Source organism: Lepisosteus platostomus, chromosome 9 (genome assembly GCF_059453375.1).
Source record: "Lepisosteus platostomus isolate fLepPlt1 chromosome 9, fLepPlt1.hap1, whole genome shotgun sequence".
In the NCBI taxonomy this organism is placed as follows: Eukaryota; Metazoa; Chordata; class Actinopteri; order Semionotiformes; family Lepisosteidae; genus Lepisosteus; species Lepisosteus platostomus.
Window position 1 is genome coordinate 56005464 of NC_142619.1, and position 115977 is coordinate 56121440.

The 115977-nt window shown below is 38.4% G+C and overlaps 4 protein-coding genes and 1 long non-coding RNA gene across 8 annotated transcripts; 2 read left to right on the forward strand and 3 right to left on the reverse strand.

The window, feature by feature from the left end:
• The first annotated feature begins 4453 nt into the window (after positions 1-4453).
• Positions 4454-12126, forward strand: spx (spexin hormone). The gene is made up of 6 exons (XM_088645731.1): positions 4454-6847; positions 7642-7722; positions 7811-7865; positions 8732-8794; positions 9359-9445; positions 11682-12126. The coding sequence occupies exons 1-6, from the start codon at positions 6842-6844 to the stop codon at positions 11744-11746; spliced, it is 357 nt and encodes a 118-aa protein (XP_088501857.1). The 5' UTR covers positions 4454-6841; the 3' UTR covers positions 11747-12126.
• Positions 12120-48418, reverse strand: gys2 (glycogen synthase 2). The gene is made up of 16 exons (XM_088645721.1): positions 47941-48418; positions 43389-43570; positions 41242-41433; positions 40232-40417; positions 37549-37693; positions 35774-35891; positions 35220-35340; positions 32392-32498; positions 30114-30173; positions 28459-28537; positions 25275-25388; positions 23552-23678; positions 22326-22421; positions 21768-21931; positions 20403-20483; positions 12120-14812 (listed from the first exon to the last, which is right to left on the reverse strand). Exons 1-16 carry the CDS (start codon positions 48059-48061, stop codon positions 14594-14596), a joined length of 2112 nt encoding a protein of 703 aa, XP_088501847.1. The 5' UTR covers positions 48062-48418; the 3' UTR covers positions 12120-14593.
• On the forward strand, positions 44312-54294 carry kiss2 (kisspeptin 2). 3 transcript variants are annotated; one of them, XM_088645728.1, is made up of 3 exons: positions 44312-44391; positions 53186-53298; positions 53615-54294. In XM_088645728.1, exons 2-3 carry the CDS (start codon positions 53193-53195, stop codon positions 53899-53901), a joined length of 393 nt encoding a protein of 130 aa, XP_088501854.1. In that variant the 5' UTR covers positions 44312-44391; positions 53186-53192; the 3' UTR covers positions 53902-54294. The 3 variants fall into 3 exon arrangements, with proteins under 3 accessions (XP_088501854.1, XP_088501851.1, XP_088501852.1); XM_088645725.1 differs by lacking the exon at positions 44312-44391 and adding an exon at positions 52002-52239; XM_088645726.1 differs by lacking the exon at positions 44312-44391 and adding an exon at positions 52256-52309.
• Positions 54295-55844: 1550 nt separating this feature from the next.
• ldhba (lactate dehydrogenase Ba) lies at positions 55845-62273 on the reverse strand. 2 transcript variants are annotated; one of them, XM_088645723.1, is made up of 8 exons: positions 62111-62273; positions 58987-59123; positions 58623-58740; positions 58324-58497; positions 57985-58158; positions 56966-57083; positions 56604-56727; positions 55845-56206 (listed from the first exon to the last, which is right to left on the reverse strand). In XM_088645723.1, exons 2-8 carry the CDS (start codon positions 59113-59115, stop codon positions 56039-56041), a joined length of 1005 nt encoding a protein of 334 aa, XP_088501849.1. In that variant the 5' UTR covers positions 59116-59123; positions 62111-62273; the 3' UTR covers positions 55845-56038. The 2 variants fall into 2 exon arrangements, with proteins under 2 accessions (XP_088501849.1, XP_088501850.1); XM_088645724.1 differs by having other exon boundaries at positions 58987-59121; positions 62107-62273.
• Positions 62274-92133: 29860 nt separating this feature from the next.
• On the reverse strand, positions 92134-98756 carry LOC148655288 (uncharacterized). Its single transcript, XR_015941238.1, has 2 exons — positions 98494-98756; positions 92134-96573 (listed from the first exon to the last, which is right to left on the reverse strand). It is a non-coding gene; the product is annotated as an uncharacterized LOC148655288 (long non-coding RNA).
• Between the last annotated feature and the right edge of the window lie 17221 nt (positions 98757-115977).

The window sequence follows — 115977 nt, forward strand, 5'->3', positions numbered from 1 at the left end:
GGGGAATGGGGGTCAAGGGTCACCATTTTTCTTGACCATCCCACACTGGAGGTGGAGGTGATGTGGGCACCATCATGATCTAGCTGGCCTATTGCCCCCAGAAGGATTAACCCCGGTATTCATTTGGAAAACGGGCTGAGTGGACCTGGGAGCCGTCTGGAAGGAATTAGAGCAAGCTCCATCACTTGTCCCTACCTGGGATTGAACCCGGGATCTTCCGTTCAGGAGCTAGATGCCCCTTGCCGTCTGAGCCACCACAGCTCTGTGCAATTTAGTAGTAGAGCAGAAATAGAGTTTTTTGCCATATGTACATATACATTGGAATTCTTATTCTCTTGGGACATACAGCAAATGACACAGTACAACACACAACACCATACAATGTAGACAGTACACTAGAAACATGCTTAAAAAGTGCTTAAAATAGCACTTTGCTGTAGCATTATGGTTTATGCGTTGTGTATGTACGACAGAGGACATGTTCATATTAAACAAAATATTAGAAACTTAATACAAACATAATAAATAATAACAACAGAACAATAAATATGCAGTAGTGAGAAAAAAAACATGGTAGACAATGCAAAAAGTGCAGAGTGCAGATATGCACTGAGTCTGAGGCTTTGCAGTTAGCAGTTACGGATGCGTACTGCAGTGGGATAGAAGCTGTTCTAGTCTAGTGGTCCTTGTCTTAATAGTGCGGTACCTCTTGCCAGATCGCAGGGTGGAGAACAGTTTGTGGCCGGGTTGGTTGGGATCCTGAATGATGGACTGGGCTTTATTATGACAGCGGATGGTGTGAATCTCACCTGTTGATGGTAAATCACATACTATAATCCGCTGTGCCGTTGTCACAACCCATTTTAGTGCATCTTTGTCATGTATGGTAGTATTGCTGCACCACACAGTGATACCACTATGGTGCTGTGGTAAACGTTCAGGAGTAGCTGCTTCCCCGTGCAGCTTTTCTTTAAGTGCAGGCACTGTTGTGCCTTTTTCAGACTGGAATTATTATGAAGTCATGTGAATCACTATTATCACACAAACAGGCCACTCAACCACTTGTATGGCTTGTTAAGGTAATTTTGTGTTGCTAAAATAATTTAGGTTCGCCACAGAAAAGGGTTTGAATACTTAAGCAATCATATTTCCATTTTCTTTCACGTTATATATTTACTTATTTTTGTTTTGTTTTGTTTTGTTTTTTGCTTTCAATATTGAATAGGTAGCGTACGTAATATTGTTACTTCACAATGTACGACCGCAAGCTTTAAAGCAATACGATTTGAATTCTGCAAGGGTCTGAATACATTTGTGAGGCACTGTGTCTTGGTCCTCTTCCGTACTGGAAGTCAATGTTAATTTGCATGGGACAATATTATTGACTATATTACGGAAGCTTCCGTAGAAAACAGGCGATAAGTAACAGAAGAATGTCGTCACACTCCTGTTTGTGAAATTGAATTAATCTAAAGGAGCACATGTTCTGTCTATTTCGTATGCAAGAAGTAGAACACCCTGTGACTGAACATTCCTGGGTTAAACGCACAAATATTTTTTTTTCTCCATGGCACTACTAATACGTCCGTAACCACCACTGCAAACTAATATGAAAGAATTAAGTGTGGCGCAACCGTGCAAATGACGGGAAGTCAAGTAAATCAACATTGTTTCTCTCTGCGGTATTTAGCGTTAAGTGGTATGCTCCGTTTAAATGACATTCTCAGGTATGTTTGAGAAGCCAGAAGTGTTTGGGTGAAGTAAATGTGTTCTGTTTTTTTACTGTGCTTAAAATAGCACTTTGCTGTAGCATTATGGTTTATGTGAAGGAACAAGCAAAGGTTTATTCCACGCTGAAAAGAGAAGAAAAGAACCTTGTACCTTTGCAGCCTACGCAGGCTGACGCAGCTACGTACTCGAACTACTTATGGTTTATTTGTTGTGAATGTATGAGAGAGGATACGTTCACATTCACTAAACAAAATGTTAGAAACTGCTGGTCAAATTAATAAACCCTCAGTGGCAGGCAATGTACAGTATATTAACCCTTATTGCCCCTAAGGGAAATTGTCTTAGTTGCCTTGAGCAACATGAAAAAAAAATCCATTAGGTTCTAGAGGCAGAACAGTTCCCACAGCTCGATCCTGTTGAAAGCTGGAGAACTAGAGGAACATACAGTTCAATCAGAAATAACATAACTTTCATCATAATCCCAACTGCAGTTGAGCCTGAAGTTGAGTCAGCTAAAAGAATTAGATGGGACAGGGTTGCCAATATCACTGTATCCCGTGTGGAGTATGCACTGTGACCCATCGGACATGACCATTGTGCTTGCACTTTAAGCAACTTAATAGCACAAAACTTGTAAATGAGAACAGGCAATTTCACCCATCTCTAATTGATTAAGTAATGATGCAGTTTGCTCACTTCTATTATTGGCTAATTGATCCAAAGATCTCATCCAGTTGTCTTTTAAGCAAAGTAATGATACTCAACAAAACAGCTGGACAGCTTGTTCCATACTTGCCTATTTGTTTAGGAAAATAAGTGCCTTGTATTCTCAGGTACTTCCCTTTAGATTATTGAGTGAGGTTACTAATATTTGGCCAGGAAGTATACATGTTCTAAATAGTTTTTTTCCTATTGTTCATTGTTTCCTTGTTAATTTTTAATGGAAGCTTCTCTAAATTAAAGTGATGGATTAACATACTATCCCGGAGTCACTTTAGGCTATAGGTGCAAGTCCAGACTGTACATTAGGGGCTTGTAACCCTGAAGAGCTGTAGAGTCTTCTGTTTTTTTATTTCAGATTAGATCTTCATGACATGAACTGGATCAAGCTGTTGCTTAGTAGAAGCTAGCATGAAGCTAGTGGGTGGAGCGGTAGCACTGTGGCTAAGGATCTGCGCCTGTGGTTGGAAGGTTGCTGGTTCAGCTCTCATGGTGGTAGAGAGGAATCCTACTCCGTTGGGCCCCTGAGTAAGGCCCTTAACCCCAACTGTTCCAGGGGTGCTGTACAATGGCTGACCCTGCGCTCTGACCCCAGGCTTCTTTCCTTGCCTGTGTGCCTGTGTCTCATGGAAAGCAAGCTGGGGTATGTGAAAAGATGAATGTCTAATGTAAGAAATTGTACTGTATATGGCTAATAAAGTGATCTTATCTTATCTTTTCCACATTGACTATTTAAAGCTACAGTACAAGCTGCCCAGCATCAGGGTTATCCAGAACCATGAATCTTTGCTTTAGAGCAGGGGTGCCCAACTAGTCGATGTTTGCCAGTCGATCGCAAGAATGTTTGGCAAAAAAATAAATGGGCTGTTTGACTTCTTTTTTCGATAGCCTAAAAATGCATTTTGATCTATGCATGTAATGTCATACATTTTACTGCCCTTTACTGTGTGTTTAACCCTTGTCGAATGGGTTGTAAAAGTCTCTTCTCTGAGTGCTGGCTGACACTGAAAAAAAGACTACAGGAGCTCCGTAAATAAAGAGTGTTGTGTGTGCTACCCAAGAACGGTCTCTTGGATATTGCCACATGAACCCCAGTTTCACTACTGTGCATAGTGGAGCAAAACAGACTGGCCTTGACAAATTTGCCAACAGTTTGATGTTTGATTGCCTATTTGAAAGTTGTAGTGTTTGAGCGAAATGATGAAACAAAGAGACCAAAAACGTACCATTACCACAAGCAATGGGAGCATGATTATTTTTGTTGTACTTTTCGTATTCAAATCTACAATGCTAGCATCTACATGAAAAAGGGAAATATAGAACAACATTTCAAAACTGCACACAAAACGTATGATGTGGACTTTCATCATCAAAAGGGGAAAAATTTAACTAACTAATTTAAAAAACTAACAGCAGTTGGTTTTCACGAGGCCTAATACAAGAGGGAAAGCGGCAATCATCGCATCATTCCATGTGAGTCACGTCCTGGCCAAACACAAAAAGTCATTCAGGGATCAAGAAGCTTTGCTAAAGCTGCTGACTTGCTGTTTGCAGATTTCAAAAACAAACATTTTTGGTGAGGTTCAGGCAACTGTTGCCTGAAATCAGTTTCTCAAGTTGTCTAAACATGGTGAATATGCCCTATTAGAGGATGACCAGTGTTTTCTGGATTTAGCGTTCCTCACAGACTTGACTGCACTGCTGAATGAGCTGATTGTCGAGCTGCAGGGACAAAATAAAAATGTCATCGACATGGTCAACATGTTCCAAAAAGTGTTCTCAAGTAAGCTTCTCAGTGTTAGTGCTCACATTAAGGTAGGATGTTCTTTTTTCTAAAATGGGGAACATTACTTGTTCACTGTAGCATGAGTCACTTGCTTTTATTTGCTGTCATTTTAGTGATGGGTATTATAATTATAATTATTATAATAATAATAATAATAATAATTATTATTATTATTATTATTATTAGTAGTAGTAGTAGTAGTAGTAGTAGTAGTAGTAGTAGTAGTAATAACAATAATAATAGTTATTGTACTGATGTGTCCACAGTCTGTTTTTCCTATATCAGAGCTTCAAATTCACAATGGTAGATCGTGCTGGACTGGCAAATGACAAAGTAGATCCTACATTAAAAAAGGTTTGGCACCCCTGCTTTAGAGTATACAGCATGGTTGCACAACTCCAGGCCTGGCAGGACAGAAGATGTCTGGATTTCTTTCTTACTGAGCCTTTTATTATTCTGTTGAACTGATCATTTGCTTAATTGGCCGGGTTGAAACATTTGTCCGTTTTAAATAAATTTAGAGAGGCCTGTAAACCTGATGATCTTTAACCCTTCAGGACTGGATTTGAGCTCTCCTACTGTAGAGAATATTGATCCACATTATTGTGTCCAGATTAGCTGAATTGTGCACATATTTTGGATTCCTAGGCTTATTCACTCCATTACTGCACAATGTAACTGAAACGTTTCTAAGATTTCATCTCATTCCATCAATATCACGCTTGTTTGAAAGATGATATTGGCAGTGTGAATAGATAGTGTGGGGACCCATGTTCTACTCCCACCTCACTTTTCATTGGTATCAGTGGCATCTCTTCTGAAATCTAGAGCCGATGAAATGTACAAGGACACTGAAAGTCACATAGATATCCCATTGGTGCTATCCCAGTGACAATATCCCATTGGTGCTATACGAGTGATCATAACCCATTGGTGCTATCCCAGTGATGATATCCCATTGGTGCTATACGAGTGATCATAACCCATTGGTGCTATCCCAGCGATGATATCCCATTGGTGCTATACGAGTGATCATAACCCATTGATGCTATCCCAGTGATGATATCCCATTGGTGCTATACGAGTGATCATAAACCATTGGTGCTATCCCAGTGATGATATCCCATTGGTGCTATACGAGTGATCATAACCCATTGGTGCTATCCCAGTGACGATATCCCATTGGTGCTATACGAGTGATCATAACCCATTGGTGCTATCCCAGTGATGATATCCCATTGGTGCTATACGAGTGATCATAACCCATTAGTGTTATTCCAGTGATGATATCCCATTGGTGCTATACGAGTGATCATAACCCATTGGTGCTATCCCAGTGATGATATCCCATTGGTGCTATACGAGTGATCATAACCCATTGGTGCTATCCCAGTGATGATATCCCATTGGTGCTATACGAGTGATCATAACCCATTAGTGTTATTCCAGTGATGATATCCCATTGGTGCTATACCAGTGATGACTACATTATGGAAAGCAGATTGCTAAGGAAAGTGTGGTTTAATGATCTGATTACATGTGTAATGACTTCAAGTCCATGACTTTAATAAGTACATCAAATGAAGAGTTTAATCTTCAGAGTCTGTTATCCTTAACATAGAGGAAAATCTAAATCTAAAGAAAAGATAATGCAAGAATGATTTGAATCTTCCAGACAACTGCCGAAGAACGTTTTTACTTAACGCTAAAATTATTCTGCACCTCAGACATGACAGAATCATGAATGTTTTAGTGATCTGTAGAATCTGCTTGTTTCAAGTGTAAGTCATTAAGTTTTGCATTGTTGAATTTGATTATATAAAATGCATTTTTATTTATGTAAACTAAGTCGTTTATGGAATCCACAGTAAGGATTTTTACATTATTCTTTATTACTGTTATTCTATTATTATTAATTTGAAGTAAATTTACCAAAAATATTAATAAAATCTGATCTACAGCATTTGTCTAATGTACAGTACAGTATATTGTGCAATACGAGGCATCGAGTCTCTGTCTTTACATTTTGTTTTCTTAGGTCTGCTCTCTGGTCTGTTTATTGATAACATTAAATGTTTAACTGCAGGAGTAGATACTCCTGATGTTCTGCCTTGGCCGATTCAGTCGTTAAATGAAATGCTTGGATGATGAAAGAGCATCGTAATGCGTTTTGATTATGCCTGTTTGGATCAGCTTGGTCTTATCTTTAACGCGTAATTGCTATTTTAATAGGATAAAATCAGACGAAATACGACAGCAGGCTAGGAAAAGAAGGGGGTGGGAATGTTTTGGGGGTGGCTGAGACGAGGAAATATTGTTATCCTGTTATTCAACATCAAAGTGACACGCAGAGTGGGTCTTCGGATCTCGTGTTTGCACCGTTCGATCAACCCCACGGACTGACTGATAGGCACTTCGGTATTCCCAGGAGAAATGATTGCACGGCTTTTTATCACAAGAACTGACAGGGGTTCCCTTTGGATTCACCCACCGAGACGTTTATATAGAGCAGGGATTTCGAATCTCAGCCAAACAACTTTTCACGTCCGGACAGATCAAAACTGAAGGCAGACGCAAACAGTTGGAAGAGAACCTCGCCTAAGAATGAAAGTAAGCAATTATGTTCCTTTTCCATCTGCGCATTTTCAAGCGACTGAGTAGATAGCTGAAGCTTTTATGAGTCAGATATATTATTTTTTATATTCTCTCATGATCTGACCATACAATAAAATTGCAAGCGATTGCAAGTAACTACGATGGGATTACTTTGACACTATACAACTCGTTCTTATAAGAATAATAAAAAAACTCCGTCTTGTTTGAATTGTAGTTTAATTTTATGATGTTGTTGGTATGTTTCTCGTATAGATTGCCAAAGATGTATTTCAAGTTGACCAAAGTAGCTGAACAACAACTTCTGTACTTATCATTATGGAATTTTCCGGAAATAAATAAATGAAAATCCACTGTGCAATAGTATTATTTATCGGAAACAGCAAAACAGCATCACCACAGTTCAAAACGTATTTTCTTTTAGCTGAGCACTAGGAGATAGAATAATTTCTTAAATGGTAACTCAGAATGAATCAATTCGCAGGTGTTGATATAGTAAACCCAATAACTTTTTAATTTAACTGTTGAGATGTATGACTGACAATAATTGCTAATAAGATGGGTTTCTTTCGTTATGTAAATAATTTTCATCGGATTTTCTAAACAAATGAAATGATAATTCTGGCATATATAGTATATTCTAGTAAAATGTTCTTTTAATGAGATTGATTTGCTTTATTGGGTTTGACAACTGTAGACGATTTCTGAAGATAAATAATCAAAGCTTGCACTGACCAAAAAAGTTTATTTTAAATTATAAGAAAAAACACCATTTTCTGTTTTCTCTACAGGGATTAAAAACTCTTACAGCCTATGCGCTTGCTGTGTTGGTATTGGCTACATTCATCGCTCACTCTTGGAGCGCTCCGAAGGTATGGTTTTATTTAACTTTAACGAATCGCGAGTTTTACTTAAAGAACCTAACACTTCATAACTAACTCTCCTCTCTCTTTAATCAAGGGATTTCAGAGAAGAAACTGGACCCCTCAGGCGATGCTTTATTTGAAGGGCGCCCGTAAGTAAGAGTTCGTTTAAAAACATCCTCCGCGTTTCTCCGTCGTGCCGACTGACTTCAGTAGTTTACTTGTTTAGTTTATGTGATATTTATAGAAGTTTCCTTTAAATCAAGGGGATGAAAGCTGTGTTCATTCGGGTCTGTTTAAATGTTTTTAAAACTACGCCATCACCGAAGTTATTATTTTTATTTTGTCAGATCAACAATAAACGATGTTACCACTTAATACAAATGCTTTTATAGAGAGCTTTTCGGACGCGGGCATCGCAAAGCGCTTTCCAGCAGTACAAGAGGAGACCCGCTTCATTCAGCAGTGACGGGCAATCCTTTCTTGACCAATCAGTGTTGTGGAAGTTATTTTAAACTATCCCAAAGATCTCTCCAATGTTATTGTGTACAAATATATTAAAATATAATAACACCTACAAATTCCAGCAGTTTCATTTTTACGAAGATGGGTATTGTCCATGAAAGTGAGGGATGTTTTTTCTTAAAGGGAGAGAGAGAGACTGCTCTGGAAGTAAAATACACTAATATCAGTGATTTTTGATTAAAGAAACACACAAACGTTAGGGGAAACAGTTAATGTATTCATGTTCTACATTTTGAAGTGGTAATAATATATTTTCTTTTTATTTTCACTGAAGATTAAAAAGTTAATGCATTGAAGGGATTCCTTTTTGCGGCTCGTAGTTTGTAGTTTTGTGTTTTGGTAATTCTCGCGAAGAAGGTTCCACAGCTGAAGCATTTCTGAATGTTAAATATCTACACTTCTTGTGAATTTTTTTCAGGTGGTACCAGGTAATGACACTTAACAATGCATGTTTAAATGAAAGTTTAAATTAGTTTATCTTGCGGTCTTGCAGAAGGAAGACGATTTGTACCAGAGGATAGAAAAGAAGGTGATGTTTATGATGCACTGCATTTAGGTAAGAAAACAGATGATGATTCACTCATTCATCTCCTTGTTATCACTGCTGTTACTAACATACCTGGACAGTAGTAAAACAGCTGTTGTTCATTAATCTATAATTTTCTGTTCTACATAGATTGTATGTGGAAGTTAAAAAGAACGTTCAGAGGAATAAAGATTCAGATATGCATAATTTAAGGAATAGTGGAATACAATTATGTAATCTACCATTGATATTGAAATGCAATCAGTTCCAGGCTACAAGCAACACTTTGTAGCCATTTTCTATTAGTTTAAGTAATAAAGTTTATAGTAATTGTTAATTAGTGCAGAATGTGAAGTTCTTTCAATTAATGAATTGTAATTGAAATGTGCAGAATATGCAAAATGATTTAATCCTTTATTTTTAGAGATAAGATGTACTTTGATGTGTCATAGCTAGTCAGACATGATGTGAATATATGATTTTTTTTTCAAAAGCTACAAATTTAATAATATTAAAATATTTTCTGCCTGGCAAACCTTTGACCTTTCCTCTGTCAGTGTTCTCTCTTCTATTTAATTTTACTTTTTTAATCAGAAACCAGAAGCCAAGACAGCAGCCCTCTGAGCCTGCCAGAGGTTGCAGCTTTACTGCTCGGTTTTATCCAACAGGCAAAGGAGGAAGGTGAGGCAATTAATTCCTTTACAGACCACTTTCTAGACCAGCTCTTCATTGAGTTTATCTGGAGGTTCCCTTGCGTTTATCGGCAATGCTGTAGAGCCATACTGTAAGTGCAGGTTTTATAGATGTCTGTAGGTCATCGATTCCTTTATAACTTTAAGAAATGGGGTGAAATAGGGTTAATTTGATGTACAACAAAGTTTTGAGTGCCCAGCTCAGCCTGAAGGTCTTTCCCCTTCTAGCTGAGGTAACTCATGAAAAACGTTGACAACAGTAGAAAAGAGCTCAGCCACATCTGTTCCAAGGTGATTTTTTTAATCGCTGTTGATGGCACTTTAAACCAGACACATTTCTCTTCCACTATAGCTAAAGAGCGTGGCTCTGTAATTCCACATTCAAGATGTGCAGTTCTTCACAGAAGATAACATTAAAAAAAAATGTTAGGATCTGTGACTGATTCTTTTTTTTGTTTCCATTGTAATAAGCAGCAATTAAAATTAGTGACTTAGCCCTTGACCGTACAAGTACAATGCATCAGTGAGTTTTTTTTCTCTTGTTTTTGTGAAGCAGCGTGAGCAGATCTCGGGTTTGAGCTACATGACAGCTCTACATCACATTAATATTGTTTAGTCCCACAGGCACATGGCCAGGGTATGGTGCAGTTAAATTGGTCTTCATCCAACAATTTATAAAGATATCACCACATTTACACATCCTACCTCAATGAGGTGACTGAAATCTCTGTCTGTGCGGGTTCTGAAAATTAGAACAGAAATTCGCATTTGATTTCTCGCTAGTTGCATTTAACTCCTGTGACACTTCCACAAGAGTAACAAAACATGCACGGAGGTAACATTTATTTGAATACCATCACTGTATGATGCCTGGTCTCTGCAGTAGCTACTGAATATGAATGGGAACATCAGAGACTTTTCCAGGTCCACATTGTATCCAGTGTGTAGATGACAAGTTAAAGATAATGAAAGCAATGCTAATAATGTACAACTTTCAAGAGCACAATGTTACTCACAGAGATCAGAGGCTTGAGTTTAGTATTCTAAGTTGTGAAAATAATATACAGTATTCATGAAAACATGGAATGCCCTAAAGAAAGGCATTCTCTTCAAGAGTGGATGCCACCTATAATGGATTCCTTTTAATTGACCACAAATATGTTCCGTGCATGTCTGATTTTAATAGTATTCTTCACATCTCTGTGCACTGTAGCTATTCCTGATTGCACCAGAGAACTGCTAGAGCCTACGTGTCCTCACACCAGTCCGGAGTTTATTGGATTCTATTGTTACTACTGCAATATGCAGACTTTCTGTTTCTGTGGCCAGGTGTGCATTTCCCTCTTGTGCTGAAGGCTGCACAGAGCAAAGTATTCATCCTCATATACTATAGTTTACTTTCAGATTTTTGCCTACAGGTCAATGTATGGGTGATTTGGTTTTTATCCTACTTTTATTAAAGTAATTGTCGATGTGCTCCAATGTCAATCAAGAAAGAGACAATAAAAAAGGTAAAAGTAACATAAAATCATAAATATTTGGATTAAAACATTATATTAGACTTTGCTCGGTGCCTTGCTGGTGGCACCATAATTCCTTACAGTGAACACGTATAGTTAAAGCACAAAACAAAGAGGATTCATTAACCATGATTTCAAAGGGTAAGTGGATAATGAATGAGGGCACCCTGAGCTGAATAACATTGCAGCAGGAAGTCTCTGACCACTGTACTTTCAGGATGGGGCAGCTGAATGCCAGTTCAGGCTTTTGTAATTAATAATGAGTTCCTAAAGTGACAAGATGCTAAAAAAAGGTGAATAAATAAATAAAAGTGAAAAAGAAATTCATTAAATTAACAGAATATTGAAACAGTTCTCAAACACAGCAGATTGTGGGAGTTTTTTTCAGTGTAATAAAATTTTAATATAAACATTTCAATATTTTAAAACATAAGGGTGATTGTTACCTTCTTTGTAAAATATCTAAATATACTGGTCAATCGCTCTGACAAAAACATGATCTAGATTCCTAAAATAAATTGATATGATATATCATATGATTGTAGCATATAGCATATATATGATATAGCATATGATTTTAATTGTTCATGTATTGTTACATTTTTAATATCAAACGTAATAGACTAGTTTCACAACCACTGCAGTATCACCTCTGAGTTTTTATTGAACTTCATGCCTCATGCATATCGTTTTTCTTCCTTACAGCTAACGAAAATGCTGAACAAATGAATTTTCAAGACCTGCCAACATGGAACAGAGAATTCTTCTAACAGTCAAAGAGTCTAGTAATGTAGTTCTAAATTACTGTATTTAATTGTGTTCAGAATTTCATAATGTGAATTCTGTAAAAAATGAAAGATTGTGAATTACAGCATATAGCCTTGACTTAATGTTTTGAATGTATAGTTAATTAAAACAAGCCTTTGCATTCAAAAAGCCATCTTTTATTACTCAATGCCAAAATAGCGATCAGGGAATTCACAATTTAATGTTGTTTTTCCTAAGATGAGATATATTTGTCTAATACCGAGACTATAGTTTCATTGCAGTCCGTAAGACGTTTTTCCAAGAACTGCATCATCATTGCACACAGGGTTGGACCTGCAAATGTTCTTTTGTATAATAAAGGAAGTTACTACACAATTTCAAACAGGGTGTTTTTATTCCCCTATAGCCAACAGCAATGGTGTCAGAACCTTCAGGCAACTCTCTCTCCCTGTCTTAGTTTACACCACCTGAACCAACATATCTCTTAGAATTCTTCAATTAAATAGTATCTCAAGAGTCACTGTATCATTTACATATGAGGAAGATATTTTATTTTACACCAACCTATTGTCAACTGACAAATTAGGGTATTGACCTATAAAACTGATAAAATTATCTGCCGACAGCAATAGAAGCTGTAGGATTACAAGCTGTTTTGTGCCTCTAGCTCTATTTCCAAATCGTATTTTGAGCTGAGAATTAACCAGAAAAAAAGATTCATTCTGAGTATTGGTATTGAGTATCCTGTCAAAACTTGCGAGATTGTCAAGGGTCTTGAACTGACCCAGTGCTTTTCTGAACGGAAGGAAGGGGGTGGGATAAAGCACAATATAAGCAAGACGTACACCTGCAGTAGTTAAAGGGGAGAAGAAAAGTAAAGGAGAATAAAACTCCATACTCCTAAATCCTCCTAATAAAGTCATTAAAAGAGTTTATACAAGTTTAATACAAGGGTATTATACAAGGGTTTAGGAAACAGCCTTGATTGATTTATTGTCTGAACAGCTACTGGGGCTTGGTCCTTACTTTTAAATTGATTTCTAAATTTCTTCTAATCATGCGAAAACCTCACTTACTTCTCGTGTCTGATGAGTTGCACACTATATAGAGCTACTGTAGCAAGTTGGACCACATATCTGTTTCTCCCTATGTTGAAACCACAGGAGACCTAGTAAATTCTCAAATGTACTTCCTTGCCTGGGAAAGGAACAACCTAAGATTGTCAAAAGGCGTTCCTCGTCATTGCAACACAACAAGCCCTCTTGAGGCGCCGCAGTAGAATTCTTACAAGTCAACAACGGAGTCCAGACATCACCCCGGACACACTATAAATACTGTGCATCAAAGTGCCTTTAGATATCAAAAGACCCCTGTCTTTGGCCTCATGCTGTAATCCAGACAGTAAATAACAGGTACTGTATAATGGAAGAACTGGCACAGAAAAAAATAAACTGGGCATTTTATAAAGGCTGAAGGAACCAAAGTTTGCAAAAGCTTGATCTCGGCCTATTTCAGTTTGATGTTGAAATGATGCACTGTAATATTTATGTCTGGCATTTTTCTCCAGAATTTCTTTTTTTTACTTTTTCTTTCAGTTTCTGGGGCTATTTGCAGTCAGGTTGTTGACTATTAGAAACGCAGTACTCATTAGACTGTTAGGCAAAAGAGTTACTGTGGTATTCAAAGTCTTCAGTGTAATAAAGATGAGTAACAAGTTTTCTGAGCTTCAGTTATTTCATTTTTTTCGCCTTACTTTCACTGGAATAGTAGCTGAACTATTCCAGGAAGACTGATTAATCAATTACAGAAGTGTAGAAATGAAGATAGTAAGATTAAGGAAAAGTGGTAGCACTCACAGCAAGTAAACCTCCAATGTCACCCCTCTTAAAAGAAAAAACTAATTTAAAGTCAGAGATCAGTACTCAATGCAATCAGCTGTGTGCCTATTTGAAAAAAACAAAAGAGAATTTTTGCTTTTTATGGATGCCATGTTCAGTTTCTTAAATAATAGTGTGCTTTGCAGTATCTAGGGAAAAAAAGAAAAGCAGCGTGTTTAAAAATCTCTGTGAATCAGAACCCAAATATTTCTCATGGTAAGATTTAAGATTTTCTCATGGGAATCGCATCAGACAAACCATTTACCATACAACTCACAAACAACCTCTTTCAGTGGAGAACACAAGTAGCAGACCACAGGACAGTGTACTTTGGAAGGTAAATATAAATTCATTTGTCAATTACTTTGGTTTTTTTTTATAGTTACTTCATTTCATGTCAATAATCTTCCAAACAATGTCAACAATTTCAGAAGGTAAGAAAACATATCCTCTGATACACACTTGCTCCATGAAAGCTCTTTTAACAAGTCAAAAGACAACATCTGTCATCTGGCAATCTCTGAAACAGTTTGGTGTACATAACGCAGATCTTACTGGCACACTGATTTTTTTCCCTTGTGTGGTTTTCATTTTAACATGCTGTAGAAAGAATAAATAATTGTCAATTTTGACCACAGAAATCATTTGGAATATTGCCATTCACTGAAACAGTAGCTTTTACGCCGGTAGAATTATAAAGCTTAGAGTTGTTTACTCTATAGACAACCTTCCCAAGATGACAATACATCGATGAGTATTTTTTCTGATAAAGCTAGTCAGTCACTACTTCTTACCAATACATTGTTGGACAAATGGAAAGATTAAAACCCCTTGGGTCAGATTATAATGAAAAATACCAATATTCCTTCATTCAGTCAATCATTCCTAACTCCTAAATTGGTGCTACTACTACAGAGGCAGGCAGGTGACTACAGTGCACAGCAGAAGAGAGAGGGGTGGCATCTGTGGTTCTTAGTTGCCATATTCGCCATGCTGCTTCTTCTTGCCCTGGGGCACGGGTCCCAGAGAGAAGGGTGCCTTGATGTTCTGCCTGTCCTTCTCTGCTTCCTCCTCCTCATCATAGCGCTCATCATCCTCGTCCTCCTCATCGCTGTGGTGGGGAGTGGAGTGCAGGGAAGCCGAGGGCGATGGGGGGACTGAGGAAGGCCGAGGGTACCGGAAACCCTCCGTCTGGAAAGACAGCAAAGCCATCAGCAGGAGAGCAAGAAACCTGCTTGCTTAGAGAACAGCCTGAGGTGACTTCAGGTCAGACACCTGCTGTCAAGAGTAGAGAGCTACACAGAACTTCCACAGCATTCTTCACACTCAATTTACTTACATGCACTTGTAACAAAACCCAAATTAGAATGTGCCAATACAATACATTCAGTAGTTGGGTTAGATCTTCATGAATGTGAAAGAGAGGTGAAATACGCAGAGGGTATTTGGTGCAGCTCCCGTAGCTGAGAGAATGGCTGCCCAGCCATGACAGCCATACCCCCTCCCCTCCACTAATGCTAGGGATTGAGCCAGGGAGCTGCTGAAAGAGTGCAGATGGGGTGGCGGGAGGGGTCAGAGTGAGGAGTGTAACGGGATACAATCTGGGTGCAGCACTTATACTTGCAGGAGAGTAAGAGCAAGAGCAAAACAAAATGATGGACTGAAAGTGACAGTAAAAGAGAATCATTAAGTGAGTTTTGTCACAGAATCTCCAATGATCAGTGAGTTACACTATCATGGTGCTACACAAGAGAAGGCTTTATGGCTCATTGTGTGCAGCCTGGTCTTAGGTAGAATACAAAAAACCCGAATCAGAACTCTGAACAGAAATCCCAGTTATGCAATGTTGCACTGTACACATGCAATAAGTTCTTATGGTAACCTGGTGCTAGCTAGCTAGACTGTTCAATCTAGCAGAAGTACCCAGTAACCTAGCTTAGTAAACAGAAGAACCTTAACATCTGCTCTAGATTTCAAAGAAAGCAAATGCAATTTACAAAGTACAGGAACTATACTCTGAGGCAGAGCAGTTTTAGTTAGCAGATAGGCTATAGAATTCCAGGCATACTGAATTCGGCCCCCCAGGAACAGCAGCCAGCACGGTTGTTTAATCTTAATAAAATTTATGAAGATGGAAAGAAGATTCCCTTATGATGAGTGAAGCATGAGCTTCAAATGACAGCAGCAAGTCAAAATTAACACCAAAGTTTTTAACTTACTGTAAGTCAAGGGTTTAATAACAGCACTATCAGTAACAACAAAATTACCAACTTTGCACAGCAGTGGCTGGGGGTCTAAGAGCATAACCTCAGTCTTGTCACAGTTTAGTACAGGAAAGGCCGGTTCCATCCATATCATAAAATCAGACAGGCAACTGTGAAGTGGCAAAACTGCAGCAGTAGTAAAACACGTAAGATTTACTAAATTGGCATTTATTAGCCAAACAGATAAAGAGACATATCAACCGTTCCCTAAATAATTTCCAAATGTCTGAGTATAATACCAAGCGTGATTACAAGACAAATGTACTACATAGAGAGCCACGCACAGACAGTATTATACACTCTAACAGCATAACAGACAGTAGATGGAAAAAAGGTAATGCATGCAATTCGCTTTTCAAAAGAGTTCAATTTTTGCCGTTGCTTTAACTTGTTCAGCTGTCCCATCATGTTCCTGCACAGTGCACTTCATTCTCATTGATCCTGACAAACAATTTAACAAATGGCTACCTTTCGAGCACCTGTGATACCCCTCAGTACAGACATAAGCTGTCTTTTTTCAAGCATCCCTCGTTCAGAGTCCTACAGGCCTGTACAAGCTCAATCAATAATCTCCAGACTAACAGACTATACCTATACCTCCTAGCTGGTCTTTTAAGCTGATTAATTAGCCCAGAGGAGTGGCAAACTGTACACAGAGCCTATCTCAACAGCTCCTTACCCTCACATGTAATTTCACTCCCTCTGACTGCCAATTACTCATTTAGACCTCATTCTGCAGGTTCTCTCAATTAACAGCCAGCTAACCACCATATGCCTGCATATTTCTTGGTCATTGCACTTCCATCTATTTTCTGACCACTTTATTCAATTCAGGTTTACTGGTGAGCTGGAGCCAATCCCAGCAAGCAACCACCACAAGGGAGGATACACCCTGGGAAGGATGCCCATCCATCGCAGATTAAACGCACACACTCACGCCAAGAGCAATTTTCCTAGGAGCCAATTAACCTGCCAGCATGTCTTTAGACTTGCAGGAAACCAGAGCACCCGGAGAAAACCTACACGATCACAGGGAGAAAATGCATAGCGTTAATATATGCATTAAAAACATAACGGCTGTACAAATGAGAGAACTATTCAGTTCTCCTGCCCTGTTTGGTAGTTAGTAACTAACTGATCCAAGGATTTCATCTACTGTACATGGTTTTTTTTAAGGAGGCCAGGGTATAGACTTCAACAACATGGGTGGGTAGCTTGTCCCATACTGAAACAACACTTTAGGGAAAAGTTATTGCTTTTCAAAACACATCTACTGTATATATTCTCCATTTGTGTCCTCTGATAAGAACAGTTAAAGAACATAAAAAACAATTAGTTTTATAGAAACTGAAAACATCACTGACACAACAAACGAAAAAGCTCTACAAGTTCAATTGCATGAAAGCTGGAGACTCGTGGCAGAGGGCAGAACTGAAGCTTGGCTGAGAACTGTAGGATGGCAGCATCAAGCAAATGTTAATCTGTCAATTAAACATTCAGAACATGTGTCAAACCTGACAGAAATTCATCCAACACAGAGCAGGTGCGTCATAAAAAAGAAATCTGTCTGCACAATATGGACAACTTGGCTTCTGGGAGACAGGAATCCCATTAACCTTTTCCATCCTAGAATTTGTCAAAATTTCAAAACTAGGAGAGATATTAAATCAAAGTTAATGACTGATGTTCTCACTCTAGTACCATAAAGGAGGCTGGAAGCACATGGATTTAGAGCCACCCACACTGCAAAATAAGCCAGTGAAAAATTATTTGTTTTTCTTTGGTATTGAACTCAATGCTACTGCAGTTCACTGAAAAAAAGGTTAAACTTAAACACAGGGAAATACATATGTTAGAAAGTTCTTTGAATATTACTCCAAAAAAGAAAGAAAAGAAAACAGCGAGAAACAAGTAAAGGCTATCAAATCATGAAAAACAAACCTTTGTGAGATATATGTCTCTAGCCTGGAATCATTATTCTGGCATTTTAAATAGATAACAGCTACTGTACGGTATGTGAAATCTCAGGAGTAAATGAAAGACGGGAATAACATTATCAAGAATAGCCACTTTGCCATAAGTCGAAATATTTTTCATAATCCCAATATGATTTGTAATGGAGGCTCATGAATACCTATTCATTGTAATAACATAGGGAGACCATGGCTGTACGCGGACTATAAAGCCCTCTGTAACTCTGCGGGAATTCAGGACACTGTGAGAAATACACCTTCGTGTGTCTCCTTCAGTGTTCTCCAGAAATGGCTGTCCTGGTGACAAATTAAAACTCATCTCAAACCTTCACTGGACTGAGCCGTGACTTCTTGCATGCCTACAACTTCTAATTTTGGAAAGCAGTTTATAATGAAATAATCATCAAATACCCTCGTGTGTATTTACTTTAAAGGGGAACTACAGTCCCAATTTCTCAGACTGGTTATTAAATCTGGGTAACAAAACAATTTCGAATTAAGCATAAAATCGTGAACTTTGTGAGAGTACTGTAAGTTGCCAATACGAGCTTCCACGAATTGCAATGAGATGCAACCCTTCCTGCTCACTAGTCTCCATAATGACTAATGTGATGTGCGAGCAAATAAATACAAGTTGTACAGAAGACAATTCACCGCAGAAATGTTCCCCGTGATCTGCAGGCAGAGTTACAAGTACATACATGAGTAAATACAAGTAGTATTTTTTGGCAAAACCATCTTGAAATCTAAAGCAATATTTCTTTTGGATTAAAAAAGCTTGTTTGATTACAATGTCATAGGGCTGCACACGTCACCAGTTTTGTTGCCTCTTTTTGAATCACAGAATATGGCACTCCACATACCTGGAAATTGCATCTATTTTGTGATGTAAATGGGAGGTTTAACAAGTTACCGTGTACATTTTGCTTTTACTGCAGTTTGAAATGCACTCATCAATGCTGATTCTTTCTAGCCCCGAAATCTGAAATAGCATTGCAGTTCCCCTTTAAGTTCATTCCCAGCAGAGAAAAAGAAAGAATAGAGTGAGGCTACAGTTGAAGCAGACTGGACAGTCATGTGTGAGGAGAGACAACAAGAGCACAAGGAGCTCTTAGCTGAGAGTTAATCCTTTTAATGTTTCAGCATGACCAGTAACTGAAGACAAGCGTGGAAGGGAAAAGTTTTCATAAGCTGGAGTCTTATGAAAACTAGCTCTTGTGAGAACTCAACACAAGACACAAAAAGCAAGTGCTACTTTAAAGCAAGTTTTTTTTTTTTAAATAAAGGAACAAAGTTCTTGTAGTTCACAGTTGCACGAAGGAGAAAATAATCAAATACCACCAGTAAACATTCAGCAGCCTCAAAAGGAAAACTAACAGAAATAAAGGTACTGTAGAAACAAGAACCTAGGGGTAGGGTCTAGCTGTAGTAGGGGAGGAAAGTGTCACCCCTTTCTTGGCCAAAACAACAGGAGGCTGGATCTGACCCCTTCAGAGGGAACTACAAAGGTGCTGCTAGTGAGGGTCAGATGTCTAGTCAGATGGCGTGTAAAGGTCCAATGCCTTTACAAAAAGTAAGCATCTCTCACTGTTGTGTTTGTGACATTTAAAGAATTCCCAGCATGACTGGGTAGGGTTAATTCTCTGGTTCACTCAAACCTTAATGTACCAGCCCCCACGATGGCCTGCAAAGTGCAGTTAACAGCTCTTTCCATTACTTAGGTGCCCTTCAGATAAAGGTGAACAGCTTACAAATAGACATTGTATGACATATTATTATATATCACTCCAGGTGATAGCCTCCAGCTCCCTTAGCCATAAAGCATTCATGAAGTGTGGTGAACAGAAAAAGATGGGAAATTGTTCATGTCAAAACTCAGAGTGATGCCTTAAGTGACAGTCATAATGCATTACACCAATTAGAAAAGAGTGAAATACACTAACATGAACTCCAAACTTATCCTTTAAGGCATAGTAAACAGCTTAACCACTCAGTAATCAAGTTTTCAAGTGCTCAGAATGATGTTCTGGTAGGAGAAGCCTGCATCTATAACAATGATTAATAATCTATAACTGTAATGCCTTAAGAACTAAGATAACTAGCAGGGGTAGAATATTTGATTTATGTGATAAGAAAAATATTTTCTTAAAAAAATAATCTCTTGATGGAATTTTGCCAGACTATTCATAAAACCATGTATGTTGAGCTGGAATCAGCTATTTCTGTCAAAAAGACAAAGATTAACTGCTATTTGCAAAAATATATGTTTTTTACTTTTTAAAGAAATTATAAACAGGAGGAGGTCATTCAGTCCACCTACTGTAGCTTGCTGGGTAGTCAGATGATTATTTCTACCTTTTGTGTAAAGACAAAACCCTCTTTGTGGAAAAGCATGTAAATTATAAGAATTATACCCAATCATTTTCTTTTTTTAAAAGAAATATATGACTGAAAAATGTCCAGTATTCCAAACGGAAGAAAAACAGGGAAGGACACAAGCTTGCCCACATTCCTCTTCACTTCCTCTTATCCCTGACTCCTTACCTGTGGAGGGGCTGTAGGGTCCATTTTGAACTTGTCTGGGAAAGCTCTGCTCAGGGCAAGGTGGCGGGCATGCATGTAATACTGAAAAACAAAACGCTTGTTAGTGAGGTGTCAGACAAAAAACAAACGCTTGTGAACCTGCATTCTACGAACTCCAGTAACCTCTCTTTGCAATGAAGTAATGAATCGATAAAAATGGTAGACACTGACACAAGCTCCTTGAATCAATACAAAGTGTGCTTCTCTCTCTTTTTTATTTAATCATTTTCTGAAAATTATTTTAAAAACATCTTTTGATGCAATTTTGCTTAAGCAGTTAGATTGAACCACTGGAATCAGACATTTCTGTGTTTATATTTATGAAGCACAGATTAATTACCAAAACAACTATAGTTCTTGACTGTTCTGTGGAGTTGCAGTTAGCATCAGAGGCCTGGCTTGGAGTTTATATAGTACATGTAACTAATAGTGACACATTTTGGAAATAAAAGTCATTAAGGTTACCTGCCCCCCACTCAAGCACATCTGAGCAAATGTGTACAATCCTTGGTACTGGTGCCTTGCTAAGTGAGTCCGCCTTTTTAGACCTACCAATCAATTTGTGAAGTGACAATTTACTGCAGAAATGCGCCAACACTACACAGGGTCCAGTAGAGTTGGTGAGAAAAAGGGTTTCAATCCAACATCTGATCAATGAACAAAGTGCAGTTCAATTTTCCAATATATACAGGTGCACAGTTTAAAAAGCCACAATGAGCCAACTAAAAATCTATAAAAAGAAGAACTACTGTTTATTAACAGAAGAACACAAAGTGATATAATCTTGCCCGACATGAGAAAGAAAGACCGCTGGTTGCTACTACCCTGGCTGCACGGGAGCTGACTATGAGAGAAGATTAGAAACTTAGACGTTCTGCTTCAACAATCAGCAGACTAGTCCAGAGAAACCAGGACTCTGGCTTCGTAAAGAAACTAGTCATGTCCTCAAAGGCACAGGGTTACTACACCAGTGCAGCACCGTCGAAGGAACAGGCAGAATATCCCTGAGCAGCAGCCTCTTGACAGTCTGATCATATGTCAAAGCTGACAGGATTTGCTCATGCTCAAGGGGATCATTTCCAATGCTAATTTACAATACGGGAGCTCCATTCAGATGCTGTGTCATAATTCATTTAGTAAATCCGATCATGATTCCCTGTCCCGTAAATGTATTCACATTCTGTGATTTAGTTTGACATTTTTTGTTCACAGTATTTATTAAATGCACTGGGCTGTTTCTTTGGTGCATCACTATGTTCCTGTTTAACAGGTGGTAAAAGGTTTTTCTCTGAACGACAGGGCTGAGAGCCCGCTCCTGCTTCTTACCCGGCCCAGGTACCTCCAGTCCAACAGGTCGGACAGCCTCTCGGTACGGTTCCTCTGGATGATGCGCTGGCGCCGGGACTGCTGGCAGAACCCAAACATGAACTGGGTCAGCTGATTGCAGGACTCGTCCGCCGAGCGGAAACGCCTGTCCACAATATAGATCCCTGGAGGAGAAGAAGGAGAAGGAGCCGAATCTTAAAGAGCACTGCAGGAATGGGAAACAGTCAGGAACAGCACATGACAATGGAGGAGGAAAAAAAAAGTGAATGTCATTTCTAGTTATTCTGGGAACCCATATTACAAATAAAAAAGCAAGATTATTTACATTTACTCATTTATTTGGCTGATGCATTTGCACCCATTTACACAGCTGAGTGTTATACTGGAACAATTCAGGTAAACCTCAAGAGTACAACAATACTCAGACAACAGTAGTGTCTCACTTGGGAGCTGAGCCCACAACCTATCAGCTACAAGGCTACTGCTACTGCTAGATATAAACCTAGAAGAGGAGTGTGGAGCAGCGATTAAGTTTCTGGACAGTTTGATCCTCCTTACCATACGCGGCTGGATCGGCAACATGTTCTTGCATGAAGCAGCCAAAGCCAGAGAGATTGGTGGTCACACTGGGGATACCCATCACTGTACATTCACCTTCATAAAACAAACATTCCTATTAGCATCTTTCTAGATCAGGGATTAAAAGCATGGTTGGGCTTAGTTGGTGCCTGGATGGGATACTTTAAAGAAAAAACATTTGGCTACTTTAAGATGGTGCTCTTCCTTCTAGACCAGAACATACAGACCAGTGCTCAGTACGGTGGTGTTGTACGGTGTCTTTTAATTGAGACTTTACCCCACTGTTTGTCCTGGTGACCTGGTAAAATTCTACTTTAGGCAGTGCTGTATAAATGCAAGCAATTAATATCATGATTAAATATCAAAGGCATAAAGTACGACAAACTGAAAAATGAATGAGAAATGAGTAAAAAAGATGCAAGAAGAGCAAAAGCAGAATGACAGCATAATACAATACATTAAAACCTCACCACTCACAACTTGCAGTTTAACCAAAACAAGTCTCTTTCCTTCACCGCATGCAAGTCAAACATGATTGTGTTTCAATTTAAGGTAATGTTTCAAACGATTATTCAAAGTTCCATTATCAATCATTAACATCAAGCATATAGTTCCTGTGGAAAGGAATGGCAAAATATCTCCATAAACGTCAGGTAAATCCCTTGCCATTAAAAAACCCAAGTCACCATGAATTTTGTAATTCTGTATTTTATCTATTGGAAGTTGTGGGGGTACAATATGTAATATTTTAATGCATTTTAATTGTATGCTATAAGGCAACAAAATAGGACAATTGTGAAAGGGGGTGTAGACTTTAAAAGGCATCTTTTTGGGTTCCCTGAAAATTGGACATTAAATCTTGAAGCATTCATTAACTCCAAAAGTGAATTCATGAAGTTTAGGAAGTAAAGGATTAACTTTTTCAAAAACAAACCTTTGAGATTAAATTAAAAAAAAATGGTACTTTTGGTCTAAAGATACAGAAACAGCATATTTACCCTGCCATGTAGGTACTGTATCTATGAGGAAAGAATTAGGACACATTGGATTTGAAGCCATGGCCAACGCAAATCTCAGAGAGATGCAGGGTCTTTTTCTGTATAATGCAAACCCTAGAAACTTCAATTACTGGGATGTGTGGCCCTCTGAGAAAGGGGCTAGCCAAAGGAACAAATGATGTCCATTCCCAGCAGTTCCCAGATTACCTGGCGTGTATCCCCAAGGCTCATAGTATGAAGGGAAGACTCCAAGATGGCAGCCGCGCACAAATTCCTCATAGTCCATCGGCAACAGGGGGCTGGTGGAGGAGAGGAACTCTGGGTGGAATACGACCTAAAGAAGAGAAAGCGTCTTAGTGTCACTATAACACCACTCACTTCAAGGCTAAGACAACAAACCACTAAATTTACTAATGTTCATGAACTTCTATAACAAATTCCTAGTCATGCCCTGCATACTCCAGCAACCTCTCTAGTGGGGCCAATGTATCAATGATCAGAGATAACTGCAACTCTTTGGCATCTACACAGCACATTAAAAGGAAAATCAGTGTTAAGTATCTTTCAGGAGTTAATTAACTTAAAATAATGGCACTTCAAACGTGTTAATTCTTGAGCAACCTCAGCCTCAGAATCAACCAGAAAAAGTGTATAGGACGGAGCAGGATCTTTACCAAACAGTGATCCAAAAACTTGATTTCACTTAATAAGCTGATATCGTCAATCTCAGTGAAACTGCAGAAAGATTTTGAATCTGTGGTTATCATTTACAACCCTATATAAATGTTTTTGTGGTGTTTAAGTTCTTCTGAGCTTTTGTCATGTCAGAGCTTCTCAGTTGATATGATGGTCAATCTACTACCTCTGCTTGCTAACCATCAGATTACAATGTATGAATAAGTGTTAACTTTCCTTACATTAGTATTCGGCTTAATAAAGGAGAACAGCAACTAAATATAAGAAGCCACTTTAATGCTTTATCCTGACTTGTGATGTGTCGTATAACATCAGGAACAAAGCCTACGTGGAAAATTCCCTATTTTCTATTACAATATTTTGACAGTGTATTCTAGGTAGTGAAATAATATCTAGACAATTAAATGTGCATTTGAAAAGCAGCGAAACTCTTACTAACTGTAAAGCTATTACTACAAATACTACTGTTAATTCAATAAGCACCTTTCATTCATATACATTGCTAAAACACTATACCATTTTTGCACCATGATACTATAATAAGTTATCAGTATAAGTACATTATAAATATCTTAACCATAGATACATTACAATCACTTTTATAAAACTTTGATTAATTATTATAAGATGATAAGAGTATATATACTGTAACATAGTATAATTAAACCTTACCATGGAAAAGTAAGTATGCTATTTAGTAAAATATTAGTGAAATTAATTGTACAGCTTTTCAAGAATCAATGCTCCTACTGTAATTTTGCACTTGTTATCCAGTCATAGAGATAAAGCTGTCCGATATACAAATAAATGGTCAATAACAATAGTAATGGTGGCATAATGTGTATTTAAAAGTGATTGTGAATGAGACAATTCTTCATGAATTTGATTTGTGAGAATTTGTGAGTATATACAAATTTAATATACTATTTATTCAGTGGCTTCTTTTAATAATGTTGAGCTGCTTTAGCTCAGCTGTCATCGCTGAGTGAAGGTTAGTGACAACATTTAGAATTTGATTCTATTTCATGTAAGCATCCTCCACCAGGAGATAAGATAGAAACTCCACAACGCTAATTTAAGCATGCTAGTTTAGGATTCTGCATAGCGTGGCCAAAAGTAACCCTCTCCACATGGTGAGCTGTTATTTTCTGCAAATTGTGTCGACAGCCATAATTCTGTCATAACATCCGTTTGCTCATGTTTTTGCTCTGTGGTGCAGAGGGGGGCGCTGTACCTTGACTCGGTCCGTGCGGCTGTTGAAGAGACCGATGCGACGGATGTTGCTGAGAATGGGATCCGCGCTGTCATCTAACATGTTGTGCGTGGTCACTGGGGGAAGACTCTGGCGCTGAAAAAGGCCCGGCAAACCACAATTAGCACCAGCAACGTACTAACTGTATGTCCTCGCAGTGAGGGAACGGCTGAAGCACTCATAAACTGACGACCTTTCTTCCCCCAGTCCTGCTAGCGAGTCTTTAAAACATTGATCAAACACCGATGGGTGTGCTCCTCCTGGAAACGTTTCTACTGGGCATGAATGATTGGGGTGGAAAAGAACTCTGAATTGAAGCTGGAAAATGAAATGCTAAGACTTGTGAACACATGGGGAGATGATGTTGAAAAAGGAAAAGGGACGTGTTGTTTAGACTTATCCGACTCTTTACGAAACAATGCACATTACTGCTTAAAACCAGAGAAAAGAGGTGCAATCTCTGGTCAAAAAGAGGGGAGTGTGATTTTGAGAGGGTAAGATGGAGTGACTCATTATATCTGTAGTAGGCACCAAATAAATCTTCAAGGATATTCAATGTGAAGTTTTTTTAAATTCATATAGAGAAAAATGAAGTCAGGCTGCACTGTTTGAACTCTTTAGACACACTTTTAAGAAAAGACAGAAGACATAATTTGTTTTGTTTTTTAATACATTGGGAGGTGTAATGAATTCACACTGTCACAGATAATTCATTAAAATATGTGCATGGACTGGCAAACGAGTCTTTCAACTAATGTGAATCAGACAAAGAAAGCACCATGTGGGCTTTTGTTTCTGGTGTTTTTATGTGTTTATGGACTGGTACTAAACCTCAATTACTTTAGTAGGAAATCATGAAGGTCATCACAACAGCAAGTAAATATTGTTCATTTCCATACTATGGGATTAATACACTTAATTTAGTTGCAAAAACAGGATCCCAACATTGTTCATTAATAGAATGTGAGAGACCATTAGTCAATGAACCCAATAAAACCATTGCTAATGGCCTTTTGAACAGAAAATTGATCAAAGAGATGATTCATGGATGGACAATGAACTAATAATAATTCGTGTTAATTAATATTCATTCACTTGAATTCTGAAAAGACTGTTTCAAAGTCCGCTCCCTGGAAATGTAGGTTCATGCGTCAGAACGTGTCACATGGGTTTTCTTCTCGGCTGAAAGCTAAGGGACTTGATTTTAAAATGAAAGTTGTTTGTTTTTTTTTAACCACAGCTTCCAATTTGTACAGGTCATGAATGATCCCATTATTCAAAAGTTTGTGCTGTATTCAAATGTATCACTATTATTTTTAACAGGCAAGAAGTAAGTGTCTGAACCAAAACATTCAGGAATTTTTTAAACTTTGATATGTGCCATGCATTTGAAATATCATTTATAGAAGCTATATTTAAGTTTTGGACACATTAAATAATTATAGCATTCTCTGTAGTTTTACAAGAAGTTATAAAAGCCCAAAAGCTGTCTGAACCAAATAAGGGGAAGCCCCAAATAAAATAAAACAGCACTCCAAAAGATGCACTGACTCCTAATTTTTAACACCTTTTTTACCATTGGTGTGGTTTGCAATAGCCAAGGTTTAAATGTAGAATGGTGGATAGTCTGTTAGAATTTGCTCCTGTGCCTCTTTTGGCGATGCTAAGGTTCATGATTGTGTTCTTGTTTCATATCATCTTAATTACTGCACTGATTTTTAAAATTAAACTCCCTCCATATTCCAAGACAATTTTCCTGGTGGTACAAAAATACAATTGTAACTGGCACCGAATGACACATTCGGACTTCATGCCTGGCGACCCATGTGGTTTTGAATTATGCTCAAGACTCTGCCCCTAGCCAAAGATAAATCCTACACCACTACCCCTGATTCTTACACTTATATAGCGCTTTTCTGGACACTCCACTCAAAGCACTTTACAGGTAATGGGGACTCCCCTCCACCACCAGCAATGTGCAGCCCCACCTGGATGATGTGACAGCAGCCATAGTGCGCCAGTACACTCACTACACATCAGCTATTAGTGTGGAGGAGAGCAGAGTAATGAAGCCAATTTATAGATGGGGATTATTAGGGGGCCACGATTGGTAAGGGCCAATGGAAAATTAGTATGTTTAATTTTCAGTCCAGAACTGATATTTTAAAATGGAGAACCACTTAAACTGTCTCTATATCACCCGGCAACTCACAACTGGCAACCCACTGAAATTAAGCAGGTGTGAGCCTGGTCAGTACCTGGAGGGGAGACCTCCTGGGAAAGCTAAGATTGCTGCTGGAAGAGGTGTTAGTGGGGCCAGTAGGGGGCGCTCACTCTACAGTCTGTGAGAGTCCTAATGCCCCCAGTATAGTGATGGGGACACTGTAAAAAAAGGTGCCGTCCCTCGAATGAGATGTAAAACTGAGTACGACTTCCCATTATCTGTAATTCACTTTCAGTGGGGTGTCCAGAAAAGAGCTTTGTAAGTGTAAGAATTACTGTAACCTAAAAGTCTTGTTTTCTGTCAGTTTCCCTGGCTCTGATTGCTTTGTTTTAGCAGTACAGTAACCTTAACTGCTCCTTTTAGACTTGGATGACTTAATGTAGCTCAAAGCCATTCTTAAGTCTGACTGAAATGTTGTTCAAAACTGTTAACTTTGTCTAAGAAAACAAACGTTTTGTATCAAGGCTAGAAATCTGAATTCTGAAAGAACAGAATTGCGAGCTCCTTGAATTTTATTTTGTTTAATATTAAGCACCCATTGTGAGTTGTTCATTTTATACTGTAACAACAAAATGCCTTTTATAAAGCAACTTGAGATGGTGCTCACCATTAAAGGACCACAAAACAAAGCTGGATGGAGGCCAAAACGGTTGCACTGCTTCAGAGGTAGATAAACTGCCTATTAGTAAAAAAATAATTTCCCCAAAAAAACAAAGTGCTTCCCAATGATGTTTTTTAATGTAATTTTTGCTCTTAGACTTTGGATCTAAAAATTTTAAATAATTGCAAAGTTACCATGTAATGTGGTTACAGCAGACAAATTCCAGAGCAGCTTCAGGACAAACACTAATTAATTGTGGCTTCCTCTTTACTTACATTACTGTATCCAAACATCTGCACTTTAGACACAGTATAACAAGGGATCCTGGATTCTTACCCTACCTGTGTTGCATAGATAGCTCTCTTCATGATAGTCATATCATCCCTATCCAGAATCTTCGTCATGTCCGGAATTTCTCCCCTAAAAAAAACAACAACTTTCTTTACCAAAATGCTGATTAGTAGAAAGTGAACGTGAGGATGTACGCAAGACAAGACCTAAATGGCACTGGTTCTGAGTGGTACCATGCATTTGTCACCTTAGGTCACTTGTCCAAAGTGATGATTCAGCTGGTGACCACCTCCTGTAACCTCCCTCATTATCTTCAGTCTTTGTCTCATAATAGGTGTACAGAAGGTGGGGGTGAGTTGTAAAGCTCAAATTTAAGTTATTGCTAGAATTGTTGAAGTGGAAAAGCAGCATTGTAGACACAACTAATCTGCGCAATTAGCCCCTAATTAGCTTTTTAAAGTTTAATCCCAACAATATTCCACCGTGTCATACATAAATTCCACTTTGGTATATGATCAATCTTGCCTCTCTAAATTTTCCCCTTAATTCTTCTGGTGAAGTAATTTCTCCCTTCAGCTGATCAGCCATGTATCTGGGCTGGTGGCACATGATGCCCACCAGGTGTCAGAAGGTCGGTGTGGTACTTCAGTGTTGGATCAGGAAGGTCCCCTCCTAGATGTAAATGCTTTGAGATGAAAACCCAGTATATGGAAGCAAGGAATTCTCATTATAGGAGCCAATGTACTCATTATCTTAGTTACTTATGTCAAAACAGTTCTGTGATTAGATATCTTTGCTCTTCAGAATAATCAATGGTATTTTTATGTTTATATCCTCAGGACTAAATTCTTTTATAAACAAGGGCATTTCAGACTTAATTCTACTGCTACACTATGCACTTTTTCCTTTATTTCTTAGTAGCAATCTGGGCAGTACAATGGCAATGGTCAGTATTGTTCTCTCACAGGTGTTGAGTTCAGGGTTCTACTCCAGAATGAAGTTGGTTGTGTGTGGAGTTTGCATGCTGTCCCAGGGTTTGAATGGAGTTTCTCCAGGTGTTTCAGTTCCCTTTCAGCTTCCACAAAAATACAGGTGAGGTCTGATTGGCTGCTCTGCAGTGCCCCATAGGGTATACTCTCTAATCCCTGTTAGCGGGCCGATGGCATGATATGACATCTCCCAGTCTAATATGACATGCACAAGAAGAAAGAGCATGAAATTCACATTAAAGTCTAGTAAAGCTTACTCAACTAAAGCAGTAATATTAGATTACTTTATCTTTGTTCTCTTAAAGGTGCTGCTCTTTCAGGATAATTTCCTCCATTACATTTAAAGGCAATGACATACTGTACACATCAGACTCAATTGAATCTATTTCTTCTACATGTAGGAGACAATCACTACAAACCCCAGAATGAAGCAAAATATTCTGGTTATGGGAATCATGGTTTCGTTGAGCCTGGCATACAGGACATTCTAAACAAGGTCTACCCAGCACAGCAGGACAGAAAGGACACAGATCTTGGTTTGGCAGCATGTTTTTAAGCAGTAGATAAAAGTCTGAGCAGATGATGAATAAATTGCATTATGAAATCATGCCACTGGCATGCTGGGGACGACAAAGTAGTGAGAACAGCCTAGCCTCTGGACATTAAAGAGCTTGTACATTGTATGTTATATAAAAGGTCTAACTAGAGTCACTTACTTTAATAATGCATCGTAGAGTTTTTTACCAAACTTCTCTTTTACCGAGTGTGCAGTATCCCTGTAAAAACAGAATGCTTTACAATTACAAAATGTATAACAACAAGCACAGAAAACAAACCATTGTATCCATGAATAAATTACAGAATGTGAACAAAATCTTTTTTTTCTCAGATTGCTATCAGAGATGATCTACACGACTACTGAAAGAATGTTCTCTGGCGAGTCAAAATCCGATCTTTGTGACCAGCATTTCATGTGGTGAAAACCAAACAGTGGCTTCCAACGGAGGAACCCTATGAACACTGTCAAGCATGGCGGTGGGAGTATCATATCTGTGGCTGCTTTGCTACCTCCGGACCTGATGCCTTTCCATTAAACACCATATGAATTCAGTGTTATATCAGCATTCTAGAGGAGAATGTTAGGCTATCCATTAGTCAGCTGAAGCGAAGCAAAGCAAAAAAGTGGGTCATGCAGCAGAAAAACACATACACATGCATAAACATACTCATAGAAGTAAATATACAGTACAACAGTATGGCTGAATTGAAAGAAAGTTTGGGCCGAGTGAAAATCCAAATCTAAACCCAACTAAGGTTTTTTGACAGGACCTGGGGCGAGCTGTAAGAAAATCTTCAAAAGTTCTTTATCATATGTTCTTTGTTCCCGCTCTCTGCCTGGATGGGTTGGTGATGACCACACACTAGCCAAGGGGAAAAAGCTCTCCAGGAACATACCATGCCATGTGACACAGTTCCCGATCATGGCACTGGCATGCAGGGGGACAGGGTCTATGTGCAACAGGCATGTCAGGGGATGGGTCACATGGCACCTGTGCTAAACTGGGTTCTTTTGCCCTCATTGGGTGCCCATCATGGTCTCCGCTGCCCAACGATCAAGAGTTTGATCTTGGTCCTACCCCACTGGAACACTGGAAGCACCCCAGAGATTTCTCCCCTGACGCCATGAGCACTAAAGCTTGGCAGATGATCGATCTGCAACGGGTCAGTTGCAGGTTTAACAACTGTTTTTACAGCAGGAGATAAAGCAGCAGGTCCAGGCTTCATCTGCCATTAATCAAGTGACTGAGGAAGACCTTGACTGCAAACATGCCTTTTTCTGGAGACCCCTAGAGGCCAGGTCAACATGCCCCCCCTCTTCCCACCTGTCAGACCGTGGGCCTTATTTCTGGGTGCTGCCTTACCCGATATCTGTGCTGTATGCTACTCGGCATGTCTTCAAGGTTTTAACCACCCAGATCTTAATTCCTCCATTACAACCTCAGAGACAACATGACATATTGGCCACGATGCTTAACCACTAGGGCCCTGCTGGTTCTGGTTTTTACCATATATTACTATAGGTGCTTTTGACATGAACTTTAACGTGAAGGGAGGTGAATACAGTAGCCCTGGCTCCTTAGGTTGCTTGATTGCCCCTGTGAGGGTTCATCAACGAAGTCCAGGAGCTTTGCTATCCCAGTTTCTATGGCACCACATTCCTCGCTTAAATCAAAATTTCATCTTCTGGTGGCTATGCATTTTCCAGCTATACAATTCTTAATGCAAAAACAAGGACACATTCGTTTGTCGTAACAAACTCCATCAGTGTGTGCAGTGTATTATAAAAGAGGAAACTTGAAAGGAAAATATCTGTTCTCTCCTCCAGCCCATTAGCATATGGCATTTTCTAGCTTTTGAGTACCACTGCACGAGTTAGTGATTGGGTAATACAAGCAAAGCAATTCATGAAGTGATTTTCTAGTGACCAACATCAGTAAGGATCATAATTTTCCACTTACATTTTCATACAGCTATAGTCTGGTAGTTCTAAAAGCTCAAGTTCACGTTTATTTGTCATTTCAGCCATATACAAGTATACAGTGGAATGAAATATTGTTCCTCCTGGTCCACTGTGCAAATACAGACAGGACAGTGACATAGATATTGTAGACAGGATACACATAGTGCAAAGTGCGGACAGAATACAATACAATAAACAAGATAGAATACAATACGATACAATATACACAACACACTGGGGGGGATTTAAACCCTGTTTCTGGAATTGGAGTGGGTGCAAGTAGATTCCAGGGTGTTGAGGAGCCAAAAGACAAAAGACAAAAATGATTTCAAATACACCTAATCCAACATATAACAAAACAACCATTTTGTGACAAAATTAATACATCCGAGTGCATACAAAAACTGCCATGTACAGAATAACTACAGAACTAGACTGGTAGCAGCAATGAAACCAGGAAAATGGCACCTTACCAGAGCTGTTTGCGAACTGCCTGTCCTTTCAGAGTCTCCACATTGAAGTTATTGGTCTTGGCCGGCATGATGAAAAACACCACCACAGTCACATCACTTTTATGAACCTAAGAAAGACAAACCAAGGAGTAATGTTTCACAGTGGGCTGGGCTTCAAGGAGAACTGAAGCTTTTTGATTTCAGGGACATCTTGCAGGTATGAGTGAGAAAGGAACCTGCAAAAATAAAATGGTCGGTCTTTCCAATTGACAGATCTTCTGGAGCAGTGCACAAAACCAGCCCTGACTCACAGAACAAATACCTCACACTTCACTGGACACACAGTTTCCAATTCAAACATTTTGCAAATCCTTCGCTCTCATTTTCAGCTCACTGGAAATCTTATAGTCTTGAGATAATGAACAGCAGTTTTTTTTATCACATTAACATTAGAAGATTACATATAAGAGTCACCCATTTACTTTGAAGAAAAAAAGGCTGAAAATCATTGTTTGCCATGGGCTTTTATATTGAAATTTTATTAGAGTTGTAAGGTTATTGTCTGGTGTTCTACAACAAAAATACTCTTTATGATAAAAACACAACTATGAATCATTAAATTTTGGGGCATTTTATAGCTGTTCAGATAGGTAAAAATTAGGCATTTTTTCAGTAACCTTTAAAACTGTGAAACATAACACAATATATTACTTAAGTAGACTCAAAGCAATTCCACAAAAACAAACACCGTCTTAAACCTAAATACTATCTTCTCATTTGCAAACCTTATATTCCACGGCCTACAATTTCTCACTGCATAGCTTACTCTGTCAAACAAATATAACTGGATCTGAATAATTAAACCTTAGTTTATTCAAAAAATTGAAAGTGAAAAAAGAAAAAAACTTTTTTTACTCTGAATGGGTACTTCTGTGATAATACTTTGCTTCCTAGTTCTCTAATTAAACTACATTTTCTTTTTTGAGAAACTCCATTTCAAAGTGACATTATTATTTACATGTGAGCATATATCAGCAATTCTGTCTTTTTGTCGGATCTTAAGAATCCCCATAAAAAAAAGGAATCACATATTTAATATTTGTGCTCACAGGAGATGTCTGTAAACTGTGAAGCCTGACAGGTCTCAAACTATTGTGCTTCAGGCAGCCTGTAGGAGCATTTCTTATAAGAAACATCCCTTTCACTTTAACATAAGTAAAAGTAATATTGTTTTTGCTCATAATGCCAACAATAAAAAGCAGTAGAAAAATAAGATAAATCCAGGAGAGGGATTTAAAGGACCAACCTTGCTTTGAAGCATGTAGTACATGCTGTCATACATAACATATACATGATGCTCATGCAAGTTTAAATCAAATAATTAAAAACTGTTCATTATACAGGATGGCATAATGTGACAAACCCTGCAAAAACACATTCATAACCTTCAAAATAACAATATACAATTCTGTATTTATTCATACATCAAATTCTGCATAGGCCAAAGTTGATCTAGAAATTACTTTTCAAATTATTTTCCAAACTGTGGCTGAAAAGCTGATCAACACATTTGTGTTCTCCCGAAATTGACTACTGTATTGCTCTACTTGCTGGGGTATCTAAATCTACATTGAACAAACTGCAGTATGTCCAATATGCGGCAACCAGAATCCTGCAGGTCAACTGCAAGTGATCACATTACTCCTATCCTGGAGTCCTTGCACTGGCTTCCTGTCAAATTCCGTGTGGACTTTAACATCCTCATGTTCACCTATAAGGCTCTGCATGGCTTAGCACCTCAGTAACTGTTTGAACTATTATCGCCCTACTCCCCACCTCGCAACCTTTGCTCTTCTAATTCTGCTCTCCTTACTGTCCCCCAAGCCCGTCACATTGTATGGGTGACAGGGCCTTCTCCTGTTATGCCCCCAAGCTCTGGAACTCTCTCCCCTAGGATATCAGAGAGTCACCTTCTCTGAACTCCTTCAAATCCAGACTCAAAACATTCTGCTTTAGAAGAGACTTTACTTAACTGGTTCCATTCTTTGCCCCTCTGCTCCTACTTTACTTAGTACCACCATCCACGGTCTCCTCTGTGTATTGTATATGTGTTTTATCTTGTGTATTTTTTTATTGTTGTTGTCATTCTGTAAAGCACTTTGAGACGCCACCTTTAAAGGCGCTACATAAAATAAAGTTTATTTTTATTTTATTAAAGAATTGGATTTGATCTTCTCCGTTTAACACAATTTGTCCTTAACCTGCTTGACCAAAACTAAATATACAAGATATTTAGTATTAATACACAACAACTGCTGGTTGCAGTTTCTATTAGAAGATGGGTTTTTCAGGGAATACTTTTAAAAGTGACACTTTGCTTTACACATCTGCTCTGTATTAACCAGGATAATCAAGCTGCAGGACACCTTCAAATTGGATTTCAGATGCAGTCTTATCTCTACCCTTACTATTAATGCTAACAATAATCCTAAAGCACATCAGAGCACCCCAGCAAAAAACACATTGCAGTACCTTATATGCTCTAATTGAGAATGCCTAATCCTCAGATTAACCCTTGTTTGGGCTCACAAAGAGTGTGTAAATATAGAGTGCATCAGAAACAGTGTGAGTGTCACCTATTATCATTAATATGACCTTCAGGATGATTAATTTACCTAATAAAGAAGGACAAAGTAGAGCGCATTTAATTTTTTCAATATACTGTATAACATTGTACAAATACTGTAACATTTATCATGAACAGCTTTAACAAGGTAATCAGATGAGGCTTCAGACAGATGCTTAATGATTCATTGGCATGCTAATTGAAGAGCTTCAGAGAGCCTTACCCTGAGAAGGAAGTTTAATCTCGACAGGGATTCTAAAAAGATATCTGCTCCTTTATTCGAGAATTCGTACCGACCAGCAATAAAGAAAAACAGTGTCTTGTCCAAATTGAAGTCAAGGTGCCTGTAAATGACAAAAATGTTGTTACTTTCAAGGACTACATTGCCTTCACATCACTTCTTGAACTTTACTGGTTTCTTTACTGCCAGTTAACTTGAATAGGTTAAAATTAAAAATAATGCCAAACAATATTTCACACTGGCGTAGTTTTCCTACTAAATGTTTATCAAGACGCAAGTTACAAACTTCTCCTTTCCTATATTTCACATTCATAACACAAATAACTAAGAGTATGGTTGTGTTGGGAAATACATACAAAATATTATTTAAATATTGAATGACTGTGGTTTAAATGGGAGATGTTCATATGACGCATATCTAACCTTGGATCTGTGTGTACATAAAACATTAATATACTAAACAAAACATTCCAGATTGGTTCTTTCTGGAGCTTTACAATCGATTTAATCACAGCTAAAGGCTGAGGATAGCTTACCCATAGAAATGTCCACGAACAAACTCCTGAATCCGTGCCTTATTCATGGAATGTAGGTTCTGGAATTCATGCACAGCAGAGAATTTTTTGACATTCAGGCCATTGGGAGTAACAACATCTGGAGAACAGACAAAAAAATCCTATTACATTGTCCTTTGAACTTAGATTCTGGAATAACAATACGATGGGTAACATGATATACAGTATACCTCTGTGATTACTTCTAGACGACAGGTGATTGTGGATCAGTAGGTGGAGCTCTTCCCTCTGTACAAGAATTTCCAAACCAGGTCCTGACTACTTGATTATTTTAAATCCCATGGCACTGCTTGTAAGAGTAAATTAGTTAATTCCTGTGTCCTGCCTAAATTCCACTCAGGCCTATGTAAAGTTCCCGAGTCAAACATTAAATTAATTTCTCTCTTCTCTCTTGGTCTGCTGTGTAGTGGGGCGACTTTGTGTCATCCAGGTACTTCAGAGGGAGATGAAGTACATTCCCCACTATGTGTAAATTACTTTGGGATAATTGAGGATGAAAAGCATGACATAAATGCAAAAGAAAAGCTTAATAACATGCATATCATCATGCAGCTTTAGAAAGGGCCTTCCCAATGATAAAAACAGATAACATTTTTATCCACCTTAACCACCAGAAATCATACACATCTTTGCCAACTGTAAGTATGACACACACTGAAGCACACTGACATTTTCGGAATCAACCCAGACACTTTTTTTCTAAATGTTATTCTGGAACACAAAACAAATGGACAGGCGCAATTCTAAATGATTACATTTATTGCTGTAAAACCTTAGCGAAAGAACTGCCAGGAATCCTTAAAATTCATACTCCATAGTTGAAGACCACAGTTGAACATAGTTGTCCGTTCTGCACAGCGGAAAACTAGTTTTGTTTTTGGCCTTCCTGGTTCATAATGTTACATATAATTTAAAGCTATCTGCTCACATTCCCTGAATTATCCACGGTGTTCTCTCAAACTAAAACACAAAGCACTAGCAAAATTTGACTACTTCATGGAATTAACTTTTTAGTTGTGGACACCAGGGGGTCTATTTTCTAAGATCACATTTTTCATTTTTATATTAAACAATATACAGTATATAGTCTATATATAGTCATGGTTTAGCTGTAGGAACTAGCAGTGCATTCTGTACTTGAAATAACCTAGGAGCTCAGCTGCAGTATGAGAAGAATAAATTAACAAATATGCAATTTTTAAGCTTTGGTTAATAGATTATATTAAAAAGGAAACAAATATATACATGGTTCAGTTTTTCTTTTTGCAAATCAGGCATGCATTGCCTTGAGGCATGGATTTGTACTTTTGAACACTGACTGCAGACCACTGTTTGAACACCGACTTTTGCAGGAACGCTACTTTCAGCTATTTTCGATTTCCCTGGAACTTCACATAGTTCTGCAAACTGCTTTTGCAAGCATACATAATTCACAGTTGTGTGTACAGTAAGTAAGCAATTATTATTATTATTATTATTATTATTATTATTATTATTATTATTAAATAGTCTCCTATCATTCATCAGCATAACATGGAATCAACAGGCCTCAAGCAGTACTATTGGCTAAGTCAGGACAATGCAGTCCCAAAATACATGTGGATTATTAAAAAAAATTATCCACAAGGAATAAGTCTTCTGTGGCCTGTTAGTAACAGGAACAGGGACAAGCAAAATACAGTATTACAATCATTCTCAATATCAGTTATAACAGACCCGTCTCACAAGCCCCTCACCTGGTTTCCTCTTGAGCATGTGGTCAGCTTCAATGGCAGTGATCTGCGACACAGTGGTAAAGACATGGGCGCAGTGCACAGCAGCTCGCTCCATACAGTATCGGTGATAGATCTGCCGCTCGCCGGCTTCCTTGTCAATGTTGAACTAGACTCAACACGGGGGCAGACACAGACAACAAAGACAACCTTAACAACTTTCAGTGCCACTTTCTTGGGACTCTTCTGCTGTTACCCAACAAAAGCATTACCGACGTCCCAGTTTTTCCAACTCCACCCTGACAGGAACAACAAGGCACCATTTAATGAAGTGTTACTGTGAAGGATGCAGAAACATGAGCTTGGTAGGACCCTTAACATCATTGTTGTTATGACCTGTATTTGCTCCTGTGGGTTTCAGTCCACAAATCTTCTCACTTTTCCTCTTTTCCCTTTTCAGGATGATACTTTGTGTTCCGTTCTTAATTTGTCATTTAAAAACACTGGAGTACCTCTGATTAATTGAAAAAAAATATATAACACTATGTGGAGCCTTTGAGTTCCCAAAAATAAGAAACAGGACAATCAGTTCTAATGCGTGAACTGCTACCATGCAATCTTGAGATATACAGCTGCTGATAACCTGCCCATTCTACCTCTGGTATGGGGAGCTTTAAACCTAACATAAACAAAAACCATTTCATATTGTACTCAGTAATAAGGAGTTTAATTCCGAGGTTATAATTTGAGGTTTACAATCTTCCCTGAGCTCAACTTACTTTTTCCTTGAATCTCTGCACATCCTCGGACTGCGCTCTCAAGACACACGATGAATTCTTTCAAGTGTATCAGATACAGAGCCTGTCTCTTCAGGGTACGGTGACGCTTTAAATATGTCACAAAAGGGCTCTGATTAAGCTTCAGCCTAAAAGGTTAAACATCAATTGAATAGTTCAGAAGGGCCAAGCCTGTCACAACATAACTATCGTGGAAATCTCTTCTCTAACTTGAATCCCAAAATGCTTGCTGCATATCAGCCTTCAGGGAATTGCCTATCTGTATCATTTAATAATCAAATCAGTCCACAAGCTTACTGTTTCCCTTGGGCCAGGACTGACCTTTATACAGCCAAATAGGGCCTCATTAGGTCCTCTGATCTCCTAGTAAGTGTTACTGGGAGACATGGAACATGTAAATGCACTATACACAAGTAATCTTGAGAAAATGGTTCCAATACTCAGAATAATTGGTCATGGTGTTGTCCTATAAATGTCAAGCTGCCTTGTTATACTGAAAATATTAACTCGCTTTACCTAAATGGAATCTGACCTGTGTAAAACATTATCACTTCAAATATCAGCTGTAAAAAAATAAATTGAACATGATTTTGCAGGTCAGATAATATCAAAAGGATTTTATTCCTGTTTGCTGTAATAGACAAGGAGGAAGCCTGAATGCATTTCTTCTTTAAGATAAGTTTCAAGCACATCATTACAGAATATAAAAAACACATCGCATATAATAAAAAAAACTCACACAAACATAAATACACGTAACAAACACATTGAAGCACAACAGATACAAGATACATGTTTCAACCCAATCAATGAAAAAATATCAAGATTATGCCACAACATAGGCAACCGTTTAAAAAAAGAAGGGCAATAATATGTCTCTTAAATTTAACCCAATCATGAAAAGATTAGGCAACAGATTTTATTTGATAATTGGAACTCAGAAGGTTAATTGCTCTGAGGAGCCCTAAAAAGTAGCTGCATGTCCCTCTGTTGTAACCTGGCAAAAACTACTTAATATTCATGGATGCCTAACTTTGCAAATGGAGATTCCTGCTCTCAGGAGAATCTCAAGTGCTCTTTCATTCTGGCACCTAAAACAACTTTATAAAAGCGTTGATTTTCTCTGGTGTCTGTACAGACTTTATTAAGGATAATAATCCTATCTCCCTCTGTTCAAGACTAAAAAAGGTTCAATTAATTTGGTCTGTTAGTGATGGACATTCCTAACTGTCTAGGAATGTATCAAGTATTCTAGACGGATACCAGAGCATCATCTTTCTTGCAGGTGTTATAAATGTATTGCATAATTTTTACATAAGAACTCCCTATTTAAATTCTAAATTAAATTCTACACTTGTTACTACCATATGTTCCAATATTCAGTTTGCTTTTTATTGCTTCTCCTCTGTGCCTAGATTAAAAAAATAAAATAACATGCCTACTGTACATAATCACCCACGTTTTTCTCATAAGTAACCTCTTTAGACTCTGTTTTCCATTTCTTGTTTCCATTTCTAGATTTTCAAATAAAACTGCAATGCAAATGGTGTTTGCAATGAAAACAGGTATCTTACACAACTATGTAATTCACATAATACGCACGCTTTATGATTTTTTAAAGAACATGCAACAGCTAACTATTTTACATAACCTGTTCACTGACTCAAGTTCACAAGCAGCTATCTTTTTTCTGTGTCGGGGTGGAGTTCTGGTTGATTGCTGAGGATATACGGTGCAAGCTAGTCTATGCAAACGATGCATTGAAAGTTTTCTTATTTTTAATTATTTTTATTTAATTTGTTTTTCACTTTAATATTGTTGGTTACAAGATCTTATTGAAGGTGAAAAAAGGTCTGACACAATTTGTTTTGGTTTCAGCCTGTACATCAGCAAAAGCTGAATTCTTTTACCTTGTCCAGGTTGTTGTAGAAGTCAGCATTGCCTGCACACAGGTAGCGCCCCAGCAGTGTGGCATGAGTAGTGAAGATGGTTGCTATGGGGATTTTTCGGGAACGGCTCAGAATGAGTCCTGCTCCAGCCTGCCACTCGTGGAAATGAGCAATGATATTAGGCTTGTCCTGGAACTGGTCAGTGAGCTGGAAACAGAAAAAAGCGCCTTGACTCCTGCTTCCTGGCAAGGCCAGCTCTTGTTGCATCAATGAAATGATGGGTACATGAAACTTCGTAACGCATAGAATCCAAAAAAAACTTCAACCTTGATATTTCCAGCTCCTTGACACATCTTTTCTTAAACACTACATTTCAGTGAATTTCAAAACAGTTGCCCATGCATTACCGAATTTGTCCTTATAATAATTAATAATATAATAATTGCTCCACTCCAAGCGCTTTACAGGTAATGGGGACTCCCCTCCACCACCACCAGTGTGCAGCCCCACCTGGATGATGCAACGGCAGACATAGTGTGCCAGAGCGCTCACCACACACCAGCTATCAGTGGGGAGTAATGAAGCCAATTCATAGATGGGGATTATTAGGAGGCCATGATTGGTAAGGGCCAATGGGAAATTTGGCCAGGACGCCGGGGTTACACCCCTACTCTTTTCGAGAAACGCCCTGGGATTTTTAATGACCACAGAGAGTCAGGACCTCGGTTTTACGTCTCATCCGAAGGACGGCGCCTGTTTACAGTATAGTGTCCCCGTCACTATACAGGGGCATTAGGACCCACATGGAGTGCAGGGTGAGCACCCCCTGCTGGCCCCACTAACACCTCTTCCAGCAACAACCTTAGTTTTTCCCGGGAGGTCTCCCACCCAGGTACTGACCAGGCTCACACCTGCTTAGCTTCAGTGGGTTGCCAATTGTAAGTTGCAGGGTGATATGGCTGCCGGCATATAGTTTGAACATCACGAGCCCCAGATGAAGGCACGTCTCCTTTGACCACGAGCTCATCTACCTCTTTGAAGAACCAGGTCGTCAGAGAGCCGAAGATCAAGGAATCACTGGCCTCTCGGTCGTGAAAAGGAAGCCCAATCCCACAGGTATCCCAGAATTCCCCTTTCCACCTGTCCAGGTTCCAGGCAGAGGAGGCGATGTCAAACAGGAGGACATAGGGGCTGCCCTCAATCAGCCACCTGCCAAAGTGCAGCTGCAAAAGGGAGGGAGTTGGTTGATCAATGAGCAGTCAGCCCTTTGGCAGCAAAAACAATGAATGAATTAATAAGAGTTGAACTGGAATGCACGCGTGGATACATGGGCCGTGAGCTGTACAGCATTTGTGACTTATTTGAATCTATTTTTATTCCATGTCCTGGATTAAGGGTGTTGGTTAAGAAATTATATAAATATAAACTTCATGTGTAACCAATAACTAATATTACATCTCTCTGATGTAACAGTCACTAAGACCGACCCAAAATGAGAATACTGAGACATGACTAGGTATACAGAAGGGTATCACAGAATTAATTATTTAAGATTTAATTATTTATTTTTACACACATTTTTTACTGCTCAATCAATCCATTTCTCAGCTCATTACATTTTTCACATTTACATTTTTACAGTCCTCGTTATTTCCCCCATGCATTGTATGTTATAGTAACATTTTTACATTTAATTTTTACAAAAAGGCAATTTCATCCATGAATTACTGTCTTGAAGGTTAAGAATGTAACGCATATGAACAGTATCTAGAAAGCTTTTATGATGATGATTTTTTCCTATTTTGACATTCAGTCAAGGTAGACAAGAAAAAATACCTGGATTCAAATTTATATTCTAAACACAGAGATCTACATCAATCACTAACATTGAAAACTTCAGCAGTTCAGCCTTCTGAATATCACCATATTTTCTTTTCATTTCTGCGAGGACCGCTGCTGCCAATAAAGGAATTATTCCGCCACCTGCTGGGCGTATTGTAGTATTGACTGGATAGCAGGATAAAAAAAATCTTGAGTTGTCCAAACACAACAGTTGTCAACGAAACAAGTAAAGGTTTATTCCATGCTGAAAAGAGAAGAAAAGAAACAACGTTTTGCCGTAGAGCCTCCGTTGGGCTTTTCTTGACACCTGAAGAAGGCTCCACAGAGGGTGTGTAGTGTTTCTTTTCTTCTCTTTTCAGCATGGAATAAACCTTTACTTGTTCCTTTGCAGCCTACGCCTGCTGACGCAGCTACCTACTTGAAACACTTGTCAATGTCGAGAGTGTCAATGACAAATGTTCGTGCACACTGACAGGTCAGCAAGGGAAACAGGACAGTGTGCCAAACCATTTCAACTGTAGTACTAGATTACAGAAAAGAGTTCTGACCTTTTTTTTTTCAGTATTTTTTTTTTGGTTTTGTTTTGGAAGCTCGAGAATGAGTAACAAAGAAACATTTGTACTGTAATGAATAAAATCTCTGAAAACCCTTGTTGCCTCACAGAGGGGACAGCTGGGGTACTTGTGTTACAGTCACAGTGAGGGCTATTAAGTCAAATATATCCGTAATAATGCACCTAATAATGACTCACTTGCTCTGACTCTCCAGTGTGAGAGTCTGGCCAACTAATAAGTACAGAATGAAGCATGAAAGCCCATCTGAGTGAGGTTTTCCAAGGCTGTTCATTTCTGTGAACCTTCTTGTATAGAACATCCAGCCCAAATTTACTGCTCATGCACAGATTTAGCCTAAGCAGCCTAAAAAAAATCAGTCATTTCACATCTGTGTGTGTGGAAGCCCAGTCATTGCACATCAGCAATCACTGTATAGTGCAACTTTTGGAAGTACACAAAAAAGTAATTAATTCTTCCACAGAAGGAGGTTCTTAAGAGTAAAAACAGATTTTACTGTAAGTCAGCAGGATAAATTTAATTTGCTAGGGAATTCAGAGCTCGCAGACGGATAACAGGATGAACAGGAGACAATCACTAAAATGATGCAGAACAAGTGGACTTCCTCCTTAAGTCACAGAAAACGTAATCTACCTTAAAAGGTTTAACCCACTGACCTTAACTGCTCCTTCACTGTTCCCACCACGGTGTCCCTGTACGGCAACTTACAGTCTTGGAATTTTCCGTATTGGGATTAGTGCTCAAAAGAAGCTGAATGGCGTTACCTGGCAGCCACTGTTCCTGAGGTTCTCCATGGCCTTTTGAATGGCAGGATTGGGCGGATCGCACAGTTCCACCTGCGTCTTCACGTTGTGCTCAAAGTACGGCCCCACCATGATAAAGTTCTCCCCCCACTCATCCACTGTGATTTTGGCTTTGGTCTGAATTACTGTGTAAATTCCTCCAACTGCAGGTGAAAGAATCATAGTGAACAACAAAGATAGACAAAGATAGCATTGACCAAGGTGACATCATTGATGACAAAGAAAAACAAACACCATTCTTAGTGTTTTATACTGCAGCTAGACATTTACAGAATCATAGGTATTACGAGCTGGCTTGTCCAATTCAGTACTTTGAAGTAAATAGATAACTTTTCAGATACAGCACATCAGCATCTCACATATACTGTTTATTCTCCAAAGTTACCAAAAAATGAAACATCCATTTAAATCAATTCATTATATTTCTTCAAACCCAACTTTGAATTAATCAATATAACACAAAAAATCAGAGCTCTTACAGAACATTCACAGAACAACATGCTTTGAACTATCATCTGAATTATCACATGACAGTGCTAGCAATAGTAGTGGTGTAGTTTATAGATGGTTAGATCTCTTCCACTAATTATGAAACTACAAGGAATCAAAGGTGTAATCTTATCTAAACAACACTCAAAATGGCCAGAGAAAGAGCCCAGACTGATGGAAGCTACTTTACAAAAGTACAATTCAGTGCCAAAGGACAGCACTGATCAGCACAACACTCAAGATGCTTGACTTTGGTAATCAATGCTGCTTCTGTGATGTAAACCCTTGGAAAACATCCATGTTACTTTTAAACCCTGTGACAAAGCCAAGTACTTAAGCCTTAAATGTTTCAATACATTGGACTCGACAGTTACAGTTCTTCATAGTTCACAAGCAGCTGGTAGAACTGCTTGCTTAGTTGACTAATCTTCAAGCGAAGATATTCTGGATTTAAAACCAATCCTTTCTTCAAGTAGTAAGTATAGAGCTTCCTAGAATCCTAAGGGGTTAGTTGTAACAACCTTTAAGGCTGCTGACTGAATGAAGGTCTATTGCAGCCTGTATCATTAGATCATTGCTTTGTGTAAACTGGGAACCTTAGAACGTTATTGATTTCTGAGCCAATCTAAGCAAGAAAATGAATTCTCATTCTCAATGATAAGATTATGCTGAAATATTTATATACGCATGTTAACCTGTATAGTACAGTGACATAAGGTAGATATTGAATATACGGTAGTATGCATAAATCTTTAAGTTAAATGCTTGTTTTGTATGTGTTTCTTTAAAAGCAGAAAGATGTTTCTTTAAACTTAGAAAGGCATAGCATTTATAAGGAGCTTTCTGTAAAACTTTCTGAAATAAAGCTGTTTTGTAAAACTAGTACCATATAACCTGGTAATATACATATTATTGTCTCCAATTCAAACATTTTACTTTTCTGACATAAATGATAAAACATCATAATTATCTAATTCATGTAGAATAATATAGGGTATTTCACATTCAGAAAGATTCAGCATGCCCTTTCAATCTGGCAACAGAGAAGACAGTAATAGAGTGGTGTTTCATTAGGATCCTTAAATGACTATTCTAAGTGACATTATGGAATCAGACTGCCTCTAGGAAAAAAAACAGACACCAGTAACCACACAAGCGCAAACTTTGTGCATTATATAACTTTAAAGACTCTAACAAGAGTTTAAACGTGGTTTTTTCCAGGCACTGTATTTATTTAAAGATTAATATTTAACTACGTGGAAATCCATGTTTTCCAAACTTTCAAAACAGACCCACATCGATATTAACCCCGAGGGTGAAGAGTCTATTTTAAAGCTCTTTAGCATATTACTTATGGGGACATAACTTTTTTTCCCCAAAACAAACTGATATTTTAAGAAGGCTAACTGAAAAATCATTCAGATTTCAATTTGTGGTGTTGTGGGTTTGTAGCCTTCAACACTGCCAACAATTTCAGTACCTCCATAACAAACATATCAATTCAGTGCAGGTATTTAATGCAGTACAGAATTATGATATTTCCTCTGATATAATTTAATGACATATTTATTGGCTATAGAGATCAGTGCATTACTATGCCGTGCTTTGATGAATCATAAATAAGTACAAACTACTTATAAAAAACATAGCAAGCCATTCAAATAAATCAGGAGAAAAGGCATACTGTATACAATAAATGCACCAGGCTGATTTTAGGTTGATCCTTGACAAAGGTCAATCTCACCACTGTAGAAAGAACACAATAACTTACATACTTGAGTGTCTACTTTAGTAACAACCCAAAATAATTCTGCCTTGAAAGGCAGAATTATACAATGAACAAATACATATTCAAATACATTTTCTACATACAGTACATTGTAAATACTGTATGTGATAAGCAAGCAATGGCTAAAAGACTAAAAGAACTTAATACGTTTAACCTTGAATAGAGAGGACTACTACAGACAAAATTAATTCTGTGGATGTCTTTAGAATCAACAGAGAAACACAGCCAGAAGGACTCAAGTGGAAATCACTCGGAAGCACACTTTAAAATGAGAACAGGAGGCGCCGTTTTACTCAAAGTGTTGTGGGTGACTGGAACAAGATACACAGCCATGCTGTTGAAGCTGATACCTTGGCTTCTTTCAAGAAACAGCTGGATGAGATCATTGGATCAATTAGATACTAGCTGCCAAATGCTGTAGAGATCCTAATGTCCTCTTCTTTGCAAATTTTGGTCCTTTTTATAAATTTCACATTTTACCACCTCTAGAAATAAAGATTATACTAAAATTCCAACTTTCATGCTACCATGACAGTCTTCTTTCTGCTTAGTTCTAAAATATTCACATGCAAGATCAGCAATTTATTTTTTTGATGTGGCAGCTGACCAATGACAACTTTCTCCCCTTATATAAATTGCAGCACTTGTTTGGCACAGACAGCTATCTTCTGGAAAGCCAAAAAAAAAGTTCAATTTTATAACAAAACTATTACTGACGGTATTTCAATATAAAAATGATTTTAGTTGGAATTTCTGGAATACTTCTTCAGTTGAAAATTTGAAAGCAAAATCTACACAGACGTTTGGTGCCACCTGTTCTGCAGCAGCACAGACTTAAATGCTGTGCCTGATAAGATCTGCTTCCTACCACACTGGGGGAGAGTAGTTTGTGATGGGCTTTGCCACGTGTTCTATTGTAGCCTTCATCATCACAGCACACCAAGAATGATGCGTAATACTAAATCATCTACAGGATAATCTGACCTATTAGCAGTGACACTTCATCTGTGTCTGCTGAAACCAGCCAAGCCTTTCCAACACCTTTATTCATTGAATTTTAGGGTTTCGACAGCAGACTGGCCAATTACTAGCAGAGATAAGTTATCCAAAAACTTTTTATTTCCTTGTGGGCTTTTGTTTGATGGTCAATTATCAAAACACTTTGCATTTTTTTCATCAGTCTGTAGCTCGGCTTGAAAGCGTACTTTCTTTTAACCAAACAAATAAGAGAGTGGAACTCTGCATATACAGTAGATGTCTCAGCAGGCTGTTACATAACAGAAGCCTGCCATTGGAGGGATAATCCTGCATTTCTAAAGGATGAGGAGATTGATTCAATGTCAATTATTAACTGATAAGAAACACCTCCCCCTAGGCAGGGTAGCCTTTGCGATCTATTGGTAACAGCAGTGGGGAAGTTACTTCTGATCCTGAATTTTTTACACAGTATGTATTAATATCTCAGCCTTAAAGCAGAAAAACAAGTGAAGGCTTTTCATTTAAGTAGCCTGTCTTTAAATATGTTAGGAACAAAAAGACCCATATCGTTCAAGCAGTGATTTCTTCAGGTAACACTATAAAATAAAATGTTTGTTGGCATTATTCCTAGCCACATGCTTCATTAGACTCCATTACAGTTCTAAATAAGCAACACAGACCTGATTACTAAGCTGCTAGTTTGGTGTGACTTAAAACCCCTCTGAAGATTTTAAAAGCCTCAATAATTCACTATTAAGCGTGCTTGCAGACATTCTTATTGCAACACAAGATCTGCATTTATAAATTACTGTTGTGTTTCTGTGACTCCCAAGACCTCTGCATCGCCACTAGATTCAAAATACAAATTTCTGGCTCAATGCAAAGAACTATCGTATTAGTATTTGTAATTACGTAGACATAATTGACCAACAGTGATGAAAACGCTTCTGTTGAATCAAAAAACAAACAAAACAAAAAAACAAAACAAAATAAAAACACCAACCACGAATTCATGTCCTGTACTACATGTAATTCTACACATGCGTTGTGTACGTCTGAGATGAGATCCTCTGTGAGGAGAATGTTTGCAATTATTAGACAACTTCAGCTGTATTGTGAAATTGATCATCACTAGGCCTCTGTGGCAACAGGTTAAGTAAAACAGTACGTGAAATACTGAGTGCTCCCGCAAGCGTCCAGTCTTAACCAACAAACGAAGTGCTCTCGTTACGCGTCCCATTTCAAAATGTTACAAACCTTTATTAGTTACTTCCCAGGCCACCTCAAAAAGCATTAGATCTTCCACGGGTAGATCTTCGTCTTCCCATAAGGGAAGCCCGTTTAAGGACGTCATTGACAAAGATCTGGAAAGCGGCATGTTGTTTTCAAAGTGTAGGAGAATCCCTTTAAAATATACAGTCTGTATTAAAAATAAAAATTGAACTCTTTAAAAAAAAAATCCCCGACTCCTTTCACAGGTATCAAAATGCTTGTTTTAGCTGTGCTTGGAGTACAGCAGAACCTGTTTTGCCTTGACTAGCGTTGAGAAGATAATAGGTTTTAAAGTATCTGTCTGCTGGAATTAAATTAAATATAATCCTGCGGATTTTCTGGGACCCAAGCCGGGATAGTGGGAGCATTGAAGAGCTCTTCACTGGACCACTTGTCACGTAAAGACACACTGCTCCGCCTACATTTGGTAGACGTTTCTGACACGGTAGCGTGGAGAGACCTCTCAGCTTTCTGGCCTGGGATTTAAAGTCCAGTCCACGCAAGGTGAAATATCTGTCAGTCCTATAGTGGGTAGTGGAGAGGCCGCCCGGAGGTTAGCGTATGTAGCGCGGCCAGGTGAGGATCGGTTTCCCTGCCGTGTTCTGCCTCAGACAAGACAACATCTCTGAGAGGCAGCAGTGTATCACTCCTGGTATCGTTCAGAAATTCTTGTTTCCAAAGGTATTAGTTGGGGGAAATAATGGCGGCAGTAATAGCGTTAGTATTTTAATATACTGCTGGCAATATACTAATACATTGACAAATAGACATTGCTGCTGAAAATGTTTTTTTTTTCTTCTCCAGGTTATTGTCTTACTGTATTTCTATTAGAAATCATAATATTATTTATTTAGCAGAAGTAAAAAGACCAAGGAAAACTTTTAGGGTCATCTATTCAGCCTCACACTGTTATAGCACTGAATACATTGTGCTTTTGGGGGGAGAAAAGACTCAAATAAAGTGAAATGTTCCCTGGCAGTTTAGAAATCAGGGTAATTCAGTTGTATTCTTAAATGACAACTGTGATTTATACTTGTACTGTTGACACAGTACAAGTTAACACATCTGTGCAATGGATTAATCGCTGTCTATAATCTGCAGGGCAGGCATTGTTTTGATTCTGTTTGTTCGATAATGTTTTATAAGGTTCCTGCCAGCACCAAGAAATATCACTTTGTTTAAAAATGTCAGATTCAAATAAATTTATTGACATAACTGATTAATTACAGCATTACTAAACTAAAATGTAGGAGATTAGCTGAATATATATAACAAAACCTTATTATTATTATTATTATTATTATTATTATTATTATTATTATTATTATTATTATTATTATTATTATTATTATTATTATTATTATAGAGGCTCACTGCCTGTTCCTCTGGCTGTGAAAGAAGATAACATACTGTGCTGCATCTCTATTGACTGCTTAGGTTAGTGAATAATGTTTGGCTTATCCCACAATATTTCTTACAAAAGATTCATCTCTGTCTCAGCTTCTCCCTGCTAGCAAATGGGAGGACAGCCTGTCCTCACTGGATAACCACGTCTGTTTGTGTTGTCCCGTTTCTATGGCCAGGCAGTGGTCACTGAGCCTATCTTCTCTGCGTAGTTCAGTTTGTCTGTGTCTCCTAGTTTCTCAGGCCAGGCTGGAGTTACTGAACATGTCCTCTTTGTACAGCCAGGTCTACCAGTGTAACCCAGTTTCTATGGCCAGGCTGTGGCCACTGAGCCTGTCTTCTCTGCATAGTTCATTTTGTCCGTGTCTCCTAGTTTCTCAGGCCAGGCTGGAGTTACTGAGCATGTCCTCTCTGGACAGTCAGGTCTACCAATGTAACTCAGTTTCTATGGCCAGGCTATGGCCACTGAGCCTGTCCTGTCTGGGTAGTTCGGTTTGTCTGTGTCTCCCAAATTCTATGGCCTGGCTGTGGTTCTTGTCCTCATTCGGTATGAAATTCTTCCTGACAGTTTCTATGGGTCACTTAACTTGCACTTTCTCAGGGTGTGTTCCTCCCTGCTGTCCCTCAACCAGGTCAGATAATCAGCCAGTGTGGATATTTAGGACCCAGTAACATTCCCAGTTTGTTTTGTATGCGTCTCTCAGCGTGTGAGGTAAAAATCTGTCTAGGTGAACTCATGGTACTTTGTTGACCTCTGCAGGTTTCTTCTGTGTACTACAATTTCAACAATATTTGTGACCAAAGTACTGCATACTCTTAATAGATTTGTGTAAGGTAGCGTCTTAAAACATTTGCCATGCTGCTTACATTTTTGCACATTGTCTTATCCCAGCACAGTAGAAGTATGGTAGCTGCAAATATATCTTTGCTCTACCAAGTCAGCAATGTGGAGAAATTTGTAGGGCTTTTAGCAAACGTAAAGATTGCTCTAGTAAATCAATAATAATTCATTTATAATTGCTTACACTTATATAGCGCTTTCTGGACCCTCCACTCAAAGCGCTTTACAGGTAATGGGGACTCTCCTCCACCACCACCAGTGTGCAGCCCCACCTGGATGATGTGACGGCAGCCATAGTGCTCCAGAACACTCACCACACATCAGCTATCAGTGGGGAGGAGAGCAGAGTAATGAAGCCAATTCATAGATGTTTGCTGTATAAACGGATCTTCAGATCATCACTGTAAATGTGCTCTTTGTTCACAATTGACTTCTGGTTAAATAAAGAATTTACAAATCTATCTTTCCTGCTATCTGACAATTACTGTGTTGGCATAATAAAAGATGTCCCAAAAGTGAGATATGACACACAGTAATTAAGAATCAGAGAATATTTTTTGAAGTACTGTATTTGATTATTTGTCCACTAGCAGAAATATTTATTAAGTGCACTATGATATAACTATTCTAAGTTAAAGACAATTTAAGACACAAAACCCAGTAAATAAAGCTGATCAATATTTGTTTTTTTTAAAGAGGAAGCTCCTTTCAAAATGTATCACAAATGTACTTCTCGTAATCAAAGCAGAATAAGTAATAGTTTTATTCCATGCTGATAAAAAGAAGAAAGAGAACACAACGTTTCGGTCATGAGAAGGCTCCACGACCGAAACGTTGTGTTTTCTTTCTTCTTTTTTTCAGCATGGAATAAACCTATTACTTGTTTCTTTGGAGCCTATGCATGCTGACGCAGCTACCCACCATCAAAGCAGAATGTAAAGCAACCAACATCGCGTTACATTGTCACATTGTTTATTTTCTAAAACGCAAAGCTTTTTTGGTAAGAAAAATACTGAGATCCTAGGACGCCATGCATGATCACAATTTAACGGTAGTACGAGGCAAGAAACATACATGTACACACTTTACAAAAAAACAACAACAATCGACCTGATGAGGGAGAGAGAGAGCCCTCGTTGGCAACATGCGAACTCCAAACATAAGGCAGGCATTTCCGGCATCGAACCCAGGACTCAAGCTGTACAGTAGCAGTGTAACCATTGAAAACCAAAGGAAAATAACTGATTATTTCATGCAGATATTTTATTTGTGACGTTTTGTGTGAAAATATAACGTCACATATTGTGACTTGACGATATGTTCGTTTTCAAATAAAGTGAATGCATTCGCAAAAAACAGAAGTTCTCTAAACAGTAAAAAGCTGTAAAGGACTACACTGAAACTCAGAAACATGATCAAAGTGAAGAAGAGCGCTACCATTCTAGTTATTTACTAGAATACAATGAATTGATAATTTGCCTAATTTATTTTGCTCTAACTTGAATTAACAAAGGAGTCCGAGACGTCCGGATATGTAGAATCTGAACGATTTCAGAGAGCCTTTCACTGAGAGCGGAAAATCGGACGCAGAGAAGAGAAATGCTTCTGAGGGTTAAGGCATTCACAATTGCTGCTCGCTTTGAAAATTTGGTAATTCACTCTAGAATTGTAGTCCATTAATCCACGTTTTAAAATAAGAATTATAACAATAACGGTAATTATTCAGGATAAATTGCATGGTCCTGTAGATACAATTTAAAGGGCAGGTATTATTTAATACTGTGCTTACAAGTATTATAGGGTTCTTCAAATAGCCATCATTATCAGGTCTATATTCCAGCAGGCGGCACTATAAACTGAACACTCTCCAGGGACTTTAGGGAGTATTCAATAAATTTATGAATCATGTCAAAACTGCGTGACCGTAGTACAGTATCCATGGGAATTATCCGTCGGCTGAGTTACATAAAGTGTGACACTGGAAAGTTAAAAACCGAAGGAACCTCGTTTGGGAAGCACATACAGCGCACAGCCTCAAGGTGAGAAGTATTCTTCATTATTTTCATTTGGTTGTTTTGGGTAAAACGAATGCATTACTATGGAGTACAAGTAAGGTTAAATTATTAACATTATTCCTGCTTTTAATATGAATAGTGACAACTTAAAAACACCAGATTTCAGTAGGCTTTAGCACGTTTACTGCTGAAGACGTTCGTCTAAATCTTTCGGGTCAGAATATTATTTAGAATATGTTAGGGAAATCTACATAAATTTAAATTGATACTGTTCATATTTAAAGATTCTGAGACGCAGTTAGATTTCTATATGGGATGTGTATTATGTATTTCCTATAGGGGTACGTTGGTTTGGAAATTCAACCATTAAACCGTTACATCTTACATCAAAAGTTAGTACAGTTGTTATCAGTACTGAGTTGATATTATGCTGTGATGTTTTTTCATTATCTTGGGAAATGTTTTGGAAAGGCTTTTTTTACTTACGTGCATTCATTTATATTTTTCCTTACACTAAGAGGCGAATGCCATTTTTCATTTATAATCAGTATTTAAAAGCAAATCTTTAAAAATGATTAAGGTATGGTAAATTCAGCAATATACGATAAGAAATCTCAAAAGTTTAAAGCAATGAAACCTTTAGGAAAATCCATTAAAATATGCGCAATATCTAAATAAAGCTATCCCTAATAATAACGGTTGTTTAATCATCATGAAACAATAATAAAATTTGGAATTAATACAGAATGTTTACTTTACATACTGAGAAAAGGTATCTTTTCTTGAGAAATTCCTTTTCAGTACCTGTAAAGATTGGACAACTCCTATAAGTTCAAAGAGAATTGTTTTGCTTAATCGTTCACTCTTGCAAAAGATCAGCCTGCGTTTGGGAAGAGCGCTTTTTAGCTGATTGATCTGGTCGATAAGCGATTAATAAAGCTTTACCTTCTCTATCCCCCTAATTTTGTAGACCTAACATGAACAGATTCCTGCTGCTTCTAGCTGCAGTTGTAGTTTGCCAGCAACGAACAATGGGAAAACCGCTAAGCGGAAGTTCACCCGCTGAGCAGTTCCAGAATTCAGGTGAGTTGAATACTAAACTCAAGTTCTGCCTATGCTCATTTAAGATGTTTTTTTTTATGAATCCGTGGATAAATGTAGGGACACACAAGCGCATATAATTTGACAGATGCATCAATCTTTAAGATGAAAAGGGCGACTGAGTAGTGATTTATGCACAAAATGTTAGATGTATATGGATCTTTTTTTTCGTATTTTCTTTTTCTTTTCTTATTCCTCACTCCACATAAATAGAGGGCTGTCATTTTAGTGACAGAATTGAATTGCTTTTATGATACACGGTGTTTCGATTGTTGTTAATGAGCACCTGTGCACGCAGCCAGCACACCTGCCGGTCTCGGAAGCCTGCCCCACCTGGCGGTGAGGGAGGTTGAAGGTCCAAATTCGGGAGACCAGGCGAGTCTCTGCTACTTTGTCCAAGAGAGCGAAGTGGAGAGTCAGATCTCCTGCAAACTCCGTTTCACCCGGAGTAAATTTAACTTCAATCCGTTTGGACTTCGCTTCGGAAAGCGCAACAGGAATATCGTGGCCAACGACAGGAGCGCTATACCCAGTGAGCTGTTGCTTTACCTGCTGTACCTCAAAGAGACGGGCCTGGCCCCTTGACTGGGCGACTGTGGATTGAAAGTTTTCATCCTGTTATTGGAATGGTGTTTTTTTTTATGATTACCGAGTTCTTAAATATATTTCTGAATGTTAGAAATGACAGTTTCACAATGGACTAAAGAAAAAAAAACAGTAAATCTCACTGTTCAGCCAAAAGTCATTATATATTTATTAGACTTGTTCAAGTTTGTACAGAGGCATTAGAACATTCTCATTGAGATGACTTGAGTTCTTGACTATTTTTTATTCAATGGGTGTCTCAATACATGTTATATAAGTTCCCTTTTAGTTTCTGAAGGTATTCAATAATCACAACGTTGTTAAATACATTGTATTTAAAAGTACCAATGCTTATTTGTTGTATTAAGTGAATAAATGTGCAAACAGGTATAACTTCATTTTCAGAATTTTTTTGAAAAGTTGTCTACTTTTGTTTCTGTGCATATGAAGCATCAAAATAAATATTGCTCATAATAGCAACAAATTCATGTTACCAGAAAAAAACAGCATAATTTTTGGAGAAGGCTTTATTGAAGACATGACAGGTACTGTATGTTCATTATGCTGATTAACACTTCAACTGGGTGTCTACTGTAAAAGTTCCAGGTTGAAAGTGTATATAGCCCTTGTTGGAAAACGTAAAAGCTGTACATCAGAGATGCATGCTTTGTGGCAGATTGCAGGTACTGCCTCGGGGGATTCTGCTCCAGTTGTATCACAGAGGCTGGACAAATGTGCAATAAATGTAATGAATTTTACAGGCTAGGTAGGGAGAGGGACTTTAGGACATCACATTCTTAAGTGATCAATACACAGTTTAACTCTACTGAATAAGGCATCCATTCCACCTTCTCATCTTGCTCTCAAGGAATGTTGTCACATCACAGACGCTGACAGAAGGGCAGCAAGTGAGGTCGCAGGGCTCAAGCAATATAGGACCAGGCCATCATGTCTCACTAGATGACGTGTTACAGCATCTATACACTTACCCAAATGACCAACATTGAGCTCCCCATTGATCATGAGGTGCTGCAACCTAAGGTACAGTACAACACTTGTGTATTAAGCAACATTTTGCTAGGTAAGAAGTTGGCTGTACAAACTCCAGCCACCCAATTACAGGACACCTCATCCCTGTTCATGGCTACATATCCTTGTGCCCAATAAGTTTGGGAAGTAATCATGGCGAGTCAGTTACACCAAAATAATTTAAGCAAAAAATGTTATGGATCAGTATAATCAAGTCTAAAAAAACCTCAAAGTATGCAGATGGTCTTAAGACAATCTGTGGGCTGATGTGAGGAGTTTGCACTTTAAAACTGCGGTCAACCAATGGGAATCAAAACTAGCTAATGCAGTACATAGCATGAGGTACTAAAACTCACATTTAAAGTTAACTGTATATTCTCCACATTTTGGCTCTTAAATCCTTTGCTGTAATCTAAACCCCTTTATAGGCTTTATCCTCCAAATCCCACTGCATTGATGAGCACAGCAGTTACCTACTTTTCAGCAATAAAGCTTTAGACCTGGAATACAGTATTATTAGTTTACCACTGAAATGAAATTTCTCATGTGCATAAAAATGTACATGCTAGCTTTATGGTTCAAAAACTTGTTTCTTTGATTCTTAATGTTTCTTTAAGTCTAACCTACTATAACAGCCTGAAAAAAAAGGCAATAGCTTTCTTGCACATTCAATGTTATTCAATTGAAACAGTTTTGACAAATGTTTAAGAGGTTAGAAAGTTGACTAAAATGTCAGGGTGCAATATTCAGTTAACGTTACCTTGTATACAAGAACCATATTTTAGAGAAACATCTTCTACCCACCAGGGGGAGCTGCTATCATTGTAGATATTTCCAAGACAACCCAAGAATAGATTAGTGCACACCATTTCAGCCGATTTTTTTTTTTTTAAAAAGGCAGCCAGAAGACTTAATCAGACTATGCACTTTATTTCTTGTTTTTCAATCCATGAAAAGTGTAACAAGTATTTCAGGGTACTTAATCAATCCTTCATCTACAATATTAACTTTTTCAACTGTTGAGTTTTGAAGCCAGTCAGGACTGAAAAACTGACTAAGAGCCCTTTGTGTGCGTTTCTGGAATGGCTGGTTCCCTCGATCGGACTGGTTACAGGTCTTTCAGGTCCTTCTGGATTCCCCAAAGCGTCTCCGCACTCTTGGTCAGCTTGGCCACCTCATCGTCCGTCAGAGTCGTGTTGATGACACTGCTCACCCCTCCATTGTTAAGAACGCAAGGCAGGCTGAGGTAAACCTCATCGTTAATACCATACATGCCCTGTGAGGCCAGAAAGGGACAGTTACTCCACAGAAACAGCCCAAATACCTGCCTGGCCACTGCTGCCATTTTCACCTACACATCCAGGAGGTCACAGAGGAAGTTTCGGGCACTGGATGTAAGACTCACTTGTTTAAACTAGGTTAGAACTTTAAACCAAGGCAAAAGAATTATAGCCCAGTTAAAACAGGAAACCGTCTCTCCCCCCCCCCCCCCCCATCTTAAAGAAATTGAAAGTAGAACAAAGTCAGAGCCCTTGGCTCTACTTAACCTTCTTAAAAAAAAAAGAATCAGTGCTCCAATTTCACAGTAACCTACTGTAAGTGCAGTCTATAGTACTCGGCTTCAGGAGAACAAACTGGATGGTTAGATGAACCCAAACTGGCAAGGATCTTACCTTCACCATGGTCGAGACAGGGTGAATCCTGCTGAGGTTCTTGACAATGGACTCGGTGAGATCAGCCACACTAAGGCCAATAGCCCAGTTTGTGTATCCCTTCAGCTTAATAACCTCATAGGCACTGCAACAAGAAAACTACTTCAATAGTGTGGAAGTGCACGGTTACCAATCTAGGTTAGAGGCTTCTTTCCAGTAAGCAAGTGGTAAGGTACAAGGCTTTCTTTTACACAAGGTTGATGAGCTGTAGATTAAAAGGGTCTTTTAGACAAGATTAACGGACACTCCAGGTCAGAAGATCTAGATCTTATGAGTGTGAGAGAAGTCCCACCCTCCATTTTACATGACGGCTTAAACTGTACCTGTCCACCACCAATTTGTGCATTTCCTTCCAACCCTCCGGGTCCTTGTCTGAGCCAATATCAGGATTCAGCTTCTGAAGATTAACTCCTGCCACATTGGCACCACTCCACACAGGGACTGTGAAGAGAAGAGTGCAATATTCTGAGTACACAAAAATACATGGCTAAAAATGGATACTGAAACCCAGACAAGGGAACATATTCTGCTACTAGGTTGCATAAACTGCTTAGTTTTACTCAAAGTGATTCACTCAAAACAAAATGCTTTTTAACCAAGAAACCATTACCAAAACACTGGAGTCAAGTGGCACTGCTTGAATGAGTGCACTCTGGTCTCAGATCAGAAAATCAAAAAGGCTTTATTAAAGCTGAACCAACTTCTCACACTGGCACAGAAGACGCAGCTGGGAGTTTCAGGACAATTGGCACAGATGTACCATCTGCTAGTGCCTTTTTTCAAATCATGACCATAGAAGAATTCAGTGGAGTTGGATTGTACCTCTCAATACTGTACAGTGGCTCACTGCTCCCTCCCAGTGAGGATTCTTGGGGTAAAGATGTACATCAACCAAAACCACTAGACAGGTTCTATTTTACCAGATTTGTTTTAATGCACTACTCCGCACTCCAGGTCAAAAACAAAAGTTGCGGGCTATCACGATCATTAAAGAAATTCCTGCTCTCTCCCCCAAAAACAATTTAAGGACACCAAACACTGTAGTCAGGTCTCGCTATACCTGAAGCGGCCATCTTCGCAGCACCTGAATTTCTTCTACTGGGCAAGTCAATCCATTGATTTTAGCAAATGAGCAGTCCTTCACTGAGATCCATGAAAACTAGGATACAACTGGGTTACTAGTTCCTGCACTGCATTACTAGAACAGCAGTGACCTGCTTAAGGAGTGGTGCACAGCATTCAATGCCTTCATTTTTGCCCAAGAGACTTCCCATTTCCCTGCATTGGGTGGTGCCATGCACCTCCCATGAAAGTATTCCATTAGCCGTTACTCATTACTCACCACTGGAGTCCCCATGCTCCCCCAGAACCCAGCCGTTGAAGCTGGTTGCGTGGATTCCTAGCTTCTCAGCCATGAGGTAGCGGAAACGGGCCGAGTCCAGGTTGCAGCCGCTGCCGATCACGCGGTGTTGGGGCAGACCGCTCAGCTTCCAGGTCACATAGGTCAGGATGTCCACTGCAGGACAGGAAGACTCCCGATCAGAGACTCGCCAGGAGATCAAACCAAGACTGTAGCCAGACCTTACAAGGGTCTCAAACTCATGTTGCCTTTTCCCTTAAAAAGAGGTCCCATGTGAAGACCTTCGTTAAGTGGAGCTAAACTTGATCCCTGCCTCCTCACCTGGGTTGGACACCACAATCAGGATGCAGTTCGGGCTGTACTTGACTATCTGTGGGATGATGTGCTTGAAGATGTTGACGTTCCTCTGCACCAGGTTCAAGCGGCTCTCCCCCTCCTGCTGACGGACACCCGCGGTCACCACCACGATGCGCGAGTTGGCAGTTACTGCGTAGTCTGGTCAGACAGAGCCAGAAAGTTTTCCCCATGAGTCAACTACAAGTATGATTAACCCACAGCTTGGACAAACTCTTAAAAGAGTAGAAGAGCCAGGTATAATGGGTTAAGACTGAATAAGTCACCTTTATCTGCTACAATCTTGGGTGTCTTGAGGAAGAGGCTCCCATGAAGAAGGTCCATCATCTCTCCCTTAAGCTTGTCCTCTATCACATCTACAAGGGCCATCTCATCAGCCAGGTCCTGAACAGAATGAATAGAAGAAATATCCCTTCAACAAGTGGTTTACAGAACTTAGTGCATTAGGCTTTGACATTACTGCTTACTTAAAAATAGTAAGTCAATTTATGCACAAGCTTCCTAATCATACTGTACATTGTCCCAGGCTGATTTTTCAGGGGTGCAGTGCAATATGTCCATATTAACATTTAAAGAGAAATACTCCTGCCCTGTTGGAGCAAAACCCTAAAGCCCCGAGTCACATCTTACCTTCAGGAGAATGCTGACAGCACAGGCCATGCCCACCTGGCCAACGCCCACCACTGTGACCTTGTTCCTCGGGCCTTCTGAGCTTGCGCCCGCAACTGGAGTGATCAGTTTCTCTTGTAATGTGGCCATTGCTCACTCTGAAACGCAGACAGCAGGCAGAGTAAGATGAATATCAAAACTACTGCAATACACCAGGGCAGTCACCAAGTGGGCAGCTTGTTCCAGCGAACAAGAGCTTTCAGGAAAGTGGTCTTCTGAAGATTGAGAATCTAAAGGAATGGGTTCAACACCTTTTAAATACGTGTAAAGTGCAATATTAAGTCCTTACTCTGCTCAGTAAGGAAAGGACCTTTTACAGATGTCATTTTCAGATTTACCTTGGAAATTAGGCAAGCAGTGAGGTTTCACAATACTTCAACTATTTATTCTGTTCCTAGAGGAATCTTATTCCAACTCTAGTGACCATTAAATGGGTCTTAAACTATTCAAGTTTTCAACTTGAGTTCCCCCCCTCATCTTAGTCTTTTCAAGCTCAGAGCACCCCATTTTTGATCTGGCTTCGTTACCTGCTTAACAAGTAACATTTCATGTAGGTTACATTTGCCCAATCCTGAAAGCAGAAGTTCATTGATCCTGCCATTTGGGAAAATCTTAACTTTAAACCCCAGGTGGCTCTCTTCACAAAGGTAAAAAGAGAACTGGTCTTTTACCATGACTTGGCCAAGACCAATCAAGACTTAAACATGGTACAAGAAACAAAGCAACTTAAATTCTAGCACATGACCTTGACCTGAATTAAGATGGATCACTTTATTGGCCATATACAATTTCTTGTATTAGGAATTTGTCATTTCACATACCCCAGCTTGCTCTCCATGAGACACACAGACAGGGAGAGAAGCTTGGGGGGGGGGGGGGTCAGAATGCAGGGTCAGCCATTTATATGGTGCCTCTGGAGGAGTTGAGGGCCTTGCTCAGGGGCCCAACAGAGTAGGATTCCTCTGCCAGCCACGGGAAGCAAACCAGCAACCTTCCAGCCACAGGCACAGAGCCACGCACCACTTACAGCTTTCCCGACTATTGTGACACATTATAAAATAGATGAGCAAAGACTGTCAAATTGACTTGGTGCCAGAAAAACAGCTTTGAATCAAATCTATTTTAAATAGTTTTAAGTTTTTCCTCCATGCAAATAAGAACATTGGTATTCTCAAAACAGTGCTGTAGAGGAGATTAAAAGGGTTTACTCGATACCATTGCTTAAAATAGCAGACATTCTTTCCATCACGAAGGATGTGAAGTCAGTACACCACATGCTGAACCAGAGGCTGGGGTTCAAGCCCACACTCATGTGCAGGAATCCCAGACAATTAGCACTAGTCTCTTTCCACACAAATTGTGGAGATTTAGGTGCTACACATTAGGCAAAAAGGGTTTCTTTAAAAATCAACATGCCAACCAATTTCTATACCTCACGTTTCACACATTCTCCCACACAAGTTGCTGTGCTGCATTTTTGACAATTCTGATCTACAGTACGTGAATTAAAGACTACTTAACATCAAGCCTGGTTTCTTCAGCCAAACTGAAGTTGTCAGTTTTAAGTCTTAATTCATAGATGCTTTGTTTAGATTTTGGCATTGCTATAGTGAGCTCTGAATAAATAAAAAGCCATAACATGCAAGTAAGGTGAAGCATTTTGCAGCTGGAGGTCAATGATGCATAACTGGTGTCATTACCAGGTTACTTGGATAATAAAGATAACTAAGCTCTGAACATCCCTGAGCACAGCCGAGCTGCAAGCACTTTAATGGCACAGAAAACACAACTAAAGCCCACGTGTTCTTGCAAGAAGAATGACTGAAGAACCTTCTAGACTGTTCTAGTTCACACTCCTACATACCAGAACATACAATCAGTGGGTCATTTCAAAAGCACGGCATAATAGATTCCAAGGGAAAAGGTGTACTTACAGTAGGCCAAGTGGCCCGACTAAACAGTTGAAAGACCCCAATAATTACAGCTACAACAAATTACAGACATAAATGCAAGGTTGTTCTGCATTTCAAGGGCATTTAGAGACCATAATACATTTTAAATAGATTACTAAAGCAAAAGAACTGGGCCCATAAATCCTGCACAGGGGATGTTGATTCCGAAGGTCGACCTAATCCGCCCCCCTTTTGGGTACAAAACTGCTTTAACGGCTACACTGTTCATGCAACAAGCGTTTCTTTCGATTTAAAGCAACATACCAGCCGATGACTTTACTTAATGCGGCCTTATTCAACCAAAAAGTAAGCTGCACTACAAAGGATCTACCCGAGAATAGGTCTCCGACTATTACATGAATTTACATGGCTGTATGAAAGATGCTTTTGAAAGAAATGTCCTTGATTCGTCCTTCACAGAGCGAACACTTAATCACAAGCCGACCTTATTAGCAATTCTGCAAAGCTCGCATTGTCCTTTCAGGCCACAATCCTTCTTTCACTCTTGGCCTTGAAATCGTGCCACTCAGAAAATGAAGCCACACCTTCTGCGAGATGCGGGTTATGCAAGCTCACTCAGAACAGCTGCGTTTAAACTCAAATAAATAAAATGTAGCCGCTACACGGTTATCAAAAAAAAATGTGACTGTCGAGGTAGAAGTTGGAAGCCCCCCCCTCTGAATTCTTCTAGAAAAATTGCCACGTTTACTACTGTTACGACTCAATTACACTGTCATTAAATACCACATGGAGAAGTCATCTGTGAAGATCACCCGCGTGCAACTCACACGCATTCCATCATCATCATCATCATCATCATCCAGCACTTTACCGGAGACTCCGTAAGACAAACGTGCATATTCAATAAATTAAATGCGTTAAAAAAATTTAGCAACGCATTTTGAACCGCGTGTTTCCTCTGAAGAATTCAATTGAAGTTCTAAAAACATCACCACGCACTATTATTAATTTTAAGTGTTTCATAAACCCACTACCGCTTTCGTTTTAACATTTTACATATGTAATTTCAATGCATGTTAGTAACCATATCCACGTTAACCAAGAGCTCTCCGTCTGGTCTGCAATCCTACCGCCTTAAAATATAGCAACAAAAATTAAAAATGAATACATACGGGTTTCTTTTTTTTTTAAAAAAAAGAGGTTGATCCCCGTTTTTTGATTCCAAAAAGAAAAGTTGACAAAACGCCGAATGCACCACTTCCAAGACAATCTGCGAGTGCAGCAGCCACCGAGTTCGACTGACGGCACACTGACTGAAGCTGAAGGAGTCAGGCGACTCACAGGAAGCAGTTTAAATGAGAAGGTGGTGTAGGACACAGGGCGCCGCGGAGATCAGCTGTAAAACTTTTACACCTGCGAACCCATGAGCGGACTCGATTGAAGATTGGTCTGGTTAACTTGGAGCGGAGTCAAGTCCCTGCACGGTTAAGGACACTCGCCTCTCTGGTGTTATCGCTCACGGACTCTGAATAAAATGAAGTTGTATAAATATAGATTTTACTCTATTGAACTACAGCTAGGACGAGTTGCGAAGTGCTTTATCCGATAAATTTAGATAAAGTTCTTAGCCTTGCCGAAACAAATCCTCTGAACTCGTGCCTTAAATTATAGCCACTAATATAATAACTTGCTAGAATGCATTTTTAAAATATTTGACTGTATATCACATCTAATGTCTGGAACTGTAAGTTTTTGTCAAGCAGAGGGATAAGTGCAGGTTATTTAGGAGGAACATTTTTCACAAAGCAATCGTTTATATAATCTATTTTAAAGCAAATCTTAATATGCTTAATACTTCCATATTAACTATCACTAAAGAGAAGAAATGGCCAAAAGATTATTTATCAAGAACATGAGGTCATTTATACAATGAACTGTGTGTACAGAATTGAATACAGAGCTGCCCTGTGCCCCGCTTCACTGACATCCTTTAACAGCTAGGGTACATAAATTCTGCACTGAACAGAACACAGAAATAACTTGAGTAAGACAGTTTATGCTATAAGACTGCTAAAGAAAAGATCAGTTTAAGGCCCAAGTTACATTTTCATGGAAGGGGGAACAGAACTCACTGGAAAGGGTTCTATATTATTTTAAGAAATCAGCATAGGAATGCTGTGCTTTGATCCGACGAGGCATTGTAATGGTTAAATGTTTTTATTAATAAAAGCTTTAGAAAACGCGGCCCTTTAGTTCTACTGCTGTTAATAGGACTTAGAAACAGCACCTTAGCTCTTGATTCACAGAACAACAGGTACACTACCCTTCAGTTTAAATGCAAGGCCACCTTCTTACAGATTTCACCTTCAAAGAGTTGTGAGTTTACATGCATTTGATTTCAGTTTATGCTTCCTGTTGCTCCCATGACTAAAATAACTGTGTGCAGTCATCCATTTTGTCAGACATAACAGGGTCATGCTGGAACAAAGTGCAATACAAACAAACTCTCAAACAGGTATTGTTGCTAATGCCAGCCATTAGAAAGACAGTAAAAAGTCTTAATAGGAAAGAAGGAAGACGTTAATAAACTCTGTAGAACAATGGGACTTGCCTTGTTCTATTATTAAATTAAATGGTCCTAAGACAAAATAAGTATGTATTTCGTGCTTTTGAGGGCATTTTCAGCTTTTGCTTGTGACAAAGATTCCTGACATTAAGGATTTTCAAATTAATTTGACTAACGTATGAGGTTTACTCAGAATGTAACTGCATTTAAAAAAGTAATGCCTATGAGAAAATGAGGACAACATTGGTGCTGTTAGATTCAACTTTAGTGCTTTTTGTCACGGAGCTCTGATATATTTGTAGAGACCCTTTAACATTCAGTCAGCATTTCTTTCTAGGAGTCTCTCTTACTGTACTGTATATTTTAGCGAGTAGGAATTGACATACAGTATTATTAAATCTTAAATTGCACCTAATGGATGAATAAAGTATTTTGAATTGATTTGATTAGCTATTTTTGATTTGTTTATATAATACTGTGATTATAAAAATATCAATCTCGCTCAAAAACAAAATATCTGAAATCACTCTTATCCAGAAAGGATTACTAATATTGCCTGCCTTGCAGACATGCAGTCCTTGTTGTTCTTATTGTAAAAAGGTTGTTCTTTTTAAAATGCAACTTTGCACCTAAGATGAGATCAGGATGTGTACTTCTATTTAAAGCAGAACTACCTGCACCAGAAGGCACCAGGTGACACACTTCCATTCCAAGACATCCTGACAAGTCCTTGAAGATTCTAGCCTGACCAGGAAGCAAGGTACCCTCCCACTCAGCTAGCCAATAGTATTTCTTTTGAGAATATTGAGCAATAAAAATGCCTGCATATGAGGTCATGGTTCAGAGATTTCATGCCATATGGCTTATATTTAGCATTTTTAATAACTCAATAAAGTCATTATGGAGTTAAGGCATATTGAATTTTATCTGTGAGTTATGTACAGTATGTAAACACAGACACAAACTAGAGTATGAGTGTTTATATAAAACCTATGTTTTTTTTTTGCAATATGCAGATAACTCTGTTGTTGCTGATCTGGAGAAGTGCACAGTGAAAAACACATGCGATTTTTTTTTTTCTTGCAAGCTGGAGAAGCAGTTCAAGTTAGTTATTAAGCACCAAGATTAAAAGCTACAGATTAACAGGCTGAAAGGATTTTAATTTTAATTAAAAGATCATTTTCTGGGATTAATAGAAAAATGCCAGAGTACATTAGTTAAACTGAAGGTACTGTACAGTAAGAGCAAATTATCACTCATCCTAAAGATAACTGGGGGCCCGCAATCCAGCGCTGATAGTAAAAAACTTCTACGTAGTGTGGGATCGCTAACCCTAACCCTAGCTAGGGTTTAAAATAGCCCATTCCAGCAGGGTGTCTCAGAAGCCCTCCAATCATCCGATTTGAAATTTAACCTCAAACCTAAAAATATGAGTCTCAAACAATCCAAACGCTTCTCAAAACCTCTTGGAAATGTATCCTCTTTAATAATCTGTCTTCTTTAGGCAAATTTTCATTGAGGTGAAAAGTGCTGTCAAATGGTAGATACATTGGCATGCTTTTAATGCTTGGCTAGGGTTAGGGTTACAAGAAACATAGAATTTTGCCCGAAGTTACACTTCTAGCTGCACTTTAAATGACAAAATGAAGAGAGTTTACCCATTAGAACAGGTATTCTTCACACTTTTCATCTGGCTCACGTTTTGGATCAAATCAATGAATGGGGCAATAGACAGAAAAGAGGCCAAAAGTGCCCGAAAACTAAAAGTGCAGATAGGAGCAAATTATCACTCATCCTAAAGATAACTGTGGGCCCGCAATCCAGCGCTAATAGTATAAAACTTCTAAATAGTGTGGGATCGCTAACCCTAACCCTAGCTAGGGTTTAAAAGCGCCCATTCCAGCAGGGTGTCTCAGAAGCCCTCCAATCATCCGATTTGAAATTTAACCTCAAACCTAAAAATATCAGTCTCAAACAATCCAAACGCTTCTCAAAACCTCTTGGAAATGTATCTTCTTTAATAATCTGTCTTCTTTAGGCAAATTTTCATTGAGGTGAAAAGTGCTGTCAAATGGTAGATACATCGGCATGCTTTTAATGCCTGGCTAGGGTTAGGGTAACAAGAACCATAGAATTTTGCCCGAAGTAACACTTCTAGCTGCACTTGAAATGACAAAATGAAGAGAGTTTACCCATTAGAACAGGTATTCTTCACACTTTTCATCTGGCTCACTTTTGGGATCAAATCAATGAATGGGGCAATAGACAGAAAAGAGGCCAAAACTGCCCAAAAACTAAAAGTGCAGATAGGAGCAAATTATCACTCATCCTAAAGATAACTGTGGGCCCGCAATCCAGCTCTGATAGTAAAAAACTTCTACGTAGTGTGGAATCGCTAACCCTAACCCTAGCTAGGGTTTAAAATTGCCCATTCCAGCAGGGTGTCTCAGAAGCCCTCCAATCATCCGATTTGAAATTTAACCTCAAACCAAAAAATATGAGTCTCAAACAATCCAAACGATTCTCAAAACCTCTTGGAAATGTATCTTCTTAAATCATCTGTCTTCTTTAGGCAAATTTTCATTGAGGTGAAAAGTGCTGTCAAATGATACTGTAGATACATCGGCATGCTTTTAATGCCTGGCTAGGGTTAGGGTTACAAGAACCATAGAATTTTGCCCGAAGTTACACTTCTAGCTGCACTTGAAATGATAAAATGAAGAGAGTTTACCCATTAGAACAGGTATTCTTCACACTTTTCATCTGCCTATCTTTTGGGATCAAATCAATGAATGGGGCAATAGACAGAAAAGAGGCCAAAAGTGCCAGAAAACTAAAAGTGCAGATAGGAGCAAATTATCACTCATCCTAAAGATAACTGGGGGCCTGCAATGCAGTGCTGATAGTAAAAAACTTCTATGTAGTGTGGGATCGCTAACCCTAACCCTAGCTAGGGTTTAAAAGTGCCCATTCCTGCAGGGTGTCTCAGAAGCCCTCCAATCATCCGATTTGAAATTTAACCTCAAACCAAAAAATATGGGTCTCAAACAATCCAAACGCTTCTCAAAACCTCTTGGAAATGTATGTTCTTTAATAATCTGTCTTCTTTAGGCAAATTTTCATTGAGGTGAAAAGTGCTGTCAAATGGTAGATACATCAGCATGCTTTTAATGCCTGGCTAGGGTTAGGGTTACAAGAACCATAGAACTTTTCCCGAAGTTACACTTCTAGCTGCACTTTAAATGACAAAATGAAGAGAGTTTACCCATTAGAACAGGTATTCTTCACACTTTTCATCTGGCTCACGTTTTGGATCAAATCAATGAATGGGGCAATAGACAGAAAAGAGGCCAAAAGTGCCCGAAAACTAAAAGTGCAGATAGGAGCAAATTATCACTCATCCTAAAGATAACTGTGGGCCCGCAATCCAGCGCTAATAGTATAAAACTTCTAAATAGTGTGGGATCGCTAACCCTAACCCTAGCTAGGGTTTAAAAGCGCCCATTCCAGCAGGGTGTCTCAGAAGCCCTCCAATCATCCGATTTGAAATTTAACCTCAAACCTAAAAATATCAGTCTCAAACAATCCAAACGCTTCTCAAAACCTCTTGGAAATGTATCTTCTTTAATAATCTGTCTTCTTTAGGCAAATTTTCATTGAGGTGAAAAGTGCTGTCAAATGGTAGATACATCGGCATGCTTTTAATGCCTGGCTAGGGTTAGGGTAACAAGAACCATAGAATTTTGCCCGAAGTAACACTTCTAGCTGCACTTTAAATGACAAAATGAAGAGAGTTTACCCATTAGAACAGGTATTCTTCACACTTTTCATCTGGCTCACTTTTTGGATCAAATCAATGAATGGGGCAATAAACAGAAAAGAGGCCAAAACTGCCCGAAAACTAAAAGTGCAGATAGGAGCAAATTATCACTCATCCTAAAGATAACTGTGGACCCGCAATCCAGCGCTAATAGTATAAAACTTCTAAATAGTGTGGGATCGCTAACCCTAACCCTAGCTAGGGTTTAAAAGCGCCCATTCCAGCAGGGTGTCTCAGAAGCCCTCCAATCATCCAATTTGAAATTTAACCTCAAACCAAAAAATATCAGTCTCAAACAATCCAAAAGCTTCTCAAAACCTCATGCAAATATATGTTCTTTAAAAATCTGTCTTCTTTAGGCAAATTTTCATTGAGGTGAAAAGTGCTGTCAAATGGTAAATACATCGACATGCTTTTAATGCCTGGCTAGGGTTAGGGTTACAAGAACCATAGAATTTTGCCCGAAGTTACACTTCTAGCTGCACTTGAAATGACAAAATGAAGAGAGTTTACCAATTAGAACAGGTATTCTTCACAGTTTTCATCTGGCTCACTTTTGGGATCAAATCAATGAATGGGGCAATAGACAGAAAAGAGGCCAAAACTGCCCGAAAACTAAAAGTGCAGATAGGAGCAAATTATCACTCATCCTAAAGATAACTGGGGGCCCGCAATCCAGCTCTGATAGTAAAAAACTTCTACGTAGTGTGGAATCGCTAACCCTAACCCTAGCTAGGGTTTAAAATTGCCCATTCCAGCAGGGTGTCTCAGAAGCCCTCCAATCATCCGATTTGAAATTTAACCTCAAACCAAAAAATATGAGTCTCAAACAATCCAAACGCTTCTCAAAACCTCTTGGAAATGTATCTTCTTAAATCATCTGTCTTCTTTAGGCAAATTTTCATTGAGGTGAAAAGTGCTGTCAAATGATACTGTAGATACATCGGCATGCTTTTAATGCCTGGCTAGGGTTAGGGTTACAAGAACCATAGAATTTTGCCCGAAGTTACACTTCTAGCTGCATTTGAAATGATAAAATGAAGAGAGTTTACCCATTAGAACAGGTATTCTTCACACTTTTCATCTGGCTCACTTTTTGGATCAAATCAATGAATGGGGCAATAGACAGAAAAGAGGCCAAAAGTGCCCGAAAACTAAAAGTGCAGATAGGAGCAAATTATCACTCATCCTAAAGATAACTGTGGGCCCGCAATCCAGCGCTAATAGTATAAAACTTCTAAATAGTGTGGGATCGCTAACCCTAACCCTAGCTAGGGTTTAAAAGCGCCCATTCCAGCAGGGTGTCTCAGAAGCCCTCCAATCATCCAATTTGAAATTTAACCTCAAACCAAAAAATATCAGTCTCAAACAATCCAAAAGCTTCTCAAAACCTCATGCAAATATATGTTCTTTAAAAATCTGTCTTCTTTAGGCAAATTTTCATTGAGGTGAAAAGTGCTGTCAAATGGTAAATACATCGACATGCTTTTAATGCCTGGCTAGGGTTAGGGTTACAAGAACCATAGAATTTTGCCCGAAGTTACACTTCTAGCTGCACTTGAAATGACAAAATGAAGAGAGTTTACCAATTAGAACAGGTATTCTTCACAGTTTTCATCTGGCTCACTTTTGGGATCAAATCAATGAATGGGGCAATAGACAGAAAAGAGGCCAAAACTGCCCGAAAACTAAAAGTGCAGATAGGAGCAAATTATCACTCATCCTAAAGATAACTGGGGGCCCGCAATCCAGCTCTGATAGTAAAAAACTTCTACGTAGTGTGGAATCGCTAACCCTAACCCTAGCTAGGGTTTAAAATTGCCCATTCCAGCAGGGTGTCTCAGAAGCCCTCCAATCATCCGATTTGAAATTTAACCTCAAACCAAAAAATATGAGTCTCAAACAATCCAAACGCTTCTCAAAACCTCTTGGAAATGTATCTTCTTAAATCATCTGTCTTCTTTAGGCAAATTTTCATTGAGGTGAAAAGTGCTGTCAAATGATACTGTAGATACATCGGCATGCTTTTAATGCCTGGCTAGGGTTAGGGTTACAAGAACCATAGAATTTTGCCCGAAGTTACACTTCTAGCTGCACTTGAAATGATAAAATGAAGAGAGTTTACCCATTAGAACAGGTATTCTTCACACTTTTCATCTGCCTATCTTTTGGGATCAAATCAATGAATGGGGCAATAGACAGAAAAGAGGCCAAAAGTGCCAGAAAACTAAAAGTGCAGATAGGAGCAAATTATCACTCATCCTAAAGATAACTGGGGGCCTGCAATGCAGTGCTGATAGTAAAAAACTTCTACGTAGTGTGGGATCGCTAATCCTAACCCTAGCTAGGGTTTAAAAGTGCCCATTCCTGCAGGGTGTCTCAGAAGCCCTCCAATCATCCGATTTGAAATTTAACCTCAAACCAAAAAATATGGGTCTCAAACAATCCAAACGCTTCTCAAAACCTCTTGGAAATGTATGTTCTTTAATAATCTGTCTTCTTTAGGCAAATTTTCATTGAGGTGAAAAGTGCTGTCAAATGGTATATACATCAGCATGCTTTTAATGCCTGGCTAGGGTTAGGGTTACAAGAACCATAGAACTTTTCCCGAAGTTACACTTCTAGCTGCACTTTAAATGACAAAATGAAGAGAGTTTACCCATTAGAACAGGTATTCTTCACACTTTTCATCTGGCTCACTTTTTGGATCAAATCAATGAATGGGGCAATAAACAGAAAAGAGGCCAAAAGTGCCCGAAAACTAAAAGTGCAGATAGGAGCAAATTATCACTCATCCTAAAGATAACTGTGGGCCCGCAATCCAGCGCTAATAGTATAAAACTTCTAAATAGTGTGGGATCGCTAACCCTAACCCTAGCTAGGGTTTAAAAGCGCCCATTCCAGCAGGGTGTCTCAGAAGCCCTCCAATCATCCAATTTGAAATTTAACCTCAAACCAAAAAATATCAGTCTCAAACAATCCAAAAGCTTCTCAAAACCTCATGCAAATATATGTTCTTTAAAAATCTGTCTTCTTTAGGCAAATTTTCATTGAGGTGAAAAGTGCTGTCAAATGGTAAATACATCGACATGCTTTTAATGCCTGGCTAGGGTTAGGGTTACAAGAACCATAGAATTTTGCCCGAAGTTACACTTCTAGCTGCACTTGAAATGACAAAATGAAGAGAGTTTACCAATTAGAACAGGTATTCTTCACAGTTTTCATCTGGCTCACTTTTGGGATCAAATCAATGAATGGGGCAATAGACAGAAAAGAGGCCAAAACTGCCCGAAAACTAAAAGTGCAGATAGGAGCAAATTATCACTCATCCTAAAGATAACTGGGGGCCCGCAATCCAGCGCTAATAGTATAAAACTTCTAAATAGTGTGGGATCGCTAACCCTAACCCTAGCTAGGGTTTAAAAGCGCCCATTCCAGCAGGGTGTCTCAGAAGCCCTCCAATCATCCAATTTGAAATTTAACCTCAAACCAAAAAATATCAGTCTCAAACAATCCAAAAGCTTCTCAAAACCTCATGCAAATATATGTTCTTTAAAAATCTGTCTTCTTTAGGCAAATTTTCATTGAGGTGAAAAGTGCTGTCAAATGGTAAATACATCGACATGCTTTTAATGCCTGGCTAGGGTTAGGGTTACAAGAACCATAGAATTTTGCCCGAAGTTACACTTCTAGCTGCACTTGAAATGACAAAATGAAGAGAGTTTACCAATTAGAACAGGTATTCTTCACAGTTTTCATCTGGCTCACTTTTGGGATCAAATCAATGAATGGGGCAATAGACAGAAAAGAGGCCAAAACTGCCCGAAAACTAAAAGTGCAGATAGGAGCAAATTATCACTCATCCTAAAGATAACTGGGGGCCCGCAATCCAGCTCTGATAGTAAAAAACTTCTACGTAGTGTGGAATCGCTAACCCTAACCCTAGCTAGGGTTTAAAATTGCCCATTCCAGCAGGGTGTCTCAGAAGCCCTCCAATCATCCGATTTGAAATTTAACCTCAAACCAAAAAATATGAGTCTCAAACAATCCAAACGCTTCTCAAAACCTCTTGGAAATGTATCTTCTTAAATCATCTGTCTTCTTTAGGCAAATTTTCATTGAGGTGAAAAGTGCTGTCAAATGATACTGTAGATACATCGGCATGCTTTTAATGCCTGGCTAGGGTTAGGGTTACAAGAACCATAGAATTTTGCCCGAAGTTACACTTCTAGCTGCACTTGAAATGATAAAATGAAGAGAGTTTACCCATTAGAACAGGTATTCTTCACACTTTTCATCTGCCTATCTTTTGGGATCAAATCAATGAATGGGGCAATAGACAGAAAAGAGGCCAAAAGTGCCCGAAAACTAAAAGTGCAGAAAGGAGCAAATTATCACTCATCCTAAAGATAACTGGGGGCCTGCAATGCAGTGCTGATAGTAAAAAACTTCTACGTAGTGTGGGATCGCTAACCCTAACCCTAGCTAGGGTTTAAAAGTGCCCATTCCTGCAGGGTGTCTCAGAAGCCCTCCAATCATCCGATTTGAAATTTAACCTCAAACCTAAAAATATCAGTCTCAAACAATCCAAACGCTTCTCAAAACCTCTTGGAAATGTATCTTCTTTAATAATCTGTCTTCTTTAGGCAAATTTTCATTGAGGTGAAAAGTGCTGTCAAATGGTAGATACATCGGCATGCTTTTAATGCCTGGCTAGGGTTAGGGTAACAAGAACCATAGAATTTTGCCCGAAGTAACACTTCTAGCTGCACTTTAAATGACAAAATGAAGAGAGTTTACCAATTAGAACAGGTATTCTTCACACTTTTCAGCTGGCTCACGTTTTGGATCAAATCAATGAATGGGGCAATAGACAGAAAAGAGGCCAAAAGTGCCCGAAAACTAAAAGTGCAGATAGGAGCAAATTATCACTCATCCTAAAGATAACTGTGGGCCCGCAATCCAGCGCTAATAGTATAAAACTTCTAAATAGTGTGGGATCGCTAACCCTAACCCTAGCTAGGGTTTAAAATTGCCCATTCCAGCAGGGTGTCTCAGAACCCCTCCAATCATCCGATTTGAAATTTAACCTCAAACCTAAAAATATCAGTCTCAAACAATCCGAACGCTTCTCAAAACCTCTTGGAAATGTATCTTCTTTAATAATCTGTCTTCTTTAGGCAAATTTTCATTGAGGTGAAAAGTGCTGTCAAATGGTAGATACATCGGCATGCTTTTAATGCCTGGCTAGGGTTAGGGTAACAAGAACCATAGAATTTTTCCCGAAGTTACACTTCTAGCTGCACTTTAAATGACAAAATGAAGAGAGTTTACCCATTAGAACAGGTATTCTTCACACTTTTCATCTGGCTCACGTTTTGGATCAAATCAATGAATGGGGCAATAGACAGAAAAGAGGCCAAAAGTGCCCGAAAACTAAAAGTGCAGATAGGAGCAAATTATCACTCATCCTAAAGATAACTGTGGGCCCGCAATCCAGCGCTAATAGTATAAAACTTCTAAATAGTGTGGGATCGCTAACCCTAACCCTAGCTAGGGTTTAAAAGCACCCATTCCAGCAGGGTGTCTCAGAAGCCCTCCAATCATCCGATTTGAAATTTAACCTCAAACCTAAAAATATCAGTCTCAAACAATCCAAACGCTTCTCAAAACCTCTTGGAAATGTATCTTCTTAAATCATCTGTCTTCTTTAGGCAAATTTTCATTGAGGTGAAAAGTGCTGTCAAATGATACTGTAGATACATCGGCATGCTTTTAATGCCTGGCTAGGGTTAGGGTTACAAGAACCATAGAATTTTGCCCGAAGTAACACTTCTAGCTGCATTTGAAATGATAAAATGAAGAGAGTTTACCCATTAGAACAGGTATTCTTCACACTTTTCATCTGCCTATCTTTTGGGATCAAATCAATGAATGGGGCAATAGACAGAAAAGAGGCCAAAAGTGCCAGAAAACTAAAAGTGCAGATAGGAGCAAATTATCACTCATCCTAAAGATAACTGGGGGCCTGCAATGCAGTGCTGATAGTAAAAAACTTCTACGTAGTGTGGGATCGCTAACCCTAACCCTAGCTAGGGTTTAAAAGTGCCCATTCCTGCAGGGTGTCTCAGAAGCCCTCCAATCATCCGATTTGAAATTTAACCTCAAACCTAAAAATATCAGTCTCAAACAATCCAAACGCTTCTCAAAACCTCTTGGAAATGTATGTTCTTTAATAATCTGTCTTCTTTAGGCAAATTTTCATTGAGGTGAAAAGTGCTGTCAAATGGTAGATACATCGGCATGCTTTTAATGCCTGGCTAGGGTTAGGGTAACAAGAACCATAGAATTTTGCCCGAAGTAACACTTCTAGCTGCACTTTAAATGACAAAATGAAGAGAGTTTACCCATTAGAACAGGTATTCTTCACACTTTTCATCTGCCTATCTTTTGGGATCAAATCAATGAATGGGGCAATAGACAGAAAAGAGGCCAAAAGTGCCAGAAAACTAAAAGTGCAGATAGGAGCAAATTATCACTCATCCTAAAGATAAATTGGGGCCTGCAATGCAGTGCTGATAGTAAAAAACTTCTACGTAGTGTGGGATCGCTAACCCTAACCCTAGCTAGGGTTTAAAAGTGCCCATTCCTGCAGGGTGTCTCAGAAGCCCTCCAATCATCCAATTTGAAATTTAACCTCAAACCTAAAAATATCAGTCTCAAACAATCCAAACGCTTCTCAAAACCTCTTGGAAATGTATCTTCTTTAATAATCTGTCTTCTTTAGGCAAATTTTCATTGAGGTGAAAAGTGCTGTCAAATGGTAGATACATCGGCATGCTTTTAATGCCTGGCTAGGGTTAGGGTAACAAGAACCATAGAATTTTGCCCGAAGTAACACTTCTAGCTGCACTTTAAATGACAAAATGAAGAGAGTTTACCCATTAGAACAGGTATTCTTCACACTTTTCATCTGGCTCACTTTTTGGATCAAATCAATGAATGGGGCAATAGACAGAAAAGAGGCCAAAAGTGCCCGAAAACTAAAAGTGCAGATAGGAGCAAATTATCACTCATCCTAAAGATAACTGTGGGCCCGCAATCCAGCGCTAATAGTATAAAACTTCTAAATAGTGTGGGATCGCTAACCCTAACCCTAGCTAGGGTTTAAAAGCGCCCATTCCAGCAGGGTGTCTCAGAAGCCCTCCAATCATCCAATTTGAAATTTAACCTCAAACCAAAAAATATCAGTCTCAAACAATCCAAAAGCTTCTCAAAACCTCATGCAAATATATGTTCTTTAAAAATCTGTCTTCTTTAGGCAAATTTTCATTGAGGTGAAAAGTGCTGTCAAATGGTAAATACATCGACATGCTTTTAATGCCTGGCTAGGGTTAGGGTTACAAGAACCATAGAATTTTGCCCGAAGTTACACTTCTAGCTGCACTTGAAATGACAAAATGAAGAGAGTTTACCAATTAGAACAGGTATTCTTCACAGTTTTCATCTGGCTCACTTTTGGGATCAAATCAATGAATGGGGCAATAGACAGAAAAGAGGCCAAAACTGCCCGAAAACTAAAAGTGCAGATAGGAGCAAATTATCACTCATCCTAAAGATAACTGGGGGCCCGCAATCCAGCTCTGATAGTAAAAAACTTCTACGTAGTGTGGAATCGCTAACCCTAACCCTAGCTAGGGTTTAAAATTGCCCATTCCAGCAGGGTGTCTCAGAAGCCCTCCAATCATCCGATTTGAAATTTAACCTCAAACCAAAAAATATGAGTCTCAAACAATCCAAACGCTTCTCAAAACCTCTTGGAAATGTATCTTCTTAAATCATCTGTCTTCTTTAGGCAAATTTTCATTGAGGTGAAAAGTGCTGTCAAATGATACTGTAGATACATCGGCATGCTTTTAATGCCTGGCTAGGGTTAGGGTTACAAGAACCATAGAATTTTGCCCGAAGTTACACTTCTAGCTGCATTTGAAATGATAAAATGAAGAGAGTTTACCCATTAGAACAGGTATTCTTCACACTTTTCATCTGCCTATCTTTTGGGATCAAATCAATGAATGGGGCAATAGACAGAAAAGAGGCCAAAAGTGCCAGAAAACTAAAAGTGCAGATAGGAGCAAATTATCACTCATCCTAAAGATAACTGGGGGCCTGCAATGCAGTGCTGATAGTAAAAAACTTCTACGTAGTGTGGGATCGCTAACCCTAACCCTAGCTAGGGTTTAAAAGTGCCCATTCCTGCAGGGTGTCTCAGAAGCCCTCCAATCATCCGATTTGAAATTTAACCTCAAACCTAAAAATATCAGTCTCAAACAATCCAAACGCTTCTCAAAACCTCTTGGAAATGTATCTTCTTTAATAATCTGTCTTCTTTAGGCAAATTTTCATTGAGGTGAAAAGTGCTGTCAAATGGTAGATACATCGGCATGCTTTTAATGCCTGGCTAGGGTTAGGGTAACAAGAACCATAGAATTTTGCCCGAAGTAACACTTCTAGCTGCACTTTAAATGACAAAATGAAGAGAGTTTACCCATTAGAACAGGTATTCTTCACACTTTTCATCTGGCTCACTTTTGGGATCAAATCAATGAATGGGGCAATAGACAGAAAAGAGGCCAAAACTGCCCAAAAACTAAAAGTGCAGATAGGAGCAAATTATCACTCATCCTAAAGATAACTGGGGACCCGCAATCCAGCGCTGATAGTAAAAAACTTCTACGTAGTGTGGGATCACTAACCCTAACCCTAGCTAGGGTTTAAAAGTGCCCATTCCAGCAGGGTGTCTCAGAAGCCCTCCAATCATCCGATTTGAAATTTAACCTCAAATCAAAAAATATGGGTCTCAAACAATGCAAACGCTTCTCAAAACTTCTTGGAAATGTATGTTCTTTAATAATCTGTTTTCCTTAGGCAAATTTTCATTGAGGTGAAAAGTGCTTGTAAATGGTAAAACATCGGCATGCTTTTAATGCCTGGCTAGGGTTAGGGTTACAAGAACCATAGAATTTTGCCCGAAGTTACACTTCTAGCTGCACTTTAAATGACAAAATGAAGAGAGTTTACCCATTAGAACAGGTATTCTTCACACTTTTCATCTGGCTCACTTTTGGGATCAAAAGAATGAATGGGGCAATAGACAGAAAAGAGGCCAAAAGTGCCCGAAAACTAAAAGTGCAGATAGGAGCAAACTGTCACTCATCCTAAAGATAACTGTGGGCCCGCAATCCAGCGCTAATAGTATAAAACTTCTACATAGTGTGGGATCGCTAACCCTAACCCTAGCTAGGGTTTAAAATAGCCCATTCCAGCAGGGTGTCTCAGAAGCCCTCCAATCATCCGATTTGAAATTTAACCTCAAACCTAAAAATATCAGTCTCAAACAATCCAAAAGCTTCTCAAAACCTCATGGAAATGTATGTTCTTTAAAAATCTGTCTTCTTTAGGCAAATTTTCATTGAGGTGAAAAGTGCTGTCAAATGGTAAATACATCGACATGCTTTTAATGCCTGGCTAGGGTTAGGGTTACAAGAACCATAGAATTTTGCCCGAAGTTACACTTCTAGCTGCACTTGAAATGACAAAATGAAGAGAGTTTACCAATTAGAACAGGTATTCTTCACAGTTTTCAATTGGGTCACTTTTGGGATCAAATCAATGAATGGGGCAATAGACAGAAAAGAGGCCAAAACTGCCCGAAAACTAAAAGTGCAGATAGGAGCAAATTATCACTCATCCTAAAGATAACTGGGGGCCCGCAATCCAGCTCTGATAGTAAAAAACTTCTACGTAGTGTGGAATCGCTAACCCTAACCCTAGCTGGGGTTTAAAATTGCCCATTCCAGCAGGGTGTCTCAGAAGCCCTCCAATCATCCGATTTGAAATTTAACCTCGAACCAAAAAATATGGGTCTCAAACAATCCAAACGCTTCTCAAAACCTCTTGGAAATGTATGTTCTTTAATAATCTGTCTTCTTTAGGCAAATTTTCATTGAGGTGAAAAGTGCTGTCAAATGGTATATACATCAGCATGCTTTTAATGCCTGGCTAGGGTTAGGGTTACAAGAACCATAGAATTTTTCCCGAAGTTACACTTCTAGCTGCACTTTAAATGACAAAATGAAGAGAGTTTACCCATTAGAACAGGTATTCTTCACACTTTTCATCTGGCTCACTTTTGTGATCAAATCAATGAATGGGGCAATAGACAGAAAGGTGGCCAAAAGTGCCCGAAAACTAAAAGTGCAGATAGGAGCAAATTATCACTCATCCTAAAGATAACTGGGGGCCCGCAATCCAGCTCTGATAGTAAAAAACTTCTACGTAGTGTGGAATCGCTAACCCTAACCCTAGCTAGGGTTTAAAATTGCCCATTCCAGCAGGGTGTCTCAGAAGCCCTCCAATCATCCGATTTGAAATTTAACCTCAAACCTAAAAATATCAGTCTCAAACAATCCAAACGCTTCTCAAAACCTCTTGGAAATGTATCTTCTTTAATAATCTGTCTTCTTTAGGCAAATTTTCATTGAGGTGAAAAGTGCTGTCAAATGGTAGATACATCGGCATGCTTTTAATGCCTGGCTAGGATTAGGGTAACAAGAACCATAGAATTTTGCCCGAAGTAACACTTCTAGCTGCACTTTAAATGACAAAATGAAGAGAGTTTACCCATTAGAACAGGTATTCTTCACACTTTTCATCTGGCTCACTTTTTGGATCAAATCAATGAATGGGGCAATAGACAGAAAAGAGGCCAAAAGTGCCCGAAAACTAAAAGTGCAGATAGGAGCAAATTATCACTCATCCTAAAGATAACTGTGGGCCCGCAATCCAGCGCTAATAGTATAAAACTTCTAAATAGTGTGGGATCGCTAACCCTAACCCAAGCTAGGGTTTAAAAGCACCCATTCCAGCAGGGTGTCTCAGAACCCCTCCAATCATCCGATTTGAAATTTAACCTCAAACCTAAAAATATCAGTCTCAAACAATCCGAACGCTTCTCAAAACCTCTTGGAAATGTATCTTCTTTAATAATCTGTCTTCTTTAGGCAAATTTTCATTGAGGTGAAAAGTGCTGTCAAATGGTAGATACATCGGCATGCTTTTAATGCCTGGCTAGGGTTAGGGTAACAAGAACCATAGAATTTTTCCCGAAGTTACACTTCTAGCTGCACTTTAAATGACAAAATGAAGAGAGTTTACCCATTAGAACAGGTATTCTTCACACTTTTCATCTGCCTATCTTTTGGATCAAATCAATGAATGGGGCAGTAGACAGAAAAGAGGCCAAAAGTGCCAGAAAACTAAAAGTGCAGATAGGAGCAAATTATCACTCATCCTAAAGATAACTGGGGGCCCGCAATCCAGCGCTGATAGTAAAAAACTTCTACGTAGTGTGGGATCGCTAACCCTAACCCTAGCTAGGGTTTAAAAGTGCCCATTCCTGCAGGGTGTCTCAGAAGCCCTCCAATCATCCTATTTGAAATTTAACCTCAAACCAAAAAATATGGGTCTCAAACAATCCAAACGCTTCTCAAAACCTCTTGGAAATGTATGTTCTTTAATAATCTGTCTTCTTTAGGCAAATTTTCATTGAGGTGAAAAGTGCTGTCAAATGGTATATACATCAGCATGCTTTTAATGCCTGGCTAGGGTTAGGGTTACAAGAACCATAGAACTTTTCCCGAAGTTACACTTCTAGCTGCACTTTAAATGACAAAATGAAGCGAGTTTACCCATTAGAACAGGTATTCTTCACACTTTTCATCTGGCTCACGTTTTGGATCAAATCAATGAATGGGGCAATAGACAGAAAGGTGGCCAAAAGTGCCCGAAAACTAAAAGTGCAGATAGGAGCAAATTATCACTCATCCTAAAGATAACTGGGGGCCCGCAATCCAGCTCTGATAGTAAAAAACTTCTACGTAGTGTGGAATCGCTAACCCTAACCCTAGCTAGGGTTTAAAATTGCCCATTCCAGCAGGGTGTCTCAGAAGCCCTCCAATCATCCGATTTGAAATTTAACCTCAAACCTAAAAATATCAGTCTCAAACAATCCAAACGCTTCTCAAAACCTCTTGGAAATGTATCTTCTTTAATAATCTGTCTTCTTTAGGCAAATTTTCATTGAGGTGAAAAGTGCTGTCAAATGGTAGATACATCGGCATGCTTTTAATGCCTGGCTAGGGTTAGGGTAACAAGAACCATAGAATTTTGCCCGAAGTAACACTTCTAGCTGCACTTGAAATGACAAAATGAAGAGAGTTTACCCATTAGAACAGGTATTCTTCACACTTTTCATCTGGCTCACTTTTTGGATCAAATCAATGAATGGGGCAATAGACAGAAAAGAGGCCAAAAGTGCCCGAAAACTAAAAGTGCAGATAGGAGCAAATTATCACTCATCCTAAAGATAACTGTGGGCCCGCAATCCAGCGCTAATAGTATAAAACTTCTAAATAGTGTGGGATCGCTAACCCTAACCCTAGCTAGGGTTTAAAAGCACCCATTCCAGCAGGGTGTCTCAGAACCCCTCCAATCATCCGATTTGAAATTTAACCTCAAACCTAAAAATATCAGTCTCAAACAATCCGAACGCTTCTCAAAACCTCTTGGAAATGTATCTTCTTTAATAATCTGTCTTCTTTAGGCAAATTTTCATTGAGGTGAAAAGTGCTGTCAAATGGTAGATACATCGGCATGCTTTTAATGCCTGGCTAGGGTTAGGGTAACAAGAACCATAGAATTTTTCCCGAAGTTACACTTCTAGCTGCACTTTAAATGACAAAATGAAGAGAGTTTACCCATTAGAACAGGTATTCTTCACACTTTTCATCTGGCTCACGTTTTGGATCAAATCAATGAATGGGGCAATAGACAGAAAAGAGGCCAAAAGTGCCCGAAAACTAAAAGTGCAGATAGGAGCAAATTATCACTCATCCTAAAGATAACTGTGGGCCCGCAATCCAGCGCTAATAGTATAAAACTTCTAAATAGTGTGGGATCGCTAACCCTAACCCTAGCTAGGGTTTAAAAGCGCCCATTCCAGCAGGGTGTCTCAGAAGCCCTCCAATCATCCAATTTGAAATTTAACCTCAAACCAAAAAATATCAGTCTCAAACAATCCAAAAGCTTCTCAAAACCTCATGCAAATATATGTTCTTTAAAAATCTGTCTTCTTTAGGCAAATTTTCATTGAGGTGAAAAGTGCTGTCAAATGGTAGATACATCGGCATGCTTTTAATGCCTGGCTAGGGTTAGGGTAACAAGAACCATAGAATTTTGCCCGAAGTAACACTTCTAGCTGCACTTTAAATGACAAAATGAAGAGAGTTTACCCATTAGAACAGGTATTCTTCACACTTTTCATCTGGCTCACTTTTGGGATCAAATCAATGAATGGGGCAATAGACAGAAAAGAGGCCAAAACTGCCCAAAAACTAAAAGTGCAGATAGGAGCAAATTATCACTCATCCTAAAGATAACTGGGGACCCGCAATCCAGCGCTGATAGTAAAAAACTTCTACGTAGTGTGGGATCACTAACCCTAACCCTAGCTAGGGTTTAAAAGTGCCCATTCCAGCAGGGTGTCTCAGAAGCCCTCCAATCATCCGATTTGAAATTTAACCTCAAATCAAAAAATATGGGTCTCAAACAATGCAAACGCTTCTCAAAACTTCTTGGAAATGTATGTTCTTTAATAATCTGTTTTCCTTAGGCAAATTTTCATTGAGGTGAAAAGTGCTTGTAAATGGTAAAACATCGGCATGCTTTTAATGCCTGGCTAGGGTTAGGGTTACAAGAACCATAGAATTTTGCCCGAAGTTACACTTCTAGCTGCACTTGAAATGACAAAATAAAGAGAGTTTACCCATTAGAACAGGTATTCTTCACACTTTTCATCTGGCTCACTTTTGGGATCAAATCAATGAATGGGGCAATAGACAGAAAAGAGGCCAAAACTGCCCAAAAACTAAAAGTGCAGATAGGAGCAAATTATCACTCATCCTAAAGATAACTGGGGACCCGCAATCCAGCGCTGATAGTAAAAAACTTCTACATAGTGTGGAATCACTAACCCTAACCCTAGCTGGGGTTTAAAAGTGCCCATTCCAGCAGGGTGTCTCAGAAGCCCTCCAATCATCCGATTTGAAATTTAACCTCAAACCTAAAAATATCAGTCTCAAACAATCCAAACGCTTCTCAAAACCACTTGGAAATGTATCTTCTTTAATCATCTGTCTTCTTTAGGCAAATTTTCATTGAGGTGAAAAGTGCTGTCAAATGGTAGATACATCAGCATGCTTTTAATGCCTGGCTAGGGTTAGGGTTACAAGAACCATAGAATTTTTCCCGAAGTTACACTTCTAGCTGCACTTGAAATTACAAAATGAAGAGAGTTTACCCATTAGAACAGGTATTCTTCACACTTTTCATCTGGCTCACTTTTGGGATCAAATGAATGAGTGGGGCAATAGACAGAAAAGAGGCCAAAAGTGCCCGAAAACTAAAAGTGCAGATAGGAGCAAACTATCACTCATCCTAAAGATAACTGTGGGCCCGCAATCCAGCGCTAATAGTATAAAACTTCTACATAGTGTGGGATCGCTAACCCTAACCCTAGCTAGGGTTTAAAATAGCCCATTCCAGCAGGGTGTCTCAGAAGCCCTCCAATCATCCAATTTGAAATTTAACCTCAAACCAAAAAATATCAGTCTCAAACAATCCAAAAGCTTCTCAAAACCTCATGGAAATGTATGTTCTTTAAAAATCTGTCTTCTTTAGGCAAATTTTTATTGAGGTGAAAAGTGCTGTCAAATGGTAAATACATCGACATGCTTTTAATGCCTGGCTAGGGTTAGGGTTACAAGAACCATAGAATTTTGCCCGAAGTTACACTTCTAGCTGCACTTGAAATGACAAAATGAAGAGAGTTTACCAATTAGAACAGGTATTCTTCTCAGTTTTCATCTGGCTCACTTTTGGGATCAAATCAATGAATGGGGCAATAGACAGAAAAGAGGCCAAATCTGCCCGAAAACTAAAAGTGCAGATAGGAGCAAATTATCACTCATCCTAAAGATAACTGGGGGCCCGCAATCCAGCTCTGATAGTAAAAAACTTCTACGTAGTGTGGAATCGCTAACCCTAACCCTAGCTAGGGTTTAAAAGTGCCCATTCCAGCAGGGTGTCTCAGAAGCCCTCCAATCATCCGATTTGAAATTTAACCTCAAACCAAAAAATATGAGTCTCAAACAATCCAAACGCTTCTCAAAACCTCTTGGAAATGTATCTTCTTAAATCATCTGTCTTCTTTAGGGAAATTTTCATTGAGGTGAAAAGTGCTGTCAAATGATACTGTAGATACATCGGCATGCTTTTAATGCCTGGCTAGGGTTAGGGTAACAAGAACCATAGAATTTTGCCCGAAGTAACACTTCTAGCTGCACTTTAAATGACAAAATGAAGAGAGTTTACCCATTAGAACAGGTATTCTTCACAGTTTTCAATTGGCTCACTTTTGGGATCAAATCAATGAATGGGGCAATAGACAGAAAAGAGGCCAAAACTGCCCGAAAACTAAAAGTGCAGATAGGAGCAAATTATCACTCATCCTAAAGATAACTGGGGGCCCGCAATCCAGCTCTGATAGTAAAAAACTTCTACGTAGTGTGGAATCGCTAACCCTAACCCTAGCTGGGGTTTAAAATTGCCCATTCCAGCAGGGTGTCTCAGAAGCCCTCCAATCATCCGATTTGAAATTTAACCTCAAACCAAAAAATATGGGTCTCAAACAATCCAAACGCTTCTCAAAACCTCTTGGAAATGTATGTTCTTTAATAATCTGTCTTCTTTAGACAAATTTTCATTGAGGTGAAAAGTGCTGTCAAATGGTATATACATCAGCATGCTTTTAATGCCTGGCTAGGGTTAGGGTTACAAGAACCATAGAATTTTTCCCGAAGTTACACTTCTAGCTGCACTTTAAATGACAAAATGAAGAGAGTTTACCCATTAGAACAGGTATTCTTCACACTTTTCATCTGGCTCACTTTTTGGATCAAATCAATGAATGGGGCAATAGACAGAAAAGAGGCCAAAAGTGCCCGAAAATTAAAAGTGCAGATAGGAGCAAATTATCACTCATCCTAAAGATAACTGTGGGCCCGCAATCCAGCGCTAATAGTATAAAACTTCTAAATAGTGTGGGATCGCTAACCCTAACCCTAGCTAGGGTTTAAAAGCGCCCATTCCAGCAGGGTGTCTCAGAAGCCCTCCAATCATCCAATTTGAAATTTAACCTCAAACCAAAAAATATCAGTCTCAAACAATCCAAAAGCTTCTCAAAACCTCATGCAAATATATGTTCTTTAAAAATCTGTCTTCTTTAGGCAAATTTTCATTGAGGTGAAAAGTGCTGTCAAATGGTAAATACATCGACATGCTTTTAATGCCTGGCTAAGGGTTAGGGTTACAAGAACCATAGAATTTTGCCCGAAGTTACACTTCTAGCTGCACTTGAAATGACAAAATGAAGAGAGTTTACCAATTAGAACAGGTATTCTTCACAGTTTTCATCTGGCTCACTTTTGGGATCAAATCAATGAATGGGGCAATAGACAGAAAAGAGGCCAAAACTGCCCGAAAACTAAAAGTGCAGATAGGAGCAAATTATCACTCATCCTAAAGATAACTGGGGGCCCGCAATCCAGCTCTGATAGTAAAAAACTTCTACGTAGTGTGGAATCGCTAACCCTAACCCTAGCTAGGGTTTAAAATTGCCCATTCCAGCAGGGTGTCTCAGAAGCCCTCCAATCATCCGATTTGAAATTTAACCTCAAACCAAAAAATATGAGTCTCAAACAATCCAAACGCTTCTCAAAACCTCTTGGAAATGTATCTTCTTAAATCATCTGTCTTCTTTAGGCAAATTTTCATTGAGGTGAAAAGTGCTGTCAAATGATACTGTAGATACATTGGCATGCTTTTAATGCCTGGCTAGGGTTAGGGTTACAAGAACCATAGAATTTTGCCCGAAGTTACACTTCTAGCTGCACTTTAAATGACAAAATGAAGAGAGTTTACCCATTAGAACAGGTATTCTTCACACTTTTCATCTGGCTCACTTTTGGGATCAAAAGAATGAATGGGGCAATAGACAGAAAAGAGGCCAAAAGTGCCCGAAAACTAAAAGTGCAGATAGGAGCAAACTGTCACTCATCCTAAAGATAACTGTGGGCCCGCAATCCAGCGCTAATAGTATAAAACTTCTACATAGTGTGGGATCGCTAACCCTAACCCTAGCTAGGGTTTAAAATAGCCCATTCCAGCAGGGTGTCTCAGAAGCCCTCCAATCATCCGATTTGAAATTTAACCTCAAACCTAAAAATATCAGTCTCAAACAATCCAAAAGCTTCTCAAAACCTCATGGAAATGTATGTTCTTTAAAAATCTGTCTTCTTTAGGCAAATTTTCATTGAGGTGAAAAGTGCTGTCAAATGGTAAATACATCGACATGCTTTTAATGCCTGGCTAGGGTTAGGGTTACAAGAACCATAGAATTTTGCCCGAAGTTACACTTCTAGCTGCACTTGAAATGACAAAATGAAGAGAGTTTACCAATTAGAACAGGTATTCTTCACACTTTTCATCTGGCTCACTTTTGTGATCAAATCAATGAATGGGGCAATAGACAGAAAGGTGGCCAAAAGTGCCCGAAAACTAAAAGTGCAGATAGGAGCAAATTATCACTCATCCTAAAGATAACTGGGGGCCCGCAATCCAGCTCTGATAGTAAAAAACTTCTACGTAGTGTGGAATCGCTAACCCTAACCCTAGCTGGGGTTTAAAATTGCCCATTCCAGCAGGGTGTCTCAGAAGCCCTCCAATCATCCGATTTGAAATTTAACCTCAAACCTAAAAATATCAGTCTCAAACAATCCAAACGCTTCTCAAAACCTCTTGGAAATGTATCTTCTTTAATAATCTGTCTTCTTTAGGCAAATTTTCATTGAGGTGAAAAGTGCTGTCAAATGGTAGATACATCGGCATGCTTTTAATGCCTGGCTAGGGTTAGGGTAACAAGAACCATAGAATTTTGCCCGAAGTAACACTTCTAGCTGCACTTTAAATGACAAAATGAAGAGAGTTTACCCATTAGAACAGGTATTCTTCACAGTTTTCATCTGGCTCACTTTTGGGATCAAATCAATGAATGGGGCAATAGACAGAAAAGAGGCCAAAACTGCCCGAAAACTAAAAGTGCAGATAGGAGCAAATTATCACTCATCCTAAAGATAACTGGGGGCCCGCAATCCAGCTCTGATAGTAAAAAACTTCTACGTAGTGTGGAATCGCTAACCCTAACCCTAGCTAGGGTTTAAAATTGCCCATTCCAGCAGGGTGTCTCAGAAGCCCTCCAATCATCCGATTTGAAATTTAACCTCAAACCAAAAAATATGAGTCTCAAACAATCCAAACGCTTCTCAAAACCTCTTGGAAATGTATCTTCTTAAATCATCTGTCTTCTTTAGGCAAATTTTCATTGAGGTGAAAAGTGCTGTCAAATGATACTGTAGATACATTGGCATGCTTTTAATGCCTGGCTAGGGTTAGGGTTACAAGAACCATAGAATTTTGCCCGAAGTTACACTTCTAGCTGCACTTTAAATGACAAAATGAAGAGAGTTTACCCATTAGAACAGGTATTCTTCACACTTTTCATCTGGCTCACTTTTGGGATCAAAAGAATGAATGGGGCAATAGACAGAAAAGAGGCCAAAAGTGCCCGAAAACTAAAAGTGCAGATAGGAGCAAACTGTCACTCATCCTAAAGATAACTGTGGGCCCGCAATCCAGCGCTAATAGTATAAAACTTCTACATAGTGTGGGATCGCTAACCCTAACCGTAGCTAGGGTTTAAAATAGCCCATTCCAGCAGGGTGTCTCAGAAGCCCTCCAATCATCCGATTTGAAATTTAACCTCAAACCTAAAAATATCAGTCTCAAACAATCCAAAAGCTTCTCAAAACCTCATGGAAATGTATGTTCTTTAAAAATCTGTCTTCTTTAGGCAAATTTTCATTGAGGTGAAAAGTGCTGTCAAATGGTAAATACATCGACATGCTTTTAATGCCTGGCTAGGGTTAGGGTTACAAGAACCATAGAATTTTGCCCGAAGTTACACTTCTAGCTGCACTTGAAATGACAAAATGAAGAGAGTTTACCAATTAGAACAGGTATTCTTCACAGTTTTCAATTGGCTCACTTTTGGGATCAAATCAATGAATGGGGCAATAGACAGAAAAGAGGCCAAAACTGCCCGAAAACTAAAAGTGCAGATAGGAGCAAATTATCACTCATCCTAAAGATAACTGGGGGCCCGCAATCCAGCTCTGATAGTAAAAAACTTCTACGTAGTGTGGAATCGCTAACCCTAACCCTAGCTGGGGTTTAAAATTGCCCATTCCAGCAGGGTGTCTCAGAAGCCCTCCAATCATCCGATTTGAAATTTAACCTCAAACCAAAAAATATGGGTCTCAAACAATCCAAACGCTTCTCAAAACCTCTTGGAAATGTATGTTCTTTAATAATCTGTCTTCTTTAGGCAAATTTTCATTGAGGTGAAAAGTGCTGTCAAATGGTATATACATCAGCATGCTTTTAATGCCTGGCTAGGGTTAGGGTTACAAGAACCATAGAATTTTTCCCGAAGTTACACTTCTAGCTGCACTTTAAATGACAAAATGAAGAGAGTTTACCCATTAGAACAGGTATTCTTCACACTTTTCATCTGGCTCACTTTTGTGATCAAATCAATGAATGGGGCAATAGACAGAAAGGTGGCCAAAAGTGCCCGAAAACTAAAAGTGCAGATAGGAGCAAATTATCACTCATCCTAAAGATAACTGGGGGCCCGCAATCCAGCGCTGATAGTAAAAAACTTCTACGTAGTGTGGGATCGCTAACCCTAACCCTAGCTAGGGTTTAAAAGTGCCCATTCCAGCAGGGTGTCTCAGAAGCCCTCCAATCATCCGATTTGAAATTTAACCTCAAACCTAAAAATATCAGTCTCAAACAATCCAAACGCTTCTCAAAACCTCTTGGAAATGTATCTTCTTTAATAATCTGTCTTCTTTAGGCAAATTTTCATTGAGGTGAAAAGTGCTTGTAAATGGTAAAACATCGGCATGCTTTTAATGCCTGACTAGGGTTAGGGTTACAAGAACCATAGAATTTTGCCCGAAGTTACACTTCTAGCTGCACTTGAAATGACAAAATGAAGAGAGTTTACCCATTAGAACAGGTATTCTTCACACTTTTCATCTGGCTCACTTTTGGGATCAAATCAATGAATGGGGCAATAGACAGAAAAGAGGCCAAAACTGCCCAAAAATTAAAAGTGCAGATAGGAGCAAATTATCACTCATCCTAAAGATAACTGTGGACCCGCAATCCAGCGCTGATAGTAAAAAACTTCTACGTAGTGTGGGATCGCTAACCCTAACCCTAGCTGGGGTTTAAAAGTGCCCATTCCTGCAGGGTGTCTCAGAAGCCCTCCAATCATCCGATTTGAAATTTAACCTCAAACCTAAAAATATCAGTCTCAAACAATCCAAACGCTTCTCAAAAGTTCTTGGAAATGTATCTTCTTTAATCAACTGTGTTCTTTAGGCAAATTTTCATTTAGGTGAAAAGTGCTGTCAAATGGTAGATACATCAGCATGCTTTTAATGCCTGGCTAGGGTTAGGGTTACAAGAACCATAGAATTTTGCCCGAGGTTACACTTCTAGCTGCACGTGAAATGACAAAATGAAGAGAGTTTACCCATTAGAACAGGTATTCTTCACACTTTTCATCTGGCTCACTTTTGTGATCAAATCAATGAATGGGGCAATAGACAGAAAGGTGGCCAAAAGTGCCCGAAAACTAAAAGTGCAGATAGGAGCAAATTATCACTCATCCTAAAGATAACTGGGGGCCCGCAATCCAGCGCTGATAGTAAAAAACTTCTACGTAGTGTGGGATCGCTAACCCTAACCCTAGCTAGGGTTTATAAGTGCCCATTCCTGCAGGGTGTCTCAGAAGCCCTCCAATCATCCGATTTGAAATTTAACCTCAAACCTAAAAATATCAGTCTCAAACAATCCAAACGCTTCTCAAAACCTCTTGGAAATGTATCTTCTTTAATAATCTGTCTTCTTTAGGCAAATTTTCATTGAGGTGAAAAGTGCTGTCAAATGGTAGATACATCGGCATGCTTTTAATGCCTGGCTAGGGTTAGGGTAACAAGAACCATAGAATTTTGCCCGAAGTTACACTTCTAGCTGCACTTTAAATGACAAAATGAAGAGAGTTTACCCATTAGAACAGGTATTCTTCACACTTTTCATCTGGCTCACTTTTGGGATCAAATCAATGAATGGGGCAATAGACAGAAAAGAGGCCAAAACGTCCCGAAAACTAAAAGTGCAGATACTGTAAGTCTTTCCACTGCAGCGATATTTACATTTTAAACAGTTTTAAATTTACAGCACTGCCTTTGTTTTACTTTTTCACTGCTCTCTTTCTCAGGGTCATTCTCAACAAGAGATCATGCTAATTAGCCTATAGCACTCCACTCTGCAAGACTGTACATACTGTACCAGCTCCATGGAAAACCTGCAAGCATTTAACCCAGCATGTGCCATGCTGGACATAGAAATGCTTGTTAAGAATATGAAAAATTCAAAAGAAATAGGATTTTTTTTCAATATATACAATAATATGTTATTGTCTGATGTTTGTTTTACCTCTAAGTAGCCATTTTTATAGTTTTGCACACACAGACTTACAAAAACATAGAAGCAGTACCTATACTGTAAACATTGCATTCAAAATAAATATAACATCACATGAAAGATATCAACCCGTACCAAGTCATTACTCACCACTGCTACAGGAATCCGCACAGGTTACTAGAACCTGTAAATTTACTTTCCCACAATCACCATAAGCCCTTATAATTGTTATAATAGCAAGATACTGCTTCAAAGTTGCACATAAACACTAATTGCAATTGTCCACATACTAATACACATTTATTGTCAACTAATTTGTTGAGTAGCTTAAATAAAGGGACAAAAGAATTGCTCATTTTGTGCAATTTTTTATTCTATGATTCTGTTTGAAGGCATCTGTTGGTATTCTTAATGCAGAACATGTGAGGGACCAGAAAAGATACTGTACTAACAGCTAGTCTCAACTTATTCTTAATGTGAGCAATTGAGCTTAAATACGAACTTAAAATATATCCTGTAAAACCACAATAGTGTGAGAATAACCCAAAAATGTGTCCGAAACATAAGAGGAGAATGGCTTGAGCAAGTTTACTCAGTGGTATTACTATTACTGTAGTAAAACTGCCATCTGTTTCTGTCTGAATTCAAGGTTAGTGGGTAGTGTCTCGCTTTGTGTCTAGAGTTGTGTCTAAGTCTAAGGTCTCTCTTAACAGGGTGTGAAGACACAGTCTGTTTTTCATTCATCAGAGATTTCTGCTGGGCAAGAAACATTGACAACAACCCAGGATTGCTGAAAACTCAGTTCAATCACAGGATAGGTCAGTGAGTGATAATGACAGTATGAGTTTCATTGGTCTTCATTTAATTGCTAAGATTCTTTTAATAACGCCGCCTCTATTTTAACAGGGTTCAAAAGGATCCCCATTTGCTTTGTTACAGTATTTGAATTTAGTCACTGTTGCTTAAAAAAATGACCAGATGTTCTTTGTGACTAGGGTGAAATGTCTACATGTATGCAGCATGTCATACTCATACTGGCCAACTTCAAATGATTATCAGGTTTTCTCTTTCCTTGGCCCATTGTTTTCTTCCCACAGTTATTGTAACAGTTTCTAATTGTTCTTGATTCTTGAAAATATAATTCCCCATGATGCGAAAGAGTTTGTGTGAGTCAGTTTTATAGTACACTAGTTAGGCCGCAGTACATAATGGTGGTTACAGCTCTATATTTCTAATAAGAAGGCTGTGGTTTCAATTCTCAGGTGGGGCAGTGCTGTTGTACCTCAGATTGCTTCAGTAGAATCTTCAGCTAGATAAAGAATTACAAGTGTGATTTGCTTTGTTTGTAAATGTCAAACAGATGTATTGATAATAAAAATGTAAGCATCTTTAAATGAATAAGGATGCAGGTTAGCTCTCACAACATTTTTCCATAGTGCATCATTTACTTCAGTATAATTTTCCAAAGATACAGTATACAGTATGCTGCATTTTCATCTTTAAATGTTTAAAAAGTTTTTTGGAAACAGGAAGCAAATTTTGTTCCATGTGAGAAATCTCAATCAATCAATCTTACAGTATATAGCACCTTTTCATCAAGAGCATTCTCAAGGCACTTCAGATAAATTATTCATAAAATAAAATGTACAGTAAGCAGAAAAGGAATAATAAAAAACAAAAATGTGTAGTGCCTGGTACTGTATGTCAACAATCCTGTTAGAGACTGGTACCACTGGTAGCCAGTGCAGCTTTTGTCCAAATTACCTTGTTAGTTCTATAATTCTGCACCTCTGGATATAAAATTATTCCCACTTACTGCACAACAGTCAAAAAGTAAACAAACAAGTTAATTTCACTGCTTCCCATGCCATGGAATAACAATTAACATAATAGGTCTTGTTGCTGTGATCATTTTAACTGTTAATCACCCTTACAAAGACTGTACAGAGGTTTGCAAACAGTGATCAGTACATTCGTTTTCTGAAACCTAATACGTATATACTGTATGTCAAACTCCTTACAATATTCTATGTGTTCTAGTGTGTATGACATTGTGCTACTCTAATTCAGCAAATAATATAGTCACTACTTTAAAAGTATGACAAAGGCCACGTAAAAAGACAGGACATTATCAGTCTCAAGGAGTTAAAAAAAACAGTATGAGCCTCAGATTCACTGTATAATAAATAAGGTGTTGCTTACAAAATAATGGGATTATTGGAATTTAGGGGTTCAAAGACTTCAATTACAAAATAAAAGGAAGTATGATAGCTTTAACTGAGTGTAAACAAGAACATCCTGACTTGCTGGCATTGTTCCGGAGATTAACTAAAACACACCTGCTGCCTGTACCTTGTAGTTTGATGGTTAAACAACACACCAAGTACTGAGGTAGTTAAGAGCAGGGCAGCTTCCTTACCCTGGCTGGTAAGCGAACAAGGTAGTTGTTCATACTAGACAAACAAAAGCAATGTTTGCTTTACAACTTGTATCTAAGGACTTTATCAGTTATCAGGGCACAGCACCATAAAAATGTCAGCTGTTGTCAAATTGGAATCTCTCAACTAGGAAGCTGTTCATTGATTTTTGTTAGGCACAAAGTTATTCTGGGATTTGCTTTAATCTTGCATGCACATTAATGATCTTTGCCATATAGCAGCAATATAGCAAAGTTGAATAAAATCTCTTGATCACCAACAGTCAAGGCAGGACCCAGGGCAGACTATGTGCAGTGTGAGAGAACAGCGTGTGTACAGGAAGCAGATCTACTGTTTCATGTGGTGAAGAGCAAACATGAGACAGTGTATCTGTTGTTCTCTGCAAAGAAACATGTGGGTCTGCTAACAGATTTTAAATCTTCAGACCTATTTTTATTCTCTTTATTTCTTACTTAGAATACTGTCCCTTCTTACTTTTCCTTCTCAAGGTTCATACTGTGTGTGTTATGAGGAAATGTGTTTTTGCTTAAACACCCAGAAAATGTTGCTATACAAATGCAAATCCACATCATACTATGCAGGTTTTTTTCTTTTATTTTGTCAGTGACAGAACAACGGACTTTATAAATATAAGTATTTCACTCAAAGTAGGAAAAATTATGTAGCTTGACATCAGAGCAGATGAGCAGTTAAGAATCTTTTTGAGGTTATTCGGGCAACTGTGCTTATAACCAGACTTTCAAAACCTCACAAATCAGGAAAATATTATCAAAGGATTTCCGCCATCAGAATTCTATGAAATCATCTTCCACTGCAAAAAACACTGTTATTATAACTAGGATAGATTTAAACCTGTCAGTTCTTCTCTCACCAAAATCTAGGAATATCATATCAAATCAATATCAAAATTTACATTTAATTTTTTTTTCTTGTATGAAGATTGTGATCTGTATTTGATTATGTTAGCAGAAAACCACAAAAATCAAAAAAACGACAATAATCATTCTACTATTAAAATTGAAACTTTAATCATTACTTCTAATGAAAAGTAAATAACAAATAAGAAGTCACAGTCCCAGATAAAGTTGGGAAAAATGTGATGATACCAGAACTTTCTGCGGCTCTAGTTCCTTCAGGTCTCGACTTGAAATGATAAACATGTCCATGTTATTTCCTGCAAAGTTGCCACAAGTCCAATCTATTTTTGACCTTCCTCGGTCAGCTCTCAAATCCAGATTGCACATTATTTATCAAACAGAGACTTCCTGTTATTTCTGAGCGTAGATTCTGTAATGACTCTAATGGGTGTTATTTTAGTGCAAAACCATAATTTCCATATTTCAAAATGCTGTTTTGTGCATTAAGTATCCTATGCCATATCAACAACAGCAAAGCACTTTTTGCCTATCTCTACAATATATATAAACAGTGCTCAATACATCTATAACATTATATGTTATCTTATGCCCATTTTATGAAATAAGCAAAACAATATTCACTAGATAGTCAGAAACTTTCAAAATTGTAAATAATTAAAACCTTTTACTTTGTTTTTCCTACTTGCTATCCACACAGGTGGAAAGACAGGTTTGTTAGAATGAGTTCAGGCAAACAATTGGTTTACATTGTACTGGCTGACATCTTCTGTAAAGAAATAAGAACTGAGTATGAGCAGTAAGACATTGTTCCTCTGCTGCCATTTATCTTGTGGCTCAGTCAAAGTCACTACACTTTGATCGAGGAACTTTCATTTGAACAACAGTGAAGTTTGAACTGCTGCCAGCCCTCTAAGGAGAGGATTAAATGATAAGGCTCGTTCCAGTGCTCTTGAATGAAAACAGTTCTTTTACCTTCAGCATGCTGTTAATGTCTGGTTTTAAAGCATGGTGTTACATAACATTATCTACATGGCTTTTAAATGCATCTTTTTAAATGCAATATTGTTTTATAGAAAAAAGGCAAATGCCCGCATTATAATAAATAAAAATAAAAAAAAATCACAAAAATCTCCAATTCATTCCACATGCTTGTCACTAGACCTAAATCATTGGAGTTTAGGTGCTTTTCTGAATTGAATAATTTGGCAACTTGAATTACTATGTATATATTACAACAAGTAAAATTTACCAATATTTCTTTTTATGCAAGAATGAAGCAGTTACAGTATATGCAGCAATAAAAATTGCATGATCTCTATAGTACAGTACACATGAACAATAAATAAGACATGACTAACTAACTAAAATTGTTTAATATGTTAGAGGGTAAATTTTGAGCAGTCAAAAACAGAATAAAACCCTATAATAATACCCTGTAGAATAAAACTCTGTAAATGTAAGATAGAGCATCAAGCTGTCTGATGATATTGACGCAGTATATTCACGGTGCACAAAACCTAAATAAAATGTGGGAATCAATACTCCTGTATTTTTAAAATGTTACGAAATATTAATCTGTCCCATGATTGTATGATACTCTTCCAGTTCTTGATATATGATAGTGGATCTGATAGTTAAAGCAACAACAGCCGAGGGGCATAAAAAATAAAAGTGGAAGAACTAGCTACAGTACACGCTTGGAGGTAGTATCAGTGGGGGAAGTTCACTATTCACCTATAAAAATAGGTCTGTATATGTCTCTCTCGTGTTTGTGAGTACTAAAAAGTAAAATACGCATTTGACAAAGGAAGAGTGTATATTATTTCTACTCTTTGTGGCCAAAACTCTGCTAACTCCCACTGAATAACATGTTGAATATGGTGTTGAATAACTGAATAATGTGTAAGCATAAGAACACACAAAAGAGAGAAGGCCATTTGACCCATCTAACTCATTTGATTGATACTACAGTAGCTACTTGATCCAAGGATTACATATACAGTACCTGTATAAAGACGTTTGCACACTGATGTGCATTTCCAGTGTACTGTAAAATGAAAATATAGCCTGCCGCATAATGAAAATGAAGAAATCTACTCCTTTTTTAGTTCTTTTATCGATCTTTTCTGCTAAATGGCTCAGCAAACATTTCTTTCTGCTTGACTGCTCAAAGGTGTACAATATATATGTAACAAACATTCACTCCTTTAAAAAATCCTTAAGCAATGGAACCATGTACAGTAACGAAGGTGTAAGACATCTGTATTGTGCATAAGAGATAATATTTCAAGATAGAAAACAGGAACCAGCTCAGGAGTTAGTTGGATGGATTCCAAAACAACATCAATGATCCAGCAGTTTAACTGCTGTTAATATGTGGGTGGAAACTGTAATCAGTTTTGAATAAGTCTGGTTTGTCTGCATTCTCTTAGTGTAACACACATTTTAAAGGAACTGTAAATCTGTGTAGCTAAAACCCTATTCATGCCATTACGGACCTACTGTAAAATGAAGAGCTGAACATAATGTGAGTTGCAAGCTTGTAGCTTAATATACTGGAAGTGAAAGGTAAGCACTGTAGCGCTGCACGTCTTGTGTAAAAAAAACACAGAATCACCAGTCCTGCATATATAGAGATATTTAACTTTGCAGAGTAACGTAACAATGTAACAGAAACTATGCATCCAGCGCAATTCATTTTCATAATGAATATAGCTAGCATACAATGTTACAAACACCTGCAATGCCTTCTGGAAAAGTAAAAATGTACTGTATTTACAGTAAAAGCAGGGGAAACCTATTTCACCTCAACCTGTTCAGCTCTTTCAAAAGAAGTCAAAACATATTCTCAAACGTTTAGGCATTTACAGCCTTAACATCAGTCTTAACATGCCTATTGTTCCTACTGTAAATATATTCAGCTAATTCCGCATGTGTGAAAACAAAAGAATTCCTGCAGCTCAATTGATTCTTTGTCACCTTCATTAATGACACCCTTGTTATTACACTTTGTGTTGGAATTCAGCAGAGATATATAAACTGAGCAACACAGGAAAGCAGGAATTGGTCCTATTTTTAAAAATAGCAAAATAAATATTTTTTTCATAGCCTCTGATCTCAAAGACCATGCAGACCTCTTTCCATTTAGGAAAGCATTAAAGTGTAGTAAGTGTAGTAGGATGATGATGATGATGATGATTTGACAAGTCTTGTTTCATCTTTACACAGGCATTTGTAAGGCCCAGACTTTACGTTCAGTCTATACACTTTATCAGTTTAAATTCTGTGAAATATAATACACATTAACTAGAAGGTTTAACAGTTAAGCTTATCTAAAATTATAACGTAACGTTATACGGAACGTAAAATTATATTTTTTGGGTAAACCTCTTCCACTACATTCTGTTCATTGAGTACGTTTTTCTATACAGTACTATTCTATAAGCACAATTAAGCAAATAAACAGATGAGTTTGATTTCTAAAATCCTAAATTGCATAACAGATCATCCAACAAATGTAGCAGAATAGCATACAGTAATAATCAGTTATCGCTGTTTCATGTTGGTGGTGAGCACTGGGCTAACAGGGTGTTCACTGCTACGGCGTCAGGCAGAGAAAATCAGATTATCTAAAGCTGATCAATGAAAGTTCCTTTATCACAGTGGAGAATCTCTGTTTTACTTTATTGTTTTATATTATTGTTACATTATGAATAAAGCATCTTGCAAACCCAGGCAGCTTAGTAGTTGAGTTCAGCCTTGCAAGATCCAGCAGTTCTCTAATTCACAGCATGCTGGGCAGGATGGAAATGTCTTTTTCTCAACATTTTCTTTTTCTTTTTCTCAATGGGAAAGAAATTTAACTTTGCAGAAAAGATGAAACAGGAAAAAAAAACACACAGAACATTACATTTGAAAAATAAAATGTGTTCGATTGCATTTGTGTAAACAAAAGCCACCATTTCTGTTGTTTCTTTTTATGTGGAGGAGTACTGTATATTCATAGTTCAGACACAATCGTACAATCTCTCTTCTTGTACAGCTGCAATCACACGTGAGCTGATGGTCTTTCAAAGCACGCCTTCTACTTTACCACTGTCACTGTGTTTCAGAACACAACTTTGTCTTCATTCTGGTACTGAATGAAAGAAACATAGACACTAAAATACAGTATCTTAACAGCTAAAAAATAGAGGATACACCACACATCAGAGAAGAACTGATGCCAAGTAGCTTTAGTAATATTAGAACCAGTTGTTTACATCCCCTAGAGCTGATAGACATTTCTGCAAGACAACAGGCACTGCAAATATGGGCAAAAATGTATCTTTGTCATCTATTCTAGATCTCTTAATTGACCAGGCAATATACAAATGAATACATTTCCTTGTGCAGTTAGTTACAGTATATGTGAAACAATGGTACATGGCTAAGTTATATCTTTTTTTTTGTTGCTGTCATTCTGTAAAGCACTTTGAGAAGCTACCTTTAGAGGCGCTATATAAAATAAAGTTTATTATGATTGATGTTGTTGTTATTGTTGTTTGCCAGCCACTTTTTAATTGCTACCACATTACACCTGAAATGTGTTTCAGGTTTTCCAGACGGAATGATATATATGTATTTTGAAGTGTGTCCTACTTTCCCAAAAAAACCCAAACCTAAAAAAGCACCACTTGGCACCTCTTCTAAACATCAATGTCTGCACTTAAACACAGTGGAAAGTGCTGTTCGTCCCCCAGCACACATTCTGTCCCAAAGTCACCCTGTGCTTTAGATCAGCAGAAATTCCTTGAAGTAATTCCAACAATGAGCGAGGGACACTGCAATCTCAATCATATGACCTGCAGCAACACTGCATTCTATTTCAGTGAGTGACCTCCATGCTAGCACAAGGTTAAAGAAAGAAAGGAAATGAAATTTAACCATTTCCTTCTGCACAAGGCAATGGATAACAAACACCTTCATTTGTGTGTTGTAATATATTAGTATGTTTAAGCAGATAAAGCATCACATTTACATAGATGACCTATTACCATGGCTGGGTCTTTAATCAAGCAGTTCAGGTGAACTACATGTTATGTTGCACACAGTTTACGACACTGTTGCGCTTTTGGTTTGGGGGTTACCACTTTATGGCACTTATGTGCCTTGTCGTGTTTTTGCAGTTCTGTGTCAGTTAAGAGTTATGCACAATAAAGAGCAGATGTCTGTGAAACCTGTCCGCCTCAGTTCCTGGTTTTCCGCGGTTTAACTCTACATTCTTCAGGAGTTTACCAACAGCTTTCCCCTGGAGTTTTGAACATACAACCCACTGAACCAACCAAAGGCCAACTAACTCCTGCATAAAAGAGCACATTATACCATCTGCTTTATATTATTTGTATTTGTTTTGGTTTTGTGCAGTCTCTTAGTGATTTTCTGAGGTGTTTCTAACAGCTAGGTATTGAGGCATAACATACTGTACAAACTAAAAAAAAACAACAAGTAAGATTTGTGATGGAGCCCCAGCAGGTAAAGCTCTGTACTCTGAATCCTACACAGTGCTGAAACACCTACCCACACTCTCTGAAATTTAACCATGTGCTGTATTGTTAGCAAGTACCAATTTAAAGATTAATATGTGAATAAGAGCAGTAAATAAGAACATCTAATAATGCAAAATAATTCAAACCATATGTAAGTAAATAGGCTACACAACAAGACACACCAGAAAGACATGAATAATCACAGGGAACTAGGAACAGGACAGAAGTAGAGCGCCCTCTAGGTGTACAGGGCGTGACACTGGTTTTCTTTGTAGGAAAATCAATTTGTCGCATGAAAATCATCTGTTTTCTTTGTATGAAAACACTCTTTCCCTTTTCCACTGATGAACTGGATTACTTTGTGTCTTCCTAGAAAAGGTGCTTACACAAACTCAGGTACAGACTCTTGAGTACATTATGTGTACCCCTTCAACAACAGTTCAACTCTAACCAGAATGGATATTCTTAACGTCTTCTAAATGTACAAACTGGAAACCGATCTCTGTCAACTAAGGGTAGAAGTTACTTACCCTTACAAAACAAAACCAGTTTCTGTGGATCACGATAGTGAAAGTGCAAACACCTCTATCTGCAGCCCCACAGTGAGTCAGTGCCCAGTGTACTCAGAAATCAGCTGGGCTGTAGCAGTTTGACTCTCAGCACAGGTGTCCTTCAGCAGGCCACAGCACACCAGAATCAAAGCCAAAGAATAGGATACTGCTATTAGCCTGCCCAGTACAAAGCCTGCTGCAGTGAATTACCTAAGGGCACAGAACTAGTTCCTGTCTACGTAAGAAAGAATACCCAGCAATAACTATATACTGTATACAGTACAGTATATACTGAACTGTTCAACAGCTATTTTTTATTTATCTGTTACTCAGTAGTTTTTGTCTTGTTTACATTTTTCTGTAAACCTACACTGCAGCCACTGAAGTCAGTTCCCGAAGAGGAAGACCGGTCCATTTTATTTTAAACAGCAAACTCTCTGCTCTTCTCCACTGCTATTGATAATTGATAAGAAAATATTGGCATTTTTTCTGAACTGCTCAGTTCTTTTCCATACAATTATATATATATAAATTTAAAAGAAATTGTGTCAACAATAGTGTCCAAACCTATTCATTGCAGTTGGAAATTTGTGAGCTCATCTTTAATTTTGATAGCATTTAAGAAACTCTACCTGTTGCATTGTAGCAGCTTCTTAAACTTCTTATGAGGTATATTTAGCCTCTCCATATTATTATCCATAATAAAGAGGAAATCAGAGGGCAAAATGTGTTTTGTTTCCTGAACTCTCAATGACTTTAGATGTACAGTAGAGACTGAAGAGGTGCAGCTCTAATGATTCAGGATATAGATTGTCATGAAGGTAAGCAGTGACTAAAAAGACACAAGACAAGCTAGCAAATGATAAGTCTATTGGAATAATGTGAATAATGTGAATTTTCCATTTGCAGTACAAATTTTTTAATATCGTAGAGTAATTCAACCTATAGTAATTCTGGCCTGTTTTCGAACAGGCTCTGAAGGATGAAGAGATCTGAGAACACCTGAGTTCCTCTTCATTCCTTCCACTTTTGTGTGCTATGCATGTGTAATAAAACACAGTCCATTACACCCCATGAAACATGGTTCTGTTTTTTTATCATTATCGTTGTTATTGCAAGCAGAAATATAATAATGGACATGTCATGGAAAGATGAGACTCCGGATAACATGACCTTAACAATCTGTTATTAAGAATCAAAAGAGAAAAACATCTCGGTTGTGGAACATTGTTGGTTTTTTTTCCCCTAGAAAATAATACCTTGTTTCGCTATTTGGGTACATTGATAACTATGCTAACAAAGGAAACAAAAAATGGTAATAACACTAACAATAGTAATTGTGAATCACTCCAGGGGCAGGCACACACTGAACCCATAACTTATCTCTGCACATCAAAGCAAGTGCACCCATCCCCCATTAATCCATTTATGGGTGCACAAATGGAACAGCAATTTTTCAGAAAAGCAGCACGCGCATTTTCTGATCACTCTGTAATTTCAACTCACAGCGCCAAGCAGACTGCCACAAAGGCTCTCTGGTTCTCTTAGGGGATTGTTAATAAAACTCAGAGAGTACCCCTGCAGGGAGGACAAAAAGTAGTGTGAACGGGGCGTCTTAGCACACCAATTTATAAGAGAATTCTGAGGGAAGATACATGATGACACTTTGCTGGATGTCAGAGTGAACCTTTCTTGTTTGCTGTGGTCAGCCAGCCAGCCCAGACCCTGGTGTTCAGATCACAATGTGGTAATCGTAATAGACTGTGAAACATGATAGATATTCTTGAATGTGATTCAGTGTAGTAGAGGTCTTTGATAATTACTCATGGCTAATTTTAGGAATTTCCAGCTCAAATAAAGTCCCGAGTTGCAGAGGAGCAGACGTTCTGCCGCTGTTTGGGCTGCTGAGTTTTGAGCCCATTTTACCCACAATCTCTTTATGTCCTGGACTTCTTTACCATCATCGGTGTATGCTGTTTTGTTTTACAGTTTTACAGTATGATGTTGCAAGGCCATCAGTTCTATATACAGTACAGTATATGGTGATAGGGCCTGCAGCTTCACAGGTTTTGGATCCTGAGTTCAATTTCAATTTACACTGGGAACTTCGGTTTCTTCCCAGAGATGAGCAGGTTAAATCTGTCTGTCTTTACTAAATTGGTCCCCATTGATTGGTTTGACCCTTGGTCCCCATTAGCTGACCAACTATGGATGGAAAACCTGTAATCTGGTTGGCCATGCTATATATAAATCCCTTTATCAGTGAAAACAGATACATTTTAAAGTACAGGAATTAATTTTCGTTTTGCTAATAGAAGTGAAGAAAATCCATCCATCCATTTTCTACTCGGTTCTTCCAATTAAGGGTCATGGGAGAGCCAGAGCCTAGCCTGGCAAGCAAAGGGCGGTCCAAAGGCAAGAAAATGATTTTTCAATATGCAGAAACATGGCTAAATGTAAGAATGCACAAGACTCACTCTGTCAGGAGTACAATACCTATAAATATAACAGATACTGCAGTCACTGTTTCTAGTGGAGCCCTTTGGTATAAAGAACGATGATGGATGAATGAACATCTGTACTTCTTCATTGGAAAAGAGATATTTCTGAATTCAGTAAAACTAATCCTTCCACAGACAAGAGGTTAACACCTGGGAATAATTCATCTTCGCTATCCCCATTAAAATAAGCAAATAAACTTATATTCACTCTTTGCATAAACATTATTTTTTACAAGATACATATTTCTGAAACCTTAGAAGGGATAGAACAAGAAAACATACAATGTATTTAAAGGACAGGGGAAGGCATTTTCAAATATGAATAAAAGGAGTCTAAGATATTTCAAGCTTAATAGTCATAATGAATGGATCTGATCACTCTTCTTTGGACTGATTCCAGACCATCAATATCTTTTCTATAACGTGGTGACCATTGTTGCATACAATATTCAAAGTGAAGCTTAAGTATTGCGTTATACAATACAATAATCATAACATCCCTTGATTTAAATTTTTAAATATTGTAATATTTCCTAACAGTTAAGGCCAGACTATTTTATCTATTGTCCGGTAGGTTTGGAATTTGTCACATAAATAACACCAAAGTTGCACACAGATCAAATACATATTAAATGAATCAGGAAGGGCTCTTGTATGAGGTGTAACAAGTCTTTTTGAATCCAATTTAATGCCTTTCCTTTGATTTGAATGGCTAACATCAGTCTTAGCAGATGCAACAACAATATATAGTATATTACAGGATAAGAATAAGTAAGAAATTAATTAAATAACATGGTGTAAATTGCTTTCAGGATTCAGGGGAAGGAGTTCCAACTGACCATTTGATTCCAAAGTACAGTGAAGAAATAACTTTTAGCATTCTCTTAGACCCGTCACTCATGGGGTCAAAAAGTGAGAAGATACACTTACAAAATAAAAAGCAAAAAATACCTTTAGACAGGGTTTTCAATGCCTCAGAAAGCAATATTTACCAAATCAAGGAGTGCTCATTGAAACTCACAAAGTATATGGTATAACATATTTGTTTCTCCTTGTTTGAAAAAAGAACACTCTTTGCAACAATATCTTTTATATATTTATCCATCTTCCATATACAATGCTAAGATGTGAGAATATAAGCCACCTCTTTCCATGTATGCTTCCGGATTGCTCAAAATGATTTATGTAAATGTTTCTCTATTATAAAAAAGGAGAAGAAAGCTAAACTATCCGTGTTATCTGTGCTGTTACCCTTACAGTAATGTAAAGAAGAGTAAGGTAAGACCCTAAATGAAGTGAATAAGATTTGTGATAATTAACAAAATAACACAATGCTTGCATATTACTCCACATATCTGGATCTCTTGGGTTAACAAATCAGTGGTGCTATTTCATCAGCACGACACGGGCTGTTGAGAATTCTAATCAGTAATACATTTACGAATCCTCACTACACACTTTTGTGTTTGTAATACTTCACGACACAGTGATTGAACCATTCATGTCCTATTCTCTTCCACACAAAAGCCCTACAAACAGATGGGACTGTCCACAAATATCCTATGTGTCTGAAAGAAACTAATTGTGGAAATGAAAAGCAATCAATTTTGTTTTGCCATTTTAATAGAATTACAAATGCAATGATTAGCCTGATGAATGTTATCACTGCCAAACAATGAAAAACATCTACTCCCACCATTTAAGCGCTTCCTTTGTTCCAGTGTTTTGTCAGTCAACCCCAGAACCCAGTGCTGTGACACACTGTATATTATGGACAAAAATAGACTTCTTATTCTCATATGGCAGCATTCATAAAACAGAAATGTGATGAAAAATGTATTGCGATCCAGTATAACTACCAGAGGAGTGATGTCTTGTATACAGTCAAATTATATTTAAAAGTCACTCAAATTAAAAAGCAAATGTTTCCTTTTTCCATGGAATTAGTTTATCAACACAATACAACTGTGAAACAAACTCATTTTGTATAGTGCTCTTCATCACAATAACAAAAATCTATCAGTGTCCCAAATTAAGCCCCAGCTCAAAATGGTCTTTGTGAATTTTCTAGAAATTGCATTTTATAACTACAATCATACAACTTAACCACAATAATATGATCAATGTGCTGTGGCCATTAGGGTAAAACACAGCTGTTTAAAGTATTCATAAACTTTTAAAATAAGTGAATTAATCAGCAAGGTTCAATATAAACTTAGTATCTTATACTTGTCTCACAGGAAGTCCATAAACAAATTGATTGTGTTGAATCTCATTATTTTGAAGGAGCGGTAGTATTCACTGGGACAATTTACTGACAGGTTTTTCTTGTTAGCCAGGTGTTTGTTTTTTGTTACTTAGGCACTCTGCTGTGAATGCACTGATTTGAAATCAGACTTTGGGGTCTGTAAGAAAAAGTCACACTGAAAACCAAGAAACTGTAAAATAAAAGAAGAAACTTTTGATGCTAAAAGAAAAGAAAAAGATCAATCACTTCCATAACATGGAAATTGGGCACACCAAAGTTAAATACTCTGTAATGTCCTGAAGGAGAAAGAAACCAGAAGTATAACTGTCTTGCAGTCAAAACCAGGTTGGCCCAAAATACAAACTCCTGCAATTAATGATCAAAGTTGTTAAGTAAAAGCCTAATACAATCCATTTCCAGGGATGAAGATATTAAAATCCATAATTTGCAGAAGGCTGAAAAAGCAGAATTACGAAAGAGAGATTTAAACCACTCACCAGCAGCAAGAAAACAAATTCCAGATTAGTTAGGAAGCATAATAATGAGCCCAAGAACACCTCCTCATATGAGAAGACAATGTCATAACAAGGGAATTCATGGCTGCTTCTGGGACTGGCTCACTTGCCTTTATTGAAAACATAAATGCTGGCAGCAGCAGAAAGACTTGTGAAACTTACAGAAACATTTTTGTCTGCTAACGGAGAAGAAAATGTATGCATACTTGATGGATGTTACGTCGCCATGCAGCATGACAACGATCCAAACATGCAACCAAGGACATCACAGAAGAAACAAGTGTCAAATCTCAGACTGGCCAAAGCAATCTCCAAATTGAAATCCAATTGAGCATTCATTTTAGACATTGAAAAAAACAATCAGGTTACAAATCCCAAGAACGGGCAAGAAGCTCTAATAAATACACAGAGGGCTTATTTAGCATAATGGGTTGTACTGTAAGTTTCATGCAGTTATCTGATTTCCACCTTGCATTGTACAATGTTGATTTTTGTTCACTTTCCATTTACAGGACAATTTGCTATAATTATTGGAAGCTAATTGTTCTTGTTGTGTCACATTGTGATATGAGAAACAGCCTTTGATTGATTGAATTACTTTATTGACCAGAAAGTCATACAACAAAAAGAATACAGTTGCTACAATTAATTAAGCAACAAGAATATAAATGTTCCCCATGCAGTCAAAAACAATATCAGTGCAGGGTTGACACATTAGTTTCAGACAAGGGAACACCAAGTGAGCAACTGTTTAAGATGGTGCAAAACATAATTGCAGGCTAAGTTTCCCTTCACTCTGTCTGAAGCCCCATAAATCTATTTTATTATCATTATTGATTAAACAGAAAACTCTATTACTCTGTCCATGTCTCAAGGTGTTTTACACACCATTATTATAATGTTTTACCGCAATAATCATTCTTCACTTACAGCTTATTGAACTGGTTTACACCATCCTATCATCTTATATTACACAAGGGCTGGGCATGAGTGTTGAAATCATTTACTTGAACAAATTTGCATGTTGCAAAAGATTCTTTAAAAACATAAATAAATACAAGGTAACTTATTTCCATACATTTGATACCCTGATGGTTTTGCTGATATTGTGTTAGGTAACTTTTAAACTGCCCAGCAAAGACTCTGTGATACCACAAGTAAAAATGAATTACACGTTAAAAGCTTCGATAAAAATAGACTTACAGTGCCTTGCGAAAGTATTCGGCCCCCTTGAACTTTTCAACCTTTTGCCACATTTCAGGCTTCAAACATAAAGATATAAATTTTTTATTTTATGTGAAGAATCACCAACAAGTGGGACACAATTGTGAAGTGGAACGAAATCTATTGGATTTTTGAAACTTTTTTAACTAATAAAAAAATGAAAAGTGGGGCGTGCAAAATTATTCGGCCCCTTTACTTTCAGTGCAGCAAACTCACTCCAGAAGTTCAGCGAGGATCTCTGAATGATCCAATGTTGTCCTAAATGACTGATGGTGATAAATAGAATCCACCTGTGTGTAATCAAGTCTCTGTATAAATGAACCTGCTCTGTGATAGTCTCAAGGTTCTGTTGAAAGCGCAGAGAGCATCATGAAGACCAAGGAACACACCAGGCAGGTCCGTAATACTGTTGTGGAGAAGTTTAAAGCCGGATTTGGATACAAAAAGATTTCCCAAGCTTCAAACATCCCAAGGAGCACTGTGCAAGCGATCATCTTGAAATGGAAGGAGTATCAGACCACTGCAAATCTACCAAGACCTGGCCGTCCCTCTAAACTTTCAGCTCAGACAAGGAGAAGACTGATCAGAGATGCAGCCAAGAGGCCCATGATCACTCTGGATGAACTGCAGAGAACTACAGCTGAGGTGGGAGAGTCTGTCCATAGGACAACAATCAGTCTTACACTGCACAAATCTGGCCTTTATGGAAGAGTGGCAAGAAGAAAGCCATTTCTCAAAGATATCCATAAAAAGTCTCGTCTAAAGTTTGCCACAAGCCACCTGGGAGACACCCCAAACATGTGGAAGAAGGTGCTCTGGTCAGATGAAACCAAAATCGAACTTTTTGGCCACAATGCAAAACGATATGTTTGGCGTAAAAGCAACACAGCTCATCACCCTCAACACACCATCCCCACTGTCAAACATGGTGGTGGCAGCATCATGGTTTGGGCCTGCTTTTCTTCAGCAGGGACAGGGAAGATGGTTAAAATTGAGGGGGAGATGGATGCAGCCAAATACAGGACCATTCTGGATGAAAACCTGTTGGAGTCTGCAAAAGACCTGAAACTGGGACGGAGATTTATCTTCCAACAAGACAATGATCCCAAACATACAGCAAAATCTACAAAGGAATGGTTCACAAATAAACGTATCCAGGTGTTTGAATGGCCAAGTCAAAGTCCAGACCTGAATCCAATCGAGAATCTGTGGAAAGAGCTGAAAACTGCTGTTCACAAACGCTCTCCATCCAACCTCACTGAGCTCGAGCTGTTTTGCAAGGAAGAATGGGCAAGAATTTCAGTCTCTCGATGTGCAAAACTGATAGAGACATACCCCAAGCGACTTGCAGCTGTAATCGCAGCAAAAGGTGGCTCTACAAAGTATTAACGCAAGGGGGCCGAATAATTTTGCACGCCCCACTTTTCATTTTTTTATTAGTTAAAAAAGTTTCAAAAATCCAATAGATTTCGTTCCACTTCACAATTGTGTCCCACTTGTTGGTGATTCTTCACATCAAATAAAAAATGTATATCTTTATGTTTGAAGCCTGAAATGTGGCAAAAGGTTGAAAAGTTCAAGGGGGCCGAATACTTTCGCAAGGCACTGTAAGTCTCTACATGAGTTTGGAGAGTGTTGTCTGTCACAGGTCTCATATTAAGAGCTGGGCTATACTCATGAAACAGATTCTTAAGATCCAACTTGGAGCTGGATCATTCAGTTCCTAAAATTCTCCTTAAGGAGAACCTTAGAATGCACTCCTAATCTCACTAGGAGCCAATGAAATATACAGCAGGTGTGAGTTATAGTATGTGATGGCGCTGAGTACTTTCAGTGAGCATACAAGCAGCATTTCAAATGTCTTGTTATTCTGAAGCCCGCTTAGTATATTAGAATATACTCCAATAAGTAAGTCGTTATAGCAGTCACAGTCAAAGCAGTTGTGATTAAATCTATTATTCAGCATCGGAAAGACAGAGCAAGAGTCTTGACAGAGTAATGGTAGGGAATAGGAAGAAAGATATGCTTGTGATACTGCTTCTCTTGATAACATGATAAGAAATATCATGTTATCTCTTATCAAATGATAACACAGGCTCAAAAGACTAACACTGAGGTTTTAAGTCATCATGAATGGTTTGATTTCAGCATGGTCAACAACAGTATTGAAGTCATCAGCATTGGGAAACTGATGTTGAGAGCCTGTGAGCATCACAGTCACTCTTCAGCTTACAAGCTTGCAGAACTTGTGAGTATTAAAAAATCAGTCCAGCCCAGACCAGACCCTTGTGGAACACCCTGAACACATGTGACAACACTGGATTTGAAACAGGAGCCAGACCAAATAAGAGAAGCGCCAGTGAACGCTAATTAGTTATCCATATAATCCTGCAGGATGCTATAATCAACAGTAACAAAATTCCAGGAGGAGAAGAATATTACGTGACTCCATCTCAGAAGCCAGCAGTAATTCACTGACTACCCTCACAAGGGCTGTTTCAGTACCATGCCTCAATCTTAACCCAGAGCCTAATGGAAAGGTTTAAGGAGCTCACTGGCTGCAAGACGAAATTATAACTGTCCATTGCATATTTTTGGAGAGAAAAGGCACATTTAAACTATAGTAGAATGGTACAGTAGTTATCAATCACTTGGTGCTCCTTGCCAGTTTTTTTTTAATACAGGTGTGTACTGTAGGTCTACAGAAACAGCAATAGCTTTCTGCCCTATAAAAAGATCAAAGATATACTGTAGCTACACACAACATACAAATGGCAAATTACACAGAATTAAGATCTAGAGCATGAAAGTGGGTTATAAAGGGGTGTGTGAAAGTGCAAACTGATGTGCAGGATCTACTATTGGCTGAGAGAACATGCCACAGTCTTGGTGCAACAGAACAGAAAAGTCTGTCAGTCTTCAGGGACTCTGAGCTTTGAAATGGGAACTGAAAGGAAACAGGGAGTGTAAGCAACAAGCAGCTGTGTACAGTTACCAGTTCACAGACACAGCCGGGAGAGACATATTGTTCCAGCCCTTAAAGATGAACAGCAGTACTGTGAATTTAATTTCTGAAATCCTCAGGGAGCCACTGCAAGGAAGCCTAAAGAAGGTGGTAAATGCTCATGCATTTTAGTTGAGCTCAGAATTCAAGCTACTCAGCTCTCGACATGCTGCAGCTTGTTAGTAATATGTTTGTCATGCCATCAAGCCCTACATTACAGTAATTGAGACCGGAAAATTCGCCTCCCTGCATCAGACCAGGAAAGATGTGTTTCTACTGCATAAAGGTTCCTCCCGTATACAGTATGTGTAACACATTGGAATACTTTGTATACAAACACTATATAAATGAAATTAAATATTTTTTTTAAAAAAAGTTGCAAAACAAAATAATAAAATGATAGATATCAATGAATATTAATGTATGCATATGTACATCTGTACAAAAGAAGGTCAGGTTGTAAACTATTTTAGCATGAAGCATACAGTACTTGTTGTCTGTAGCATAAAATACGACAGATACAAATTTACTTGTCTGACAAGTAAGTTTTACAGTTTACTATACAACAAACAAAATAATTGTTTACAAAGTATAGGCGAAAACAACCTCGTTAATAACTAGTTGTGAAAAAGGTTAGTCTGGTTTTCAATATCGTTTTTTTAAACAGTATAAGGTCTCAGATGTCCTGATGACAGAGGCTGTCAAACACGTGGAGCACAACACTTGAAGGACCTCTTCTCCAGTCGGCTTTAAACACCACCTTGGTACAGCCAATGATTCACATTCACAAAAAATAGTACTCAGTTTTTGTTTTTCCAAACCTGCCTGGAATTAAACATAATTTTCATTAGTTCTTGTGAAGATTTGTATTCTAAATAAAACAATTTTTACTAATAAATCAATTTTCCAAAATAAACTTTGTTTATGTCTATCAAATCTGTCACTTTGCGACGTTATTTTTATCATTCTGCTTCTTTTACCGTTTATTTCACGCTGTTCACGGTAATAGGGTAAATATATTTAGAATTTAGAAACATACTCTCTTTGGATATTCTAGTAACATCCATGGTTTTTATAATCTGTGAACAGGGCTCGCACGACGACGACAACAGATTGCACGCTGCATTTAATAAATTGTAGCCTTTGCAACGTCTCGATTTCCATTCAGCTGGAAAAAAACACATACAAGGCATGCCCCCTGCTGTTCAAAGTCTGCCAATTACTGAGTGTAAAAATGTAGTAGTGTTACTATTTTTCGGAGTTGATTGTACAAATATATACCTCATGTAAAATGAAATTTGCAGCCATTGCGTCTTCACAGGTTCCCATTGTGGAATAACCTATTTTTGCCCTCTAAGCCTGAGTACAGGACTTAAAATCATTTATAGTCAAAATATAAGTTTTAATTATTGTATACTACATCTCTGTTCTGTTAAAAATAAAATTATTCGCGATCGTCTAATTAATAAAAAACTGGCAGAAATAAATACGGAATCACTTCCGTGATGCAAAAAGCAGCACACCATGTTTCACTTTTAGCAGGCTTATGAGTCTTGTACAGGAACAAATTTAAGAAGTGTTGAGAGCAGGTGGCTACAGGACCCTATGCAGGGGATAAAGGTCAGGTTATTCTCGTAATACCGAGCACCGTTGCACTGTGGTTTAAATACCAGAATGTTTAAATACTGTAGCAGCGGCGTCGGAGATAATGAGGATCAATTGGTGAGTTGTTACAGTGATTAGGATCAATTAGTGAGTTGTTACAAAAAGATTGTTTTGAATCCGTTTCCGATGTTTTGAAATTATCTCTGTTGACAGTGTGAAGTTTTCACTTCCAAACATCCAGTATGGCCATTTACATGTCTTATAAATTGAGGTACAGTAGCTTTTCTCTCCTCCAGAGTAGAAGTACCGAAATAGTAAAGTAACTGAATTACCATAATATAACAGTAGGGGGAACTGTTGGCTCGTTTTGTAGAAAAGGCTCTTTCAGCTTCATAAAACAGAAAGAACAGTCATGACCCATAGAAAACGTTCAGGCCATCTAGATTATCTGATTTCCCAGGAACTAATTTGTCCAAGCTACCTCAACTTGCCGTTCCTTGAAAGAACCATTGTCATCTTCAACAACATGGCTGTACGGTTTACTGTATCTCACACTTGGCACAATTGATAATTCTGATGATTAGAGTCTTTTCGTTTATCTAATTTAGCCTGTTAGTGAAGGACATTGGTTTTATCCCAGGAAAGCTTATTCCTGGTGAGGATCCAGATCCTCCTAGGGGACTCACAGGTATTTCCAGGGCAGCTGGGAGATATTGTAGCACTCTCGGGTTCACGTGGGTATGCGCCCTCGCCGCTGCCGCCTCAGGTCGGCCCCCCCACCGCTGGGGACTCGAACCCGGGTCTCGGGCGTCACTCAACAGGGACCCCGCCAGTTGAGCTAAAGGGAAATCCTGCGGTCCCTGCTATCCACAGGGAAGGGCGGTGATGTCACCGCGCTGGTAAGCCGGCTCGAACAACCTGCAATGGTGGCCGTATGCGTTACAATATAATCCCTCCAGAGTGTGCTGGGTCTGTCCCGGGGTCTCCTCCCAGTGTACACCTCCAGCAGGAGGTGCCCAGAGGTCATCCTCACCAGATACCTGATCCAGCTCAACTGGCTCAGCCTGTAAGGGTGACATGGAGCCTTTGTGTGAAACATCAAGGAGCTTGTCTACATTTGACAGATGTTTGCCCCGTCCTAGTCGAAGTCTTTATGAATTTCTTTTGCAGCTGCAGTTTGCTAAAACATCTACTTTGGTATCATCTGCAAAATTCACCAGTATTCCAGCTATACCAGAATCAGGATTTGTAATCAGCAAGTGATCCTGAGCATTTACTCTTTATCAGTGCTCCCTGATTTTGATCTATTAATGAATTTGCAATCTAAAGACATCGATTTGTACTTTATTTTTCTAAATGTTTTACCACTGTAATTTAAGAATGATTCTGTTCAATAATTACCTTTATCAAAAGTTTTCTGATAATACATATGTAAGATATTATATTCTCCGCATCCATTATGTCTACTTCTTGTTCAGAGTATGCTAAGTTAATTCATCTTTTGTACATCTTCATTACCTATCCCTTGGGATTTTTCTAACCTAAAGATCAACCTTCTAGTTTAGTTCTACTTAACGTTTATGTGGCAGACCAGCTTTGGGGAGGACAGTGGTTACAGCTGACGTACCACTAGAGGTCACTGGGCCTCTATTGTCTGTGTATAGGTTCACATAAGGTGCACTGTTTCATTAATTTGTTGGTAGAGGGCTAAGAGCCACATTCTCACACATATACAATGTGGATAATTCAGACTGCTTGATATATAAAAGACTTGCTGTAGTAACTGTATGTTGGGTTGTTTTGAAGCAGACCCTCATTGGATAAATCCTGTTAGGGATTTGCCACAAAAAATACTACTTTGTGCTCCATCCTTTATTTTATGAGCCTCCTGCTTAAAGGGAAGCCAGGTGAAGTTTCCATAACCCTGCATGTACTCAAAGTCAGACTAATTTATCTATCCTGGTTACGTTTTGTCACCCTTTTTTCTGGATGCGTACTACTCTAGTAATTCCACAGTCAGTGGGTACTACTCCTACTTTTATTTCTAAAGCACCTTTTGAAACTCAAGGATGCTGTACATCATGAATGAAGAACAATAAAACTAAATGAAGTGGAAAAAACTATATTTAAATAAGATTGGAAAAGATGAAGGATCTGGCTACCTTAAGATGATTTGCTTTAAAACCATCAGCTCTGTCTTTCTCCACAAGACATTCAACATCGGTGCAAAGTTCAATGCTCAAGATGCTATCCTGCTGCTGTCACAGAATGCAGTTCATTTTCACATGTTACTAAAGAGAAGAATGAGCTTAAGACGGCAAGATTCATTTTAATTGGAACTAGACAATAACTGGAATCCCTCATTAGTGAAAAAGTACTTTAGAACCACATTTGTACAGTAATGCTGTTATGGGGGACAGATGACACAGGTTCCAAAAAGGGAGAATGTGCTTAGGAATACTTATTTTTAAGACGTTTTCAAAGAGTATTTCATCTTGCATTTTTCGTATAAAGTGTCTGACAGGGGATCTGATTAAGGTGTTGCACATTTCACATGAAATCAGGAAAGTAGATCCCAAAAGTTATCTCAAATAAAAGTTCAGCGAGCAAATTGTTAAAAGCCAGTATTGCCCCAGTATTAGAAAGTGCTTTTTTGCACAGTGAGATTTGAATGCATGAATGGAGTACACAGGGTTCCACATTTTAAAGTGTGTCCTTTGCCTCCTTACACGCCTTTAAACTCACCTTTGCCCATTTCTCTTTCACAATTAAAAACGCTGAAAATCTGCCAATTTTGAAACCCGGAGAGGTGCTTTTCATTAACATTTCAGCCACCACGATGTTTTGCCTCATCAATCTCTTAAATGCAGTTATTTTAATTGGAGGGATAATGATAACCAGATCACTTTCTCCCCAGCTGTTCATAATCATAATCATTCCCATCATCATTTCTCAGAAGTTATATATACCATAAGAAAACCTCTGTTTCCGTATATTTAACTTATACTAAACTCCCCCACCCCATAGCAGCTGCCCCTTGGTTACTCCTCACTCTGCAGGGGGGTCCCAGCCTCCTCATCCTATGGCCAGTGGTGGGTCCTCAGCCAAGTGAGTTAAATCAAATCTCAACGCACCTAAAAGCTCAATGAACTTCCTCAAACACATCTAATTCATTGATGTTTTACTCCTCATGAAACATAGTTTATACCTGACTCACTGAGCCCAGAGCCCCTTATGACCTCCTTTCAGTCCTGCAGTTCACCAGTTTATGTGTCTATATTTATTTTTGCCAAATGGCACAATAAATATCCCTACAATATCCCTCAATAGAATCAAAATAAATGTGGTGAACAATAAGTACACTACAATATTTAAAATACTGTAGTTTGGGATAATAGACCAGTTGAAATTTTAAATAAAACGCTTTTTATCATCATTATTAATAATAAAATGACTGAAACAGTGGGAACCAGTAAAGATCCCAACTATTGCAAGGAGGCCCCAGCTATTCCAATGACTGCAAGTGCAGAACACTGGGAACACATTACTAGTCTGTATAGTGGATGCTTCAAGCCTAAGACTGATGATGTGATAGATTCACTTAACAAATGATGAGCACTGATGGACTGAAATACCAGTTCTTGCCATCAGTCTTTCTTATGTCCTTATTTCACATGCAGAAGGATATCAAAGATGGACTCTTTCACTGAAATAGTTCAGTTGTTCACCCGAGAGTTTTATAGAGATGGAGAGCTCTTTTTCTCTTTTTCCAAACACATGCTGGATAGTTTTGGGCTTCAAAAACAGTTAAATGCTTCTTTCTCAGCAAACTGGGACGCCAGTAAGTGGGTCTTTCAGTAGCAAGGTCACACAGTACTGTCAGAAACTGTGACCTATAATCAATATTTGAAAAAATAAATGTTGGCATTTTAAAACAAATTATTTGCTTGTGTTTAAATAAAATTAAAAGACTTGGTAATATTGCTTTCCTCATGGGGAGGGGGGAACGACCTTTAAACTAAGTGATTACTTTTTAATTGTATTCTAAAATTCACAATTACTTGCTTCAAAAATATCAAAAAGGAGGAAAATCTGCTTTTAAAGGTCAGAGTTGCCAAACCCTGAGCTAGAAATAGAAGCTGAATGTTAAATGTATTATTAAAAGCTTGAAATAAGCTTGAAATAATGGTAATCTAATTACTTATCTCTCAACATTTTAAAGACACAAGAAAAGGACTGGACTTTTCTGCCTTTTTCATTAACCATTTTTACCCCTGAGAGAACATTTACTCCTCTAACTTTGTTATGCAGCAAAGGGAGTTCTGTCAGCTGATGGCTGAAGAAGACTTGCTTCACCCGAGGTCAGTGAATGACTTAGGAGTTCATCATACATCATGGAAAACTTAACATTTATAGGAATATTCTTGTGTTTATTTTAATTAAGACCGTTTTTTAACATATTTTCAAAACACAAATCCCTCTATCTGAATTGCTTTCAGATGTGGGAGTTGTTATGCTGTTTTTTCCCACTCTATTCATAGGGGCTTGGTGATCACTTTATCTTACAACGAACGAAACCAGAGCCATAGGTCAAATTTATTTTTTTTCCCAGAATAAGTTGTGTTCCCCTGCAGTTACTCCATGCTCACACACACTCCCTCTCTCTCAGGCACGTACATGCATGCAGACAGCTGCACATCACTTGCTTGAAGTTGGCCACATGCTGACAACTGAAGATTTACTGCTCTCATACAGTAGTATAAGCCTTACAAGAGTCTTCAAACCATTCAGCATTTAAAGTAATCTAATTACTTATCTCTTAACATTTTAAAGACACAAGAAAAGGAAACCCTGGGTTCTGTTCTATTCTGCCTTTTTCATTAACCACCTACAGTATGTTCTGTGCCAGCTGTGGGGACAGTATTGAACATAAGCATACATTCAGACTCGAATCCATATTCACCCTGATCTGGGCTCTCGGAAAGTAAGAATCAGCTACTGGCTCATGTTGTAGGACTCAATGAAAGAAATAGGCTTTCATTTATGCTGGTTTTCCAAGGAGGAATCTAAACACAAGCAGGCTGAAGGGAGGGGTCCTGTTTCCCCCACTGGTGCACCATAACCCAGAGCTGTTTTCTCACGGTGAGAGCCTGAGAAGACAAGGGAACAGAACACCCTGCTTAGCATGGTTCACCAGGGAACCGAATACTGCAATACAGGGGTTCCCAGTCTTGGTCCTGGTTCTGGACAACACTGGCTGCTTTTTGATGCAGCTGAGCTCTTACTGAACTCTTACTTAACTGAATGAAAGTATGTATTTAAAGGGTTTGGCTATTCTCAGATATTAAAAATGATGGAGGTCACCTTTTAACTATTACGTTTCATAAGTAACGTAAAATCCCAAATCTCTGAGTAGAAAAAAAATGTGCAGATAGTCCAATCGACCAACTTGTTAGGAGAATTAAGGTTTCAATTAGGTAATTAAACTCTGCTGGTATAAAAACAGACAGGTGTCTGGCCTCCAGTACTAGGACTGGGAACTCCTGTACACCATACAGAACTTTATTTTAGGCTCAGGTTTGATAAGATTACTAATATCCTTCTCTTTCTTGAGGAATGCATAGACCATGTACATGGCAACAAATCAGCTTTCATAATTGACCTATTGATATTTTAGTTTACTTTGCATACAGGTATATTCATATGATACGTTACATGACAGTACTCTTCTACTTTTAATGCCCAGATGAAAAAGTTATTATTCACTGTGTTCATTGGTTCATTGTGTTCATATTTAGGTGCATGTTCATGCTTCCTAAATATTTTATTTTAAATGTTGCCATTCTTTACATCTAGCCACACAACAAAAGACTTAAAAATAATCAAATATAGTGGCTTGGCTGTCAATACTTGCTATTGATTATATTAATATTAATTAATACACTAATATTGGTTATAATGATTTGTTGGAATCTTCCTTACTCCTAGAGAGCTCCATCCAACAGGCTTTATCAGACAATCAGACTAATCACACATTTTCTAAATTAAGATTTAAGGTCTTGAAACGGGAAGGTTTTTTAAAAATGAACAATTGAGTAATCACTTGGGAGACAAATGTGAAGAGTACTCAAGCACCAGATTGAATGAATTATGTGTATATTTAATCAATAACATACCATTGTTTCTAATCCTTAAACCAGTTTAAATCCTACTGAAATCCTCTAGCAAATGGAGCTTCCAAATACTAAAGCAGTAGATAGGTGGTCAACTGACTTCAAATGTGTGTATGAGTCCCTTAAAGATAACACTGCTGGTGATAACACACAACACAGTGTTTCAACTGTGATCTTAACAATGGTGGGTGAG

Coding starts and splice junctions, on each gene's coding strand:
- spx (XM_088645731.1), top strand. Junction 7,866..8,731: donor GCTTTATTTGAAGGGCGCCC/GTAAGTAAGAGT, acceptor GCGGTCTTGCAG/AAGGAAGACGATTTGTACCA. Junction 8,795..9,358: donor TTATGATGCACTGCATTTAG/GTAAGAAAACAG, acceptor TTTTTTAATCAG/AAACCAGAAGCCAAGACAGC.
- kiss2 (XM_088645725.1), top strand. CDS start 52,106: ATGTCAAAACTGCGTGACCGTAGTACAGTATCCATGGGAATTATCCGT. Junction 52,240..53,185: donor ATACAGCGCACAGCCTCAAG/GTGAGAAGTATT, acceptor CTAATTTTGTAG/ACCTAACATGAACAGATTCC. Junction 53,299..53,614: donor TGAGCAGTTCCAGAATTCAG/GTGAGTTGAATA, acceptor CTGTGCACGCAG/CCAGCACACCTGCCGGTCTC.
- gys2 (XM_088645721.1), bottom strand. CDS start 48,061: ATGCCGCTTTCCAGATCTTTGTCAATGACGTCCTTAAACGGGCTTCCC. Junction 32,499..35,219: donor GATTAAACTTCCTTCTCAGG/GTAAGGCTCTCT, acceptor TGTCTTTCTTAG/GTTCATAAAAGTGATGTGAC. Junction 21,932..22,325: donor TGCCGATCCAGCCGCGTATG/GTAAGGAGGATC, acceptor CTTCTCCTCCAG/GGATCTATATTGTGGACAGG.
- ldhba (XM_088645723.1), bottom strand. CDS start 59,115: ATGGCCACATTACAAGAGAAACTGATCACTCCAGTTGCGGGCGCAAGC. Junction 58,159..58,323: donor GATTGTGGTGTCCAACCCAG/GTGAGGAGGCAG, acceptor CCTGTCCTGCAG/TGGACATCCTGACCTATGTG. Junction 56,728..56,965: donor CACAAATTGGTGGTGGACAG/GTACAGTTTAAG, acceptor TTCTTGTTGCAG/TGCCTATGAGGTTATTAAGC.